Here is a 108504-nt window from a genome sequence, read left to right as displayed (position 1 = left end):
GCGGCATTTAGCTAAACTTTCGCAATTTTTAATTGTATTAATATTATCACATAGATATTTATATCTATGTGTTATGTAAAGACTATTTTATATTTAAACTTTATGTTTAGACGAAAATATTATTGACCATGAAAATAAATGTTTTAGATAAACCAATATAGCAATACGTACCGAACGAAGGCTACCGCCGATTTCCGCGTCGTCAGCTCGTTTCGGCGGCGCCACGTCTTATGTAAGATCGGAAGAGCGTCTTTTTAAATTAACACATAACAATATTGTGTTTGCGTGACAATTGTTTATTGTTCAACGGTATTGTCGATGGTGACTTGTGACGGAAAGACAGCTGAAAGTAATTGAGTGTTCTTTCTCGTCTACGTCCGTATCGCGCGTGCTAGGTTCGTAAGAAATATTAGTTTTTCTATCAAATCGAAATCGAAATCGAATGTATCGAAAAGCTTACTTTACATCGGTCGTAGTACTGTTTCAGTTTTAGCCAATTCCAGACGATAATAGACGTGTTAAATTTTATACATTTTTGAATTTTTTGTATTAATTTACTGAAAAATATTTTAAACGTTAAACATATTATTATGCTCCGACCGATGCGAAGTAAATTTGTTTACCAATTCAAACATCTTTACATTTTTTAAATCGGACAGTTAGAAATACCTTAATTTTTGTCAGTCGCGTAGGTCATTTTTGATGAAAAAATAATGGGGTTTAGAGGGGCCTCAAGATTTTTCAGGTTTTTGAAATTATTTCATTTTTCATTTTGAAATTGTCGAATGACAACAAATGTATAAAACCTATTGTCGGAGATAAATAATAAATTCGCTACACAGTGTAAATTAATTTATAAACTTGAACATATTTTCGTTTTTTAAATTATTGAATACTGAAAGTATCCGTTAGACATTTTTAATTTTTCTTTTTTTTAGGCGTATTTATCTTATATTTAACGCACTTTATGTTGATAAATAATAGTATTTTTTTTTTTTTAATATTTTCATCTACCGCTGAGATAACGTATTGTGTACGTCGTCACTCGTCTTCACACACTATTGATAATTTAATATTTGCTACTCGTACGACAAACAAGCCGTGCCCCCCGGACGAAAGAACTGTCCACACGGAACACGCCTTAAAAACAACGCGTTCACAGGTAATTCGATGAGAATAACTCGTCGTCCTCCCTTTCTTTTTTCTTTTTTTTTTGTGTTAAATCTTTCTTCGAAACGTAAACAAATCGACAACCCATCGAGAAAACAACGTAGATGAATAATAATTTAAAAGAACACCTGAATACAACTGACATGGCGTAGAGTTTGTGTTTTATGTACGAGTTATTTTACTTCCGACAACTCGTATAAGTATATAAATACGGTTATACGATATATATTGTTTATTTTTTTTCTTTGCTCGGTGCCATTATGCCGCTATTGTATCTCCGATGTACCAGGGCCCCATATTGGAAAACGATTCGTGACGGCGGCAGCGTGTGGGCGATTGTCCGACCGTGGATCACCACTCTCCAACGACTCGTAGGCCGCGGTTAGAAATCGGAAAAATAAGTAAACCGATGCAGTATTGTTCCGTATGAAAATTACGCGCGATTACGTTACTGTGCGTGATAAAAAATAAATAAATACCAGCCATGATAATATTATTACTCAGTAACACAACAGTCAGCTGTGTCGTACATAAACACGGTACACGTGACGTGGTCACACGGTGAATTTACGTTGAATACAAAACACACAATAGTAACTGTGGACTAGGAATTGAATTCGTGTCCAAGGCGTTCCTAATTCATTATAATATACGAAACAATGATTAACGAGACCGCACCAGCAAAGGCGTCGTTTGAGGGATTCAATTACATCGCATGGAGCATAGATGCTTTTTTATGTTTTGCAGGCGTATCGCTGAAAATGATAGACATTTTTACTTCGATGGTTTTAGTCATTTTTTATGATAAAAGTGTCCATATTTTAATTTAAACTCTTCTCAGCAGTTAGCTATACCTATTATTTATTAATAATATATTTATTGAATTGTTTTGATTATATGAATATTTTATGCATACTTTAATATAATATATTTAACTGTTCTAAAGTATGTTATGAATTTATTTTTGATTGGAAATAACGCTTAAATTTTTGCATTAGATATATACTATACTCGTTTTAATTTGAGTTGAGAAAAAAAACGATAAATTATAAAAATATCGTAATGTTTAATGATAATTTTCTATCCTGAATACTGATATTATAACTATTTTGAAAGTACAATAATTAGCTTTAATTTTATGGTACATTTTTTTACATTCTACGTACAATTCTGAAATAACATATCATTTCAAAATGTCCATTTTACTGTCAACCCATTCCACTTTCTAAGTTTAAACTTTTTAAATAGCTAAACGGTTAAGCATCATTTGTGCGGAAATGTACAGCAAATCGTTGAAAAAATTGAAATAGAAAATTATGATAACCACTCCGCTGCAGTACAATAGAAGTTTCGAACGTACACATCGTCATTGAATTGGTCGATATTACGAATATTTTAAATTTAAATTTAATGATAAATTATTATCCACAAAAATCAAGCTTCATCCAAACTTTATGTCAAAAAAAAAAAATAAAATAAATAGTCCGAATTGCAATCACCTCGTAGAGAGGTCTATCCTAATAGTATGCCGTGTACCCACAAATTTATTTATCATGCACTTATGTGCACAACTTAATAATGATACTAATGAAATTATATATGTAGAAAAGTTTGCGTTATCCACAACAAAATAAATAACACAATACTTTTCAAAATATTTAATAATGATGTTGAAAATGTTGTGCCTAGGGGGGTGCAAAAGGTGCGTATGCCTAAAAATGTCTAGTTTCGTCTATGTGGTTATAATTGGTTTTTATTTTTATCTCGAAATAGCGACATCGTTGATCGTCAATAGCAATAATACACTATAAATATTATTATGTATACTGCATTATTATTGTTATTTTATATAATTAATAACTTAATAACAAAATTTTGACTGGAACAAGTTGTACGATTTTATTTTGAACCCATCTATGATAATGTTCACAACATTCATTGCAGAAATAGGTACAAAATTATTTTTTATTAGCATTTATTTGAAGATAAGTTATTTTTTATGCAATCGAACAAATTTAATTCGTAATAAAATGATACCGGTTTAGTATAATGGGTACCTAAATCTATCAATATTTTTATTTTACGTATACAATTTAAATATTATATTACTATCTATTAAGTTAGAAATATGCAAAAAAAGATAAATCTAACGAATTTCTCTCCCCTATTCTTACGTTTTATCTCTTTATAAATATAAACATACACGGTAGAGGGGAAAAGTACACTAAAAATAATTTTTGGCACCGGGTACTAATAATGTTAGGCACGGCACGGATGTTGAATATGACAATATAGAGAATATCATTGTTATTATATTATATAATATAATGTAAATTCCATCCAATTTTATAATCTTGATATTTATTTAAAATTCCGTGTAAAAATTGTAAAATACATTCACTTAATAAACTAGAATAGTTTTATTTAATATTTAACATTCAGTGTCACCTTCTCAAATATTTATATATTTTATCGTAGTATACCTAACTAAAAACCATTCAGTGGAAAAGTAAGTTAAATTATACAGGGCATAGAATTCAGGCAGACCCCTATGCAGAAAGATCACATGCAATTTGGACATTTCAGTTTATTTTTCTGGTATGAAATTCGAATGCACTGAAAAAACGATTCCGAAAGGCGAGATCTATATATAACTAATTACTGGTTAAGTATTATTATTATTAATATATTATTTACATTGATATTATAGTAATTTATTATACTATTATTAACAGTTGGTTAAATTCATTTTTACCGAAAACATCGGGTTTATTGTATTTTTATTTACTATATTATTATAATAATATGTAGTATGTATTTAAATCCTACATTATAGTTATAAGTTTTTGAGTCAAAACTAATTTAAATAGTACATATACCATAGTACGGTTATAAATAGGTAAAAACTTAAAAATAATCTAACCATTTTGTAAATGTTATCATGTATTATAGTAAAATATAAACTTTTACGTTATAAAAAAATCATGTTTCGCGAATAATATTAATATATTATATAGATATATTTTTGAATTACTGTAAAATAAATAAAATATTGATTTTTGTTTCAATACCCAATTTTGGCAATAATTATAGTCTTTTAACATAAAATTCTATTAAATAATGTTACTGTTTTTGATATTTTGAGAATGTTGTAAGAAAATAAATAAAAAATCCTTTATTAAATTGTCAAATCTTTAATTGTATATAAAAAATAGTTAAAACATTTTTCGTAAACTTCAAATACCAATAAAAACAATAATACATGTATTTTTCATATTTTAAAAACCAATCAAAAAAAAAAATAGTTATGTGAGTTATTGGCTTATTGAACTTAACTTTTAAGGTTTAAATCTGACTCCAATTATTTTATGAAATTATAAAATTCAGACGCCAATACTATTAGAAAGATACACAGGTAATAAGTACAAATAAATCTGTGCATTATGATGAACCTTAAGTGCAAAATATTCTAGATATTTTTTTTTTAAATATTAAACTTAACATTGTTGTTACATTTCTTTCTCTCTCTCACGCTGTTAATGAATATTATAAAAAATCTGAAACTTTATACCATATTTTTTTACAAAGTTGATCCTAGGAATTCTCCCTCTTTCTCTCTGTTATCAGTTCATTTATTATACCTATTGTCTATTATAGTTATCAAAAAATTAATATTAAGCTTGTTCTTTGAAATATTTAAATTACTAGTTAAACCCCTAATCTATCTTTAACTCAAAAATACAAATTACAAAGCAAATTCACCATCCATAATCGTAATCTATCACTAATAACATAAATAGTGCAAATCGTAATTTAAAGTTAAAAATTTTTTATTTAAAAAAAAAAAAAAAGAAAAAAGAGTAATAGTTAAGATTTGTTTTTTTTTTTAATTCCTCATAAATTGCTCTTTTAAAGAAACTTAAAAATATAAATAACAATATTTTTATCGACATTTTAAGTTGAAATTTGAATAATAACAATTTTAGTTATTTTAGTCTTTTTTTCTACATATATTAAATTTAAATTTAAAATAAGTATTTAGACTAATTATAAGTTATTTATACAATCATACAACAAGCCTTTATAAAATGTCTATGTACCGTTCTACAATTTATAGTACGTCTGTATTGACTTATACATCAATAATGACTAGAAAAATTAAATGAAATAATATAGTAATTATTATAAAATTTATATGATTTTTTGATGGCAAATAATTATTGAAACTACCATATTAATAATATAAGCATAATAAATTACTAAAATTAAAATTAAAAAAATGGGCTGCTAATAAATTTTATGATAATAAAAAATGATTATGACAATATGACAGACTGATAAAATTCAAACTAAAACTAACAAATATTCGATGAACTTATGTATAATATATTATTACTTTACTATCTGCATTGTGTCGTGCACCGAAAGTCTGTGCACGACAATTCTATGGCTCTGTAGTCTGCGAACTTTAATATTTGTTTTGACACAAAACAAACTATTTTCATGGTTATGTGTTATACATAATAGTATAATACATATTATATATGCGTAGAGTATAGACCATTAAGGAGTACGTTACCACACTCATCAAAGTCATGTAGTTTCCTATCTAATGAATAGTTTATATTCTCAATTTATAGTACCATCCAAAATAATTACGAAAATTATTTAAATTTAAATTAAATTAATTTTATTCTAGTTAGTATTAAAATACATTGATTAGTGTGTATCATCAAAATAATTAATGTAATGAACTTGATACAATATAATAATTTTTAATTTAATTATTTTAATTTTTTCTCTAATATTTGAAGTACCTGCAATAACAATTTATAACATTTTTGATTTTTTAATGAAAAATTAAATATTTTAAGGAACATATTTTCACATTTTTGTATATTTTTAAAGCATAAATGCATGCATAATTTAAGATTTTTTAGAACATGTATAATAAGTAGGCTTCGGATTTTGTAGCAAATGCTTTTTTGAGTGAAGTATGTAATACAAAGATAATTATTATATATAAATAAATTTTGAATCTTTCTGATTTCAATGAAGTAAACTTTTTCTGGCTTTTTTTTTTTTTTGCTTTTTTCCACAAGTTCTGCTTTTTTCTCTATTTGCTTCTTTTTTCTTAATTTTTATTTATTTTTCTTGAAAATTTAACTTATTTATAAGTTATAAACTAAAAATATTATATTACTACTGCCAGAAATTATCAAACCAGTGAAAAAACCAGTAATAAATGGATGACTGATAAAATAACTTTACTATTGTTATTGTGCCAAAATTGAATAGTTTTAAAATTATCTGAATTATGTCTGCGTATTTTTATAGCACACTCTAATACTTAAGTTGACCGGTAAATATCAATCAGTAAGATATAGTTTTCTAAAAAATTTCTCTATAGTCGTTTTAGCATCCAATAAGATGAGTTTTAATGAAAGTAATTTGACCAATTAATATATGATCGTATATTCATTTTTTAGTATTTAATTTTATGTATAATTTAAATTTATTTTTTCAGAATTAAATTTAATAAATGCTTTTTTGTTTTTTGACTACTTAAAATGCTTTTTTATGGATTTATTTTGCTACAAATTTCGAGCCTTGAGAATAAGATAAATTGGATTAATTTTTACCGAAAATATTGCATTTATTATATTTAATTATTATAATAGTATAAATTAATGTACAAATATATACATTAATATAGATTAATTATATAAATATTTCATGATGTGTTTTTACTATTTGAAATCTATAACTATTAAAATCATTTATTTTTCTTATTAAGGTAGGTTTATACATATTTGTTTCCGAAAATATTGCATTTATCATTCATATTCAATAATTATAATAATATATATTTATTCCACGTTTTATCAACCCATTTAACCTAAAATGAAATAACATCTTTCTGTAAATATCATGTATAATAGTAAAAAAAGGTTTATTAATGTATTAATATAAATAGCCGATATAATATCTTAAAACTATAAAATAAATAAAACAAAAATTTCATTGTATTTAATACAATTTATAATAATATATATATATATATATAAGTCCATACATAAATGTTTTTAAATTATGTACATAAAAAAATAATAATAATTAATCATTGTTTAAAGTTTAAATAGTTTTGTCAAAATTCTTTTTTCAAATACAAAAAGAAAAAATTTGTGCTTATGTATTTTTATAATAATTATAGATATAAGACCAACTAATGTGAGATCCTGTATAAAATTTTCAAGAATTTTTACTAGGTGAATAATTTTTTATCAACATTCGTAAAAGAAAAACTAGAAGAAATTTAAAGTTTGCCATGCCTATTAATAGCTCAAAAAAAAATTTAAAAATTTTACCATGACGTATAGATAATAATAGTATAAATATTTTATGAAAATTTCAAATATGGACTGTTATTCATTTTTTAAGTTACAACAAAAAACAAAATCATTTGAGAAGAAATAATTATTATAATGTTGCTATAAAAATTTTTTTTATATAAATTTGAAAACGTATAAAGAACATTGTATTAAATTTTTAAATCTTAATTGTTAACAGAAAATTTGTTATGAATTTCTAATTACAAAGTGAATTGTAATTTTTGACAAATTTTGTCAAATTCGTTTATGAATTTAAATGCTTTTAAAAAATACTATGAATTTTAAAAGCTTTTTATAAAATTATAAATTGATGATACATTTTAACTGAAAAATCATAAACTTGTTTAGAATATTGTATCATTATTATAAAGAATTTTTACCTATTCATACAATTTCAAAACTAATTTTAACTATGTAAAAATAGCTGAAAAAGAGTTAAGATATTTTGAAAATTATATCATAGGTAGGTGCATAGAAAATAGTGAAAATTTCAAGCTATTACGGTTATTTGTTTGTGAATTATAAAAACAAAAAAATAAATCAATTTAGTTAAAAACTGGTTTTGTGTTGAAATTCTCATTTTCCTTAACTATTTATTTATTTTTCCCGATTATAAAAAAAGTAATGAACTTTTTAATTTGACCTCTTTAAAATACAAACTAGATTCAATTTTCTATCCAAAATCACCCTCAAAGTTGAGAATTGAAGTAAAAATTACATACATCATTGTAAAATCAACACATTCATCGCTCCGCTCAAAATCTAAAATACGAATTGTCAATAATTACGAATCTACTTCACTCGCACTTAACCTCGCACATGGCCGTAAATGATTTGTAGTAGTTTTAGTTACTATCGATGTTGAATAATAAAATACAGTTTCTTATGAAAAATTGTGAATTGTGAAACATGATTTCTTGACATAATTTCATATAAATACAAATCACACAATAATATGCTTACATAATATGGTATAAGGTCAAAATATAAGTTGTAGGACCTCTCAAATTCTTGTGAAAAAAAAACATTTCTGTGGAATTGGATTTGGATTTAAAAATTAGTATTGTTAATAATGTTAATGTATAAGTATTTTTTCTGATGTATATAATATATCAAAATTCAAAATGATTATTTCAATTCAGTGCATTTATACATTATATATTTAATAAAATACGTATATCATGAAAGTCAAAAGCTCCTTAATATTACGTGTACCTATATAGTATATAGTACTCGATACGCATATGATGCGACAAGAAAATCAAATGTGTGCTTACGTAATTCATCTGTATCTTTTTGTAGTTATTTACCATATACAGCACCACTTCCAATTCTGGCTTATAATAATGTATACAGTGTATATAAATTGTATTTAATATATTATAATTATTATATACCTGCATCCGATCAGATTGTTCAAAAGCCAAAGGTAAATCATTGCATTATGTCTGACGCGTCTAATCAAGTTCGTTTCAGCAATATTATTACTAATCAATTCGTCGACACATTAATTAATTTGTAAATAGCCATATAGGCGAATATAATTAATAATGTATAACTATGACGTCAATTCGAAATTCTATATTATAACGTATTAACCTCAAAATATCCACCAATATTATTACACTCGCGACAACCGAAAACAATACAATGATAATACCATGTTATTGTATCTATATTATATTATTATACACATAGTTATTAAATTGCTATTGTAAATTTTACAACGATTTATCAAATTTGATTAACCCAAAAGAAAAAGTGCATTAAGATAAAATTTAGGCTAGAGTTTATACTTATTATGTACCTGTATGATAGAACAAAAATACATGTATTCCAACACGTGATAAATGTGTGTTATATATAAGTAAGTAAAACTAATCGGTTATTAATTTTTACATAACTTGTAGGTATAACCATAAGAAATGTATCTACGTAGTTTTATTATATATTATATAATAAATAATAATGTAAAGAAGCGGGGTGAAAAATAAAAATTTTTCACCAATTATTTAAGTATATCAATATTTTTTAGACATAGTATAATTTTCAAAATATTTTTACTTTTTGTACTATTAAACCTCAAAAACACTTGAAATTTTCTGCTTTTTAAATTTTTTCATAAATAAGTGTATATTCAATTACTATAATCAAGTTTTTTCACTAAGAAAAAATTATTGAAAATTTACAATAAGATTCCTCAAAAAAAATTTTCTGGAGATTTAAAAAAAAAGTTTAACGTAAATGTCATACATATTTTATGAGCGATTTAGGTAGACCGTATATTATTTTATTTATTTGTTCAAAATCAGATATTTAAACGTAATATTATGTACAATAACGATTTATCCTTAAATGGATTAATTGTTATTATTCTAAAAATATTATTTGTATGAAATAGAAAAATTCTAGCATTACTCAAGTTATCATTTTCAATTCACAAAACAAAATATTATCAATGATGTAGCGTTGAATTTTTTTCGGTATTTTAATTTTTAAGCTATGTATGAACGTATTAAATTTGTAATATTATTCATACCTATTTGTACCTATTAATTACAATTTAAGCTTATAAAAATAATACATTCTGAGAAATATAGGCCAACGACCGTCTCCGCTTAGAATCATTTTTGTATGCAATAGTTTACCATTGAATTCAAATTTAACATAAATATATTATATTACATGTAAAAGAGTGACTTACTCGATAAAATGACACGAGTGTGTTCGTGTATGACTATACAGCAGAACGACTTCCCCGGTTTTTTTTTTCGATAAAATAATATCTGTGATCATTTCACCATTTCCTTTAAAAAACCAACGTTGTTCACACAAATTTAACCGTGCCTCGTGCACCGATGTGGAGGCGTGAAATGTTCTCGCCGCCACGTTTTGGTGTAATCGTACAAAATAATAATAATAATAATACGAACAGTATTCCGGTGTAGTGTAGCGCAGTGCATGTTAGTGCATGATCAGTCGGTTGTTTTTCCGTCCCAAATAACCAGGGCCCCATACCACCGCGTCACCGTTTTCGTATTCCTATAGAGCCGCTAATATTCCGTCGGTCGACTCGCAGTCGAATGAAATACGTGTTGGGTATTCGGTGGCGGTGTACAGTGTACACTGTGCGCCGTCGGATATTCAGTGACGGTGTACAGTGTACACTGCGCATCGTCTATACTCTATACTCCAAATTGTCTCCAATAACGGCAATAACAATTATTAATTCATGCATATTTAAGTATTATAATATAATGTAAATATAATATGTCACCACAGAACCCCTTCAATGTAAAACACTCAAAAATATATATGTATGTGTTATTGAGTATTAAAATATTAACGTCATGTATGGTCGTCAACAATAAGTAACAATTAATTAATTAAGTACCTACGAAATAATGACATTGTAATATTGCATGTATAATGTATTAATATATTGTGTGTTATCAAACTAACAAAACATGTTAGTTGTTATCAACATAAATTCATGAATATAATCCAATATTCAATTATCTACTTTTCGAGGACATTTATTTTTTAATATACTAATAAAATATTATTTAATGTGTCTAGTTACACGCACGTGGATATTAGATTCTGTGGTTCCGCACAGGCTTACGTCTAATTATTTAAAAATTTCGAATTTTATTTAATAATAATTAATATTGCTTAGGTAAACACGACACTGTCTAATGTTTCATGTTGGTTATAGTCATAATTCATTATAATGTGAACAATTATTACTTTGTTAATTAGAAAAATATTTTATTAAATAAGTTGTCAGATATATTTTTACATCAATATGCATGATCCCATAAATAAATAATAAAATCATATTTTTAATTCATATTATACTAACAAAAAATAAAAATAATAAAAATTAAATTACCGTGGTTTTGTGATTTGTTTTTATTTTAAATGCCTATGTATAATACATTTAAACCTGTATGTCCTACCAAAAGGTGTGCGCAAACTTCGAAAAAAGGTAGTGCCAATGCTTTATTTTCATCTCTCTAAATTAAAACTATTAGAAATTTTTAATCATAATGTGTTTTTAAATTTTTAATATACATACAATAAAAAAATTACAAGTTACCACACATCGTTTCCGAGAGAATAGTCGTGGCGGGTTAACATTTAAAGTTATAACCTAAACACATTACCCTCCTTCTTCCACAGTCGGGTAAAAATAGAATAATAAATAAATAAACAATGTTATCAATAATAGATTATCATAAATAAGACAATGAACAATTGATTTCTCTGTTCACAATAACAATTAACTATCATAACAATTTTTCATACATATTTCTAGTCAATACTCAATATACGTATATCCTTATTTTTTAAATTTGCTTTAAAAATATTATCTAAAATTTGTTTTGATAATAATTAAGGTATTGCAAATTTCAATTAATACATAAAAAATTATGATCGAATAGTAATATAATAATAATAATAATTATTATTATTATTATTATTATTATTTATTGATTTCTGTAATTATTTTGAAAATATTTATACTTTTTTTTTTTTTAATTGAATTAATTAATAATAATAATAATAATAATAATTTTATTTTGTTTTGATTGATTTTATGCAAATACTGGGTACAAAAATGAAGATCGTCAACTTAAGCGCCACCGACATACCAGGATCCCATGAAGACACGACGACCGCGGCTCGACGAATACAACAGCCGGCAACATTTCAGGCGACGTGCGGTAACAAACATAATAATACGTATTATACAGAGCATTATAATTATTAGTGATTATAAAATTCCATAGGTACTACCACTATTACCTACGTCTATTGGTTATAAATACTATATTTTATTATAATGTTGTTTAATTAATGATATTGCATTTTTTTTTTAAACTTAAAAAGCTAATAGACAAATGTAATATATAATATATATTATCAAATACTAATACACTTATTGACTTATTTACTCCATATTATATTGTTAAACATATTATAGATATTGTGCATTTGTCGTACTATATTATAATATGTTAATAAACTATATGAAAAAAAAGCCAGGAACACAATAATTCTAGTACATGGAATATTTCGATTGCAGGTGGATTTGTTTTGATGTTTAATTTGAATTGAATAATAAATCAGTGTAACGAAAAACACTTCTGATAAAAAACTGCAGAGCATGTGTAACATTTTCATGTCTCAGAATAGTGCTGCGAACTGAATTTGTTTATCAAACATACACTATAAATATAAAAGGTTTTAATGTTTTGTAATACTCCCTGGTCATAAATATTTATTTTTAAGCCACTCCTGTATATCCGTAATAGGTATGTACGATATAACACTATAACTCCTATACTCGACAAAAACACATTTTAAAAAAGTATTTAAAATATTTATTTTTTTCATGCAGAATATTCCAAAAATATTTTGTAAGTTGCAATTTGATTTTAGAAACTACAAATAGATATGTTTTAAAAACATTTTTTGGTCGTAATAAATTTTAAAATATATTCAAACATTTTAAAACTGTTATTGCTCTGCAGGGGTTTTGAAAATAACTAAAATTATATTACATTTTAATGTTTACATATTCAATACTTAAAATTATAAACGTTTTTAACTGTAAAATAATTTGAAAATTTTTGCGATATATTGATATTATTTGTCAAAATTTTAACATGTAATAATTATAAAAAAATATTTTGTCAATGTATTATAAATACTTTTAAATTGACATATGAAAAATGTATAAAGGACCTTACATTAAATTTTCAAGCTTTTCAAATAAGTGAAAACTTTATATTGACAATAATTGAAAAAAAATTTTTATGTCTACAACTAGCTCAAAAAAGTCAAAATATTTTGAAAACAATTTATCTTTTAAGGTGCTAAATGCTAATAATATATATACATATATATCTGGTGAAAGTTTCAAATATTTATACGGTTATTTGCTCTTGAGTTATACCAACAAAAAAAAAAAAACAACCTTACACAAATAAATTGAGGTACCTAATAGTGGTAATAGTGGAATGTTTAAAGTTTCTACGCTCAATATTCTTTGAATAATAGCAAATAACAAAAAATGTTTGAAAAATAAAAATATCTTAAGTATAAAAATAAATATATTTGTCATGATGATGCCATTTTAATTATTTTTCGGAATAGAAATAGTCTCCCAAATATAGTCGCGGCATATCACTATAGTACTTATAGATAATTGAGTAGATATATCTGCGATTATAACTGACCAAATCACAGATACGGTACCTCCTCGGTTTTTGGGTCCATTTTATTCACACATAATTACTTAAATTATATTTTAAATAACAAATGCTAATTCATTATACTTTTATCATAACTTTTCAAGATTCAATAAATTGTTTAAAATAAACAAAATGTGCGAGTAATATTGATGAGAAATAATAATCTCATTTTATGTGATGCGTAAAAACTTAATCAAAGTTTAGTTTACTGTATCGAAATATAAAATAAAAATATATAGCTGTGCATACCTTATCTTATAGATTTAAATTATTTGAGTATCAACAAATTATTTTCTTTTGATATAATATATATTTGAATAAGCAATACCTTCTAAAAATTTCTATTTTAGTAATGTTATGAAATAATAATGTAAATATAGGTGTAGGTAAAATATGTAAAAACTATTAAAATATGAGATAACGATATGAATTAAATTAAATGATTACATATATAAAATCAATCAAATAAATACTTCTTATACGTAATTTAAGGACTTCACTCGTGCATGAATCATTGTGAATAAATTGTTTTGTAAAATTTCAGCTGACAAGGTAAGGTTAAGTTTAATATGCTCTCAAACGTAACAAAAAATCATTGGAATTTGATAACATTACGAATGTTATTAGATTTTATTAAACTTGTATACAATATTTAAATTAATTTTAAACGAATGCATCTAAATAGTTTATGCCGCATTATTAATAGCTAAATTTACTTTAATATTCATATAAGCATTACATAGTAAATTATCTTGGCCATTTAGGTTGAGTGTTTACAATACCATTTTCACTTTAAATCGCTTTTCATTTACACTGATTTATCATTAAATTCAAAATTAGCTTATCCATTGCTATGAATATTGTAATATTCAATGTTTATAAAAGTAATATTAGACATATGATATATTTTGATTGAACTTGTGCGATGATTTTAAATATAATAGCTATATTATTGTAAATTTGTAAGACACCAATAATAAATTTGAATGGTCGTAACCATCTTATAAGACTCACAGCTACCAACTAATAATATAATTCTACTTAATGAATAATTAGTAAGAAAACCTTTCTATCAAAGAATTGCAAAAATAGTTAACAACTAATAAGCAAATACTAAAATAATTGTAAATTCAAATTTTATTTTAAGAATCTTTTGTTGGGATAATGAAATAAAAAATGTATTAATATGTTATGCTATAAATGCTATATACACATATATACACAGCACACACACACACACACACACACACTTTATTAATATAAATATTCTTAATATTGGACTCTACTGATGAAAATTATACAAACATTTTTTTTTCCCCACTAGTCGCTACTAATCTTTAGTTAGATATTTTAAAGTAATTTTCTTGAAAGTATTTAAAGAATTACTTAACTCCGGGGTTCCATGGAACACAGTATAAGAAACGCTACTCTAATATATAACATAATATATCATATTATGCCTATAACTTATAAACTAAAATAAGGCATTGAATATTTGTAGGGGACTTTTATATCGACAGGATTTGATATAAAAACAATGCAAGACAATATTTTACACAAAGTTTACTTTCATGGAAAATATAAGATGGTTTTTAAAGTGAAAAATAAAGAAAATAAATTATCTGCCTGGATAGTGTCCAAAGTTGATGTTGTTAGACCATGGAAAGTGCCTGAGAATTATTAATTGTATTCATTTGTACCTAATTTTAAATTTTTAAGTTTAACGTATAATGATTTACTTTTATAACTATAACACATCATATTGAATAGAATAAAATTTACGTAAAATGTAATTAAAAATATCAAAAATACATATTACAATATTTATTTGTAAGCATTTAAGGTTATTATTTGGACAAAATTTATCAAAATAATGAGAAGTATAAATCATTTTATACTAAAAAATTAGTAAAAATATTATTATTTAAAACTCGGGCTTAAAAATTTAATAAAAATTGCATATAAGATTTTATCGTAAAAGTAAAAAAAAAAAAATGAGCTTAAATCTTCAAAAATACGTTCTAAGCCGTTAAATTTTAATTTTGATAAAATTGAATATTTACGCGTAAAATAAGGATTTATCATCAAACCAATTATTGACAGATTGTTTTTAATAAGAATCGTTTTTCGTATAAATTTTTATTTGTATAATTTACCATAAGGTAAAATATTATTATCATTGAATTTAAATTTAACATATGTTGCACAGTGACTTCCTTTTCAATGATTAGATACATTCAACACTTCTTTTCCCTTTTTTCCAATCAAATTATTTGAAAAAAAAAGTTAAGTAAGTAAATATTATTCTGTTGTAAATTAGATGTTGAGTAGGTCATTATTAAAGGTCTATTAAATTTGAATTCAATGGTATATCATTGTTTACAAAAAACAATTCTGAGCCAAAACGATCTATCAGCTTGTATTCAAAAGTATATTTCATAATATATTTTTTTGATATACATTTCAATTAAGGTCGTTTATTTTACTTTTAGTATTAAAATAAGTTTATAAAATGTTTTTTGAAAATATTGTATTTATTTTATTATTAATGTTTAATTATCATAGTATATATTATACCATATACGATTACTTATATACTCAAAATAACGCCATAAAACAGTAAAAATAGATTCATAGTATTTATAAATAGATAATATTTTAAAATAAATTAAAAATGTTATTGCATATAGTAAAATTCATATTAATATATTATATATGAAAACTTAAGTTCCCTCAAATAATGTTTTTAAGTCATAACGAAAAATTAATATACTGTTATTTATCGCTTAAATATATGATTTCATCTAATTTGGAAATTAAAATGTCTAAAAAAAATAATTATCTTATATTTTTTTAGATTATGTTGTTCCAATTTAATACTGATGAGGAATCTTGTATTTTATTTTCAAAATTTAGATACAAACATTTTTATCTACAAAATGGTTTGTAAGTTTTTGTGAGTTCAATAAATGTTGTCAAAATTTTCACTTCAAATCCATATAAAAAAAAATGTATGCTTTTATATTTTTAATACTTTTTTTCAGATATGTATATACATTTAACAAAAATTTCAAATATCTATTGCTTTTTTATATAAATATAATAAAATATCAAAAATTTCTTAAGAAAAAATAAAAATTTTATGGGTGAATATTAAATGTTGTAAATATTTAAACTTGAAATTTTCATTAGTTTCATTTGATTTCCAATAGTATTTATTTTTTTACACATAGGTTGAACAACTGAGAACGCTGTATTAAATTTTTAAATATTAGGTATTAAAACTACAAAATAATTTAATAATTTTCCCAAATTTGGTGAAAATTTAAATTTTAAACGCTTATAAAAAAATTGTCACTTTTGATTTTAAATATTTTTTATTTAAAAAATTAATAACTTATGAGGAGCTTTATTGTATTAATTTTTTAAGCATTTCTACCCAAAAAAAAAAATTTTAATCGTTATTTATAAGAAAAAAAAATTAAAAAATTAAAATTTCGTAGCCTATAAATAGTTCAAAAATATTTGAAATATTTTAATAATTTTATCATAAATAAAAATATAATAATATAAATATTTGGTGAGAATTTTAAGTATTTACAGTTATTTGCTTTTGAGTTACATCAATGCTATATTATATTACAATGTCCGTTTCACAAAAAATAATTCAAATCATAAAAATTTAAAAAATATCTTACCTGCAAGTGCAGATATAATAATAAATACTTTTCTGTTCAGTTTATTGTATCTCTTTATCTTATATATTTAAAATGCAATTTTATTTAAATATGATGATGTAGATATAAAGAATGTTGATTTTTAAAAATAATTGTGTAAGTTTACCGCATGCCTGTAGTGTATAATTGTTCAAATAATGAAATATTTTCTTTTATTAAGTCTAAATAATAAATATTGATCAATAGAAAATTTTTCCTATATAAGTTATACCTATATGATATAACTGATTTTAACTATTTTAAGTTTTATTTTTTTTATTTTGTATTTAAACTTGAATTTTAAGTAAAATTTCTAAAAAAGAAGCCTGCGCTCGCCTATTAGCCGAATAATTCTGATATTATATTATAATATTATCGAATAATAAATAGAAGATACTTGTAGAGGTCTCTTTTGACTTGACCATGGATTGAACCTTTTAACTTTCGTGTTGTGATACCAGTCTGATACTGTTGATACCGAAAGAAACATAAGTCACATTTTTCGACCGGAATAATAATAATAATAATAATATGTGGGTCGAAGTGGCGCGTCATGTCTCAGTCGAGCGAGACGCTAGCGGCATGAACTCCTAGTACATTTGACTCGCGACGAAAACCACCATAACCATAATAATGTGACCACGGCGCGATTTCGCAACCTCCATCGGTCTGGTACTTCGGAAAAAAACGAAATTAATACACTCTGCGGTCTACTGTGCATAGCGCTGAATAATTTTGAACAATAATAGAATAGATTTCGACCACGAGAATATTGTTTTAAATATATATATAATTATTATTATCGTTTTTGTAAGACCATTTCGAACAAGAATATAGCAAGATCTCACCGCAATTTTTTTGAGAACGCTGACATAAGGATTATAGGTATTACCGCGTTAATTCATTTACCTCAAATAAACAAAAAAAATAATTATTTAAGCTTAGGGCTAGGTTCCGAGGGGGTCTTGGACGGAAAATGCATATTTTCAAAATCGTTGAGAAGTAACGATCTATATACTTGACCATATTCCATACAGCATCCAACCGTTTGATATTATATTATGATCGATTACTTTGATAATTTACGCGATAATAAAGAGTGGGTAAAAAAATATGTCAAATTTACACCTATTTGCCATTAATTAATAACTATAAACTATTGGACGATTTCGAATTTTTTGCTTCGTACATATTAGTTTTAGTATTCTCGAAAGCAAAAAAAATGTATTCAGAACAATCGACAATCGCTATATACAATATATACGCCAAGGGTCGGCAAAGGACAGCCGCCAGCCAATGGAGTGAAAATAACTGGACCGCCAAAAATATTTTTATTTTTTTAATATCGATTTTCCGCGCCTAATAAATATTTGATCTGTTTTCATGATGTATTCTCTGGAGATTACGATGGCGTTAATCGTTTATCGCTGTTTACAATAATGGTCACGATAACACAACAATATTATTAATAATTAGCACTTTAGTTTTACTGGCCTTCGGAATTTTTATTTCAAATTATCTGGACCTCCATAGAATTCAATTGCCAACCCCTGCAATGTACTGCAGAATATAATATACTGAATAGTACGAAGTATTGTTACGTACTACGCGATGTTGTGCTCACATCACTGTTTTAGTATTGCACTGTCGCGTATATTTTGTAGTGGATTGCAAAGTTTTACGCGCAATCGTCTGCATGGGACCCTGATGGTTACGACCCACGAACGGTCATACATCGGACCACATCGGTTAGCCGCTGTGGGCTCGACCGAGATATTTCGAATTATTTTCCACGCGTCATTCGTTTTACTAACGTATAGAACAATCCACCAATGATAAAAAATCGAGTCATTTCAGACATCAACGTTAGTTGAACAAGGATTAGATTCGCATTTTATTAAATAAACAGATAATTGAAGGCCAATTTTTATGTTTATTTTTCTAAAAGTACTTAGAAATTGTGGTAAGTGTTGAACAACCTGTACGTTTTTCCATGTCACATTTCGTATCGTTTTTATTGTTTTTATTTTTTTTTTTTAAGGTCGTTTAAGAAAAATCATAACTTAAGTTCAAAAAATGTTTTTGAATAATAATTTTAAATAATTGCAGTGTATCATTATTTTTTAATCCGCGATAGAAATTTCGTTTATTTTATTTGTTGTCTATATACTTTGCCATTGTGTATAATATAGAAGTAAGTATACTACTATATTAATATCAGAAGTGTATTGATTTAAATAGAAAATCTTTTGTACTTAATTGCTAAATCAAAATTAACGAAAAATAGAGGATAAAAAGTAATATTTATCATTTTTCTACGAAATAATTTTTTATGATGAGATTTTGGCAGTTTATTTTTTATAAATCTTTTATGTTAAAATTTTAACGAAATTAAATATTTGAACGAAAAATAATGATTTTGGATACTTTAAACAATATTATTATGGGCTATACATAGGGACTTTTTATGACACTTTGTCATTATGAGTATATTATAGTACTTTCTACTATACACATTGCCATTCTTAAAAAAATTTAAACTGATTTTAAGCTATTTATACCATCATAAATCTATTCATATCGCGATTCTGCGATACCTACGTCGTCAGTATGATTTAAGTTATTATGTTTTATTAACAGCTTGTGAAATTATAAGACGATCTTCACTCGGAACCGTTGCACTTCATGTCTTCATATGAAATGATTTGTAATTGATTTCAAATTAAATACATCTATTACATCGCGACTTTCCCAATGACGAGGTATACAATAGACATCTACTATTAAACAGCAGTGATTTTTCTAGTTTTTATAATGTTATTATTGTTTGCCGGCACTACGTATTTTAATATAATGTGTAAATAACTTCTTCCCTTAGCTTTTTTGATTACTATAGTCTATGAGTCTATGCAGTCATACAGTATTATAACTGAAAAGTTTTATTAAACCGCAAGTTTGACGGACTATTGTGGCTTGTAGGGATACACACTATACAACAACGGAAAAGCGTGCGTTAACTCGACTACCTACATGGAATTTATTTATCGTTATTGTTAAATTTTGTATCGTTACTAGCTTGTGTTACAATATTACATACCAACCAAATAGAATATATATTATTAAAATAATAAATTGATAAAAATTAAACAACAGCTGTTAAATTCCAAAAGAAAATTATCGACATGCAAGTTTTACATCCTTTCAATATAATTTATTAAATTAAAATACAATCATACATTTTAATCTATAATATTTAATAAAAACATATCTTTTGTAATAGTTTTATTTTATTTCATAGCTGAATAAATAGGTGTATACAAAATATCTTGATAGTATAGATAGGTAGTCCAATATAAAAAAAAAAATCAACACGAATAATTTGAAAAAAAATCAGTGAGGTAAATGTTAGTGACTGATTTAATTTATGAATTAAATTTGTATATGTTTGCAAATCATTAATCTACCTATTATTATACCAATCGGGCAGTCAACCTATAATAAAATGAAACATTTTTTAATTGCACAACACGTGATTTTAAAGTAAAACTGATAATAATTAGATAAAGGAAAAATATGTATTATATATTTATATAATATAGGCCATTTTGATGGATAAACCCAAACTAGCAAAGCGGCTTACGCTGTCCCCGTTTTTTATCGTTATATTTATTAGAATAAATCATTTCTATCGCGTAAAATAATACAAAAAGTATAATAATTCAAACGGATTGAAATTTGAAAAAACTTATGATAAAATAAATATTAAAGTATATAACGTAAATATCATTATGGTTGTAAGTACTTACCTAATCCGTGGCGTATTTCCCAATAAACAAAGTAAGCACATGCTTACAGCGGCAATATTTTGGGGACAGTAAATTTGCGTCGTAACTCGTAATGATATTTTTTCTCTTACAAATTTGTAAAAATTTGGAAACATATTATACGTAACAAACCTTGCTCATATTTTAAACTGTCAGAACTCAGAACATGTCAAATTTGATTGAAATACAATTAAAATTGTAGATAAAAAATTATAGGAGCCTTCCAGTATCACCAACATAGTCACCGCCGCCTAAAATTACGGTATTTTTCAATTTTTGTCATATTTCATATTTAAATTATATTTTCGTAATAAAGATTAGATAGGTAATCATTAATCAATATGTTATTCGAAACTGACTCCGCGTGAAGCCACTTTGATTATTTTCTTTGTATCTATTCAATGAAATAGGTAATTATATTATTTTTAGTTATCTATCTTTATTATTTTCTTTATTAAAACGCATCAAGAACTATTTAACGTCCAATATGAATGAGAATATATTTAAATTATTGAGTTTATTAACAATAGAGACAGAATTAGTAAACAAAATTGATTTCGATGATGTAGTTAACGATTTTGAAGCTCAAAAATAACACTAAAAACCATTAAGTGTATAAATTAAAAAATTATTAATCTAGATAGAGGTACCTACATTATTAACATTCTTAAAAAAATATAATATTCCACGGTATAGCTTTTCTTTTTTATTAGCACACATTTCATTAGGTATAAATATAATATATTTGTAACATACGTCCATACAACCATACATAATATATAATACTTACATGGGTCATGTACTCGTGTATTAATACTATATTTTTATTTCATATTTATAGTTTGTAATATTTGAGAAAAATGGTCAATAACATGTACGTTTTACCAATATACCTAATTCTTATTATTTCTATACTATATTATAATTTGACGGTTTCAAAAATAACAAAAGTTTTTATAAAAGTATAAATTAAAATTATTTAAATACCTAAAAAGTCAAAAATTTTTTTTTATGCTTAGAGCAGCACAGTAATTAAATCCGATACTGTACCTAATAAGTAATAACTAATAACTATCATAAATTATTGACAGTGCGTATCTGTATTCCGTACATTGTATTTCTCGTATTGGTACAATATGGGTAGATAGTGTGCGTTAGACCGAAGTAGTTAGATCGATTCTTGATTGATGTTTTGATTATGATAGCAACTCACAGGGCAAAGAGAATATCAATTAAATAGATTTCTTAATTATAATAAAATATTATGAGTCTTAAAATTATTCGCAACAATGAAGTATGGTTAATTGTTGAATTTGAACATCTACTTTTTTTTTGATTTTATTCTTTAAATTCCAATAACTAATTTTTCACTCAATCAAAAACCTTGAACAGCTAATAAATCTTTAACCAATATTTTTATTTGCATAAATTATTCTAATATCATAGTCAATTCTTCTACGTTTTTGATGTATTATATTATAACCAATTGATAAAACGTTAATTGAATACTTCATTACAATTTTTACAATTTTTTAAAGAGTAAAATATTGACTATTTATATTTTATTACAATTCTTATTTATAAACAATTTTGAGAACATTAGTTAACATATTTTTGTAAGTTATGATAACATAAAATGCAATACCCATTTAAACATTTAAATACAATTAATTTTAATAGTAAAACAAAAAATTAAGTATCTAAAAAATTATTTGAAATATTTTTTTTCATGTTTTTTACTCAAATATTGTGGATAAATAAGTATTTAAAAATATTCTTAACAGCCCTATATATAGCTTAATAAAGAAAGATATACACAAAATATTATGTCTATGTATAAATACCAATATAAAAATCATTGTAATAGTTAATACTTGGTAATATCAAGAAAACTATAAAATCTATCCAAGCCATATAAATATATTATATTTAATTAGTGTTCTTATTGATTATTGTTTTAGCGCTTCTATAAAAAAAAAAATTGAATATACAATTAATTTTATCATTTCATTGATTTTACAGATATTGGGTATAATACTAAAATTAGCAAATTAAATATTGTACATTCTTCAAAATCATATTGCTGCTTTAAATTTTGATGTATAATAAATTGTTGTGAATGTTTAAATAAATAGTTTGTGTTTTGAAATTGTGGCTGGTAAATTTTCCAGTTTTTCAATAAATATGAAAAATTATTATTTTCCTAACTTATTTATATTAGAAAAAGTATAAAAGCAATGAATTCAATTACTCAAATATTTTACAGCACTGATAAGAAATATATCATATTTTAAGCACCCAACCAAAGTATAAAAAACAAATCAAGCTAAACTAAAAACTAAAATTATAAGACTAATTTTTTTCAATCTTTTGATCAAATCTTAAATGTTTTTACCACATAATAATTGATTTGCCATTTAGTGGGTCTGTTTAACCACTTAGTTACACATTTTACTATTCTTACTTTTATTATTATTATTAATTATTATTATTATTGATGTTATTAAGCCTGGCACTAAGACCATTAGCTGTGTATAGAAACAGGTTTTTTTTTTTTTGTTGTGTTAAGTTTTTTTTTGCTTGTAAGGTTCATTTAGTAATGTTGGAATACGTGTATGTATGTGTGCACACCATGAATTCATCATTAAGAACTCAAATGGGTGACCATCTGAAAGCTAGCGGCGATACTTGATCTCAAAACACATTATTGACTGAGGCCAAACATTGCGCCACACTATTTTTAATATCAGAGTAAAAAATTACTATTTACTAAGTATTATTATATTAGATTATAAAGAAAACAATATAGATATCAATACATAATATAATAAATAGAACACAAATGTTGATGACCAAAATTAATAAAATTATACCTTAAAATCTATGAAATATATTTTCAAAGTATATGAAAAATTGCAAAATAAAGAAACTAACAATAGCAAAATATATTATGTGTATTTTAAAAAAAGGATTTGAAATTTTTTCATTAAAAATTGAAAAAAAAATTATAGGCAATTTTACATAACATAAATACAGTTTTTCATAAATTAATTTAAAATAAATAAGTATATTAAATATTTGGAGTATATAGAATCATTTTAAAATTTAAGACATTTGATGATCCAACTATATATTTTTATAAATCTAAAAATATCGCTCTATCACCAATTCAACTAAGATGAAAACTACACACTTATATATAAGAATATGTCATCTAACTGGAGAATATGCTACTAAATTTAGAAAATATAATTATAATAGACTAAAAAATTTCAAATATTTAAATATATGAAATATAAGGTTACAGATTTGAAATCTACACATCATGAAACTAATCTATGTCATGTTTTGGTATAATTATGGTTGGCTTAAAGGTATGATGTTATCAACATCAAAGTTAAAGTAACGATTTAAAAAAAATAAAACTTAAATAGTTTAATCTTAGTAAGAATAATTAAAAATACTAGTTAGTTAGTTAATTTTTTTTTTTTACTGACTAAAAATATTTACTTATAAAATAAATTCATAGATGATTAAGTTATTAAATATGAAGTTTCTTAAACTTAAATATTTAATTTAAAAGGACTTTTATGTATTTTAAACTTCTGAATCTTAAAAAATAAAATAAAAATGTTAGTTATACATTGAGTAATGATGTCATCAATATTAAGTTACTTTTATTTTTTGTTGATTAAGAAAGTAAAAAAATCTTTTAATGTTCAAAGTATTATTTATACTCCATATCTAATGTCATTCAAAGTGATTGTTTTTATATTTACTGAAAACATAACAAATGTTTTATTTAAATAATTTTATTCTTTCTAATAATTAGTGAAAATATTTTTATTCCACAAGAGTTTAAACAATGCAAAATGATTATGTATTACAATGCAAATTATAATTATGAAAAATGTACATCAGGAAAATAATAAGTACATACTACATATTATAATACGTGCTAAAAATTAAAATACAAAAATGTTTTCTTTAGTGAATATTTAGTTATAATATAATTTAAGTTTTAATATTTTTGAAAAAGTTCTTATGGTATTTTTTCCATGTCTTCATATCAAATCAGCAACTAAAAATAAAAGCAAAATTTTAGTTTAAATTATAACAATAATTATTATTGAAAGTTTCAATATATACTATAGTTAATATGATTTTTATGATAAATAAAAACTAAAGGTACAGTCCAAAGTTATGCATATAAAATTATTAACTGTTAGTGTTTATTATTTTTTAAATTAATGTTAGACGATATTTCATAATCTAGAGTATAGTAACTATATGCTTTACCATTCATCGGCATTTCATCAATTTGTGTGGAGTAATATTGTTCAATATCACGTAAAATCCTTATGTCATCACTTTTAACAAAATTTATTGCCACACCTTTGCGACCAAATCTTCCAGAACGGCCAATTCTACAATTAAAACGATTGTTACTTCATTGCTTAACAGATTATAACTAATAAATTATGTTATAGAACAATTAAAAAAGTAATACAGGGAAAGAATACACTGGTAAAAAAAATTGTATTATAAATATTAATTATATTTTATATTATTAGTTAACAACTAATATAATTTACCTGTGTATATACAATTCACGGTTGTTTGGTAAATCATAATTTATAACCAAAGAAACTTGTTGTACATCTATTCCACGAGCCCAAATATCTGTTGTAATCAAAACTCGCCTATATATACATAATAGCAATAAATTAGAAAAATATCAAACAGCTTCTCTCAAAATACTGTAATTTTTGAATCACTTACGTTTGTCCAGCACGAAATTCTTTCATAATAGCATCCCTTTCTTTTTGAGGCATGTCTCCATGCATTGAACTTACAGTAAAATTTGACTCCCTCATTTTTTCTGTCAACCAATCAACCTAGACAATTGAATTCAATGTTACTCGTTAATTATAATTAGTTTAATTACTGATGACTAACCTTCCTCTTAGTACTGCAAAAAATAACTGCTTGAGTTATAGTTAGTGTATCATACAAGTCACATAAGGTATCAAATTTCCATTCTTCACGTTCAACTGCTACAAAGAACTGTTTAATTCCTTCAAGTGTCAATTCATCACTACATAATAAATTGATTAATTAAAAACTTAAATCAACATATTTTTAATCAAATATACTAACAAATATAATCAAGTATACTAACCGTTTCACTAAGATTCTGATTGGATCAGTCATAAATTTGTTTGTCATTTCTAATATTTCGTGTGGTAAAGTGGCTGATATTAGAATAACCTATAAAATAAATAAAATTATAAAAATATTTTATTAGTAATAATTAATAATTAATTATAAATTTTAAAGTAGGACTTAATTTTACAAGAACATTATAGTTTAAGTAATAATAACTTCATAGTTATAAAATAAAAATAAATTAGGTTAAAATTATGTGGATAGTACAAAAATACTAAATAAAAAACTATATTATTGTGCTCAATAATAATCAAATCATACTTGAGTAGCAGGTGGCAAGAAACGATAAACATCATATATTTGTTCTTTAAATCCTTTGTTTAACATTTCATCAGCTTCATCCAACACCAACGTCTTAATATTACGAGTACGCAATGCTTTACGTCTAATCATATCTGTTAAAAAATTTTAATATATTAAAAATAACTCATGATTAAAATTCTTATTACATACCAAACACACGTCCAGGAGTACCAGAAACAATATGTTGCCCAAAATCCAATTTTCTTAAGTCTTCTCCGAGATTAGTACCACCAATGCACGCATGGCACTGAACATTAAGATAATCGCCCAACGCCAAAACTACCTGAAATATATTAATTAAGTTTTACTTTAAATTAAATAATTATTTCAAACTAGACAAATTACTTTTTTTTTTTAATTTGAAATAATAAAAAAAAAAAACAATAAAGTTTTATATTGTATGTCATGTCATATAAATGAATAGAATTAAATATTATTATTTATTAAGAACAATAATCAAAAAATAATCATTTATATCAAAATCAAAAAAATAGGGAGAAAGTAGGTAACTGCTTTACTATACAAAAGTTGAGTGTAATTTGTCATTGAGTGGGTCGTTAAAATGAAAATATTAAATTAAAATTAATTGATTGTAAACGAAGAACAATTCTAAGAAGAAATTCTCTGTTGGCCTATAACCATATAAATATGTAGAGCCGTTGGTTACTATAGTAATTTATTCAACTAATAATATGATATAAATTATAAATAGGCAATAACATAAAATTAATCAAATTGTTTAAAAAATATCATGATGTACATAAAATATAACAAATTATATACAGGTGAAAGTTTCATATCCCAAAAAATTTATTTTTGAATTATAATAAAATAACTAGAATCATTACTTTTTGTTTAGACATCAAATTAATTTTATCTAAATTTGAAATTCAATATTTATAAAAAAAATAAAATCAAATTCATATATTTTTCTAGATTTTTTGGTTCTACCACTGATTATTTATGAGTAATCTTATGTACAAAATTCAAATTTTAGATATGAAAATTAAAAACTTGTAACTACAAATAATATCTATATTTTCACAATTTTAATGAATTTTTCAAAATTCTAACTCTAAATACTTTTAAAAACATTTTATGACTTTATATTTTAGTAAATTTTTAATCGGTGTATGAATAATTTATGAAAAACCCAACAATAACATTTATTAAGTGTTGTACAGTGAACATTTTTTTATAGACATTTATAGAAGAAATATTAAAAATAGCTCAAAAACCAACAGAATATTTTGAAAATGTTATCATGTATAAAAAATGCTAATAAAAATATTTAGTGAAAAATTAAATTATTTAAGGTTATTTATTATTTAGTAACACCAAAAACAAAATGTATTTGTCAAAAACTAGTTTTGCATGAAAAATCCTGTTTGACAATATTATTTTTTTAAATACAAGAAATTTTTTGATTAGCCTTTCTATAATATTAACTTAATCTATTAAGTTAATCTTCCAACAAAAAAATCAAAGCTTTATTTTTTTACTATAAATGGAATACACATACATAAAAATATATATTATTTAATTATTATAAGATCCATACATTAATTGTTTTGCTCAAAGTTAAAATATATATATTCCACAAAATAATTTCTATATCAATGCACATAATTATTACAAATTATATATTAATACATAAACTATCAACATTTAAAAAATAATATTTTAAAATATTATCTTCTATAACAAACTCAGTTAGGTCATTTTATTAATTTCCAGATCATTCATTAATGCAAAAAACAAATTGAAAAAATATAAGCAAAAAGTACAAGTGTGGTATACATTTATACTTTTCAATCTTCTAAGAAATACATTTAAATATGCTTTTTCAAAATTAAATATTCTTTTCATGCATAAAAAGAAAAATTACTTTTCTATAAAATATAAATATGTAAAATTATTAAAAGTATATATCTATACAAAAAAAAAACATTCTCTTTTAAACAAATTGTTGACATTTCTTACATCTACCTAAATTTCTACATTAAAAAAATATATGAAAAAACAAACAAATCTGCATTCTAACTATAATATTTCAATTGTATCAAAGATCATATTAAATGTTGATAGTAATTTTAATTAAGATAGCAAATTTTATTAGTTATGTCTGGAAATCACATTATATTAATATAGATAATTATTTTTTTATTTTGTATAACCTACACTAGAAATGAATGGGAGGGAGGGGTGACAATATGCAACATCATATTACATTAATAGATTTTATTCTAAAACCAGTGATATCTGTTTAAACAACAGTTTAAGAATCTATTCAAATCATTATAGATTTATTTCAAAGTAAGATTGTCATTTAAGACTTAAATTACATTAAATGTATGTAATTTTGATTTTTATAAATAACCATTTTTAAAATTTTAAAATGTTTCTCTATAATTAATGATAATTTGGATATTTTAAGTTACTTATTATTAATTTAACTGTAATTTTCTGTTAAATGATAACTTATTTCGAGAAACATCACAATCTTGTAATTCAGGTTACCAAAATTTGCTACTATCTTATTATAATAGACTGACTTATTTTTTTATTTTTTTTGATAAATTATTCTTAGTTTTTTATATAATATTTTACATACTTAAAATAATATGTTAAAAAGTTAAGTTTTATTAAGATAATAAATTAAATTATGATGTAATGTTATAATATTATGTATAAAATGCCTAATATGTTAGTATAAATATTAAATGCAGTCTTACTGCTACTTTAGTTTTAAATAGGGATTAATAATATTTAATAAATACAAATAAAATAAATCAATTTTGAATCTTGAAGTGATTACATCATAATTAATGCAAGACTGCAAAACTACTTTTAACTAACAATTAAATACAATGTATTGAAAAAACTTTTGGTAATCCTGATATAGAATGTAGTCTTGGGCAGTAGTCACAATAATCATTGTAGTTTCAATAGGAAAGTACTAATTTATCATAGTTTTATTGCATAATTAACTATTTTATTTAGCATGCGAGTCTCAATTATCTATTTTGATAATAAATTATTGGGTAAAACCCTATGATAGTAGAAAGCTGTACGAACAGATAAAATATTTAGGTAAAAAAAGCATGTGATCATGTACCTTTTGGATTTGTACAGCGAGCTCTCGAGTTGGCGATAAACATAACACTTGTGTATCTCTTAACTGGCTGTCTATAGATTGTAACATCGCAATAGAAAATGTGGCTGTTTTACCCGTTCCTGATTGAGCCTGAGCAATGACATCGCGCCCTTTGATCATAGGCTTAATGGCTCTTTGTTGGATCGCTGATGGACGTTCAAAACCTAAAAGAACAACAATAGCATTACACAACGGTGTTAAATGTTAATGCGTAATGACCATGAATGGTAATAAACTACTTACCGTATGAGTATATTCCACGAACCAAGTCTTCCCGAAGCTTCATATTATCGAATGTCGTAAGTACTTCGACATCTTCACTAGTCTCGAACTCGACGTGCGATAAATCTTCGGTCAGTTGTCCTGTCCGTCTAGCTGCCATTTTTTAAGTTAGGTATAGTATTTGTTTTCACCGTTATAAAATTATCAACGAGCAGTCATCTGCTAAAACAGCAATATAAAAATGAACGTAACGTCAACGAAAAGTCAAAAGGCACAAAGATTTAACTTCAAAACGCTAAACTGGCTACAGCATTCATTCGACTAAATGCTCAAAAAATGAGGTATTGTTGACAACAACATTTTAGCGTGTGTTCAAGGTGATAAGAGGTTACCTACACTGGACCGGGCTAACAATTTAGAAGGCCGATGTTGTATACCGTATCTATTTGGCGGTAAAAGTTTGATATTCAAATATATATAATGTAATATGAAAAATATGGACTATAGTGCGGCTATAGTGTGGAATTACTGGAATTAGACTACAGTTTACTAGAAATATAAAATATAATTATTATTTTTTGTCGTGAATTATTATATCATAATACACAGTTTGTCCAAATACTTCCGTATTATCATTATAGAGTACCTAAGTACATAATAATATATAAAATAGGTATCTTAAAATTTTCGAAGTGAGTCAGTAAAGATATTTTTTTTTTCAACAGTAATCATTATAAAAATTTCAAAAAACATTTTGATACAATTTAGTCTTTAAAATTTTAAAATAATTATTTTATATTATATTTAAACAACTAGTTGTATAATTATTTTCTCAAACATTTTAAGATTATTTTATGAACTGTCATCAAATTGAATTTTTGTTATTGATGAAAAAAATATCATTAAAATAAATTGATTTGCCACAGGTGTAGATGATACTATCATACTGGTCTTTCAAGTTAGACTGTATAGATGCATACATACTTCATCCTTGAGAACTGTAGAAAAATATCCAAATTAAAGTATATTTTAATATAATCCAATATTAGGTATACCTGTTGATAAACAATTTTAAAACCTTTACTTATCCATAGTAATACCTCCACTTGAACATATACGGATAAAATGGTTTTAGTTTTTTAAATAGTTGTGTAGGTATTTATTCAAGAAAAATTAAATTAAATTAATTAAGTACATTAGTACAGTACATGGAATTTGTTTTATGTGTATAATATACAATATAGTAAGAATAACTAGGTAGAAAACAGCCAACAGGTACTTACTTTTTAGGTAGGTATAATAATGATTTAAATGATTGATTTGTTCTAGCTATAGAGAAATCATTGGGTTTTTTTATGACACTTGAATATACATAATACATGATAATAGTGTATAAGATATGCGAATCTATGAAATTTAAAATACCTACAGATTCTTTAAGAAAAAATGTTATAACTCATAACAAAAAATGATTAAAATTGTATCTAAATTTGAAATTCAATACCTACTTTATTTAAAAATCAAAAACAAAATTTATGAGAACAATAATTTTTGGTATAGTATTTAACATTTAATTAGGAATATTATTTTCATTTTTCATGTAATATTTTATTTCCTCCATTCAGAATTTAAAACAGTATTTTATAAGAATGATTTTTGAATATAAGAACATTTTTAATTCACTATTTACATACATTTTTTAAGACTAACATTGAATACATCAGCTAATCAACTTTAAGTATGTAGTTGTTTTTAATTTATAATTAATATTAGAAGAAAAAAATCAAATAAAATTGGATTTGATAATGCTAAATGTTATTGTAGTAGTCTAACTAAATTAATGTTATAGAATTGATTTCAAAAATTGGCCAAAATAGTTATAAAATAACTAGAAGAATTAAGACCCCTTAAAGAAGTGATATATCTGATATAAAACACGTGTAATGTATTTAATTATTATTATTATTATGTAAACGTTGAAGTATTATACATAAATAGATGCAAGTAGGTTTTATTATTTTTACTATGATGCAGTTTGAAAATAATCTATTTTCCACCCTTTCATTAAGCAAATATGTTATAAGTAATAATAATAATATACAACATCTTTAATGGCTATAATTTTAAATTCTTTAATATTAATTATTTACCTTAAATATGTACAGAATGAAGGTATGATTTAATTTATTTAAAACTACAATTTTTCATAGGTATATTTAAAATTGTAATATCATACTAGACAAATAGAAAATTAAATACATATAACTATATAGCCAAATGTACATAGCATATTTTAAAAAATATTAAAAAATATAGTTTGATTTTATTTTGTATCATTTATATTAAAATTATTAATTTTCATAGATACTTCTTGAATTGTTAAGTAGTAGTGTGATAAATTGTAATGACTATTATTCTTATAGTCATTCTGATTGATCACATTTTTGTTGTAATAAAAAATCATTGTTTTGTATGTTTTAAATTTAGTAATAAAAAACATGTATGCCAATATGCAAGAAAAACTTACAAAATACGCATTAAAAGTTGTATAAAAAAAAAAAATTATTCTAAATTCCAAAAGAAAAGATTACATCAAATGTTGTTGATAAATTAATAAAATAATAATATACATAAAAACTGTTTAAAACTGAAAAAATTATAACTGGTTAACATTTTGATATCTTATTGAACTGAACATATAATTAAAAATATTTTTTCAATATTTTTGAAATCACGATAAATACCTTTATTGATAATTTTTGAGCTTTATATTCAATATTAATTAAAATATACAGGTTGAGAAAGATTTTCTTTTGAAAATGAAAAATTTTCAATTTTTAACTCTTCATTGTACAGTTTAGATTTCTAGCTTAGTCTGCTATAAATGAAGAATATGCAATTTTTACAACTTTCGAGCCCTGGTAATAACATAAATAAATTATTCTAATAGTTTATTACCTAATACCTGTATATACTTAACTGTAAAAACTGTACAATTTTGGATAATAATAAATTCGAGGAAGAAAAGAAATAACAACAAAATCTCCGTTTTTTATTATTATTCAAATTATTAAAAATTGAAGCATTTTGATCTTCAAAAAATAGCAGGAGTGGCTTTTTGTATGAATACCAAAAAAAACTGTTCCTGACCCAAAATTGGGTAGATGTGTATTTATTACAGTAGCTAATACAAGTTAAATCCCTTCATCGAATATTCATTATATAAGTACCTACACAAACAATTTAAATTATGGAGAACCCAAAAAATTGCATAGATCCTAGTAAACTTAATAAGTAGGTGAATGTATGGTGGTTTATGAATTAGACTTCTCGAGTTTAACATAGTTATTTAAGCCATCAGTGAAATGTTATGATGCATTTCACTCAGAACATAAAAAGTTTGTTCAATGATTAATAGTATTTATTTTATATTTATTGTAACATTGTAAAAATGTCTCTACAAAGTTAATAATTGCAATATTGGTAGTAACTAAACTAATATGTTTTGTTAATTTAACTTTTCATAATGCTTTAAAAATATCATATGATATCAGGATGTTATTATTTATAATTTGATGTTAACTGTAATTTGTTAATAACGCATATTTTAATATATCTACTAACCTACCTATACTACGTTTATAATATATGTATATGATATATTTATATATACTCATTTTATATTATCTTCAGACGGTTCTTATTGTGATATGTTATATATATAATGTCCGTGTGGGTCAGTACATGTGTATGGGTGTGTGTGTGTGTGTGTGTGTGTGTGTGTGTGTGTGTGTGTGTGTGTGTGTGTATGTGTTGTGTGTGATGCCTGCCAGCTCAGTAGGAATACAGCGCCGGTGACGCAACTGTATGGGACCCTGGTTATTTGGGGCAGAAAAACAGCGATTTGTCCTACACTAACATGCACTGCACTACACTACACCGGAATACTGTTTGTATTATTATTATTATTATTATTTTGTACGATTACACCAACAACGTGGAGGCGAGAACATTTCACACCTCCACCAAAATGGAGGAATTAATGGAATGATCTCATATATTTTTTATTGAAAAAACCGGGAAGTCGCTCTGCTGTATAGTAAATCATACATAAACACTTATGCTATTTCATCGACTAATAGCCATTCTTTTACATTTATTTACATGTAATAAATGTGTTAAATTTGAATTCAATGATAAGTTATTATATACAGAAATGATTTTAAGGCCGAGACGGTCGACAGCCTTTGTTTATCAGGATGTATTCTTAATTCTTATATATTACAAGTTTAGATTTTTATTAATAAGTAGGTATAAACAGTGATATACTGATATAGGTAGTCGTAATTTTTTTTGTGAGTATACGCTTAAATGTACTCGACATATAAAAATATTTTTTATTTATAATTATAATAGTTGCATAGATACACTATATCAATATATTACTACCCTGCCGCAATTGAGCTTCTACAGTCTATAATCATACTCCTAAAAAAATATTATATATTTTAGCTTTTTATGATTACCTATCTATATTATGACTCACAGACAGTAACTAATTAAGTGATATTAATTTTTAAAATTTATAAAATAAAATGTATAGTATATTCTTTGAAATCACTTTAGGTACCAACTACCTATAGGTTAACAGTTTACTGTTAAATTTGGTATTTATTTAGAAACTTAATATGCTTTTAGCTTTAAAACATATAAACAAATAAATAAATTATATAATTTTCCACAGACTAGCCTTTTCTTCGTTTAATTTCTGAAATACAATTTTCGAGTTAAATTTGAATAGAGTTACATTTACATATATGAATATAAATTGAATACTAAATTTTTATAATACTGGTTTTAGTAAGTATTCGATCATTTCGATCCATGGTCGTGTATATTTAAAATCTCATTTTTTCTTCCCCAGTGGAGTAATGTATGGAGAATATTTATTATAAAGATTCTTCACTTATCTTTCGAAGAACTTGTGATCCAAAGCTGTGTCTTGCAAGACTTGACTTGGTAGATATTGAAGACCAAAAGAGTAAAAGGTATGTTGAAATGATGTACTCAACAATTGAGAGATACCTATAATTATAATTAGTTAAATTTATTTTACTTATAAAACAAATGCATAGAAAAACGGTACAATTTTTTAAATGATGTTGGGTGAGCGACCGAGTGTTGATTGTCGTATCGATCTTTATAGATGTTGATAATATGCCGCCTTTAATCGTATTCGAATTTGCGGATTACGGCATTATTCATCGTGTGTGTGTATGTGTATCAGTGTATTTACCTAATATCGACTATCGTGTGTCATTATTATTTTACTAAATAATGTGTGTTTGTACAGCTGTAAAAATACTATTCTATTCATTTTCTTAAATCTTAGGTAATTTAATTAATAATAATATAATTTTTGTCAATTTATGATTATACAGCTGTAAAGATATTGTTCTGTTCATTTCCTTAAATTTAAAGTAATTTAATGAATATTAATATATTTTTAGTTAATTTATGTTTATACAGCTAAAAATATTGTCTATTATCTATTCTATTTATTTTCTTAGAACTAAAGGTAATTAAATAAATGATAAATAATGATGCATCAGAATGTGTATATCATTACAATATATTAATATATATATATATTTTTTTTGTAAACACAATTGAGCTTTTAAATTTATTAACATTTTACTAATTGATATAAAACAAAATAAAATAACTATTGTATATTATTTGTATTTACTTCAGTAATTATTGTGTACCTACCAATATAATTTAAATTACAATCAATTTGATTTTAACAAGAAACATTATTATTTGATAAATTACTTTTAGTTTTTAACATACCTAATAATAATATCATCATTATCAATACTAAATAAAACATTTTTTTCGATTGCCATCATCATAAATGCGTTCAATTTTTCTTATTAAAATAATCAGAAATCTGGGGTTTTACGTTTAATAATAATATTACATACTTGATACCTATTAGATAATATTTTAATTTATGATTTCAAAATAATAATATTAATAAATACATATTTTATACGAGCAGCAGCCCACCGGGAAAGTCCCTTATTGAATAAACCTAATATTATATAATTAATAAAATAATGTTTTAACAAAAATATAAAAATATACAATCATGTCTATCTATTATTTATTTTTTAAGTGATAAATACATTGTAATAATAACAATCTCTCACAAAGCTTTGGATCCGTTTGATAAGCTTAGAATTTAGTTATTTAATTTACATATATATATATATATGTGTGTGTGTATGAACAGACGATACCGCGTAAAAATTGCATCCAGACGTTTGTGGCACTCTGCTATAAGTTTTAATGATATTACAATTGGCACATATATTCTGGTTTTAAATCGACAGCCGTGTAGCTTGTCATCACAGTCATCATCTGTATAATAATTACCATGGTTCACGAATGAGAATTTACGTAGTAAATCTTTGTCACGTATCCATTTTATAGCCTCCAAAGATCCTCTCTCGTCATACAACACGCTAAGCCATACACATGCATTTGTAGATACTAATATTGTAGATATTAGATATTAGATTATACTTTTACATTATAAAAAGAAAAATGTTAATATGATTCTATCAAAGTATAGTAATTATAGCAATCTGACTATAGCCATAGTGCATTTTAATATAGATATTGTAAAAAACAATAATGACTGTATAAATAACAATTTTATTAGTAGTATCATTGATTAATGATTAAAAATATTATATATTATCTAATATTAAATATTAATATTTACCTTTAATCAATGGTAGTTTATTACATACTAATCACATATGGCATAGATAATATTATTTACAATGATTAATAGAAATAGAGAAACAAATATTCATAAAGTTTTGTTTTTGTAGAGCGTGTTTGGTAACTATGTACAAGGATTATAAGACTAATATTATTTTAAAATATTGCTAGCAGTATTTATTTTCTAAAATGAATACTTGGAGCAATATCAGTAATGAAACTGATGAAAACCTTAAAGAAGAAGGAAATCGCTTGTTCAAAAACAAACAATATGAAGATGCTATTCGGTGTTTTAGTTTAGCCATTGTAAGCGTAAAGTTAGTTATTTTGTATTCATTATTTGTTTTGCTAAAACTGTTTTATGTCTAGTTAAAAAACCCAGAGGTTCCGAAGTATTTCACCAATCGTGCTTTGTGCTATTTTAAAATAAAAAATTGGGATAAAATGTACAGAGATTGTCGTCGTGCACTAGAAATTAACCCAAATATTGAAAAAGGATATTTTTATCAGGGATTATCACTAATTGAAATGAGAGAATATGATGAAGCCATAAAAAAATTACTGAAAGGTATCAAATATATGGCTAATTATTTTTATAGCATTCAATTTGATTTGTGATTTGTTTTTATATTAAGCCCATACTTTAATAAAAGAAAAGAAAATTATCTATGGCGATGAAATAACAAGTCAACTTCGAAAAGTTTATAGATTGAAACAAGAGAAACAAAATGAAGAGAGACAGAATCAACAAACAACTCTTTTGGTAAATAAATATTGCTCTTAAACTTTTTATTTTAATAATTTTAAATTTATTATCAACAATTAAGGTAAAAAATGATATTTAATTTAAGTCATACTTGCAAAAACTACTGAAGGATGACTTGATTCGTCAATTCAGAGACATACAATCAACAGATGATCATATGATTGAAGATTTAGTCATTATACAAAATAAAAATGTTGGTTTAGTAACTAAATTATACTTGTTAATTTTTGATTAATTTTTTTATTCAATTTGTAGGATAGATTTGCTGCTGACCTTAAAATAATTTTTGTTATGAATGATGACCGATTAAAGGTAATACGGTAATAGATATACTAATATTGATATATTATAGATAGTTTATTAAATATAATTGGCTTGCTGTTTACTAAAATATTGTTACATTTCAATGAATTTTTTTATTAGAAACGTGAGTTACCCAAATATTTGTGTGGAAACATAGGTTATGGTATTTTAAAAAATCCTGTTATCACTCCATGTGGCTTAAGTTATGATCGCAAGGACATTGAAGAACACTTAATGGTAAATAAATTGTATTTTATGATAAAATGACTTAAATATTGGCCAATTTTAAAATTTATTAACAAAAAGTTCAAGTGTAAACACACACACACTTAAAAATTATTTTAAATTTTACAAATAACAATTAATAATTTTACTGTTTACTAATATATTTAACTTTTGACTGTAGAATATAGGGAATTTTGATCCTGTGTCTCACCAACCTTTGACTGTCAATCAACTCATTCCAAATTTGGCTTTAAAAGAAATAGTCGAATTATTTATTAAAGAAAACGAGTGGGTAAACAATTATTGCAAAACTTGAACAGAAAATTGAATACAATGTATAAAATACAAAACATAGTAATGAAGGATTATCAAAACAATGTTCTATGTAATTATTTAAACTTACAAATATATTTTAAATTTAAAGTTTTATTTTATATTCCTAATTATGTTAAGGTCTACAGTACTTATATTTATAAATACGTGAAAATGTTACTGATATATAATTGGTAACCAAGCTTATTTTATGTTGTTAATGGCACATTAATTACAACTATTTTAATAATAGAAATCCTCTTTTAATCTTGTATTATTTAAACGTATGGTTTAATCTAATATTATTAAATATTTATCACAGTAAGTATTCAATTCTAATAGCTCAATACCTAAGAATCTGCTAAATATGATCATTTTGTTTGTTTTAATTTTTTTTTGACACAGACAAAAAATAAGCCTATTATCTAACTTATATACTTTACTCAATACGTTTTTCTTACATGGAATAGTCAATAATTATACTTTTTCATATAAACGTTTTAAACTATACAAATTAATTTCATATTATAATATGATATGAATATTTTTTTAAATTAAGAAAACTTCAGAACTTTTGATTGGTAAAATATTTTTTTGAAGTGACAGTTTTCTAAGAAAAATATAACACTTCAAAAACTGTACATTGCTTTAAAATAAATTATTATAACTCTCTTATATTATAAGATAAAAGAGTTAAATAAATATTGATACTTTTGATTGTAAGTAAATAATACAATGAACACATTTTTTAAGACTATGATATTTAAGTTAAAATTTCAAATTATAGGCTAAAAACTGAAAATCTATAAAAAGAAAAAGAAAAATACAAAAAGAAATTAACATTTATCCATATAAATAAAGGTCATATTTTTTTTTAAGAATTTCATATCTAAAAGTTTATTACATATAATAATAGTATATTTATTACTTTTATTAGTATTCTTAATTTTAAAATAATTAATGTATAATAGTATATCAGAAAAATATTTAAGTGAGTTTTATATATATAAAGTGTTTTTATTCTACTTTTTTTTTTTCATACAAAAATTTGTTTTGAAACTATTAGAGCTGGTAAATAATATATATTGAAAAACAATACAATTTTCTGATATTAAATTCTTATAAAAATGTACAACAATTATAAACTATAGTAGATGCCTGAAATTAAGTTTAAGTAGATAAATTATAAAATTAAAAATCTATTTTAAGGATATCAGAATCAAAGGATCAAAGTAATTCCAATTCATAACCATAACTAAAATACAAAATACAGTTTAAAAATGTTGATTATCAGTTAAAATGTATGATCTCTTGAGCACTTATATGTTTTGTTAAACAATAACAGAGTTATAAAAATAATTAAAATAAACATAAATCATGATGTATCATTATGATTGTTATGTATTTAGATTAAAAAATAAAAATATAAATATATTTTTTCCTACAAATATTACAACCTGACTTACGAATTGTGAGAAGCACAAAATACAACATACTTAAGTATATAATTTAAACATTGATACAGATTCAATGAACAAGTATAACATAAATATAAGTATATATATATATACTTATATATACTTTATTTTTTCTTTAAAATTTTAACTATTTTATTATAGTTATATATTATATAATTTGATTATCGCGATCATTTTAAAATTATTTATTGCATAAAAATTATACATCTTAGTATAATATACCATTCATATGTATTTAGTCTATAAAATAAATTTTGTTACAATTTGTCAACTATATAAATATAAATATCTAATATATTTCTATAAAATAAAAAAAAATATAACATAAAATAATAATCCTATAAATGGTGGTGGGGTTTTATTTGTTCATTAAATAAAATAGTGGGTCTTTGTGTTAGTATAACAACAAAATGGGTGTAAGTAGTAAGTATAAAAAAGAAACATGTATAAACATAACAGTATATCATTGTCTGTATAAGTTATTTTGTGTCATGGCATAAGTCTTAAATTAAAAAATATATATATATATTAGTTGGGGGACCAAGAAGGATAATACTTAATAATAACAATGAAAAATATAATATATATCCTATGTTTATGATTTTGTTACAACAATAATACTTAAATACACAGAACTGAGTACATGGTAATAGGATATAATAAGTAAACCATTCTTGGATATAAATACGATACCTATATCATAATCATAACTAGGAATCAAAATGAATGCCTAATCAGATATAAATAAATGTTCTTTGCATTCTGTTCAGAGCTCATATACAAACACAAATTTAAACAAAAATAATACATAATTTGTAAAAATAGCACCTAATTATTAAGGTTTAATTACTTTACGTAGGTATAAATACTTTTTACCGGCATCTGTAAAGGTAAAAAAAATTATCGAAGCCGGAAGGGATAATTTTAATCATCAATACAAAAATAAATATTGAGAAAATCACGAGCTGAAAAAAAGTATAAAAAGAATAATCTAGGAGACTATGTATATGCTGCGTTTATATTATACATAGAAGCTAGAGAATTACGGTTGTCTTGCAGCAAAAATTAATAAATAAAAATTCACAAATTTGTAGAAAACGAGCGTTAAGACTTACACTTAGTCCTGCCGTCCATTAACCGTCGCCATAGATCAAACTGCTCATAGTATTTAACCATGTGCAAAGAAATTACTCCTTGATCTTTTTTCTTTTTTTTTATGTCCTTGTCCAATGCTGTATCTCCCCAATACCACCGGAACCAACTAAATCCACCACCTCCACTAGTACCAACACTATCGCTAGGGCTTAGACCATTGCACACAGCTCGATCCAATGCTCGACCAGTTATTTTTTTGTTTGCAAATTGATCATCGTGTATTCGTCGCACCTTTACAATTATATCTGTCTTTTTCAGTCTTGTATTTTTACCATTATCGAGATGACCATTATTATCCATTACTTTACCATCATTTGGTTTTTGGTTATGATTATCTCTATTTAAAGCGTTTTTTTCTTTTTCTTTAAGCTCTCGGCGTGCCTGTCGCTCGGTTGCCCGGCGTGTTAGTCGCTCAGCTACAACTCCAGTTAAGTAAACATCCTCCAATTTTAAGTATGGCACGGTATTTTTGCTAATATATACATCATCACTAACATCTAAAGTCTGATTACCATTGTCACAGCCTTTTCCTAAGTAGGTTTTGGTTTCTTGATCTTCATTTTCTTCATTCATATTTTTTTTGTTTTCCTGATTACTATCATCATCATCATCATCGACCATATCAAAATCTTTACCTAGTGCCGCCTCGTATAGTGGGCTTACTGCTGACCTGGTCATAAGGTATGCAGGCCCCGTGCAGAAATCGGGGTATACTCGACCAGTATATTGTGTACGGGAAACATAATATTTACTGTTATGTTGACGAATCGGACGCCATCCGTGTGCTAGTCGTCCCCATATGGTAGGCGGCAGTTCAATATCAAAACTAGGAGTGGTTACAGACTCAAACATATCTGCACCTAAGGTGAATAATTCATATGGATCATGCATGGATTCAAGGGGCCGAGGATGGAGTCCACTGACACTGGACTCTGTAACAGTTTCAGCTTCAACTTTATTGATAAACCGCAATAATCTACGTACGTCGATGAACATATCATCATCTGTTTTTAATAGGTACCGAGCCCATGGACAATATTGACGGGTCCATTCAAGAGCAGCGATAGATTTCAGAGTCAAGTTAGTGTAAGTATCTCGAGACTGGCACTGTATTAAATCACCATATCGACCATATTCTCGCCCTAATACTCGTTGCACCGCTCGTTCTGCTTCGTTTAACCCATGCATAGCATGTGCATCTAAACCTTCTCCAGGGTTTGGTTCTCGGTCTCTCAAAAACTGGGAACGCCCAGGAACATCATCCAATGGTTCTACCACCATGTCTGCTGCTGCAGAGGTCACAGCTCCAGATGGCTTGGAATTGACCTTTTCTTTCTGTTTGATGTTATTATTGATATTATGCTGGTTTAAACGAGTCTTGAGTGCTTGTTCTTCAGCTTCCAGCACTCGAGCCACTGGGTCTGTCTCAGACATTTGTGGTGTACCCACTAGGAATGCCATGCTCACACTTGGACCATACCGGTTCATCCATGTCATACGAATGGCTTGTCGATTTTGAGAGTGTGCTGGAGCTGCTGCCGAAGTGATCAGTACCAATAGCCGGGTTTTAGTCGAACAGAGGCCTGCATTTCGTATACGGAATCCGGGTTCGTACATATCAGCAGCCGTAACCACACCATTCGGTGATTTTATCTTTTGCTGTTTTCTTCGTCGCTTCTTACCATTGTTACCGCCACAATCCAGGTTTGGGTGCGAGTTTCCACCAGTCATCGTCGCTACGTCTGCAATTGCATCTGGATTCGCCCCAATTATCGAATCACTGGTTCCTGAAAATGATAAATTATTTAATAAAAATGGTATTAAGAAATAATGTAATAATATTTAAAATAAATTACTTGTGTAGCTTATGAAGACTACATATGAGGCTAACAATAATATTAGTAGGATTATTACAGGCTTACACTATGAATATTTGATATAAATTAATATTTTCAAAAAGAAGATATTTTAAGTGTAATCTTGGGTATCAAACGATCGTTCTTAATCTGAATTAAGGAACTATCTTATTCACAAGTTATGTTAATTTAATAGTAACCTAATCAAATGTATTTAATAATAATACAGTATAATTTAATTTAATACAAATATTGCAAAAATGAAAGAAAAAAATTAAGTATCAAAAACTTGTAAACAATGACACATAAAAAAATTATTGATATTGAGAAAAATATATTATGAATTATCTTATACAGCTCATAGTAAATAAATATATTTTTATATTTAACAATTATTTATATTTATTTTTAAAAAACTAATTAACCTCCACCAAACTTAATCCTTAAAAATATTTAATAATTCATCTTATTAACTAAATTATGATAGAATGTCTGTACCTAATGATTGTTGATTGAAAGCAATAGGCGCCACTGTGCTACCTGTATTGCCACCAGTACCATATAGACAGTATAAAGCACCCATGATGAATAGAAGAGCTGTAGTGATAGCAGCTTTAAAGCCACCACCGCTACTATTGGCAGTTCTAGTTAGCTTCCTAATATAACAGCCAGCAACTGTATTAGGGCTATATCGATTACAGCCGCAAACTGATACACCAGACAGAGCGTTAGAAACGCAACGCCGCGCCGTCGTAAACATAACAATGTCGATGATGATTAATTTGGTTAACTACCAATTGCAGTCTTTTACTACTGAAACAAACAAATGAAATAAAATCAATTTTCAACTTCTTGTTCTTAATTAAAACATTTTTATTAAATGTTTTAAGTATACGTCATATTGATTGAAGTATTTATTAATATTTAATAATAAAATAAAAAGAAACTAACAAATGGCTTATTTTAATATAGGTGCCTGACTAAATAATAAATATATATTGATTGTTTTATCAATGTTAAAGTATCACCAAATATAGATAATCTATTATTGTGAAAGCCAGTTCAATTAATATAAATAAGTTAATTATGTCATATTTCAAATAATTAATTTCAAAAATAATAATTTTTATCAAACAGTAAATTTAGTCAATAACTAATACAATATTAAAGTAATTTCATATTTAGTGTCTTTTTAACCTCTTTATATATTGTAATTTATGCAATACCAATAAATATAATTTAAAAAAAAAATAGGTAACTAATTTAAGATTTTGTATATTACCTAGAATAGTAAACTAGTACTGTATGAATAATACCTATTATTTTTAATATTCTTGTTAAATTAGATATATTATTATTTTACCTAAGTATTATAAATAATTTAGAATTCAATGTATAATTTTAAAGTCTATAATATTTAAGATTTTATATTTATTATTCAAAATAAACTAATAATTGGTCATTATAATTGAAGACTATTGACAGATGAGTACTACAATAGTTCAAATTCCAAGAACTATAACTATATTGTTTTATTTTATATGTATAATAGATAAATAATTTAAAAAATATTGACTTCCATACTGCCACAGGCAGCCTGACAATTGATTATTATTATTAATCTGCTTTTGAGTGTTGATGTTATATGTTTAACATTCAAAAAATGTATATTTATCTTGAATAAATAAATCTAAAAACACTGTTAGAATACTTAAGTATTGAAATTTATCTAAAGATTACAAATATGAAATTATATTTATATTATTTTAAATATCACTAATTGTAATCATACTTTTCTTGTAACTATTGTTTACTTTTAACAAATAATCATAAGTATTAAACTTGAAATATTGATTATTAGTTATTATAGTATGAATTGAAAATGCTAATGTACATAATTAAATTAATGCCATAGGTATAAAAGATAAAATAGTAAAAGATTTTAAAATTATTTATGATGTACCTAATAAAATTTAGAGAACTATTATAAATCTTTAGTGTTATACTATTATAATAGTTAGTATCCCTGTCAGTATTATAGTCTATATATACATTTATGTTTTCACTTTAAAAATATACGAACAGAAAATTTACATTGAGAAGAATCCATTTAGTGCTGTAAGTTTTAGTACAACATTAAATTTACTTATTAAATATGAAGGTAGGCAAGAACAGTATAACTGTTGTTGGCTATTTTTTTATTTTTATTTTAAAGCGATTTATAAGCATCTTAAAATTTTATATAATTACCTAATTATAACTTAATTTAAAATTAAAACATAAAAATATAATCAGTATGAGAACACTGATAATAATTTATACTTATACTTCAATTTAATTAAGGTTAATTTACAGAAACAGAAAAACTAAAAATACAAAAACGAATATCTATTGCTGAACACTAATTCACTATTCGTGATACATTTCTATATTAGACACAACACATTTTTAAAGTTACTTCAAATCAAATATTAATTAAACAGAGGACTAATAAATGTATGTTTCATAAATACAAAGAAGTTCAATTCAATTTTAAATGATTATTTTAATGTACATCATGGTAATAATTAACAAAGCATAATTTTGATACTTGATGGTAATTATTTAGTTAAGTAACTTTAGTTATGACACGAATGTTAGCAGTAAAAATACTCCGGAAACAAGTAAATGTCTTGAAATTTCCTAAAACAATTTTAAGTAAACTGTTAGCTTTAAGCAGCATATTGTTATAGGGTTACCATATTTTATTTAGCAAAAACCGGGACAAGCTTTTTTTAATTTTTTCTGATTATACAATATAACTATACCTTTTTATATTTGTTCATAATTATCTCAGATCTTACTTGTTACTTTTTTTCATCAAATATCTAATAAAAGACACTTGTAATAAATTAAAGTCTCATCCCAGGACAATATGCTGTCCCGAAACACATTATCGGGACACCGGGACGTCATACTCAAAACCGGTACTGTCTTGGCCAAGCCGGAACGTATGGCAACCCTATATTGTTATGTAGGTGCACACACCATAATTTTGATTGTTATACTATCCATAATCAATATAGATAAACGGTCTTGTTACCTGGTCAAATGCACCAATGTTTCGAGTGTGAGTGATCATTCATCAGCGGATGAAGTTGAACAGGCGTCGAGCGGTACAGTCGAGTTTGGACCGGAGAAAAAGACAGTTGGTCTGCGTTACGTCACGAAGCCGATGTCGACGTCGTAGCCGACACCGCTGCCGCGCCGCACAACCCAAACACTTGGTCCGTTGGTCGCTGTGGTCGCCCCTCCGTCCACTCTGGCTGCCACCGACAAATGAGACGTCCGACGATCAGACGATCCCGACCATCGTCGCGCGCACTGCCAGCCGCCGTTGAGCAGAGAGACTGCGAGCGACCTACTGGCCGTTGAACAGTCTACGAAGACGACAACGCGTTCGCCTTGAACCGGCGATGTCGACGCGCGACGGTGACCTCCACCTCTGCCGCCGCCGCCGCCGTTATATCACTCGACGGGCGGGCTCAACACCACTCGGAAACGGAACGACCGTGCCACGAACGCGCGCGGCGACGGTCGTAACGATTAATCGCCGAAAACGATATTATCGTCGTCGCGGGCCGTTGTCGTTGTCGTCGCACTGTTCCGGGACCTGCGGGCCGAGCACAGTCCTACCGAATCACTACGACCGACGACTCTCCGTCACCAATGAACATCATTGATGACTGCACAGCGCGCACTGTTACGTCCCGACGACGACAGACGGCCCCGGTCGTGCGCGGGTACAACGATTGTGTGTTTGTGTGTGTGTGTGTGTGTGTGTGAGACGGTGAAAAATCCGAGGAACAAGCTTACGCAAGCGTCGTCGCGTGCACCGCTCTTACGTGATACTGCACTACTGTAGTACTATTTTATTATTGTCGGAGATCGAAGTGTTGAGCAGTACAATAATAACAACTCGTCACTCGTCACGACCAACTCGTGATAAGAGCGGCGGCGGCGGCGGCGGTTCGGCACGCAGGCCGGGCCCGGAGCGACGTTTCCCGGCTCGCTGGGCCACCCCCCCACTCGTCGCGCCTCACGGCAAAATTATTTTTATCACTCCGCTCGGCGTTGATAACACGGTACGGGTGATAAGGCGGACGGTCGTACCGCTTATCGTCGCGAACACTCGATTACCGCTTGTGCCGAGTCCACGTATACACACGGAGCGCATGAGGGCACGAGTCGTGACGCTCTACAGCAATCATTACGACTTAAGATAAGTGAGCCGCAATCACTTGACATAGTGACGTTTGGTGTCTCGTTTGGTGTGCCCGTTGAATCGCATGTGGTGAGCACCATTTCGCCGGCCGGCCGCCATCTCGTTTACACGCCCTCGTTCGCGTAGACCGTCTCTATCTCCTCTCTCGACAACGCGGACGTATCCTCTTTCCGTTTTCCATCCCTTACTGCTGCCCCCCTTCAGAGTCTGAACACCTGCAGCAGTGATGAATATCTTCAAGGTCGACGTCGAAACCACAACGATCACACCGATCGCCACTACAGCGACCACCGTCAAATAGTCGCGCATAGTCAATAGTGTACCTACCACAAACCTACCACCGCATTACCTCTACTTTCGTTCAGGTTTGTATTTTATAAAATATAAATATGTATATTCATGTTTAATTTGTTTAATATTTTATATTTTAACTAAACATCACAGTGTATTGTGAATGATTAGAGAATGAGTTTCCGTGTAGTTAGGTAATGTTATGTCTACCTACCCTTTTAAACGACAGAAAGCAATTACTAAATATATTAATGTGTGCAGACAATGTTTTCAATTGAATTAAATTTAATTTTACAGCAAAACATTACAATATTCAAAAATCAATTTCAATTTTTCTCTTTATCATACTCAAATAACGGCTCATGTGAAAATAAAAAATTGTGAATTTGACCTGTATTGTTGTTCTTTATAGTCATTTAGATACATTTGTGCACCGATTGTGTACAACTTGAAAAGTTGTATTAATCAACAATCAGCACCTTAAACATCTTCGATTTAGATGTTGTTACATTAATTTTAACTACTTTATTGCAACCAGATTCTGCAAATAGTTTTAAATCTTAAATCAAATTATGTGATGCGCATCATAAGCCTGGTGGACAAAATAAAAATCCCCAAATTCAATATTTTCAAAAATACTTATATAGTATTATTATGTACTAAGAACTTTTAAAAGCCTGATAACTCTGATAATTACTTAATATCATTAATTCTCAGTGGTATAGCTAGAAATATTGTAAAAAGGTGAACAAATATGTAAGATAAAACACTAAACGCATAGGTATGTTTACATCATCATACATAAAAACAAATTACAATATTTAATTATATTTATTAATTATTAAAGAATTTAAATGATAATAACGTGTTAACCAGTCATATAGTTACATTCTTATTGTTGACATTTTTTAATACTATGTCATTATTTATTATTTTATTTCTGTTTGTAAAATACGCTTCATAGAACTTTACAGTTATAAAATTAATTAATTCTCTCACATTTCCACTAAAAATATGCACTTGATTAAATACTATTATAATTTTGTTTACTTACACACTTTGGGTAAGACTAAATTATTATTAAATTTAAAAAAAAAAAAAATTAATTAATAATCTGATAAGTAAATAAGTAGAAATAATTGTTTAATAAATATTCTTCTGAAAATTACTTTTTATTTATATAAGTAATGTGATGCCTGTTTATTTTTATATTATTAAAGTGATTAAGAGATAACTAATAAATTAATATCTAATAAATAATTTATGTTTTTACATTTTTTGTTCAAAATATCTTTATGTCGATGTTCAAACAAACCAAATAAATAAATAAAAATCCATTATTAAAAGTTAATATAAAAAAATAACAAAAAAACATTTTTCAATAAAGCTTAACTTTTATTTGTTTTGGTGTAGTGTGTACAATGTGTACATACAATGTTATATTTGTTTAGACAATAAATAAAGAAACTTAATTTTTAACTATACTGTAATCTGCTAGGCACTGTAATATTGTGTGTAATATTTTAAAATAATCATACTCTTGTTTTCTTTGTTTTTCATACAGATTATTTGCAAAGAAACTTGGAAATATAACTCAATTTATCGTCCAAAACTACATTTACAAGCGTTTCAGCTGTTCCAACACAGTACGACGTGATTAGGATTACTACATAACTATTTCTTCGACTTTTACAATCCTAATAGTTGTTCAACACTATTATTGTCAACAGTCTCTTGTAATCGACCAGCATCTACGTACACAGCTCTACCACCAACATCGATAACTGCATCGAAATCTAGTGGTCGAGTATACGATGATTCCACTGACGTCTTCGACGTCGCTGAGAAAATCGAGCGTGGCGGCAAAAATGACAAGCGGCGGCTCCACCGGTATGCCTTCGCCCACCAGCCTCCTGACGAAGCTCAAGGGGGCTGTGCGTTCGGTCGTGTCGGACTCGAATGCCCGCAACCTGATGGGCTTTCTGGCGCTAAACTTTGTGTTCGCTTTCGTGGAACTGGCGTACGGCATGTGGACGAACAGCTTGGGACTGATATCGGACTCGTTTCACATGTTCTTCGATTGCACCGGCCTGGTGGCCGGGCTGGCGGCTCAGGTGGTCAGCCGGTGGCCGGCCGACGATTCGTTCGCCTACGGCTACAAGCGCGCCGAGGTCCTGGCCGGGTTCGTCAACGCGCTGTTCTTGTTGTTCATAGCGTTTTTCATACTGACGGAAGCCGTGGAACGAGCCATCGAACCGCCCGAGGTGCACCACGACCGCCTGTTCGTGGTCAGCGTGCTAGGACTGCTCGTCAACCTGGTCGGCATATACGTGTTCCAACACGGCGGCAGCCACGGGCACAGTCACGGCGGCGGCGGCGGTCACGGGCACAGCCACGGCGGCGGCGGTCACGGGCACAGTCACGGCGGTTCCGGCGGCGGTCACGGGCACAGTCACGACGCGCCCGGAGACGACCCCTTCAACCAGCACCACCAAGTGTCCATATCGATGGGCGGCGGCGGTCACCAGCAAAACAACGCGTCACCGCCGACGTCCGGCGCCGGTCAGAGTAACCAGAACCAGAACCATCTGATGAAAGGCGTGCTGCTGCACATCCTGGCCGACACGCTGGGCAGCGTGGGCGTGGTCATCTCGGCGCTGCTGATGCGAGCTTTCGGGTGGATGCGCGCGGACCCCGTGTGCTCGATATTCATCGCCGTGCTGGTGGCCGCCTCCGTGTGGGGACTGCTTTGCGACTCGGCCCGCATACTCATGATGCGCACGCCCGTCGAGCTGGACGACGAGCGCCGGCTGCTGGACGCGTGCTACTCCCGACTGCACCGGTACCATCCGGCCGTGATGGGCATCCAGGAACCGCGGTTCTGGACGCTGTGCGCGGACACGTACGCGGGCAGCATCAAGATCGAAGTCCGGTCCGGGTTCATCGGGAGCGCCGGTCCCGGCGCCAGCGATTATGCCGCGTCCTCGCCGTCGCCGTCGCCCATGCAGTTCGCCGGTCAAACGGACGCCGCCGCCAGGTTGTTGCACGACCGCGACCAATTCGCCAACGGTCTGGTGCGATACGCGCAACAGGTGTTCGCCGCCGTCGGTGTCCGGAACCTGTACGTGCAGATCGACTACGCGGGCGAAGACGCGGTCGGAGCCATGCTCAACCACAATCATACACATCACCACCACGTCGACGACGTGCAGCGGCCGAACAGCTACGCGACGTCCGGTAGCGTGCTCGATCAGCCTCAACAGCAATTCCAGGCGTACAATCAAACACAACACCACCATCAACAACAGCATCAGCAGCAGCAACACCAACAGCCGCAGCAACAGTACACCAATCCGTTGTTAATGATGTAATTTTTTTTTTTTTTTTTAATAAAAAAACGCCGGCATGGCGCCTAGCCGTCGTCGCCGTTCGCGGGAGTCGTCCAAAGGGTCGCGGCCAACCGTGTCGATCTCCGAATGCGGTTAACTGATGATTTCAAAGATAATGTAAACAAAACAAGAAAAAAAAAACAAAAAAATCCTTCACATTTTAATAATTTATACTATTATTTTTTATTATATTTATTGTACACATTATGTACTATTCGTGTAATCGTGTTACATAAATGATTGTGTCGAAAATAAAGTTATTTTATTTGTAAACAATGCATATTATTATGAACTTTAATTCCGTGATGATTATTATTGCAGTCTATCATTTGTTTCTATATTCGGATGATGAGACGAACAATTTGAAACATTCCCGACTTTTCAATGTTACAGGGAAACCGTTGAACGGTGCAGACTATTTGTTTAATAAATATTTAATGTTCTATTGTATTGATGTGTTTAAATATGTTTGATACTGTCATTAAATTTTCGTTTTTATTAGTATAAATGGTGTTAATGTCAATTAAAAATATTAACTGTTGAATAATGTTTTTGCGTGCTAGGAAATATGTCTCAAATTACTAATACATGATACCTACCAATGACGATAAATAATAGTATTTAAAATGAGTTGTAATACGTACTTTTCTCATAACAATGGTCTATGTAGCACTTATTTTTAGGTTGATCAGAGTGAAATGACAATTTGATTGCTTAATCATTTATTCAATTTAAAAAATAAATGATTTTTATACAACTTTTCCCAGAAAGATTTATTTTCGTTTTATGTTTACAAATATATTATTGTTATTCAATTTTTACAATATGATACAATCTTGTATCTTGAAATATCCTTATAAGCCCTTAAAATATTTCATCTATTATGTTTTTAAACTTCTACATAATGGAAAACTTGTAAGCGATGGTTATGAAAAATCGATATTTAATACGATATAATATTCTATATATTTTATTTATTCAGCTCATGAAAAGTATCATTATCATTAATAATAAAAACATAAAATATATTTTGTACAATATTGAAAATGGGCAATAATTTTTGTATATTTAATAAAGTAATAACAAAGGGTTTTTTTCTTACACAGTATGCATTATTTTATATAAAATGAATACATTATTTTTTAAATTAAAATTTATATAATTATTAACTGATTATTTAATACAATCATTTTTTTTAATTTCCTTTAAGTACATTACAATTCAGTTATAAAAAAAACCTTAAATAGATGCAGCATGGTTTGTAACTTTTAGTAAGTTACTGACTCATATTTTGAATTAAAAATAATCTTCACTTGATAAATTAGGTAATAAAATTGTATTATCAAAAATATTATTATGGTATTATAATTATAATTATGCTACCATTAAGAAATGCAATTTATTTTCAATGATAAACTCATATGATGACAATTTATATAGTGTATAATATACATTTTTATTATAAAATATTATCAATCGACAATTATCAACGAATAACAATAACATAAAAAAGTAATACTCATATAATATAGTACATTAAGTTTAGTGTATTTAAAATAATACTGAAAGGTGAATATACAGTATAATACACTAGGTACTGCAGTAGTGCAGTTTTTATATTCATAAGATTCATACATTTACCACTTTTATGACATACTTATTTTTGTTTAAATTTAATTATTTATTATTAAATGCAGATATGCTTTTAACAAATATATAAGTCTTTAATAATTTTTATTATAAAATATTATTTTAATTAACAATATTTTTTTAAATAATGCAACATTGTACTTAATTTGTCAATAGATAAAATTTAAGTGATTTTCAAGTCATATTTGTTTTTATCTTATTTTATAATATTGAGTAACATTATTAAGCTTAACATAGATAATTTTAATTGTTTCAATAGTGCATGGTTTTTAGTTATTCTTTTTTATCGATACATTCATTCAGTTTAAACAATCTTTTACAATAATATGATAAAATTGAAAATCAACATTATAGTATCAAAATAATATATCAATTTTAGTAAAATATAAACTTAATATCATATTATTTATTTTCCATATAAAAATTTATTTATTTCTGATAGATAATTAAAAATAATATATTATTAATATTATAATGAGTAATGTGAAAAATAATGCACTAATTCACATTACTGCGAGTATAATCAGTTAATATATTAAATTTAACAATGTTATATTATTTTTTCTATCATGATTGATGACAAAAATTTAGCACAATCAGCAAGTTAGTTTTTTCTTTCATGTCATTATTTAATTATTATAATTAATAATAAAAAAAATTGATTTTAGACATGAATAATTTGAGAAAGAAAAAAACAAGTTCTTTAAAGATTTTAAAACACAATATGACAACTTAATACAATTAAGAGCATCGCACATTTTTCAATAATAATAGAAGATGTTTTACCCATAATAGTAATATATTAAACAATCATAATATAATAAATAATATATAAAAAAGGTAATTTAATATTGTACATACCAAAGGTAGTATACATAAAAATAATACTAATAAGTAATAAATAAATAATTAAGTGTGTGAGTGATACATAGGTATAAAATTACTGCACAACGTATGTACATAATGCACAAGGCAGTAATAATAAAAATAATATTACTACATGTACACAATGATTTTATAGCAGTTTAAGTAATAATATAAACAGGTACACGCACAATTATAACCAGATGAGAGTAGCCATAAAACACAACAATCAACTTAGGAGTTGTCTTGTACCCAATACAATAAATTATATAATAAAAAATAAGTAAAAAAACAAATATATTTATGGATAATAGGCAATAGCTACCACCACCAGTGAAAAACGGAGGATAAATGCGTTGACTCACAAAGTGGTAGTGGCTAGCAATTAAAAAAAAAAAAATAATAATAAAATATATTTACAATAATGAAAGAGCAGTTAATTACACATAGTATTATTAATTTGGTAAATAATATTCTTGTAAAATTATTTGTATCAAATAATTACCAAACTATTATCATTTACAATTTTAAAAAAAATTATGATATATGCGACCTACGCATGTGCGCGGTTTATTGTCTTTTATTTTTATGATTAAATATTATCATTAACGTTACAGTCAAAATTCAATTGTGGGCAATAAATTCAATGAGAATTATGCTTAAAAATTAATGATATTTAATCACTATCGCTGCTGCTGTTAGAATATTATACAATCATTTCACCGCCACTGTCACAACATTACTTTCATCCTCGGGGTCTTCCTCTTCATTTTCGCTGTTGTTTTGGCTCTTTTGTCTACTCATTTGTAGATCACGGTTATTCAATTGCCTAAGTGCTTCATCCAATTGCTGCTGCAGATTTTCTGCATGAGCTGACCACCTTGACTCTTCGCGTTCTACATGTCCATGCAACCTGCTCAGCATTTGTTCCTATACAAGTTTAAGAAATGTTATTATGAGAGTAAACATTGAGATAAAATAATGAGATATTTTAACCAATAGATAATAACAGACTCTGTATTGTCTTATGTATTTTGATATGTACTTATATGTAATAATCCCCAACATAGCACTGCTATAGTGTTATTGCAACATGTAATTTATAAGATCTAACATTTCTAATGTATTTAGTGATAGTATGTATACAATTAAAACGTACCGTATCAGTAATGATCTGCTTGTAATGATATACAGTGGCGCTTAAAATTTTGTTTTGCTTCTTTAATGTGTCAATTTTGTCGGAATCGGTTGTCTGCGGACACTGATAAAACATGAAAATTCGAGTTATTTTACTTGAAATATAAAAAAATCAATACATTATACTATATTTAAGTCTAGTATTGTACACTAAAACAATAAATATTTATTCTTAAATATTATACTTAGTACTTACCGTCGCAGAGGTTGTACGCTGTTGCTCTTCCTCAGCTAGTTGACGATGGAGCCTCTCGACTTCGGTTCGATGTTGTTCACGCAACTCCTCAATCACTGCCGCATCATGCTCGGAAAGACGACTTGCTTTTTCGGCCGCAGCCTCGTGTTCGTCCCGCAACACTTTGATCGCGGTTTCGTGTTCAGCTCGCAGACTTTTTGTTATGGTCTCCAGTTTCAAACGTAGATCCTCGTTTTCCTTACGTAAATCTTCATTTTTCTTACGCAGATCTTGAACTGCTGTCTCGTGCTCAGCATGTAGACGTTCCTTTTCCTTGATTAAATCTTGGATTGCGATATCGTGTTCTTTGGCCATATTCTCATTTTTAATACGCATACTACGAATTTCATTCTGGTGCTCCGTACGCATATGATCTTTAAGCTCACGCATACTTTGCATAGTGGTTTCTTGTCGTTTGCGTAGTCCATCATTTTCACTACGCAATTTTTGAACTAAGGTATCATGCTCAGTCTGTAAAGCTCCAATCATGGCCTCGTGATCTGCTCGTAGACTTTGCATTGCGGATCGCTGGACAGTTTCATTTTCCGCACGCACACCTTCGATCACAGTTTCATGCTCAGTCCATAGATTCTTCATTGAAGTCTCGTGTTTTATGCGCATATTATCATTTTCTTCACGTAGGCCTCGAACTACAGCCTCGTGATCTTTTTGAAGTTTCTCATTTTCCTCGCGTAAGATTCGAATCGCTGTCTCGTGCTCTTTGCGAAGTTTCTCGTTTTCTTTACGGAGATCTCGGATCGCGATAGTCTCTTTTTCTGAGTGTTTCAGATCTTCGTTGACTACATCAGCATCTCGAATTGCTGTCACTTTTTCATTATTGTTAGTCACTTTAGCAACAGTCTTATGAGCCACTTGTGAACTCTGAGACGCAGTCTGTCGCAAATTCTCGAGTTCTGTGCGCAATGCATTTATCGTCGCTTCGTGCTTAGCTTGCAATGCTGCCAGCTGAACATCACGTTCCGCATTCAACGCTTTCACAGCCGCATCGTGTTCCGTTCGCAATCGTTTCGTTACCGCTGTCTCACGTTCAGCAGTACGTAAACGCTCGGCCACTGAACTATTTTTAGATCGTAAATTTTCGTTTTCCAAACGTAAACGTTTAGTTGTTGTTTCGTGTTCAGCTCGCAATAGCTTTGACTCTTTTTCATACTCGGCCCGTAACGTTTTCACCGAAGCATCGTACTCGGCACGCAACCGTTTTTCTGTCAAGTCGACTTCGGTTTTATTATCGTTATCTCGGCGGTTTTGTTGCCCTGGTGGTTGTTTATCTGTCACAGTCGTTGCTTTTACTGTTACAGTTAGGACAGAGGGTCCAGTGATTTGCTGTTGCGATAGCTTATCACGTCTTCGTTGTTGCGGTTGCTGTTGCGGCTGCTGCTGCTTGTCACGCCGTTGATGTTGCTTCTCTTTTTGAGGTTGTTTCTCTTGTTGGTGTTGCTTATCTTGTTGATTTTCCTTCTCATGGTTTTGTTGTTTCTCTTGCCGCTGTTGCTTTTCTTGTCGCTGAGCTTCTTCTTCTTGTTGTTTCTCGTGCTGAAGTCGCCGACGTTCAAATTTAGTCGAAACGGCTACGTTATCATCAGACCGTTGATTCTGTTTTTTCCGATTTGATTCATTATTGTTACTATTGTAAACAGTGAAAGAATTGGCACCACTATTGCCACTAGTCTACAATAAACAACAACAAAATATTTTTTATTATAATAAATATTTTAAGATGTTAAAGTGTCAATATTTATGTAAATATAGTTTAGATATTACGATTAAACTTCTACTGCTAGTGTTGAGAGCAGTAAATTACATTTCTAATCACATTTATCAAAACTAATACTTCTTAAATATAATATCAATAATTAATTAAATAGAATGAAGAAAAAGATTATAACCGAAAAGAGAAATATTTATGCAGAATAGAATAGTTTAGTAATATTATATCATATTTAAAATCAATGATAAAAGAAATTATTTTAAACTAACTAAAAACTTGTGGTTTTTCAAACTTTATTAATTCTCTAAAAAATGAGTTTAAAAAATGCAATTTTTTAAACACGTAGGTTAAGACTACTATTGGACTTGAAATAATAATTTATGTTTGTGTGAGATATTAAATTGTAATACTAACAATTGTGTGTAAATATATGTGCAATACAACAAATCAAAAACATAATAAATACCACCACGAAACAATTTAATTAAAATTTTAAACAATCCAAAAGAAAACCACCTTTTCAATAATATAATATTAAAGTTTAAAGCCAATAATACTTATTTTATAATTATATATTATATATTTATATAGTATATATAATATAAAGTTATTGAATACTATTTTAACGCGCTAATTATACCTCGCTAGATTTTTTATGTTTTTTAATAATTGATTAAAAGTTATTAAACAAAAAAAAATTAAATTTCACGAAATTATTTTTATAAGAACTACTACACGATTTTATTTAAATTATTTTTATTTTTTTTATTGCATTTTGGGTTTCAAGTCTAATAATAAACAGAATTCATATAATATTTATTTTCTGATGGACTTATTAAAATGTGTTTACAAGAATCCAATTTTTACAAACAAAATAAAAGAAAATATTCACCAATCATAAAAACCATGATAAAATCAATTCAAACAGTATTTCTTTTACAAAAAGATAAAATAAATTAATAGAGTTTCTTTTCAACAGGAAAATGCTTAAATGAGTTATTTTAATACATTATTAATGTCCACAGCACCTTATAATAAATTGCATTCTCACAAAAACGTAATAAATAAAAAAATAAAACTTTATAATTGAATCAATTAATTTAATATTAACCTAATTGTATATGTATAATGCATAAAATATTTAGCCGAAATTAAAATCAAATTACTAACAGTTAATAGAAAAACTTATAAGAATTCAAATGTATCTACAAAAACATTTTACAATCTTATTGTAAATATCTGCAGTCTAAAATCTTCCATCAAATAAAACTGTATTAAAAATTTACTATCTAATATTCTAGTGTTTACCAAAAATAAGTCAATGATTTTCTTTAATTAATCGAATAATGTCCAAATCTATTTTAATTGACGTCCGATAAAAAATATGTAGATATCAACAAAAATAATTGCGAGACAGGAACTATTAAAATAGTAAAATATAATAGTTGTTTAAAAAGAATCATACAGGTATTACCCGCATCACCCGTATGATTAAATGGCGTGCCGCGAGGAAGATGAAAAATGTCAAAACAAAATAAGAACTAAAAAAAAACATTAGTTTAGTATGGAAGTAAAATAAGTATCCGAATTCGTACAGAAAAAATAAATAAATACCAATCGGGTACACTTAGCCGTAACAACATATAAGTTAAGAATGTACACCGTAATAATATTATAATTTGGTTAAAAATCAAATTCGAAATCTACTCGTTTGCCATTTTACGAACAAATCCGTTTCTATCGATTCCCCATATCCGTTTACGCACTGTTATGTACAAAATAAGCACGGGTCAGCAATACGCATACTATATAATAATGTCTTAGAACTTTTCTGCACCTGTAAGCACACACGCCCAGTGTTTATTTTATACCTTCTGTTCGGTGGGAGGGTATCATAAATTTACAAGGTAAGAGCAAATAATGGAGAGAAGTAAAAATAAATCTAAATAGCATACAAAATAACCTTTTTAGTTTTTGTTCACACAAGAATTGGTCATAATTAATGAGTAATGTTCAATACAACCTAATCACTATCATAATATTTATTTTATTGTTAGTCGACGTAGTAAGTTTTACATTTTTCCGACAAGGGAGGAGGGTAATACTCCTACCCAATCACTCAGCGAAATAAACACTGCACACACACACACAATATGTTAAGTATTCTTTACCATATTATCATCATATATGTACAGACTAATATATTGGCTCATTATCGGTTAGGTTAGGTTACCCGCCAACCGTAGTGCTGGGGCGATCGTAATAACCGATCACACACACCGACTACTGAAATCGTATTTGAATAAATGAAATCCCACCAAAAAATCTACACCGCGATGTCACAGCCCTCCATTCGTACCCTATAAGTTTACACTTGCGGTCAGGCCCGGTTCAAGTGTTTAAACGCAACCAGGCAAATTTGGGTTTAGCCGTCCCTTACGTGTACATTTTTTTAAAAATTATCTTTAATACAAAAACGTTAAACGCCGCCCTAGGCGTGGGCCTACGTCGCATAACCCATCGAGCCGGGCCCGCTTATGGTAATGAAATCAACGCAAAACAGAGATGAATATACGTTACCATTGTGATCCATTCGCCCTGATCCTCGTCGTCGTCTTCGTTGTAAGCGGCCGCCGAGTCGTCCGCGACCAGGCTATCCTCGTCGGCGTGCAGGCTGTGCGACGACCAGGAGGACGAGCGGCGACGGCGGTCGTCGTTTGCGGTGGCAGCGGCCGCCGAGTTGTAGTGGCCGTTGCGCGCCGAACTGTCGCCGCCACTGCGGGACTGCTGCTCCTGTTGCTGCCGTTGGCGCCGGGACCGGCGGTTCCGCTCGTTGGAACCGTCTGCGGCCGGAGCGTCCGCCGGCTGCTTGTTCGCGCCGCGATGGTCGGCGTTCTCGTCAACGTCGACGGCGCCCTTTTTCTTCTTCTTGTCGCCGTTGTTCTTACCGCCGCCCGGGATGACGATACCAGTCGGGCCGCCAGCACCCCCGACCGCAGTGGCACTGGTGCTGGCGAACGTCTGTGGACGGACAGCACTGTTCTTGCCGCTGTTGTTCTTCTTCTTCGGCTGGACCGCGGCCGACGTCGACTTCTTTTGCTTTGACGCCGGCGTGAAACCGTCACCATCGTTGCCGCGCTGGTGACGAGTCGACCTCCGCCGCCGTTCGGCAGACGACGCCGACGCTGCCCAACGCATCATGAAGAAAAATGCGCAGCTGAACGTCACCGTGACGAGCAGGGCCAACGCCACTGCCCTCATGCCCGCCGCTTCAGTGGCGGCCGCCGCAGTCTCTACCAGAGTGTTTTTTATCATCGTTTCTGCGACGTGGTTTTTCGGTTACTATATAATATATATATATATATATATTACATACGTGCCTATCGAACTGATAGGGTGCAAAAAAAAAAAAACAAATAAATGAATAAATAAATAATAGTATGCGATTTCTACTTGGGTGCGTAATAATATCGTTATAATAATATAGTATGGTGACGGGTCATCGCCGTACACGTTATTGCTACCACTGCCGACACCCGAAATGCACGGCAAGAGTGGTAGAAGCAATAGTGTCGGCCGCCACGATCATTATGATGATGACGACGACGACGATCGTAATATCGATGAGTGGTTGGTATGTGGTTAATAGCCAGTCAGCAGTCTTGAGTAAGTAACAATATAGAAATCTTAAATAATAATACAATAATATATCGTGTGCTCACCGGTGAAGGCCGTAACCCCGACGACGAAAACCTAATGATTTTTGCTCCGTCTGTTGGTGCAGTATCTGCTGTAACGACGTTATCGTACAGGTAGACAGGTGGGTAACAACTGCCGGTGCCGCCGCCCCAAAACTTAATGCGATCAATTCTTGATGTATTCTTCGGCAAAAGGTGTTGCTGCGTTGCACTAGCCGTGGAAATGTGGAACGACGACGATCAACAACGCGTCGCGACGCTACCGCTCGGTTGAAACATACGATGACGATACGTCGTTGTCATCATAATATTACGGGCTGTGAATGTGAATCGAACACGACGACGACAACGACTTCCAGAGTGCGTATGGTATGCACGACGTGCGTCGTACCGGTAGTGACGGCCGGTCGCTGGATGTACGCCACTGGATTCGAACCGTCGTCACCGTCGGTGCGTTGCCGCGATGGTGACGTGGACACTGCCGGTACTCAGTAGTGGTGGTTTGACAAAATCGTGGTGGTGTCGGCGGCGGCAGCGCTGTTGTCGTCGCAGGCCTATCTGATATCTTGTGAGTTGTGAGATAGTAGCGGCGGACTTCCGTACACCCACACTTTTGCGCCTGCGTGACTGCACCGACCGAAACATGGTCACGGACGGACACTGGTTCATAGCTTGGTTATAGTGGTCGAGGGACGGAGCGATAACACCGATCGTCTACTACTTCCACTGCAAGCCGCCGCATTCCTCGACGGCGCCCGCCGTAACCCGCCACGCCATGGTCGCAGCAGTGAGCGCCCGCCGACACATTGTGACCAAGAAACAAATAATAGCTTGTATCGCTTGTGACAATATTAACCTTTAGTGCGCGCGAGTATTGCGACGGCGGCAGAATAATAATTACAATTATACAGTATATACACGATGATGATCACTTTCACACGCGCATGTACAGTATTCAGTTCAGTCAGTACACTCATCGACTTTAAACGTTGAATACTTTGCTCCTGTGCACGGTTCGCCACAAAATCAACGATTTCACAGACGTTCAGACAATGATGGTGGATGGTTAGGACCGTCTTCTTACAAAAAGTGCGATTTCGTTAGTCGCGGTGTTTTGTAAGTGTGTTGTTATAATATTGCTGTTTCGTGATGTATTAAAATAATAAAGCAGTTGACAGAGATGGCTTTTGCATTCAGTTTACTGTTTCATGGCCGACTGCTTGTACGACACCGATGACTATACGCTACTGCCCCAGTACTTCAGCTGCTGAATGTTGCTAACGAAGACACTGAAAGCCACAATGACTATTACAACCAGTATCACAATACAACTTAGGTCATTTCTACTGCAGTAAAGGCTGTTTACTGAAACGTTGGACAAGATCAACACAAAAATGACTGCTGTAGTAAAATTTATCCGCACAGAAATGTTGGCAACGACTGTTATGTTATTGCTGATGTTGCTAGTCGCCACTGCAGCGGCAGCCGTATTATCAAGTAATATATCTATATTTTTTAAACTGTGTACAGACTTTCAATTTGCTCTTAATTCTTTTGAATTATGGGTACTATTTTTTTGACATTCACTAGTATTGTACTTGGAGGTGATTTTAATCATTGATTTGTTTTGATGAATTCTTTCATCAACTCAAAGCCACTAAAGAAATGAAATGTTAAACATTAAAATTTGTTGTACATACCTAGACACAATTATATTTTTCTACTTGTTTATTGTTGATATATTAATGCTGACTTTGAAAAAATGTCATAAACATAAAATGAAAATAAATTTCTAATTTATTTTATTCAGGCATTAGTCATTTATAACATCTAAGACTGAAGATAAAAAAGAAAATAAAGACTAAATTATTATTTACATTCTGAACTGTATTATTTGTGTTATGTGAGAAAAATAGTAATAGATATTAATCTTATCATAATATCATAGAAAATTAATTTGATAACAGTTAATTACTTTTAGATACCTATTTAATTACTTATGTCTTTAATTCAATTTTTGAATTTAAATTAATGTCAGTTTATCTGAAAAATTTGAGTTATTTTATTAGGTATACTTTTATTATAAATCTACTTAATACATCATGTTAATTTGCTGGAAAATACAAATAATCATATTTATACAATTTCAATTCTGATTTTTACATAATGCTACTTTAATTAACATCTGTGATGTAATATTTACTCATAGGAGTACGCAGACTTCTGAGTCAAGTATGGCTAAATTCAATCTCACCCTCCCACCTCCCTGTCACGGTCAAACAATAAAAAAAATTATAGAAATTTTCAATATGAACTTAGAATTAATTGATCCCTTTTGTTGGTGACTAGAAAATGTAAACAATCATTTTTCATTATTTCACACTTATAATTATTCATCAATATTGATTTAAAATTTTAACTAAATATAACCTAATAAAACAATTCAAAACATAACATAATATTAATGTCAATTAACATTAGCATTTATTTATTACTATATTATACTATATTATTATGATGTCAAATAAAAAAATGTAATTTACTATTTATACTTATCTTTAATCGTGTAAATAGCTATAATTTTGATTTATTTTGTTATCAGTTTTCTATGGCTATAACGCCTTATTACTTTCTTAGGTACCAAGTACCCACCCACGTATAAAAAAAAAGGCTTAGGTGGGGCTAAAGCCCAATTAGCCCTATTCATGGGCATGCCTATGATGTACCTATTCATATTATTTTACTACAGTAATCTTTTACCAATACTTTTAATAAATAAATGAAATAATTTATATTTGTTAAGTTGACATAACTATAATTATGTAAAGATTATGTTTTCATCTTATTTTACTTATATTTGGTACCTAATTTAAACATATTCTAATGTTTAATAATATTACCTATGTGTCACTTCGGAGAAGGCTACAACCACACATGTTTTCTCTTTCTTACAAACATAAAACATAGAAAATTTGTTTTCAATAAAACCAATTTTGTGTTGATAACTTATTAAAGCCAATTGAATAGCAACATATCATCAAACTTAAAGGATAAGTATATCATATTTTATTTCTTGTCAGGTTATTACGATATTCTAATTTTTAAACAAGTTATAAGCATTTTTATATTTTAATATCTCATATACTCGTTATATGTTTAAAAAATCAAAATATTCAATAAAACTGACAAGATATGATTATTAATGTTCTTAACTTTAAGTTTAATAACAAGTCAATTTACTCTAATTTTAAGGTTAACAACATAATCGATTTTATTGAAAGCAAATTTGGTATTTTGTATGTTTGTAAGACAGAAAACACATTTAGGCGTAGCAGCCACTTAATAAAAGTTAAATTTTTATGTAAATTTCAATGTTTTTGTAATATTAAATTGGTATTTATTTACACTTAATCGAGGTATTGACATTTAAAGCTATAATAATTAATTTTTGCTAGATTTAATGGCATAAATATATGTTGGTATTGGTATTTATTTCTAAAAATATTATTTTAAACTAGACAATCTAAGCATACAAAAAGTTTTACTAATTTCTTGATCATTTTCTCTTTTATTTAATAATAGGTAATTAACGTAATCCTTAAGAGTTCAATTATTACAGATATTATTACAAAAGTATTTAATTTTGTTTAATATTTATTATTCAGTATGTTTAAATTTTGATTTTAACTCAGTTTTGGATTTATAGATACTTGTTTTTTTTATTGATAAATTAAATAACTAAAATAATCAGAAACAACCTAAGTATTTATGGATTTTAATAAATATTACCCCATCATATAAATGTACTAATTGTTTGTGTCTTAATTATATATTTATTACCATAAATAATAAATTACAATTGTGTTATGTATATAATATAATATTCAATTTGATCTTATGTATAATGAGAAATTACTATAAAATGATCAAATGTTATTTTCATGTCTGATAAAGTTGAGCAGTCAAAACCCATTTTTTTTTTTATTAAATTATTCATATTAATTTATATTTATGATTTGCATAATATCTAGTAAAAGCTATCTAACTTTATTTTAGAGATAAATATGAAGTTTGGTAAACATTTTTGTGTATTTATTTAAAAAATTCTCCTCAGATTCTAAAATTAAAATTATTGTAACATTACTACAAAATGATTATTCAATAGAAAACGATGATTTAGATTTTAATACAATATCCTAATATTATTTCAGAAATATTTTAATATCAAGTTGTAATACACAGTAAGTCTAACTCGTATGTATAAATTATAAATAGTTCAATTTTAGTATCTATAATGTTTCTTATGTAGTTCGTCTGTAAAATGTACCTAAATATACAATGTTATTAATTATACAACATTTTGTAAGTGAAGATCAGCTCAGAATAGGTTTTCACTTTTCAGATAGTATAATTTATATCAAATAATATAATAAAAAAATTCAAATATTAATACAGAGTACGATATAATTACTTAGTATGAAAAATCTTTAGTGCGTTGAGACTTGAGCGTATTATGGCTTATGTTCAAAATGTTATACAAGTTGTCACCTACGAAATTGTTTAAGAACTTTAAATGAAATTCGTCACTGGCGTACATTAATAAACGGCTGATAACCGTATTTGAATTTATTAGGTGTTGATAACTGTTTTTTTGAATGTATGTTTATGTTTATCTAACGTTTTGTCCCATCACATAGATGTACCGGTGGCCACCGCGGAAAAAGATCCGACTGGGCAACAGAAAAAACCCGGAGGGAATGGCATATCGTCTTTGGATCTGTACCACTCGATGGAGATGGGTGAACAAGAAAGGCTTGAAAACCTTGGTGGCGACGACGATGAGGATGATAGCGAAAAAGATAGCGGTGCCTCGCTGCTATCAATGACAGGCGGTGGTGATGACGAAAATGACACCGACTCGGAGCATATGACCGGATTGCTGACTTGCATGTCATGTTCGGGCGTGTTGCCTGCGTGGCGAGACGAGCAAAACGCTCACATAGATGAACAGTCTTATTGTTTGTCCGATCGGGGCCAGCCATTAACGCAAGACGGCAGTTACCGGGATGAAGAATTAAACGTGTGTTCCGGGGCCGTGCGTGTAAGTATTATATTTATTATACTAATAGTATGATAATATGTACAGTCCTCAAACACACCCGCCCCTTCAGTCCAATTGCAATAGTGGCATATAACTAGTCTGACAAACCTCTTACTGCATCGGCGATATAGATCATCAATTACGCAACCTCCGCCACAGTGTCATTTTTTAATATTTTTTTTCTTAATAAAACTTGTATTGCTACCGACTCATTACTAAATTTGAAATATTTGGTTATTCGTATAGAATTCGATTTGTGATATAAAATATAACTATAATAAAGTATATAATATTGCAACATAACGTACCATCTAGAAAAAGCGTTTTACATTTTCATCAGATCGAAAATCAAAATGAATGGCCAAATAATGACTTATATACCTTTTTATTGTATTAATAGTGTCATATAACCTATACATTAATTATAAATTGTAACATAAATATACATGTATTTTAAGTAAATCGTTTTTATAATCTCCACTCCAAATAATTCTCAAATCATTTAAAAGTACCTATTTATATTTTAAATTTTAAATTATAATACTAATGTAATTATACCATATAGTGCTATTGATAATTGAAGAATGTGGAACATTGTTGACATCTAAACACTTAAGATTTGTTTTAATTAATGTCAAAATCGTCATAAATTGTTATTTGATTTGACTTTTGGATATAGCCTAGAAATTGAAATAACCAAAACATATTTTTTACGTATATTTTTTGATACAACAGATTATGTAGTATTGTAATTACAATTTTATCTTACTTTTTTTCACATTATTGTTTTTTTAGTGCTGGAAAGCAAAAGTGCGTGAAGAACACGGTCTTGTGCGCATCAGTCGTGGCTGTATGGCCGGTGGACATAGTGGTGGAAACAGACATTCAACCCTATACAACTTGGAACATCAATCACTGCATCCTTGTATGGGTGCTATTAGCAATAATTCGGCGACAAAAAACAATGATACCTCAAAACAACAATCTCAGTCCATGGTTTGGACATCGTCGCATACTTATTCATCAGCGTCCGCCGGCAAGCAACAGCCTCCTAGCTATGCGATCGAATGTTGCACTGGTCGTGATCGCTGCAATGACGGCTTGTTCCCATCGTTGGCCGGTAGTGGCTTAACATCAGGGATCGACGAAAATGATTCTTTGCTCGCAGCTGTTGCCTGGTGGCGGTTGTCATCCATTTCCGTAGCGGTGTTACTACTCGTTGTCGTTATCGTGGCTACAGTTACTTTGACGGTCTTCGCGTTATACAGAAACGATAGAAAGGGTAAAAAGAGAAAACGTCGAAAGAGGAGCAAAAGCAGCAGCAGTAGAAGAAGTAAACGACGAAAGCGGAGTAATCGCCACTACGAGGATGGTAACAGTGACGACAGTGATAAAAAGAGACACCGAAATTTGTCATTTTCGTCAATGTCATCGTCGTCTTCGTCGCTATCATCAGTGGCGTCGTCGTCTTCTTGTTGCGAAGGAAAGAAAAGAAGTAGAAGAAAACATCATGTGACCGCTTTAACCATGGTCGACTTGCTTAAGGGCGTCGTTGTAACCAACGAGGTAACAGCTGACAATGAAAATACATTTGGCAGTAGCAACAACCGACCGTCGTATACAGCAGACTACTCACCAGCGGCCATGACTGAATCTACAGTTGATGACGAATTTTTGCCACCACCATACCAACAACGAAATGACCATCAACAAAAAGATCACCAAGAAGATGATTGGACCAGTGGCAGCGGATACGGCATGCCCGTACTAGTTCAACGTACTTTGGCCAAGCAGATACAACTCAGACAACTGGTCGGCAAGGGTCGTTATGGTGAGGTGTGGCGAGCTACTTACTGGAATGGCGGTCACGAACACGTAGCTGTCAAAATATTCTTATCGAAGGACGAACCATCGTGGAAGCGAGAGACAGAAATCTACAGGTATACTTAATCTATTAATTTTCGTATGTTTAGTATACCCAAATACCGCCTACTATGACATTATTATTAATTGTTTGATTAAATTATAGCACGGTTCTGATGAGACACGACAATATATTAGGTTTTATTGGTTCCGACATCATGACTTCACGTAACTCGTATACCACACAGTTACTACTCATCACTCACTATCACCGGCATGGATCACTGTACGATTTTCTACAGACACCCGCTGCCGTCGCTGATGCTACGTACAATGGTTATGACATGGGCACTATCGATGCTGCGGGTGGTCGACTACAGCAAACCGAGTGCGATAGACCACCACTCACGGTGGGCCAAATGTTAAACGTGCTATACACTGTAGTTAGCGGGCTATGTCACCTGCACACTGAAATTCACGGCACGCAGGTAACATTTATGCAACTTTTTTCAATTATTATCAATTATTTAGATCATATACAAGTATTTAACTAATTGACATCCCTATGTAAATACGTTATATATTATAACTTACAATATATATCGTAGCACCTCATTTAAATCTTATTTGTGCCGATACATAACAACTTTTAAACGTCTCAATCAACAATGGTATCATCTTGTCTTATCTGTGTATCGATGCAATATTTACATTTTTGAACGTGTTTATTTGTTTTATTTTTTGAATAGGGTAAACCGGGAATCGCACACAGGGACATTAAAAGTAAAAACGTACTAGTAAAATGCGCACGGACAGGTGCGTGTTGTGTAGCCGATTTTGGAATGGCCGTTACTAGCCGTGACGCGACACTCCCAATTCAAACAACTACAGCCGCGGGTGCCAACCAAAATACACGAGTTGGTACAAAGCGGTACATGGCGCCAGAAGTTTTGGACGACAGGTAAGATATAGTTACCTATATAGAATTGTAGTGTAGTCACGTTTGATCAATATAATCATTGAAACTGTTTTAATTTTATTCAATATATTATGTTTCCAGCATATCCTCTGCGGCCTCTTTAGCATTAGCTTCTGCGTCCACTTCGGCGACGGCGAAGTCATCAGTTGCCTCCTCTTCTTCCACGGCTGCATCTGTCGCCGCCGCCGCTTCTTCTTCATCAGCGTATTGGTGTTTCGACGCATATCGCCGCGGTGACGTATACTCGTACGCACTCGTCATGTGGGAAGTCCTGTCCAGGACGCTTTTCATACCCGATGATGCTGGACACCTCCCACCACAACCAAATGACAATCAACAACAACCTTTCAATGACAACAGATATAACCCATATGTGTACCGCGCACCATACCAAGACCGTGGTGTTGGATGGGATCCCGGATTCGATGACATGCGTCGTGTTGTATGCTCTACCGATCCTATACAGAGCCGTCCTGGCGTGGCGCCTGAGTGGTTAACAAATCCGGTAGGTTTTTTTGGGTTTCTCAACATTTTCTCTATCTGTTATTTTAATTAAATTACCATTTTAGTTTCGGGGAATATATCCTATTATAATGAATATTGACAAATGACATAATTTAATGATTGTTTTTTTTTTTTTTTATATATATATATATATATATATAGATAATGAATGCTGTAGTGGTAACGATGCGAGAATGCTGGCACGGTAACCCTCATGCCCGTCTTCCCTCTTTACGTGTTAAAAAGACTCTAGCTAAGCTCATTGAACAATATTCCACGGCAGAGACTGAAAAGCAACTCAAACCAGAGCCCGAACAATAGACAATATTGATGTCTGTGACAACGAATCAGTTATGATGTAATATACATAAATGTAAATAATAATTACTATTAACATACAGATATAAATGACAGTGGCTGCGGTGAAAAATTACTTTACTCAAAGAAATATATTGTATTTTCTCTGCTCCCTCCTCCACTTGTTCATTCTTACTATGTTGTTAGTCATGTACTTTTTTTTTTTTAAACAACTACGTACTATTGTTATATTATGTTCAATACAATTTTTTTAACATTAATAATTATAAACTACCTACTATTAGTATTTATTTTTTCGAAAATTTTGTCATTTTTCAATAACATGTTATTTTAATTCACTTATTATTCATTTTTTAACTCTGAGTTAGTTTAATACTTTCCCATAATTACTGTATAATAACGTTAAATATATCATTAAAAAGAAACATACAATTTAGGTCCTAATTGATATATTATGATTTATATGACTTTATGCAATAATATAAATTATAGGTAATTATTTTAATTGATAGTTACAAATAACAAAAATAAAAATTACTGTTATATGTTATTGAAAACTTAAAATATTTTAATATACTTAATAACGATTTTAATGAGCATAAATGTAAGTGATGGAGTACAATATTTTTTTTATTGTCATTTGAATACCAATATATTGTAATATCTAAAATAAATTTTTTAGTGATTTTTTACACTCTTGATAAAATGTTTTAATATATTTATTATCCTTTATTATGTATTCACATAATTAAAAAAAACATTATCATAAATAAAATAGTAATATGAACGGTATAAAATAATATTTGGCTATTTATACTTATAATAAAATGTCTGATATCTGATTAAATCATTACATTAATTTGCTATCAAATTCAAATAAACAATTTAAATTATATATAATTTCTAACATATTTATATTTCCATCAAAATCATTGTTGCATGTTGATGTGCTTAATTTCATTAATGTCAGAAAATGTGTTAGATGTCAATATTTTCATCACTAATAAATTGTATATAAATGAAAACATTATATCTCTACATGCACTTTTCGACTTATATATAAAGTACAATAATAAATTATGGTGATACATATTTTGTTTCTAAAAGACCAATCAAAAATAACAGTGAATAAATAAATTCAATTTACGTTAAGAAAGAACCTCAGCAATGATCATTTTTTTTTTAGATAGTGGTCACTTTTCAGGCAATACACCCTTTTAAGTCTTCTATCTTTATGCCTGCTGTGTACAGAACCCACACATTTGCGCACAATTTAGCCGACAAGTTCATTTTTAACGAACATAGAATAAAGAATTCATCAATTGAACAAGAAATATTAAGACAAATTTATTATCTCAACCATTGCTAATTAACATAAAATTCAATAGAATAATAGTAATTGGTCATGTTGAATTAATAACTAATGATAATTTCACTAAAGAAAATTTATTATTTCACATCAATATTTTTGTGTTCTAAAGATAACTATATATTTTTTTATAGTAAAAAAATAAATTGCTTTTAATTTTTATAATTTTTGAATCAATGAAACTATGTTTACTAAGCTTTAATTTTGTACTAAAAAATTTTAAAATGTTTCACAGTAATTACTAATAACTATTAGATAATCTAATAAATTATTAAACCTAGTTGTATAGTACAAATTACAATAATCAGTACACAATTTATTAACATTGTCTTGGACAAAATTTTTTATTTGAAACTAATGATTATTAAACTTAAACATGAAATCTAAAATCAATAGTTAGGAAAAAATTAACTATATTTTATCATCATAAAACTTTATAAGTTGAAACTATAAAATTCATAAAAACTACTTTTTTATAATTTGTTGAGTATTATTGAGAATAAGAGCAAGAAAATATATTTTATATTAAATTTAAAAACATATACAGATAACGGATCACAAAATTCAACTGATTGTCTATATCCATACAATTATATTATTTAGGTATTATAAAATGCCACTTCCATGATATAATAAATGTGCATAATTAGTATTTATAACAACATAACTAATACTTTTATAATATTGCATTTGTATACCTACTAGGTAACTGTGAAAGGTAGCATAAAAAAGTTCTCTCATTTTAGTACTATAGATAAAATATTAATACTCAGATTAATAGGAATTTAATTAATACATTATTATTGTCTATCCATTGAAAATTAAAATAATTTTGAAAGAATTAAAATTGTTGTAATAATAAATAATTAAAGAAAGACTAAATAAGTGGAAATAGGTATTATTGACCCAATTATTTAGAATTTTCTGATAAACAAAAAAAAAAAAAACAACAATGATTAACGATATTATTATTAAAACTAATTAAAAAATAATCTGGAAAACCTTTTTTTAATTACCAATAAAAAAATTTTATTTCTAAGTATTTTCTAATAAATAAAGCAAATATGGTGTATTGTGGTATTGTGTAATGTAGTAAAATTTGATTACGACTGAAAAAAATCTATGAGTAAATCATCTAAATAAAAATCTATGTGTATAAAAGTTTCTATAAACTAAAAAATATTAAAAAAATACTTCAGGGATACTGTATAGACTATCTTATAAACTTTTATGTTAATATAAATGCCTTACAAACTAATTCATTTCGTTGGTTTACAATGAGTAATGACATAATCGGGAATGTAATTCCGTATTAATTAATTTATTTGCATAAAATCAGATGACGAACACTTACCTAAACAAACCATTAACCAAGGCATATAATAGTCAACAAAATACGCTGTTGTATATTCTTAGTAATTTTTCACAAAAATTATAGTTTTGTATAAACTAAAACCAAATTGTCTTCGAATTGTTATAAAACCATCAAATGTTCACAGACTATAGTTTATAGAGAAGAACTTATAAAGCAGAGACTAAAATATATATTTTTTAGTATTACACACTTTATATTCAACTTGGAGTTACCGTGAGGGGCTCTTTCTTTTCTCTAACTTTTTCAAAATAAGCATTCATTTTATTTTTAATATTACTTTCAACGTTAGTGTGCCCTACAGGAATGTTATTATTAGTACGATTGTAATAAGTTGTAACAGTAGATGTAGTTGATTCAATTTTTAATTTTTTTATTAGTCACTTATACATTATTAATATTTTAATATTGTAATATACTTAATTTTTCAAAACCAATAATGAATAAAGTATAAACGTAAATTGATTAAATAAAATCTTAAGTCTTGGGTTCATAGATCGTCGTTAACTAATAATTATTAGTTTAATCATATATTATTTTATCATACACTAAACATAATACTATACTGTAAGATTAATCAATGTTTTAATAATACAATAAACATTCTAAAAATAGCAATATTTATGGATAATATAAGAAAGTAAACAAATAGTCAAAATATTGATAACATAGATATTGGATGGTATACAATATACATTAAATTCTTATCTATTTCCCAGCAATAATTTTTAAATTAATGGAGAACAAACTATAAAAAAGGTTATTAGTTATTACAGGTCATTAGGTGCACACTTTTTAATTTCGTATTACACACTTGGCAATTTGTACTACACACAATTTTAGTCCCTGCTTATAGGTAGAATACAGAATGTACCAATAAGTTTATATTTCATGTATATTATATCAGTGTACTTACACATAGTAACTTGTGTACCGGCGCATCGTCTATTGTACTTATTAGACAATAAATCAATAACCACTTTAAAGTCGGTTTGACGAGATGCAATTTTTAATCAATAGATGAAGTAATAACATTTGACTAATTTAAGGTTTTTACTGCAACAAATTATGGTAAAAGTAAAACATAAAACTTTATAATTTTACTATTAATCAATATAACTATTTATTCGATGTTAAACATCCAATATAAATTTTGAAAATCTGGCCAAAAATAAATCTACTTTATTAGGTATATAGTAAATTTATAAATAATAAAATTGAATATTGTCACATTAAATAGTTTTTTGATATTGTCATTTGTCAATACATTATTTAATACTTAAATTTATTTATATTTTCTACTGTAATTTATCTAATACATAGTTAATAATTATACTAATATATAATTTTGAGTATTCGTTATTGTGCTAGCCAACCAACTACCAAGTACTAGTTTCGTGTCGTGTGTACGTGTATTCGCATTAGTTGGCCACTATTGTATAGATTTCACAGCAACCAGGTATTAGGTACAATTGGTACAAACTCAACAAAGGATATTTTTGATATTTTATAAATTATTTCATTAGCAAAAAGAGTGATTAACTATTATACTTGCCAAATGTATAAGTATATTATATACCTACGTCCTACACAAAATAAAAATATATATCTACATACATATAACATAAATCTATATTACATAAATATATTTAATATATTTAATCGGTAAAAAAAATTTGGTTTAAACACTTTAGTTTTATTCTACAAAAAATATAGAGTGAAAATTTCCAAGGAATATAATTTAACAGAAATTCAAGTAATGTTATCTTTTTTTAATAAATTTAAATTTAAGAAAGCACTTTAATAGCTTCTTTAATGTATAAAAAATATTAGATGAGTTTTTTTTACAATTAGGATATGCAATGTAGTTATGTAAGTACTTGTACTGACGGAATCGATGTACCTATTCAATTTTAATTCTCTGATTTGCTATGCTATTAATATATATAAAAAATAAATAAATACAATAGTAAGTACTATAAATAATAATTTAATCAAACAAATCGTATTTAGCTAACTGATATTTGGTAAGGATAAAAAAATTAATAAAATAAATTAAGCTTTTTTTATTCTTTAAATATTTAAAAAATATATCTGTTTATTAAATGTATATGATGAAACCAAAAGATACTGCAAAAAGGTATATTATTATCAAAATGGTGCAATATGAATTTATGGAACATGTTGAAATAAAGATTTTTGGGACACCGTAGGTAATAAAAAAATGGGTCGCCTAGACTTACTAGTGATTTAGTCGTTATATTATAACTATACCTAAAATGTGGGTACGCAATTTATTATAAAATGAAACTAACTGCATGTGACGGCATCCATGGTAACTATAACGAATAGATAAAATAAATATGAGGAACTGACTACCTATCTATAATAGATGTATGTCATACTACTCATACTTATGATTAGGTACCTATGTTGTTAGGTTCCTAGGGTAACGATAATAATGAAAATTCAACAAAACATTTATGTGACTTTTTTCTTTATTAAAGTTTTCTCAATTTCCCTAGAATATGAAAACTATAGGTGTACTTAAAATGGTTCCATCAGTAATTGAGTAATATGCTCCAATCATAGGTGCTTATTCTGAACAAAATAACTCTTTTTTCTGCTAAAATATTATTTTTATTTTATATATCTTAAAATAATCTATACATGATTTTAAAATGATTTTAATAATTTATAAGTGGGTATACGCCGTATATAAAATAATATAAATTAGGTATACTTATTATGTTAAAATATATAGATTATAGATATATAAAGAGATGCGAGTTTGTAATAATAACAAATAATATAACGACTAAAACAATTGTTATTTTTGATAGTTTTTGGTACTCTCAGAAATTTGCTAATAGGTTAATTTAACAAACAGAGTGACATCATTTCTACAATGCTGAGAGATAGATGAACAACATTTTTATATTGTATAACCATCTCGATACAGAATGACATATACGACGATTATGAGTTATAATTCTAAATACAATTATTATATGATTACGTTTTTTGTTTTTAATTTTAATGCCGAAAAATGCTCTATAAATGATTAAATTATCTTTATATTTTAATTAGGTAAAAAAAATTTAAAGTAATTACCTAAATACATTTTTTATTTTTAGTCTGTATATTATAGTATTTAATTATTTTTGTATTTTTTTGTTTTAATAAAACATTTTCGGCCTAACATTTTTTTATTAATCCTAGGGACCAGGACTCAAAGTCTTAAAGACAGTGCCATGTATATTTTAAACTGAGTAATATACATTAAGAATGGATGATTTTAAATACAAAACAAGTATAATAACTTATAATTTTTTTGGCTGTGTGCGTATTTATTTTTTTTTTTTTTTAATTAAATAACGTAATACCTATAAAAACTAAAATAATTAGTTCAAACCGAATTTACAGATATAATCACATGTTAAAGTTATATGTTCTCTGGTTCTCAATAAAAACGTGAACGTTTTTATTTTTGTGTTAGAATTACATAATATGTATACGTAGCGAAAAAATTACATTATTACGAATATAAATAGATAATATTATTGGCAATGGCATAGCAATTGTTGCTGAGGGTGGTGCAGTCCTTTGCCTCTGTGAAATAGTAAAAATATGATTTTGTGAACATATCATTTAAAACATATAAGCATGTATTAAAATATTTATGAAAATTGAAAGTTTCTGTAAAAGTCTAAAATCGTATATACCAAGGTAATTAGCATACTTAAGTTAAGATTTTAAAAGTTACCTTAGTCAAGCATTTTTATATAACACATTTTCAGCTCACTCCCAAGAGCAAAATGTTGAATACATTATTAATAAAATTGTTGGTTATTCATAATTTATAAATTATAGCTAATAATTCATAAACTATTTTAAATTTTAACTAACTTTTGAATTTTCAATGAAAAAAAAAAACAGAATTTATTTAAACTATACATAAAAGTGAAAAATACAGGGTTAGCAAAAATTTATTGTTTTCTTTTTTGTAGTATTTTTTTTTATTTTATTCAATTTATAGTAAGTTTTTTCTGGAAAAATAAATAATCAAAACCAATAGATAAAACAATATTAATATTACAATTTTAAAATATTAATAATGATTTTTATTTATCTAGGTATTTAACTATTTAAAACTTAATCATTTAAAAGTTTTTTCTTGTTTCATAATATTTCTACAAAAAAAAACGTTAGTTTAATTTATAAGCTTATATTGTTCAATTAAAATATTGTAGCGCTGTTAATAAATAGCTTATTTAAATTAAATTATTTAAGTAATATAGAAAGAGAATTGGAATTCAAATGACAAACAATATTTTTATTACTTTTGCAAACTTTGTTATCAAAATTATTAACATATTTTATTTTATAATTAACTGTCTGCCTAAAATTAGCTATGCGTAATATTTGATCAGTTTACAGGTCAGCTATCAATATTATTTCAATGATGGTTTTCAAAAGTTGATTTTTTTCAGCGAAATCAAATTTCAAAAATCCTAATTGATTTAGGTATGTACCTAAAGTATAATTTATTTTTACAAATTATATACATGTAACTAATCTATATTATATTTGTGTAAGTATTTTAAAAATTGAATTAATACAAGTACTTTATTCCATTATTATAGGTATTCAAATATCTGTATAATTTTTAACTTTTAATATTTAGAAAATAAATGGCTATAATTGCCTATAGATAATTATCACAATATATCATTATGTCAAGACATCGGTATAATGTTTGTGCAAATAATGTTATTGTTTATTTTTTATTTAAAATATTTAAGTAAGATTACTAATATAGCTATACTTGTCCATAATATATAGGTACATTTTTATTACGTTCAATGTAATTTTAGATAAAGAATAAATGTTAGTTAGGTACCAAAGTCTCCGGAAATATAACACTCGATAACAAAAAAATGATTTCTGAGTGTAATTATATATTAGTTTTACAATAATATGTGTTTTTTGTGTGTGCGTCTGACGTCTGACGTCACCTTTAAGAGCATTAAAAACGCTTAAAATTAATTAATTAATAATGAAAATATTAATAATTTCATTATTAATATATTTTCTGGTAGAAAAATTAATCTAGTTGGTACTATGAGAGAATTAAACAATTCCGAGTAATCTTCTTAATAATAGGGATAACAATAAAACAGGAAAAACGGGATTTTTTACAAAAAAACTAATTTTTAATAAAATATAAATGATTGTTATACATAGATGAAATTAATTCAAAAACGAATTACTGTAAACACTTTATATTTTTACAATTATTTAAATTGTCATTATTTATTCAAGGACTAAATTAAAAACTATTTTAAGCTATAAATAGTCAATTTTCGTTTTTTTTTTTTTTTAATTTCAATAAAAATGTTTAAACTTTGTTAAAGTATTTGAATAATTATTATAAAATTCAATATAAATGTTGCTTGCAAAAATTATAAAATACATTCTAGCTTATTTCACAAATTATTTTTATGAGCCTCTGAAATATTTTATACATTTTGATTACCTATAATAGATATTCATGTGTAAAATAAAAATTTTTCATAAAATAGTTTTGGTTTTTTTGTTGTAATTCAAAAAATTATTAATCATATAAACTTGAAACATTCCACTTTTATTTAAGTTGTCATTTTATGTACCTACTTTATGCAATTTTTAAAATATCTTTACTAATTTATACTTAACACCTATCGAGTATAAATTGTACAAATAAGCGGTTTCCTACTTTATAATTTTGAGCAATAAACATATTGATTTGTGTATTTCATTTGTGTCTGTGTATAAAATTAGAATTGTTTGTTTATATACATGATCTAAGTATTTTTCAAAATTATTTGGTAAAACAAATAAAAATGTATAGAAAACAATTTTTTATAAAAGATTTTGATTTTTCTATGTAACTCAAAAACAAATCATCGTAAATACTTAAAATTTTTACAAAATTACTGCTTTTTATATACATCATACATAATAACATTTTAAAAATATTTCAACTCTTTTGAGATATTTATAGACATGCAAAATTTTCTCAAGATTTTTTTAGTTTTTAGCTCGATTTATTATCAAACCTTTACTCCTTTCTAAAAGTATAATTATCTATGTACTTATAAAAGTGACGTATAATATGAAATATAAATTACTTTATTTAAATTTTCATTCTTGATATTTTCTTAAAATTTAAATATACTTGATGGTAAGTATATGAATTATAGTATAACGGATTGATTCTTGTTGTTTATACCTTGTAATATATTTATTACAATATATATTCATATATTTATGAATGTTTATACATAAAGGATCATTTTATCCACTACAAGCTACAACCTAACTTTAAATTATATATCTAATTGGTTCATTAACATTTTTAATGCTAATAGCCAACACACCGAAATATAACTAAATTATGAAGAAGGTACCTAAATAAAAAAATAATATTATTATTTATTATAATTATTATTCTCTATTAGCTGCTTATTATTACAGGAGAATTTAGGTATCTAAGCTATTTAGTTTAATTATTTTGAATTTTTATTCGTATAATATCAATATGTAAATTGTCAATACTGAATATTAAATTAATTACATTTTTAACTGAAATTTACTAACCTTGAAGAGCAAAGAAGCGAAACATATTTATATTTTAGATCTATTTGGGAGAATAGAGATTATGATCGATAAAATAAGCTAATTTTAATATTATTCTTTATTATTTTAAATTGGAAATATTTTTTACATTTTTCTATACACTTGTTTCTGAATATTATAAGTATACAGCATTAGAGTGTTTGAATAGGTGTCTTTGTTATCTAATTTATTATGTGTAGTCGATAATTATTGACGTTCATTTATCTTCAAAAATTAAAACGTTCGTGTAGACATGTAGTATTATGGTACCAATGTAATTATTATAATCAAGCAGACAATAAGTATAGGTATTAAGCATTAATTTATAATAGTTATAGTTATACCTGTATTATTTGTTGTTTGTTATCTTAATATTTTGGATTAGTTTTAAATAATTTAATGATTACAATATTTGTTAATTGTTATAATTTTATATTAATACTTTCCAAATAGGTAGGTATATTTATTATTACTTATTATAATGTCTTATAAATATGTACATTTCCAATTCCTTATTTTTAGATAAGTAAGTTACTTACTATAATATTTATTATTTGTATTGACAGTGGATCCAAATATCCCATGCTGTATAATATTACTAATATTAGTTAGGTAGTTTATATTTCATATTTAATAATATTTTTATATTACATTACAATATTAGTTTATAAATTCATTAACTTTTATTATTACAGGTAGGTGTACTCGTAAGTACCAATATGTGTACAGATGACAACAACAAATTAATAAATTTTATAGTTGTTAGGTAATAAGTAATAACTAATAATTAAAGCTAGGATTTTGATAACTTATGTTTTTTTTTCTTTGAGTACTATACAGTTCTAATCAAAAATTAAATTTGTTTCGTTGTATAATAATTTAGAACGTATAATTTTTATTTTGCATTGTTTTGTATTTTTTGCATTTTTATGGTATTTTTACAAAAATTACGCTAAATTTGTGAATTTAAACTCATTTTTTAATATGCGTTGTATAGATAATTAATTATCAACTCAAATTTGAATATATTTGATTAATTTACTTCTTAAAACACATTTTTACCTATTTTTGTATTATAAAAAAATTAAATAAATAATAATTAATATTGATAATTATTTTAAAATTAATTTTTTTTCTTCGTCTGAGTACATTTTTTTAGAGTTATTAGGTCATTTTTGCATTTTTGTGTAGTTTATAGGTCATTTAAATCCTAGCTCTACTAATAATATATTAATTATAAGTATAGTTGGTGTTGGTGATAACATAATATTAGTACAATTAATTAATTACGTTTCCATAATATGTTCTCAATGAACATTTAACGGATTAATATCATTAGGTAAATTCAATTTTCCAGTTTACTGTACTCGATGTCCTCAATATGTCAACTAGTAATGTATAAACTAAAATTGTTTCTATACTACCAAAATGGTGGTATTATACAGATAATATGTCAATAGAATATATAATACAATATAAATTATAATTTGCATTTTATATAATATCATCTCTTACATTGTTAATTATGTAGGTAATACAATTTTTTTACGACATGAACAATAAAGTTGTAAAGTTATATACAATATTAGTTAATACTACAATACATGAAGTGATCTAAAAGATTAGTAGATATGTCATAATATACCTAAACTATATTTTAGTGTAAAAATTAATGTGAAATTTATAAATTTTACAGTTAGAAAGATAAAAAAATCCAGACGTATTATAATATGAATTATGAGTACCTACCTATTATGCTGTTATATCAATAATATACCTACTCGTATAGTAATAAATCCGAATCTGCGAGTTTATTATACGATGATATATGAATTCTAAACACGAGTTTATGGATTGTTTACGAAAGCTACTGCACCAGACATGTTTATGCCGTGATAATAATATGTGCAAAGTCAGTCACCCCTTTCCGCCTCCCGCTGAGAGACCAACCCGTTCGGTCGGTAGCTGCTGTAACAATAATTATAATAATATGATGTAGGTATCTCATAACAAAAATATCATATTATGTCGTTTAGAACTACAGCGGTGGCCTTGGCCGGGCTACTTGAATATTATTATTATCATGTCAACAATTATATTTTCAGATTTTCAGTGTAATAAACATTGGTAAAAATATTGAATACGCGACTCTCGTCGCCATCGCCATCGACGTTTCGCAACGCGCGTCAGAGCTTTTAAAACGCATTTACACAAACGTGCGATGTGTTTTGGCCATATTGCGTGTACGCAATAAGTCTATTTTTTTCCTTTACAATACAAACCCGACAACTTACGAGTTACAACACCGTGGTAGCCGGTAGGTAATTTTATTTGTTCAAGCGAACGCGCTCGCGCTCGCCCCTGACACCTCCTATTATTGTACGTGTGAGAAAAAAAAAATTAGATTAAATTGTATTTATTTATTTTTTTTTTTTTTTTATCATATGAAATAGCGTCCGTCCGTCAGTAGACACATTGCCAACGCTAAATACACTATTCAGTATTTACCACCGCCTCGGCGCCGTCACCGTATCTATAGATAATATCATAGTCCAAGGGGCGGCCGGGCATCGGCAGGCAGACGTGTTTGCGCTTGCGCAGTGCCGACGACGTATTATCACACGCACACACGCACACACGTACATTCGCACACCGACGGTATCATCAATCGTGTCTGTATTTCTCCGTAAAAAAAAAACAAAATAATATAGGTATTGAAAAAAATATCGTAGAGTCGTCGCGAACGGCCGACGGTTGCGTTGTTCTCCGCTATCTAGGTACGGCGGACGTGCATTTGACTTGTGCGAACGAGTGAACCGACCGGACGGCCGTGGAGTTTTAATGGCAGTTAGGTAACCGAAAGAGATTAGACGATTTTTTTTCCGTTCAGGGTTTATTTTTTTGTTGCGCTAACCGCGGCCAACCCTTGCAACACGAGTATTTAGAACGACTGCTGCTGTGTGCACGTGATGAATATAATTGACGTGAACAGTACCGAACAGACGACTCCTCAGCTGCCACCCCTGTTACCGTTGGCTGCAAGACCGAGACGTCATAGCCGTCGGCCTACTGGCCGACACTTAGGAATATAACCACCAACTAGGTGCCATGCATCGTACCAATGTCATCGGTGGTGGTGGTGCAAACGGTCGTCGTTCTACTGTGGTCGTTGAAGAGTCTGATGTGACAGCGTCTTCAACATTTGTGGGAGTAGATGGATGTGATGATGACTTTGCTATAGATGACGAAGCAACAACTACAACCCTGATTTATGTTAAAAAAGAAACTATGGATGATGATGATGAAAGCAAACATCAATTGATCCACTTGCAGCATAAACAGCAACATGACACAAATGAAATAGAAGACGTGAGTATTGATTATCATGTAGGTACAAAATGTGATCTATAATTTTATGTTGACAATTAATCAAGAGAACTTGTCTGTTCTTAATATATCTTACATTATAATAAGAAAAACGATCAAAAAAAAAAAAGTTTCACTATAAATTAATATTTGAAAAATAGATATTGTCTTAACACATAAGTAGATATCATATAAATATAACTAATCATTAAATAATATAGATACACTTATATCATTTTATGTTCTTTGATGTAGTTTATTAAAGAATTTATTTAAATATTTTATTAATTATGACCAAAGTTTTTTACTAATAATTGTTATTAATTATGTTTTGTAATTAGTAATTAAAAAAGATAAGGAAACTTAATCAGATCCAATTTTTGTTTACCTTTTTCTTTCAATGTAAATATACAAAGAAAGTGTTCATTTACTTTAAATTTTTAAATAATACCTACAATCATTTTTGATTATTGGTAAATCACATAGGTACCTAGGTATTAGACTAGGTATATACTTATTGTTAGATCACATTAACACACAATGTGCTAGTGTTGATCATCAATTCATATTTCATTTTAATTTACTAAATAGTATAAATGAAAGCACTATGGCAATTCAAAGCCAGGTTAAAAAAAAAACTAATATATTTAACTAGCTAAAGGGTATGAATGCTTAAAAAGGCTTTTGTAGTTAATATTTTCTCATAATTCATTAATTTTTAATATAGATACTTGCCTATAATATATATTTTTAAATTAATGTTTCCTTCGAAAGATTAATAAAATAAAATTTATACTGATCTAAAATTAGATCATAAGTCTGATCTCACCATATAGACAGTCTAGTGCAACTAAACATAGATTTTAGGGAGCAGATCCCATTAATCTTTATCCTATTGTTTAAAAAAATATTCAACCTAAAGTAGACTATTTTATTCATTTTATTGTATCTTTTTTATTTTTCAATGTATTATAATTACTATATTTTTAATGATTATACAATATATTTAATATTAGCAAAAAGTAAAAATAAACACATCAAGTTTGTGGTTTAATATGTATTATCTCAAAACTTGTTTTTTTACTGTACTTATCAAAAATTGATTTTAAGTTATTTGTAATATCTCAGTGAATATTTAAAAACAATAAATCAGTTAACATACCTGTCATTAATACATTTTTAATTACTATATACTTGAAAAATTGCACTTATGTTTTCCAAAACTTACTGGAACTATGAAAACAATTTTAAAAAAATTATACAAGTTAAGAAAAGTTTATTTTTACGTGATATTTCCTTGAATATAATATCATTAATAATAATGACTGTGGTAACCATCACTATTATCAAACCATTCTAAAAAATAATCTAAAATGAAATAATTTAAAGCATTAATGTTTAAATAATGGATTTGAATAATCAAAAAACACAATATTTGTTTAAATTAAATATTTATCTATTTAAAATTTAATAACTATGATTTGGATTTTTGGGAATGCTATTCAGTCTGTGCGTACTAAAGATCTCTTAGTATCCTCCAACTTTTATCCATAATCCAGTTGGACTCTGATAATTACTTATTAGTTTAGTACTTAAAAAACATTGAAATAAGTAAAAAAATGATAACCCTCTCTCCCCAAGTTCCAATAAAGAAATATGGTCTCTCTTTAAATACTTGTATGTATTTCCACCTAACCTAACCTTGTATTATAATATATTAGATATTTCTGCTTGTACTGAGTATATTTTTCTAAAACTTATTAATCAATAGTTTAAATACTGAGTAATCTTTCTTTTTTCAAGAAAACATATTGATTCCTTTTAAGTTACTTTTTACACTAAAATAATTACATCATTATAAAAACAAAAAACTTAGTCTTAGCTTTTATATTTTTTAAAAAATAAAAATATTTAGTATTGCTTATTGTAACAAAAACAAACAAAAATAGAATATATCGACTAATTTAATTTAATTTTAATTCTTTATTAAATATGCACAAGAGAAAATTATAGAAAAAAGATTTGATTTTTGTTCAATTATCATCTGCATTATTTTAATGTAAAAAATATATAAAACTTATAAAAAGATTTTTTTTTAAACCACTGAAATTAGAAAAATAAGGACCTTCAGTTTTAATACTTCAAAATATATTAACATGATATAAATTTCAAAAGCATTTAGTTAGATTTTTGTTAAAAAAAAATATAATGCTTTATATCCTTAACTCACTTATTAATAATTAATTATTAAATAGTCCCACTGTATTGAAAGATACTTTTATTAACTATTTACTAATAATTTGTGTGTATTTATGAACTATAAATATTGATTTTTATTTATTGAATTTCTTGTTTACAGATATATCGTCGTCACCGTCGGCCTAGATTGACAGCTGCAGCCGCTAAACATCAACAACTCCAGATTCAACATAATCAGCAGTTTGACAACATCACATCATCGTCAGCATCAACTACTACCACCAATCGCCAAGAACGGCTTATGCTAGTATCTGTTGATTCTGGTAGTGTTGGAAGTGGCCGACATCGACAACCATCATCATCGGTTCCTCAATTTTGTTGTTCAAGCACCACTGCAGCAGCAGGAATACAACAGCAACAAGTAAAATGATTGAATATTATAAGGTTTGGTTTTAAAAATTATTTATAAAATATTCAGCGTATTACCATTTAAGACACTGAACTCAAGTTTTTTAAAAAATAGATGCATCTTCAAATAAGTGATTCAACTATGATTTAGTTTTACATACCCATTTTAGTTATGACATCTACATAAACCATGAGCTGTGTCATTAAATATGTCACCAATACTATTATTCTCTATGTATTTCTCGCCGGTATATATTCGCATGCACATTAAATTTGACATTTAAATAATACTTGCAGATGCATTTGAATAATTCATAGCTGTATAATATCGTTATTGCACTATAGTGTTGTGTGGTAATAATAGTGGATCACCGATATCGCGATGCAAATGCATATAATATTATTACGATATTATTATTGTTATTATGTCGTCTGTGGACTGGTTATGTAATAATACTGATTTGTGCCGAGTTTTTACTGCAATAAATCGGTTGTTGTTATTTACGATACGTATTGATACAATTATTACTCGTTCATCACTTTCAAAATGTGGGTACTTAACAATATTTACTGTTACCGTGAGCAATTATAATAAGTTAATCAATAATATTACCTTAATATTAATCACATAACACGAATACTAAGGATTACAAAAAATGTTTAAGTACATACTGTTTCATCGTTTTGTTTTTTTCTATAGCATCAGCATCATCATAACCAACAACAACAGCAACAACAAATTCCGCCTTCTAATACCGTTGTAATGATCAAAGAAGAAGATGTATCCATGTCAACCGCGGTTGGTGGTGATAATTTGCATCACCATCACCATCATCATCAACATCAGCACCATCATCAGCAACAACAGCATAATATGAATACGGCAGCGGCGGTAACAATCGTCACTAACAATAATAACAACACCACTAATGCCACTTCTTCGTCACCACCTCCACCACGACGCCTGTGTCTGGTATGCGGCGACGTTGCTTCAGGTTTCCATTATGGCGTAGCATCCTGTGAAGCTTGCAAGGCGTTCTTCAAGCGCACCATACAGGGTTTGTACAAGCCCATGTTCTGTTTTTTTTTTTTTTTTTTAACCTATCTATTTCCTTACGACTTACCTACTTACACCGCATTCTTAATACTCGCACTTAACTAATCCCCGAATTGCCTATCCTCACGCCGTGGAATCTCATCACGTCATACCTATTTCAGCAACTATCTGTTATTATTACCATTATCACTACCAACAAATCCCTCGCTGTGCGCGATTGTAGAGTACACAATTCAATTCGTAGTTACTAACTAAAATACCTGTTGTGATAAATTGTATTAGGTATAACTATCCTTAATTTTAATATGAAGGTAACATCGAGTATACATGTCCTGCCAGTGGAGATTGTGAAATCAATAAACGACGGCGGAAAGCATGTCAGGCATGTCGGATGCAGAAATGTCTGAGGACCGGCATGCTCAAAGAAGGCGTACGTCTGGATCGGGTGCGCGGTGGTCGTCAAAAGTATCGAAGACAGCCGTCTACTCCTATACCTACTGCGGCGATCTCTGTCGTCCAATCGACACCACAAACTGTGCATCAGCAACAGCAATCTACTGCAGCGACAACTGTCAATAATTCTATTCACCACCACCACCATCATCATACGCACAACAATGCTGCATCGTCTATACATCATCACCACCATCAACAGCAGTCTTTTAACAATGGTTTTGGAAACAATAAAATTATTACTCATCACCATTCATATCACCATCAACAATTGAACTCAGTGCCTCGTCAAATGTGTTCAAACGGTAGTAATGGTACAACTGCTGCAATGTCAGTACACAGCAATCATCACCACAGATTACTTAACAGCAATGGAAGAGGAACTAGTGGGTGGAACAACAATAATGACGATGGTGTGTGTATCAAACAAGAGTATGAACAGCAGTGTTGTTGTAATGATTCTGTAACTGCAGTTGATGCAATCAAGGAGTGTGGTGAGTTTTAAAGTTAATATAATAATTATTTTATTCAATAATTTTAAAAGGTTTAAGTAAATTAGTTGTATTATCACTAGATTCGAAATTTTAAGTGTTACATTTATTCATGTTTAATATTTTATCAAATGTCAGTTGAATTAAATTGCGATATTATGTTAATAAGACGTCAAACCCTCATGCATCTATCTTACAAGCACACACATATCAATATGTGTTGTGCTTCTACAGAACTAATTTTGTGTTATTAGCTAACTAGATGATTATCCTAATCTAACTTATCTTTAACTAACCTAGATTGAATTTACCTATCATTCAACTTAAAAGTTAAAATATTAATTAGGAAATCTCAAAATCTTTTATTGATATTTAAATCTTAAAATTTTTATATTTTACATATCTAACTATAACTTATTTTGAAATAAAAATCTCAATACAAGCCTATAGATATCTTATAAGATGATCTAGATTATACTCTTACTTTTAAGCTGAAAAATATCAATTGACATTAATATTAAAGCTAATAATACAAAATTAATTTGCCCGGATGAAGATTTGATATGTTTTACTTAGACTTATATGATTGAGACAACAAATTATGTAGATTTTGTGCTATCTTTAATATTAAAATATTTTAATATGTAGTGTATTCATTGTTTTGAATATATCTTGTTTTTTATCATTAAATTAAGTAAATAATAACTTTTGTATGTTTGGTTGTTTTTAGAAAAAATGTTGGAAGCCCTTAGACAATGTGAACCTGAGATGCCAACGCTATTAGGTAACGGGGACGGATTAACTAATGCCGCTCTCACAATGGAGTTTTTCACACAGTCCTCAACACTTGGTGTGCAACAAGGAACAGTAACCGGGGTGACAAGGGGTGGTGGTGTAGTTGAAGACAGTATATCTTCAACATCTCCATCTTCTACATCATCATCATCATCATCAGCAGCATCAGCAACATCATCACCATCAGTGGCAGCCACTATGGTGGTGCATACGCTCGCTGAACTATATGATAGAGAGCTGGTAAGCACCATAGGTTGGGCCAAGCAGATACCTGGTGCGTATACAAATTAATTTATACATGTATAATATTACATATATAGTTATGTTTAATTATAGATATATTATAAATTACAAATTGATGCAAAATTAATTGTTGACAAACTTTCTAATTTTTAATCTATCCATTGGTATTTAAAATTAATTTATTAAAAATGGTCTTAGGTATATAATTACTTTTAGAGTTTCTTTGTTTCTTATTTAAGGTAAGCCATTGCAAGTGTTTTTTTTTTTTTTTTTTAGCAAAAAGCCCTTTGACAAATCGATTTAAATGTGTTTATACATAGTCTTGATATCAATATATACATGATTTAATATTGAAAAAATGTATTTTTATCTGTAGGGTTCACAGACCTATCACTTAATGACCAAATGCGCCTATTGCAATCAACTTGGGCAGAACTATTGACATTAACCACGGCATTCCGTTCCTTAGAACAGTTTAATGCTCAAACTGGTGATGGTAGTAGTGACATTAATAAGATTGGCGTTGTTGGTGAAGAAGGTAGTGGCAATAGTCTTAAGTTGCGGTATGCTACAGACTATTGGTTAGATGAGAAGTTAGCTAAAGAGTGTTGTTCTACAACTAACGGCGCCTCTTCATCATCAAATGGTACAGCTAGTGGTACAGGAGTGATAACAACTCCAACTGTGCTAGACATTTACAATTTGGTTAGTATTATGGACCGAACAAACTTTGATTTCACTTTAATATAAATGTATGAATCCTAAATGTTTCCTTTTCCTTGAAAAATCGTTCATATAATTTTCTACAATACTAAAGTAAAAATGTAAAAATATAACTAAATCATTCTTATCTAATTTTAATTTAAATCATTATTTACTAAATATATGTGTCTAATAGAATTTACTGATAATCAATAATTTAATTGTTTATTTAAAAATTATATTAAAAATCAATATGATGCTTATTTACCAAGATATTCTATGAATAAAAGTAATTCGCTAATTTTTTTTTTTTTGAAAATAAAATATCAATAATTTTTTCTTGTTAAAATAACTAATACAATTTGATAATTCATGATTTATATTTAAAGTAATACAAGCATGTATAATACATTTATTTATTCTTAAATTATAAAATATATAATCTGTAAGGTATTCTGATTTTTATAAATGTGTTAACAAAATCCAATGATAAGCTAAAATATTTTAATAATTTATATTTAAAAGAAATTATTTTCTCCCATTTTATATAAATATTAAATAGTTTATTAGTAAAATCTACTAAAGTGTCTATTAAGGAGAAATATCTTTTATATATTTGTGCATTTAATTGTACAATTTAAATATGACATGATAGTGTATAATTCTTTCATCCTTGTAACATAAGCTTATGTTAGCTGTATTACCTTTATCAATCTAATATTTATTTACATAATTTGCTGACTAATTAATCATCATTACTGCTTAAACTGCTAATCGTAGTTTCATTTTATTTCACTTACAGCAATAGTTGTTAATAAAACTGAAATATATGTCTCCAGTCAGACAATATAAAAAGTAAAACAGTTATTTATAAAACATTTGATATTGTTACTTTATTATTGTACATATTTTGTGCCGATATGTATAAAGAATAATTATACTCATTTCCCGATGTTCTTTACTAAGCACCGCGTAATATGTAATAATTTTTATAAAATATCCGTATAGACCTAATTGCTTGAATGCAACATAACCAATTTTTAATTTACTTGATTTAGGATTGTAAAATAATAGTAAAAAAACTTATTTTATAATATACAAATAAATACTGTATAAATTTGAATAATGCATACAAATATAACATTAATAATTATCTGATTTTTGTTTGTGTGCTGCTTAGTCGGCTCATATAGTTCGACAATTTAGGGCAATAAATGGTGGAGAAGGCTTGACTTCAGATCAGTACTACCTGCTTAAGGCGTTAGTCTTGGCTAATTCTGATGATCTAACATTAGCATCATCATCATCAGCTGCAGCAACAACAGCAGCAGCCACTGAAAAGAACCACAGTACCAATAAAACGGCATCTAAAGGCAACGATGTAGTGGTTCAGCAGCAGCAATCAGCTGTCAAGCAATTTCGTGCTACCATTGCCCGTGCTCTTCAAACCCATTTAGAGATGACTGTGGCGGTGACGGCGGTATCAAATTGTTGTTGTTGTGACGGTAGTACCAATTGTTGCTCTACACCAACTATGACCATGGATTGTTGTGGAAATAGTGGAGCCACCACTACAGATGACAGTGGGATGACTACCAATTGCTGTAGCTGTTGCTGTAAAAATAACAGCAATAACAATTCTGCATCTAATCAGGTTGACAATGGTGGCGAGATTGTTGTTGTCGTTGACAACAATCAACAACAACATCATTGCCAACCACAACAACACATGGATACCTCAGGCATATCCACTACAGATGCTTCTTCGGCTACAGTTGTTGTTGTCGGGTTAGTAACATATTTAAAGCTATTAATATGTAATATTTTTTTTTATTTACTAATAAGACTATAATATTAATTATTATTTAAATTTATAATATATCATAATTTTCAACAGTACCACTAACAACATTGTGATGGAAGATGATGATTGCTGTGGAGGCACTCCATTAGTTGACAACCAACAACACCATCATCACCATTCTCATCATACAGAATCCACAGACTCTGCTTCGTCTAAGCTTATTCAATTGCTTATGTGTTTGCCTGCACTTCGGCAGGCTGATCAACTAATCCGGCAGTATTGGACCCGGGTTCACCGGGAAAATCAACAACAATTAGCTACTACCACTCAACCATTACAACCACAAAACACAGCTGCTACAGGTTCTGGAGTAGGTTTTGCCAGGCAATCTGCAGCTGCTGATCGATCATCATCTATAGGTAATGGCAGTGGTAGTAATGGTACAACTGTTGTCAAAATGAACAAATTGTTTGTCGAGATGTTGGAGGCCTGTTTGCGGTAATTACATTATTCAGTGATCGTCATATTGCTCCTCTGTATTCTGGGTGGTATTGCAGCATTAATAGCAGTGGTAGACATCACAGACTTTTAAACTACATAAGATAATTTAAAAACTCGTGTAATCAAATGAGGCATCATAACACATTTATTTGGTTGGAAAATTAACATAGATATAAATAGTCATTAATACTGTATAATATATAGTATATTTCTATGAAATTTTAACAACCAAAAACATGTTAGATGAACATCAAATTTTTATATGCAAAACATTCCGGGTTATTTATCTAGTTTAGTATGAAAGTCTGTGGGTAGTGTTTAATAGTTTTACAATAGTGGTAGTATTTTGTTTTGTTTTATATTTTTATCAATAGTTATAGCCATGGCAACAGTGAACGTTGATATAAGCGTTTATATATTTCCAATAAATAATAAATTCGCTACTGCCATATATCTTTAATTTATGTTAGAATTTTTGTGTCACTTGTGTTTCTTTTTTTTCATAATTATTTACCACAATACCCTCCTCTCATAAACATACCCAAATTATTATTGTATGTATAAATTGTATACGAACATTGTGGATGTACGTTTATGTATTAAAATATAATAGATATTTATATTATGACTATTTTAATTATAGACGAACAAATATTTTTAAAAATATGTACATACATATATATATACAATTTATACAATATATATGTATGTATAGTTTTAGTTTTATAATAATAATATTTTATTGCCAATCATTGTTATTGTTGAGATTGTTATAGTTTTTTTCTCTTTTATCATCGTTTGTTGTTAAATATTTATAGTAATATAAAATATACGTAATTATACGAAGACCCATAAAATTTATTTTAATATATTTTTGTATTTTATTTAGTGATTTCAGAAGCCACTAGTCAGTGTTTAATTAAAAAGGTTATATACTATGTTAAAGTTGTTTTATTGAATATTATTGAATGTTTCATTAACAAACTAATATGAAGGCGATGTTAATACCGTATTACCCAATGAACCTTAAGAATCTGATTAGTGATTACATAAACCCCTAGTATACACACATTTTAACAACTAAATCACAGTAGTTAGATGTACAATTTATTATAACCTTATAAAATATACATTTTTAAATAATTAAATCTATAATAAAAGACACAAAAATAAGAATTAAATTTAAGTATACAGTATTAATTAAATTAGATAAATTAAACATATTATACATTTATATAATAATATTTTTGTATTAAATTATTTTCAGTGCAAACAATCAAATGTTTTAAGTAAATACAAACTACTAATTCAATAAATGTAAAAAAAAAAATGGTATAATAACAATTAAATACCTAGTTAATATCTAAGTAAACTAAACAAAGACGATAATTTATTAATATTAGATTGAATAATTTCTTTTAGCTGTCCTATTTATTAGATCTTATTAGTTATTGATTACTTACCTACTATGTTCTGAATTACTTTACATATTAAGTATTAATTATGCAGAAATCATACCAATTATGTGTAGGTACCTATCTACTATCGATAAACTTATACTTAATCACTTATCATTTATTAGCAGATACTTTAAACAATATCAACAATCTCCTCTACAGCATTTACATGCCCAGTCTAGAACATAATAAGTGTCTAGACCGTCTAACACTGCAGGAAAAATGTACTTAATGTTAATACATACAGTACAAAGTAAGATGATATGTTTATTTTTTTCATGGTTATAAGTTATGTTAACAATTTAAACCTCAAAACTTTGCTATTTGAGTCTTAGGTTTCATTCTTTTGAACCAAAAGATAATTGTAGTCTGCAGTTCACTCTCACTCTTATACTTTTAATTTTATAACATCTATAACTACTATACAAGTATACAACTACTTGTACTAATTAGAAGTTATAGACTTATAGTACAGTTTTATAAAATTTAACTTGATAATAACTCCCATTTTAATATTTTTATTATATTGATACAATTTATTTTGATGCAATACTAATTATTTTTACCAATAGTTTAATATTTAAAAGTTTAAAATTATTAGTTTAATGATTAAACTCAAAATTCAATAAATAGGGAATTAGATTTTTAATTTTCACCAACAGTATTACTTTTGAAGTTTTTCTAAAAGAAATAATTTTTTAGAGAATAATCTATACTAATAATACTTCATAGTTGTTTTATGAATTATAAGAAAAAATGTATAATTTTTTTTCAATACATATACAAATCATTTATTATTTATTAAATTATGTAATTTTAAAGTAACATAAAATTTATGACTCTAAGTTGACTATTTGACATACCGCACAATAGTCTATTCATAAGAGAGAGTAATATATAGTCTTTGAATATAATTTTCAAAATATTTAAATTAAGTTGAAGTGCCTATTTTATGGACGTAGCCCGAAAAGTCATATTTTATTGACTTTTTAAAACTAACTTTAAAGATACGTTCAATTATACTCGTATAAACTAGTAGCTACTAAACAATGAAACTTAAAATTGTTCATTATCGCATATACTATTTGTATAAATTAAACGTTATCGCATTGTTCAAAATATAAATGTGCAGGGTTTGAAAATATATGTTAAGTTTGTGTTTTAATCATTTCATACATCGTCAATTAAAACTTTTTATTGAGGCTTAAACAAATATAAAATTGTATAGTTATCGACGTATCGTTATTTTTGCCGGAAAAATATAAATTTTAAGTGCAAGTTTTATAAGTATGTTATTATCTTTAATTAAAAATATTTAACACTTGCAATAGATGTTTATAGCTTTTAAATTACATATGATTCTTCATTATCCTTTCAGCGCATTTTAAAGTGTTATTTTGTCGTTTTGATGCATTATGAGATTTATTAGCGCATTTTTTTAAATGTATAAGCTTACTTGAATATTTTAACTAATGTATATTATTTTAATATTATATATAAATATATAATTCTTTCTAAAACCTTAAAGTCTAAAAAATATACTATTTCAATTTTGTTCATCTGAAGTTCAAATTTGGACGAAATGATACATATTGATAATAAATTCCTACAAATGTCAGTTATTTTTTTTGTAATTTAACCTATTCCACTTAACCTATTTGTGGGGACTTATACGTGCCTATATATTATTCACACATTTTTGTACACTTACCCTTCACAATGGTATTTTAAAAACATTTAGATTACTTGTAATAAGTTATATTACATATTAATATCGTATTACTTATAGTAAAATAAATTATAATGATGATAATTATCTAATTGATAATTATAAAAATATTAACGATATAAAATAAACTTAGTAATTTAACCAATATCCGGACTGTCTCCACTCAGAATTATTTTATTTATGCAATGATTTATCATTGATATTTAAAATTTATTGTTGGACTTGTTGGAGCCAATGCATTTTTTCATATATAAAATAGCAAATGAGTTTAATCGTTTTTGACTCATTGACTTATTGTTGATACTTCAATATTTGCCACGTTTTCGATGAATTTCCTAGTTTATTGAAAAACCAATGGCGTAGCATGAAACTTGGTGGACCTGGGGCCTATAAAAGTTATAGAGGGCCATAACGTGAAAATTAAACAGTGATTTTATGAGGTAAAAAAAAAAATGCATGTAAAGGTACCTGTTTTATTTTACTGCTTATAATAAAATTTTAAGAACAATAATAATAAAATATAAAGTGTTATATTACAAGATATGATTAAAAATTAACTTTCCTATCCTTCATTCGAGCAAACTTGTGAATGACTTCATTCAAATTGAATTGTTGTGCCCGCTTATTTTCGATGGAAATAATTGACAAACCACTCAACCGTTCCTCTAAAATCGTACTTCGTAAATAATCTTTTATTATTTTTAATCTTGTGAATGATTGTTCTGCTGCTGCAACAAATAAATAGCCTATAGGTTACGTCAAGTATAGAATAAAAGTAGTGCATGCATCAGGGCATGTTTTTTTAAGAAGAGAATGTTCAATATATAACATTTCTGCAATTTCTTTTGCTGTCTTTAACTTGATTGATATTATGCCTTTAAAACATGATCGAAAATATAGTATCTAAATATGATGAACAAAATCTGGAAAAATATCTTGGTTATACTTTTTTTGTAGTGTTTCTGTTGACTTTATGAAATAAAAATATTTTGGTACTAAATAGGTATTTATCTAAATATTATTTAAGTATAATCAAAGATACCAAAAAGTTGCAGTTCGTTGATCGTTGTGGTGCAGCTATTATCGCGTAGAGCATTCAATTTTATCTAATACCACGCGATAAGCTATAAGTTTATTTTTATAAAAACTCCCCATTTGAAGAACTAATGACGTAATATGATGATTTGCCGTCACTGTACAGTGTTTTTTGTATTTTTCATAGTCAAATTATTTTCAATGTAAATATTATTTAATAAATAAATAAAAAAATATATTAAATATTTTTTTTTATGTAATGGTATTATAACCGTTTAGGTTTATGGCCTCCCAACTTGGACTTAACTTAGGGGCCCCGGTGGCTTCGGCCTAAATACGCTACTATGAAAAATCTTTTTACCCTTGCTATAGTTACTGGAATAGTAGGTAAAAAATATTTGGAGAATAATATATTTATACGCGTTTACAAAAATTGTCTACACATTTTCGTGTAAATTAATTTTAATAATTCTGATGATCGGATTACAATACTTTTTTTGAAATATAATTATAGAATTAAGTCAATTGTGTAGTAAACCACATCATTTGTAATTTGTAAATACCATTTCGGATTTTGTACTTTCAAAAAAGACTTCAGAAAAGATTTTGAAGTTTCATCAAAAAATGTTTTATTTTATTTAAATAAATTTTAGGCCAATTACCTCATTATTTATTTTATAGGTTTTTTTCAAATTTGAGTGGAGGTTTAATTTTACACTTAATGATGTTCCTCTTTTTTCGTTTAACTTTTATAATTTATAAATTCACTAAATCATTCATAAATTTCGAATACTTTAGTTTAAAAAAAATATTATTTAATAAAATATAAGTATATCTACCTATAAAAACTTCAATAATTTCAAATTCATTTAATAGGCTCATGTACTTGAGGTCCATAATCTACCATATATTTTCCATTTCTCAATGTATTAAAATGTCTATGATAAAACAGAGAATGAAATGTCTATAAATGAACATAATCACTTATTGTTATCTATGTATAATAATTATTGCGAAAGTTCAATTTGTACTTTGTACTTTTTTTTAACAGGAGCTGGAGGAGTGGGTTATTATTTGGTTGTTACTCGTGTCTCATGCAATACTTTTTTCCAATGTACTTTGTACCTATAATTTAATTATCAAATATTTTTAATGTATTCAATATTACACAACAATTACACTTATAATTTCTTACCATGTTACTATGGTTTATGTTGTACTTCTAGACGACTAGACGAGCGTATTTCGTAATGTTTACAAATTATTATCAATTGACATTTACGACAGTAAATATAGTTGATGCACATATGAGTTTATGAGTATTTGAAATAAGTAATATTTTTGAAATTATAAATTACGTAGGTATACCTACCGTGTATATTTGTAAGATTGTCCATGAATTTATCAACAATATTAACTACTGAGTTGGCTTTGACACAATATACATTTTGATTTACACTTTTTCAAACTTTTGGAAATTAAGTATTACCAAACTATTCTTGTTATAAAATTACTTTGAAGTGATGCGATACCTACTGTTTTTAAATAGTTCATTTTAATATGTAATTGTTTGCATCTGTATCGTGTAATCCTGTTAATGTGTGAGTAGTCAGTTATCATGTCCGTGTAAAACTGGTGAGGTTAATAAATAGAAGAGAAAAGCATCACATAGTACATATACCTACATATTTGTCAATACGTGCTACACAAATATTAATTTTTGTTTAAAAGTATTAATATTTTATCAATTGTATTGACTAAATTATTCATCAAATAAGTAGTTCAAATAATATTTCTGATAACATATTTGAATTCGTATGAAATTAATTTTAAAATTACTTTTTTCTATTACTATATGTATTATTTAAAAAATTTAAATGGCGAGATGAATTTATTGATTGTGGTTTGTGTTTTTTTTTTCATCAGATTACACAATAATTTGTCAAAATAATATTTTTTACTTTTAAAGTGGTTTCGAATAGCAAGTTAAAATATATAATTTTTAAAGAGATTAAAATTAAAAATTCTCTAAATTATCAGTAAAAAAAAAAACAATTTTTAAACGAAAGAAAAACGGAATTTTTACGAAAAACCAATTTTCAAAAAAATCGATTTTGTTTTTGTGGTGTAACTTTAAAACAAATAATTACTTTAGATATTTGACATTTTCAATAAATGTGTATTATATGTTAGTGTTTCTTACATCCTACACGTAGTATAATTTTCAATTTATTTATATTTCTTTTTTTTAAATGTGGATAAAAAAATATACAGGTAAAAATTTTTGAAAATTGAATACAAGATTTCATACATTTTGATCTTACATTTGTTTAATAATATTTGTTATACAAGACAAAATTTTTTTTATGTATTTGAGTTTCAATCTTTCACAAAATTACAAATATTTACAAGTATTTTGTAATAAAAAATTATAAAATCTTTATTTTTTATAATTATAATTTAAAAGTGTACCTAATGCAATTTTTCTCATAAGTAGTTCATGCTGAAACTAAAATATCTAAAAAACATACAATTATTTTTTATAAATATTTAAAGTTCAAATGTGACTGAAATCACTTATTTTATCAAGTTATTTTGAATCATGATTTTAACTTTTTTGTTTTAATTCAAAAATATTATTTGTAGGGACTCAACATTTTACGTCTATTATGAATTTTACTATTAAATTTATACAGTGAATTTTTTGAAACATGTAAATAATTTTAAGTAAAAAATCTATTTATATTAAGCTATTATTGTTTTACGATAAGGTAGTCTCAACTCAAAAGTTTATAACAATAGTATAGATGGTGTGATGGTGTGAATATAATATATATTATTTTAATACTTAAACACTAATAAACTAAATAAAATAATATAATAAATGCAACGTTTATGGTAAAAATTTACCATAATACTATTAGTTAAATAAATTATAGCTATATAAAGAAACATAATTTTTATCGTAAAAATACACTCAAAATCGTTTTTCAAATGCAATAATATGTCATTAAATTCAAATTTAAGTTCCGTTACAGTGACTCACTTGGCAGTTAATTAAAGCAGAGCGGTACCCGCATATTGGCCCACCTTTTTTTTAGTTCAAAATTATTAATATTTTGAAATTTTTAATATTAAATTCTTATGCAATCGTTAGTAATATATGTATCGTAATCATCAGTATGTATCAGTTATTTACAGTTTAATTTGTACCCATACAAATTTACTAAAAAACTGAATTCAGAACTTATAAGTTCACCGCCAAAGAATAGATTAAAAATTAAAAATAACAATGTTGAAAACTATAATTTTTTCCTCTATATTAATTACCATAAACATTTAAAATAATTTTAACCGAAAACTTATGTACATGTATTTGACATTTGGATTTGTCAATAACTAATAAATAATATATACCTAATTAATAACCCTTCTACCTTCATAAAAGTTTTAATCAATCGATTCCGGGCGGTATCTCTTAACTATTAATTTAAAGTTATAGGATTTTTTTTTTTTTGTCATTATCATGCTATGGAAATGGGGAATATTCTTTAACAAAAATTTTAGCATTTATGCTTGGTTTCTACTTACTATTAGTCTATTTAGACTTCATATCTATGATCCACATTATAAATTATAATCACATTTTTATCTATTTTTCCGATCAAAAAATGTAATACAATTTTCCTTATTAGTCATATATTATAGAAATGTAAAAATCTCAAAAAAACCTTTTTCTTTTTAATAATATTTAAAGTTAAAGTTTTTATAATATTAGATATGATTAAACTAAAAAAAAAAATATATTATTCGTTTAGGCTTTAAATGTTTTACCATTATTATGTATTATTACATAATTTACATACTTGATACTGTATGAAATGTTTATAGTTGTATTTACTATTTATATTAATTTTAAGCTATTTATACACTATACCACATACCTATTCACACTATTCTACGATACGTTGGTATTGACTTATATTATAAGTTAATAATAGCTGACAAATGCAGGCTTGGATTAGGACCAGTGAGTTACCAAATATAACTCGGTGGTCCAAACTATATATTTCGGTGGTATTAAATTTATTTATTCTAAATAGTTTTAACGAAACTTAGGCTATTACAAGCTCTATAACTCAGTGGGCTGGTATTTACTATTTATCCTATCCAGTACTGTATAAAATATAAATTGTAATATACTATACTCAGTGGTGTAGTGGAGGGGGCACACATGGGTGTACAACGTTCATGTACAGTCCATCTTGTATTATTTTTTATTTATGGAAAATTATACTACACGGGTCATGGTCGCCCACGGGCATGACGTATTGATGTTACCCCTTTCCTAAAGACTATGTTGAATGTTGGTTAACCTCCTATGCAGATGCCGATGACAAAAAGTTAAGAGAATTAAATATCAATAACATTCAACATAATAATTAAAAGACCTAGAATACAAATTATAGCAAATATTTTAATTTACAAACTATGTAAAATTTGTTAAAAATAATAATGTTAATTTATATATTTATATTAAGTCATACAGTTTTCAGTTTTTTTAGCATGATATATTTTTAACATTATTTGTGGATGACAAGTTTTAATAACAATAATCATTATTTATTAGGTAATATTGTATACGTAAAAATATAAACGGAATAGTGTTGATAGTGAGAGATGTAGAAACCGAGCTCCCCACATTATTTTTATTAATGACCTATACATTAAATAATATTATATTTTAATAAATAAATGATATGTTTTTGGCACAAATTAGTTTAATCTACCAACTGGCACTCGACATCTACTATAATACACAGCAGATTATTATACAGTTTTGGTCTTATAATAGAGGGGTGCTTAATATACCTTTCCCCACTAAATATACCACTAGCTGTATTGAACATTTAAATAATTAATTTGTCATAGGCGAAAACTAAAAATAATATTATTTATTATAAACCATGAGGCTATTTGAACATATATATAGGTACCTTCAAATTTGATTTGATAACGTTTAAAATAATATTATCATTATGAAAACAGTAAATATAATTTTTTAATTGTTCATAGAAGTTTTTCACTATAGTTATACACTACCTACCTAATCATTTCTATTATTTATTTATGGGGAATAATGTAATATATTTTCTTTATTTTGAGTTGGTAAGTTATGGTTTATAATTATGTAACTATACCCACAAGTTAGAATAGTTACTCTAATTAATCTAATTATAGCCTATAAGTATTATCAAGATACAAATTATGTATTATGATTTATGTAACAATTTATTCAAAACAATTGGTTACAGTTCTCAATTCTTTTTCCGTAATTAGGTCGTTAAAAGTTGGGCTCGAATTAAAATTTTCTAAGAAACAAAAATAACATGCCCTCAAAAATAGTTTTATATACAATATTATAAAAGAAATAATAAACAAAAATGTAGGCAACAAAAAAGTACTGCTCTGCTGTACATTAGTTGTTGAGTGGATCACTAATATGGGGGTGTTAAACTTGAATCCAATAATATATCATTGTAGTTTATACACGAAAAACGATTCTGATATATTTTTATTAACCTTTTATATATATATATATATATTCTTTTTTTAATATTACGATTAGATTGATATTTTTTTCCGAAAAATATTGTAGTTGTTAATTATTATAATAATATATCATATTATTTAAATTTATATAACTCAACATTTTAACTCTAAAATGTATGATTTTTTTTTCTTTAATTAAAAAACTGTTTTTGGATATAGTAACTATAGAACTGTTCCAAACTTAAACTTATAAAATACGTAAAGAATAATTAAAAAATTTATTTTAATTTTAAAAGTTGAAAAAGTTGGTTGTTGCTTTAGAGTTTGAAGCTACATTATAGATTTATAAACTTCAAAAATCATAATAAATTAATATATTTTGATTTTTAATTCATAAAATGTTATCATATAATATAAAATAAATACCTAAAAATAGTCAAAGTATATACATTTTATTTTTACTTAAATAGATCACACAATATTTAATTAGGTAATATACTAATATATTACTTTTTGAAGCACGTCTTTCCTATTCAAATGTATGATCAGACTTGACATTTTTCGACATTTATTAGGCCCATTAAAAGACAAACTCTTAAATATTTTTTTCGCATTATTGAAAATTATTTTAAAATTTTTATTTGGGTTTATTTGGTTTATTTGTAAGCTATACATCATTATCTAATTACATCGTCTTGAAAAAAAAGTAACTGAATATTTGTTATAGGGAATACTTCAATTTAAAATTTTATCTGAAAATCTGGTTGTAAGTTAAGTCTATATTTTGGGTAAACAATTTTTTTTTTATTACTATTATAAGTTAAGGCTTATACTAACAAAGGAAAATGAGATTATTTAAAATTTGGTTTTTTATCTTAAATTTTTAACTTTGAAATCTAGAGTTTTATTTCTTGTAAGCGGTTGTTCAGAATTAGATTATGAAAGAAATATTGATACTCGATAGGCCTTCAGGTTTACTTTGAAAATTCTCCATATCGACATTAGTATCTAATAAATTACTATGAAGAAACCAATCTAATTGTTTGTTTTTAAAATTTTCTGAAAATCTATCTAGTGCCTCTAAACCAATTATATTTTCATCCATAATATGTATCTTTCTCGTCACTAGATTCCTAGTCGTCTTTTGCATTAGATGCAGGTTCATTTTTCAGTTATTATTGTATAATTTCTCTATCAAATAAAATTTTTTTACGTATTATAAAAAAAGTAGTAATTTATGATGTATTAAAATAAAATAAAGAAACAAGTAAAAATACTGCACTGAAATATGTCGGAAAAAAATACGTCCCGTGTAATGCTTAATGTAGGGGTCACTAACCTTTTCAATTAAGTGAGTTACATTCGAAATTTTAAGTCTCTAATGATCGATATCTAGGTCTAGAGCAGGGGTCTTCAACCTTTTGAGATAGTGAGCCACTTATTATTTTTTTTTAATCTCGCGGACCGCATTCGTAGTAAAAACACATTTTATACAAAAATATAATTTTATTATTATAATTGTTATAATTACATTTCATATTAGGAACTATTATTGCTATTATAACATAATATATAAATTAACATATTTAAATTTTAAATTACAAACTATTTGTTTTATTTTTAGTGTGATAACACTGATAACTGATATTGTTTTCCAATAACTAATTTTTCTATATTAAGTTCTATCTGAGACGAAGCAATCTTCAGTGAGTTTTCTAAGTGAATATTAGTCAATCGAGCTCTAGTTTTCGATTTGATAATTTTTATTTGTGAAAAAATGTTTATAAGACGTACGTACTTCCAAAAAGAGACATCATTTTTAATGCGTTATTTCGAACATTAGGATATGTCTCCGTACCAATTTATTTTGAATAAAAAAATTATTCAACGTTATTGTACTACTTTTCTTTTAATATTGTATCATCATAACGAACTAATAGTCAACAGCCAACATTTATACAGTTTACCTTATCGCATAATGCATATTTCCCAATTATTTCGATAACGGTGTCTAAAAGCTAAAATGAATAATGATGGCTTATAGCCGTTCTAATTTTATCACATCTGTTCGCGGGCCGCGGGTTGAAGACCCCTGATCTAGAGAGAGTATATGGGATTTGTTTAATGAGCAAAAAAAAGGTCAACGGCCGTTGACAGTACTATGTATAACTGATAATAATAAACTATAATTAACTATTCCCACTATCGCAACTGACTAATAATGATTAATTCAATATAAATATATAGAATACAATATAGCAATAAATTGTCCGATTATTTAATAATATGTCATCGAACGATAATGATAAAATTAATTTTTATTCTTGATCGGCTTAAATTTCCAGAAAGATCGACATACCTAAATACCTAATATATTTATGTGATATTATCATACTTGGTTGTGATTACTGTTAATTTATACTATCTGACATAGATAAAACATAATACCTATAGGCTATATCCTTTATTAATAATTAATATCTGTTTAAAACAATTTTAATCGGTTATTGTCTAAAAGCAACATAGGTAAATCGTAAGGTTAATAGTAACATATTCTATTACTTATTATTGTAAAATTTATAAGCATATAATTACGTAAAAATATTAGTAGATAGGTAAGTTTCTATGGATAAATGGATAATATTTTAAAATTATAACATAATAGGTAATTAATATCATTATTTATAATTGAAATTAGTAACTTTATCCAAATTTGAACTATAAAAAATAATTGTTTTTATAAATTTTTTTTTAGATATTATAATTTCAGTATTAACTATTTATAAGATATCTTGCATTAAATTTTCAAAACTTAAATATAAAAACAACAGTTTTTATGAATTTTTAACTATAAAGTATAGTTCACTACCTATATTATTTTTAATCAGCATATATAGAAAAAATAAAAAAATATAATAATTTCACATATCTATAATTAACTTAAAAATAGTTTAAATATTTTGAAAAAACTATCGTAAATTTAAAATCATAACAAAAACATTTGGTTGATATTTCAAGTATCTATAAGGTTAGAATTACCTAATCTAATCTACGAGGCAATTTGTAGTTAAATCAAATCAAATAAAATTGATTTTGTCAAAGAATAATTTGCGTAAAAATTCCTATTTTTCCTTAATTTTTTTTTGTATTTCTTGCAGGCTATATAAAATAAGTACCTACTATGAATTATAGCTTTTGATTCCCTAAAGTACTAACTAAGCCCAATTTTCTATTTGAAATCACTTTCATAATTACAAATCAAAGTTATTTTTATTTTTTACTGTCTCAAAAATTGAAGATAAACAGAAAAAAACGCTCATCATTGTAAAATCAATATATCCGTTGCTCTGCTCAAAATTTAAAATCTATTTTGTAGTACATAAATAAATGTTATTACTTATTTATAATATATTTATACATAGACTTTAGGTATAAGTATTTAGGTACATACTATTTAATATTTATCTACAGACATTATAAAGTTATTATAGTTATGAATTCATTATTCAGAAGGATTTTATTTGATCGCCAACTATCTAGCGGAATACTACCAAAGCTGCTAAAGCTTTATGAGAATTCGAGAACAGTGATCTAATCATATCACTGTATATAATCCTGATTGCTTAGAACAAGAAACAACCAACTTGGTCAACACAACAATGATACGTAGATATAACTATTTACTATAAATCATATTATTAGTAGAGCAAGGACTATTATGCACTAAAAATCATCAAATATGCATTTAAAAATATACATTTATGCATCAAAAAATTTTAAATATGCAGTTAAATATGTCCTCAAAAAATTAATACACTAAAATTTATAGCTCTAAAAATTATATTTTTTCTTTAAATATTTAATTTTAATAATTTTATATTATCTCTCTATAAGTTTTAACTGAATTTTATATCACTTTATTGTAATCTAATCTACAGATTCGCAACTATGATAAAATGAGTCTCTTTCATCTTGATGAGAATATAGAAATAGTTAAATATAATAATTTGTGTCCTTAATCATGAAAAATATTCACTGAAAAACATGATTTTCAAAAAACCTTCAAAATATGCACTACAAACTAAAAATAATATATGCTCTTAAAATAAAAAAAATATGTTCTTTAAACCTAAAAATGTCAAAATATGCAAAAATATGCACTAAAAACTTTGAGATTTTGATCACAAACGTTGTGAAATGTATTATGTATTTACTCTGCATACAAAAAAGTACACCAAAAAAAATATGCGAATAAAATTATTAGTATTATAGCAAGTACGGAAACCGGCGGTGACGTGCGGTAAGAATATTCGATACGTAATTATGTTAGATAGTATGTTTAAAACAATATGTAAGTATATTAAAAAATATAAATAAAATAATATTAAATACCTTTTTAAATATATATTTTTTTAATACTATTTAAATTATGTATATATTAATTTTTTTATATATTACCTAATAATATTATTATTTGTAATATCCCGAATAGTTTTTACGGAAAGAAAATTTTAAAAAGTTTCCCGGAAATAGAATTATTCGGAAAAAATTGAAAATGATATTTTTTGTAGGGATTTTTGTATGAACTCGCGACTATACGCGCGTATTTGCTGACATTTAGTATACACTATACAGTATACATGTGTGTGATGTAAACTTGTAGTGATGACAACAATATTCTGAACTGTCTGAATCACTCTCAAAACAGCATTTGTTGGCTCAACAAATATTGTATAAAATATAAATAATATGTATTTTAAATTAAATAAATTATGTTTTCATGACCCTATAAATAATTAATTGTTTCAACTATTTGACTTTATTGAAATAAATATATTTTTGTTGAATTTATTTGGTCTAATAATCTGATTTTGTTAATTCAATAATAAAATATACTAAATTTGTATAAGAATTAATAAAAATCTTGATTATATTAATAATTAATAAAGTTGTATTTTAATTGATTTATTTTATACAGTAAATTGATAAAAGGTATTACGTCTTATTACATTTCTAAGTACACATTTAAGTTATTTAACAAAATTCACATTTTTATAATATCAATACTGCTACTCAAATTACCGTTAAAAATATATGTAGTTTTCATTAAACAGAGTTTAAGACAAAGTAAATCTATTGGTATTATTTAATTGGTCACGGATAACGCTTTTTCATGTATAATATGTATACCTTATATGGCTATATATGCATATTTATAAATATTTTTTTGTCTGTAACGGTAACCTATATAGATTTAAAAACTACTTTCTACTGGAACTGGACCATTTTTAATCAAATTTATTTATATTAATAGATTCCTAAGACTTGAAAATGGTTTTAGATTTGATTTTCAACCACTATTGATCGTTGTAGGATAACTATCATAAGAATTTTGTTCCTACTTCCTACTCACTGAGATCGATCACCTACTTTTTCCTTTATTTTATACAGCCATACAGGGATTGCCATTGAATATTGATGCAGATACCTACCTAATAGAATAGTTATTTATTATTATAATTGGATATAATTATCTTTATTGTATTACATTTTTTCTAGCCTAAAGCTATTTCATTTATATGTTATATATACAATTTATTATTTATCTAATAGTTATTCTATTATAAAGGAAGATTTGGGGTAAGAGGCAAAGTGTATGGTTGAGATTTATATAAGTACCTTGTAATGATGTGCTAGAAGTAATCATAATTAAATATTTATATACTGTATAATAAAAAAAATAATAATAACCTATAGTCGGATTATAAGAACGATAGATAACACACACACAGAGGATATTAGTTGTAAAAAGGCCGGTCACAAACATAGTGTCCTTACTGTCTTTTTTGTATTGAAGTTGTTAATAGTAAAAATTAAATATATATTATGTATTAAAAGATTTGTAATAAAGTTAATAAATTTAATTAATTAAAGTAAGTGTAGTAATTTTTTAACGCACACTGGTTACCTTACAACGTACTTGAGACATCAATAGAAAAGACGTTGTCAGAAAGAAAAGAAGGTAATATACTGTTTTGCGATTAATTTAAAGGCTTATAATTGAACCCCAATATATACCTAACCTTCTTTTCTTTCTGACAACGTCTTCTCTATTGATGTCTTAAGTACGTTGTAAGGTAACCAGTGTGCGTTAAAAAATTACAACACTTGTTTTAATTAATTAAATTTATTAACTTTATTACAAATCTTTTAATTCATGATATATATTTAATTTTTACTACTAACAACTTCAATACTTATGTCTCCTTATATATTCGATCTGCGTAGTATTTTACTTTTGCTTGTGATCGTCTATACGGCTATACAAAAATACAGTGGGTAAAGACACTATGTATGTGACAGTTAACTACTTTAAAGTTACATTTCTAGCAATGAAAAATATAAAAATTTGAAACTTACAAATTTCATAAAATAGGTAACTCAAAAAGAGTTATTATTTTGAAAATTATACCACACATAGAAAATTATCATATACAATTTAAGTTAGCATTTCAAGTTTCTACGGTTATTTGTTTTTGAGTTACATCAAAAATTTAACCGATTTGGTAGAAAACTAAATTTACGTAAAAATTCACATTTATTCCTAATTTTTTATTTGTTTTTTTCCGATTATTCTAAAAAATATTAGTAATTTTTAATGTTGACCTCTCAAAAGAAAAATATAGATTCAATTAAAATCAAAAACTATCCTTAAAGTTGAAAGTTTATCTTTTCACTTTTTTGACTGCATATTATTATGTATACAGACATAAATAAGAAAAACACACACACACACACACACATACACTTCATTTTAAAATCAATGTGTTGTACTTTCGTCGCTTTGCTCAAAATGTATGATATACCCAGAACGATCCAACTACTAGAACATTCTAAATCTTTTGACTACATTAAAAATAGCTTATAATTGTTAAAATAAAAAAAGAATTCAAATAGACTTCAAAAATATTTGAATGGAATAAAAATTACTCCATAGAAACCAAATCAAAAATCATAATCAATTTACATTTTAATATCTGTTCCACAAATTATTTAAACTGAATCTAATTATTTAGCAAGTTCCAAAATATAAAACAATTAAATAAAAATGATATTTTATGTTATTATACATAAAGTTTTATATCTTTATAACTTTTTTAAAGGATTAATAACTAACTGAAAAAACTAGTATGTATAAATTAATTCAAAAATGATATATGTGAAATAAGTGTAAATTTAAAATGGTGATAATTATGTTGTATTGATAACTTTTTAATATTCTATTTGCTATTTTATATTTTCACTAAATTTTTTAGTAATAATTTAATAACTTATCAGCCCAGTAAAATATTTTTTTTTTTTTACTCATTATACTGAGCATACATAAGATTAACTTAATCACTCTTATCCAAACAAATAGTTGAAATAATAATTTCAAATTTTGTCAAAGATAATCCATTTGTAGGTAACACAATCTAATAAAATAACATTGGTTCATATTATACACGATTTATTATTGTTCACAAGACAAAAAAACATCATACACATTTACATTTGGTTGAAACAATAATCTTGGTTGTAATTATGTATATATATTTACGAATAATTATTACAATTAATCATCAATATATTTCTATTACATTATAAAAACCCTTAAAGCAAATCAATCATTATGTTATACATATTTTTATTGTGATTTATTTATATATATATATATACATTGATAGTAATAATAATCAAATTAATTAAATCTAAATGCGGACGAAAAATCTTAATTGTAGAAAATTTAATGGTTTTTTTAAACCATTTCAAGTAATAATATATACACACAATATATTGTTGTAGTCACAATACTGTAATAATAATTAATAATATGTATAATCAATATTGATAGAATAGTAATAATATTAAGTAATAATAGTAGTCAAAAAAAATTGTCCGCGTCTGTCTATAAAAATTCTAAAAATGAATTTCTTTCAATTGTAATAATTGTCTTTTTATATACAAGATAATAGTAATAATAATAATAATAATAATAATAATAATAATAATAATAATAATA

General features: G+C 27.3%; 7 protein-coding genes across 12 annotated transcripts; 4 read left to right on the top strand and 3 right to left on the bottom strand.

The window, feature by feature from the left end:
- Positions 1 to 12224: 12224 nt before the first annotated feature.
- Positions 12225 to 38734, top strand: LOC112603242 (E3 ubiquitin-protein ligase CHIP-like). The gene is made up of 8 exons (XM_025351736.1): positions 12225 to 12292; positions 37182 to 37377; positions 37441 to 37639; positions 37707 to 37834; positions 37923 to 38030; positions 38093 to 38149; positions 38261 to 38377; positions 38547 to 38734. The coding sequence occupies exons 2-8, from the start codon at positions 37261 to 37263 to the stop codon at positions 38679 to 38681; spliced, it is 861 nt and encodes a 286-aa protein (XP_025207521.1). The 5' UTR covers positions 12225 to 12292; positions 37182 to 37260; the 3' UTR covers positions 38682 to 38734.
- On the bottom strand, positions 25423 to 30627 carry LOC112603241 (eukaryotic initiation factor 4A-III). The gene is made up of 10 exons (XM_025351735.1): positions 30298 to 30627; positions 30016 to 30218; positions 27048 to 27180; positions 26856 to 26989; positions 26548 to 26636; positions 26325 to 26463; positions 26148 to 26263; positions 25961 to 26068; positions 25665 to 25792; positions 25423 to 25446 (listed from the first exon to the last, which is right to left on the bottom strand). The coding sequence occupies exons 1-10, from the start codon at positions 30434 to 30436 to the stop codon at positions 25430 to 25432; spliced, it is 1206 nt and encodes a 401-aa protein (XP_025207520.1). The 5' UTR covers positions 30437 to 30627; the 3' UTR covers positions 25423 to 25429.
- Positions 38735 to 40731: 1997 nt separating the features above from the next.
- Positions 40732 to 47085, bottom strand: LOC112603207. Of its 2 annotated transcripts, none has more exons than XM_025351691.1 (3): positions 46249 to 47085; positions 43665 to 43979; positions 40732 to 43097 (listed from the first exon to the last, which is right to left on the bottom strand). In XM_025351691.1, exons 2-3 carry the CDS (start codon positions 43924 to 43926, stop codon positions 41260 to 41262), a joined length of 2100 nt encoding a protein of 699 aa, XP_025207476.1. In that variant the 5' UTR covers positions 43927 to 43979; positions 46249 to 47085; the 3' UTR covers positions 40732 to 41259. The 2 variants fall into 2 exon arrangements, with proteins under 2 accessions (XP_025207476.1, XP_025207477.1); XM_025351692.1 differs by having other exon boundaries at positions 43665 to 43976.
- A 276-nt stretch (positions 47086 to 47361) lies between these two features.
- LOC112603208 (zinc transporter 7) lies at positions 47362 to 51107 on the top strand. Its single transcript, XM_025351693.1, has 2 exons — positions 47362 to 47795; positions 49286 to 51107. Exon 2 carries the CDS (start codon positions 49536 to 49538, stop codon positions 51090 to 51092), a length of 1557 nt encoding a protein of 518 aa, XP_025207478.1. The 5' UTR covers positions 47362 to 47795; positions 49286 to 49535; the 3' UTR covers positions 51093 to 51107.
- Positions 51108 to 54097: 2990 nt separating this feature from the next.
- LOC112603205 (trichohyalin-like) lies at positions 54098 to 61012 on the bottom strand. Its single transcript, XM_025351685.1, has 5 exons — positions 60508 to 61012; positions 59366 to 60173; positions 55018 to 56745; positions 54784 to 54885; positions 54098 to 54554 (listed from the first exon to the last, which is right to left on the bottom strand). The coding sequence occupies exons 2-5, from the start codon at positions 60098 to 60100 to the stop codon at positions 54339 to 54341; spliced, it is 2781 nt and encodes a 926-aa protein (XP_025207470.1). The 5' UTR covers positions 60101 to 60173; positions 60508 to 61012; the 3' UTR covers positions 54098 to 54338.
- A 207-nt stretch (positions 61013 to 61219) lies between these two features.
- LOC112603206 lies at positions 61220 to 69513 on the top strand. Of its 4 annotated transcripts, none has more exons than XM_025351690.1 (8): positions 61220 to 61599; positions 61681 to 61980; positions 65181 to 65584; positions 66380 to 67524; positions 67614 to 67935; positions 68197 to 68408; positions 68508 to 68931; positions 69093 to 69513. In XM_025351690.1, exons 2-8 carry the CDS (start codon positions 61878 to 61880, stop codon positions 69249 to 69251), a joined length of 2769 nt encoding a protein of 922 aa, XP_025207475.1. In that variant the 5' UTR covers positions 61220 to 61599; positions 61681 to 61877; the 3' UTR covers positions 69252 to 69513. The 4 variants fall into 4 exon arrangements, with proteins under 4 accessions (XP_025207475.1, XP_025207474.1, XP_025207473.1 ...); XM_025351689.1 differs by having other exon boundaries at positions 61662 to 61980; XM_025351688.1 differs by having other exon boundaries at positions 61655 to 61980.
- Positions 69514 to 81275: 11762 nt separating this feature from the next.
- Positions 81276 to 91272, top strand: LOC112603204. Of its 2 annotated transcripts, XM_025351683.1 has the most exons (8): positions 81276 to 82018; positions 84375 to 84635; positions 85323 to 85680; positions 85991 to 86626; positions 87354 to 87692; positions 88038 to 88366; positions 89544 to 90151; positions 90261 to 91272. In XM_025351683.1, exons 1-8 carry the CDS (start codon positions 81758 to 81760, stop codon positions 90667 to 90669), a joined length of 3201 nt encoding a protein of 1066 aa, XP_025207468.1. In that variant the 5' UTR covers positions 81276 to 81757; the 3' UTR covers positions 90670 to 91272. The 2 variants fall into 2 exon arrangements, with proteins under 2 accessions (XP_025207468.1, XP_025207469.1); XM_025351684.1 differs by lacking the exon at positions 81276 to 82018 and having other exon boundaries at positions 84588 to 84658; positions 90261 to 91271.
- The last annotated feature ends 17232 nt before the right edge of the window (positions 91273 to 108504 follow it).

Source organism: Melanaphis sacchari, unplaced genomic scaffold, assembly GCF_002803265.2.
Source record: "Melanaphis sacchari strain LSU unplaced genomic scaffold, SCAv2.0 Contig9_pilon_pilon, whole genome shotgun sequence".
Classification (NCBI taxonomy): Eukaryota; Metazoa; Arthropoda; class Insecta; order Hemiptera; family Aphididae; genus Melanaphis; species Melanaphis sacchari.
The sequence above is the reverse complement of the archived record's forward strand: the minus strand, read 5'-3'. Positions and strand labels throughout refer to the sequence as shown.

Bases quoted from the DNA above. Each gene is read 5' to 3' on its own strand.
- LOC112603241 (XM_025351735.1), bottom strand. From the start codon at position 30,436: ATGGCAGCTAGACGGACAGGACAACTGACCGAAGATTTATCGCACGTC. The intron at 27,181-30,015 runs GTACATGATCAC...AATATATTTCAG, and splicing joins TCGCTGTACAAATCCAAAAG to GTAGTTTTGGCGTTGGGCGA. The intron at 26,264-26,324 runs GTTAGTCATCAG...TCAATTGTCTAG, and splicing joins TTTGCAGTACTAAGAGGAAG to GTTGATTGGTTGACAGAAAA.
- LOC112603242 (XM_025351736.1), top strand. From the start codon at position 37,261: ATGAATACTTGGAGCAATATCAGTAATGAAACTGATGAAAACCTTAAA. The intron at 37,835-37,922 runs GTAAATAAATAT...ATTTAATTTAAG, and splicing joins ATCAACAAACAACTCTTTTG to TCATACTTGCAAAAACTACT. The intron at 38,031-38,092 runs GTTGGTTTAGTA...TTCAATTTGTAG, and splicing joins TCATTATACAAAATAAAAAT to GATAGATTTGCTGCTGACCT.
- LOC112603207 (XM_025351691.1), bottom strand. From the start codon at position 43,926: ATGTTTACGACGGCGCGGCGTTGCGTTTCTAACGCTCTGTCTGGTGTA. The intron at 43,098-43,664 runs GTACAGACATTC...TATCATTTTCAG, and splicing joins TTTCAATCAACAATCATTAG to GAACCAGTGATTCGATAATT.
- LOC112603208 (XM_025351693.1), top strand. From the start codon at position 49,536: ATGATTCCACTGACGTCTTCGACGTCGCTGAGAAAATCGAGCGTGGCG.
- LOC112603205 (XM_025351685.1), bottom strand. From the start codon at position 60,100: ATGATAAAAAACACTCTGGTAGAGACTGCGGCGGCCGCCACTGAAGCG. The intron at 54,886-55,017 runs GTAAGTACTAAG...ATGTTTTATCAG, and splicing joins AGCGTACAACCTCTGCGACG to TGTCCGCAGACAACCGATTC. The intron at 54,555-54,783 runs GTACGTTTTAAT...AAACTTGTATAG, and splicing joins AGCAGATCATTACTGATACG to GAACAAATGCTGAGCAGGTT.
- LOC112603206 (XM_025351690.1), top strand. From the start codon at position 61,878: ATGACTGCTGTAGTAAAATTTATCCGCACAGAAATGTTGGCAACGACT. The intron at 65,585-66,379 runs GTAAGTATTATA...TTGTTTTTTTAG, and splicing joins TGTGTTCCGGGGCCGTGCGT to TGCTGGAAAGCAAAAGTGCG. The intron at 68,409-68,507 runs GTAAGATATAGT...TTATGTTTCCAG, and splicing joins CCAGAAGTTTTGGACGACAG to CATATCCTCTGCGGCCTCTT.
- LOC112603204 (XM_025351683.1), top strand. From the start codon at position 81,758: ATGCATCGTACCAATGTCATCGGTGGTGGTGGTGCAAACGGTCGTCGT. The intron at 85,681-85,990 runs GTTTGTACAAGC...TTTAATATGAAG, and splicing joins CTTCAAGCGCACCATACAGG to GTAACATCGAGTATACATGT. The intron at 87,693-88,037 runs GTGCGTATACAA...TTTTATCTGTAG, and splicing joins TTGGGCCAAGCAGATACCTG to GGTTCACAGACCTATCACTT.